The sequence below is a fragment of the Pinus tabuliformis genome, chromosome Q (genome assembly GCF_031772625.1).
Source record: "Pinus tabuliformis cultivar Carrire ecotype Pingquan chromosome Q, CPIR1, whole genome shotgun sequence".
Lineage (NCBI taxonomy): Eukaryota > Viridiplantae > Streptophyta > Pinopsida > Pinales > Pinaceae > Pinus > Pinus tabuliformis.
In genome coordinates, this window is record NC_142296.1 from 169,854,302 (window position 1) to 169,998,480 (window position 144,179).

The 144,179-nt window shown below is 39.4% G+C and overlaps 1 pseudogene; it reads left to right on the top strand.

Moving 5' to 3' along the window:
• The first annotated feature begins 1,031 nt into the window (after positions 1 to 1,031).
• Positions 1,032 to 86,500, top strand: LOC149218774 (chloride channel protein CLC-c-like; annotated as a pseudogene).
• Positions 86,501 to 144,179: the final 57,679 nt, after the last annotated feature.

The following is a 144,179-nucleotide window of genomic DNA, read 5'->3' on the forward strand; positions in this document are numbered from 1 at the left end:
CCTCTCCAATTATGTTCTCCTCATCATCTGATTCCAGACCATGTACAAAATTTTGTTGTAAGGGTGTCTTCACCTGCTACTGTGCCGCTTGGTCTTGTGCTCTTTGTTCTCGTTGCTTGACTCTGAATTGTGGTTGCTGCTGACCACGAAGGTTTGGATTTATAACTTGTGTTTCAGGTTTATCAATAATTGTAAACCTATCAAACATCTTCTCGATCTTGTGAAGCAAATGATCTGAGGACGAACCTTCTTCCTTTATGGTTACCTTCTTTTCAGCCTTTGCTCTAGCTCCCTTGGCAAGCAGATTTTCTTCAACGCTGACTGCAATTTTATGCATGTCTTCTAAAGTGACTGGATCTCTTTCTCTCAATTGATAGGCCATATCAGGATCAAAACCATCAGGAAACTTAATCAAATCCAGCCCCATAGGTGGCTTTATATCAACATGAATTGCATTGTAAACAGAATTGAATCTAATACAATAATCTTGAACAGTCTCACCAACATTCCTCTTAATATTCTCATATTCAGAAAGAATTTGAAGAGGATTCTTCTTTACCTCCCAGCGATCCAAAAATTGTCTTTGAAGTGCTACCAATGAATTGATTTTTCTAGCCGACAATGCTCTAAACCACTTTCTGACCTCACCTGCAAAAGTTTGCACAAACAATCTCATTGTTACATTCTCTGCATCGATCTTGTGGAGATAAAAGAAATCACCCATTCGATCCACATGTTGTTGAGCTGTGATACCTTGAGGGGTACCATCAAACAATGGAATTTTGCTTTGATAATTGGCGGGCATGGCATCCAAATTTTGGGGCAGAACGAGAGGTGCATATCTAGCAGCCATTGCTCGAGGCAGATTTACGACTGGTCTTGGGGATGTAGGAGGAGTTGGAGCAGCTGATGTGTGAGGTGTATGAGGTGCTGAAGGGGGTGAAGAAACTTTTGATGTTTGAGGTGTAGAAGGAGTGGATGGAGGTGAAAGCACTGCAGATTTCTGATCAGAGATGGAAAGTTGCACAGGGATGGTGGGAATGAAAGGAGTTTCAGTAGGAATTTCTGAACTAGATGAAATAGCAGATGACCCAAGAGTTGCAGATGCGAACTCTAAGAACTTGGGAATGTTTGTAGCCACAATGGAAGTTTTAAGATTCAAGATATAATCGTCAATTGATCTATTGGCCTTTTCAGTTTCAATATCTTTGATAAACTCTGGATTCAGTACAATATAACCAACAGCACTTTCAGACTTCGTTTCAAACAAGGATAAATGAAAATGTTCGTCAAACTCAAGATCTTCAAGATATTCAAAAACAACTGGGCATGAATGAGATCTAAACATAGGAATCACATAACTTTCTTGGCGAAGAATTCTCGGAATAAGATTTGGGTTTTCATACATAGGAGGTGGATCAGGATTATGATTTGCTTTGGTGTATCTTCTGGAAGCTAGTGTGTTGAATTATTCCCAAAAATCAAATGGACATCAACTTGTTCAACCTATCAAATTCTAAACTCATCATCCAAAAGTCTAGAATTATCTGATGTACTGGGGCAATTTGCAAGTTAGATGTTCAATTTATAAGACTAGATGGAGATTGACTGAAGTAGCTTTTATCTACTTATGCACTCGCAAAGCAATGTGCAGTTTGAAGGCTACCTAGAATAACTTTAGGCTCCATCTGTAGTTTATAAAACAAAGAACAGTAACAAACAAATAATCTTCCCCATTATGCTTGCCACTATGTTAGGGCCTAAATCTACCTCAGGCTGAGAAAGGCAGAATCTAGGGTAACATCATACCACGCTTAACCTAGTAGCTAGCCCTACCAGGTCGGGAGAGGGCTCTCTCCTTATCAATCTCAGGAAAATTTGATCAATAAAGCTTGAGATGACTGATGTAATGACTAATTTTAGGCTAGGTATGTGCTCATAGAAGTTTGATTGAATTTGATGATGTTTTGTTGGCTCAAAAGTGAAAGGCAGATTTGTGTCTGGGGATTAGACACAGTTTTGCAGAGATCTCTATGGGGCGAGGTAGGAAAATGGTCTAGCACTTAAAATTGAGTGAGTTGGAGAGCTTTTAGATTGATGAGGAGTTGGAGAGGGCATGAAAATCTCAGGGATCCTCTTCAAACAGCTAAAAACATAAATAACCAAACAAAACCCTAGGTAGAGCACTGCAACTCAATGAATTCTACATATATCCTTGTTTCATTTAGTTGAGATGAACAGAGAGAGATAATGGCACACATAAAACACATGTAAACTTGCAATTATAGAAGGAAACACAATACCAAATCAATTTTCCACAAGAATCCCATAAAGTGCTGCAAACCCTGGTGTATTCCTTTGCCAAAATGCTAAAAAGAAAGTACAATGCTGCTCAGAAGCTTTCACAAGAGTCCAACCTTTGCCAATGACTAAAAAACTACAAGATATAGGAAACAAAAAACTCATCCTAGCCGTTAGGGGTCTAGTTCATAAGTTTAGGAGTTGTTCCAACAAAATCTAAACTAAGAACTAAAAAGTGGGCAGTGGAACAACTTGACTCTAAAAACTAGGAAACTGATTCATTCAATTGCGAACTACCTTTTCATGATGAATCTACCTCTATGAGTCAAAATTTAACATATCTACATAAAAATACATCAAGTCACATCAAATTACATCATGAGTTTGACTATTAGAAAGAGAAAAGTCAAACTGAGGAAAAACTAGGCGAAAATAGTGTTTTTTGGCCAAAATGAGAAAATGTCATCCTGTGCGCCGCGCTCTTGTCCTTGTGCGCCGCACTACTTTGGAGCTAATTTTGGAGGCCTTCCTATGCAGAACATTTGTTCCAAGTGGGATTTTTGGAAAGTTCTACCTATCTACTTTATAGAACAAGTGGAATTTCTGAATTTGGTCTCCATTTGCCCCTCCAAAAAGGTGTTCTCCCAACACTGCTTCCTGTGTGGCCAAAAAATGGCAGAAATGTCATTTTTGAGGTGTTTTTGACCTTTTTGGAAGCTCAAAACATGTCAAAATTTCTTGGCCATGTGAGGGAATTCCTATTTTTTCATGAGGAATCCAAAAATGATGAGTTTTCCTCAAAAGGAGGTCCCTAGCAAAAGCGGGCGCCAGGTAGAAAAACCTGTTTTTTAGGCCAAAAATTCACAATTTGCAAAAAGTTTCCAAAATTTCTTGAAATTTGCATTGGGTGTATTTCATCAAGCACTGTGTTCAGCTAAGGTAGCCTCAACCAAGATCTGGAGTCTATCTTCCTCTTTTCTCTTCCTTAATTCTTTCTTCAACTTGGCCTTTAAAATACTGATTCTTGCTTTGCATACCTTGTTTCTCGCTAAGTAGCTGTAGGCCATGTGCCTCAGCATCGTTTTCTCTCTATTGGCCTTCTCTAACATCTTTTCCAAGTGCATATTTTCCCTCTCAAGCCAAGTTTCACGATCAGCTTCAATTTATTGTTCAAGTGGTGTCAACTTGACTTTCCTCCTCTTGGCAGCTTTCCGATTTTCTCTTATGTTTTGGAGCTCCATGATGGTTTGCTGATCTTTTAACTATTTGTTCCTCTGCTCCAGATAGTTGATTATCCACTTGGCTCTTTCCAAGTTGAGAGACAAATTATGAATGTCATCTTGCTGCTCCTGAATGATCTCCTTGAGCTTTGAGCTTTGGGAGCCCAAATCAGTGTCATCATCCTGAATGACAATGAAATCTCTCTCCTGACCTTCTGAAGGCCCCTCATTATGTAATGGCTGCTTACCCTTGTCTTTTACTTGCTTTGTTGTTGAAGGAAATGAGACACCTTCCACCCTAGGTGGAGATAGTACTCGTTTTGTTGTTGCAAACAATCTCTTAGTGCCCTTTTGGTATGTGACAAACACTGGAACACTGGTGGTTTGTGTCTCATGCACCTCTTGCTGATGTGAAGGATCTCCTACCTCATGAAAAACTAGTGGGGGCACTTGTTGACCTGTGAAGACCTCATGTGAAACGAAATCCTCCCATGAAACATTCAGTAAACTATGCTAATGCAAAACCACAATTTTGATTAGTGCAAAGCGATAGATGTTGTTATACTACTGATGAGGTGGCTTCCTTTGAACCAATGTGGTCATCTTCTCAATATTCCGCCATATGAAATAGGGGAGGTTCATTATCCTCACCCTAGTAAAGTGCATCAACAATCTAATATGATAGGTGTACAGACAAGAAAATCTTCCCTCACAGCTGAAATATTTGATTATGAGTTTCATCAGGGGAGCATATGTGTCCTATAGGTACAAGAAAGGGAAGACCCTACTGACTTGTCTCTGAAAACTAGCCTTGATATAAGGCTTATAATGATCTATGTCTACCAGCTATCCCTTATTCCATTTCTCACCTACATTTGGAATACCAGTTGCTTGAGATATAGTCTCAGGTGTCAAGGTGAATGTCACACCTACCAAATTGATTTGGCCATTGTGAAGATGGAGTACAAACAATCTGGCAAGCTCATGATGGTATTTGAATCTTTCCACCATCTCACAAAATTGGTAACAAGATTGATGTTGGAAGCATGTGACAACAAGAGGACATGCCAACAACTCAGCAAGTGAAGTAGACTCCTCCCGGTTATGTTTTCCACTCTTGTGAGGTCTCTTTGGTCCATGAATTTCTCTAGAAGAGTCACTGACTATTTCCTCATTTCTGTCATAGGAAGAATATGACTCCATGTTTGCCAATGCTTGAGTTTTCTTAGATGAGTATGAAGAGATTTTAGAGGGACAATAAGAATTTACTGCCAAAGATATGAATTGATGAGGAACTGTGGGGGGACTGTGTATGAGGGATTGGGGATGCTGCCGGTAGGGGTTTTGGGAAATGAAAGGGTTTATGGAATGATATTTAGGGTTTAGGGTAATGAGATTAAGGATTAGGGTTAGTGGTTTTAGGGATATGGAGAATATGGAATAGGTAAATATGAATGAAAAGGGAGGGAGAAAATGGAATGAGAGAGTGAGGGAGTGAAAGGTGGATTTTGGCAGCAAAAACAATAATTTTCAAACCCTAGGCAATGTGTTTTTAACAACTAGTTCAAGGAGCTAGGGTTTCAATATTTCCCTATTAAATCACTAAGAAAACTGAATAAAACTCATGCATTAGGCATATTGAAGTATCAACTCACTTGAATAATGAGGAATTAGTGATTTTGAGAGTTTGGAGGAAGCTGCGTGTGAAGTTCGGGCATGTAGATTGGTGTGTCGCGCCACCTCACAGGTGCACCGCACTCTAACCCAAGTGCGTCGCACCTGCAATTTCCCCTATTTTGAATGGAAAATCGATCTCTTGGCTTTGAAGATGGAAATGCAATTGCTCTCCTTCACTTGTCGACACAAATGAGCATTCTTTTTCATGAAAACACTTTATATGGCAATGACTTTAATTTTTTACTTAAGAAAACCCACTTTCTTAATGTTTAATTTTCACTTGGTTTTTGAAACTCTATTTTGGGCAGTTTACTTTACTTTTTGCCTTTGATGGACTAAATGCTTTGCCATTTTGTTTCTTTTGTAGGAACTGAAGTTGCAGAGGTTTGGCAAGGTGAACAGGACTACCTTTGAAATTATTACATATAGAGAAAATGAAATTACATGAAATTTAGTACATGAAACATAAAAAACTCTGTTTGTTTTGAGGAAAAATCAATCACTGAGCATGTGATCATTGAAATTATTGTTGCTGAGACTTTATTTGACCTCCTCATGCATCTGCTGACCATTATTGAGCGTTTTCAAGACCTTATTGATGAAACCCTAGACCTAATGAGACCTAAAACCCTAAAAGTGACTTTTGCAAATTTAAAGACAGAAGATGACTACAGATGATCTAGATGTATGAAAATGGGCCAGTAGGTGAAGTACATGAGGGAAAATGTATAATATGCCACTACCATCAGATGATCCATGATCCTAATGGAATGCGGCTGATCAGATGAGACACCTAACATGCAATGCAACAAGAGAATTTGATCACTGATGGAGGGATGAAGATACCAACACTAACATGGTGTGCAGGTAAAAATCAAATTTGCAAGTTCATACCTCACGGTAGTAATATGTTTTTCTATGGGTTATGACTTGAGTATGCCGTGGAGGGTAGCTTGCATTACATATCTTGGAAGGACATGATGGAGGCAGTGCTGGAAGACAATGGCCTCAAGGAATTTATAAATCATGACATTCCTAAGCCTCCAACATCGGATGCTAAATGTTTGGTTGAATGGAGAAAGTGTGTGGAAAAAGCAAGAAGGATTATCCTAGAATGAGTTAAAGACCACATTGTCTCGAGTCTCCATGGAAAGGATACTCCATACTCAATGTGGAAGGCATTGATGGACCTGTTTCAAAATAGCAGTGACCATAGGAAATTGGCATTGAAGGACAAACTCATAAAGAACAAGATGGAGAAGGGCGACTCTACTCCGAAGTACTTGACCAAGTTCACTCATTGTCGGGATGAGATTGGAAGTGTCGGGATTACTATTGCTTAGGACAATATGTTGAGCCTAGCTCTTCTAGGACATCCCAAGAGTTGGCACATTTATCTTGACTTTGTCAATGTGAGGGAGAAGCTACGAGATTAGGAACGACTATGGTAGGATTTGGTATAGGAAGATATTTGAAGGAATACCAGGATGGATCCTCATCAAAGACTGATGATGAGAAAAATTGTGCCTTAGTGGGTAAGGCAAAGAAAGGGAAAGGGAAGGCATCCCATTGCAAATCAGATTCTTGTCATGGAGGCAAGAAGGACATGTCGAACATCAAGTGATTTCATTGCACGAACTAGGACATTTTCCCACAAAGTGTCCACTCAAGAAGGTCAGTAAGAAGCCCTCAGGAGGAGAGGCAAGTGAGGCTCTTGCCTCACAATTCGAACTGGACTTTACCCTCATCAGATGTATGGTGTCATCGATGGTGAGTAGTGTATGGTACCTAGACAATGGAGCTTCTTTCCACATGACTGGTAACAAGGAGTTGTTTAGTAACTTGGAGGAGAAGGATCTCCAAATTCATATCGAGATAGGTGATGACGGGAGGTATAGTGCTACCGGGCTTGGTACAATTACATTTCAGAGGGAGTCAGGTTCTCCCCTCGCTTTGTGAGATGTTATGTATGTTCCTGGTTTGAAGAAGAAATTGGTATTTGTTGCCATGTTGGAGGATAAAGGCTATGATGTGATCTTTAGTAAAGGAAAGGTGTTCCTTCGTCACATAGCCACGGGATAGGTAAAGAGGATAGGGGCTCGGGTGAAGAATCTCTACAAGTTGGAGGTAGAATATTGTGTTTCCTTGAGCACAAAAGAAGAGAATGTGCAAAGCCAAGACATCGGTGAGTTATCGCACAGGCAGTTGGGTCACTTGCATCATGGTGCTTTGAAAATCATGTAGAAAAATTCTACTAGTATTCTTAAAGGTACACTAGAGAAAGTCGACACATGCAAAGGGTGTAATTTGGAAAAATACACGAAATCTTACTTTCACGACAAAGACAGTCAAGCATAGGAAATCCTTGATCGAGTCCATTCAGATGTGTGTGGACCGTTCTTGACAGCATGCACATCCAACCACAGGTATTATGTCATATTTGTTGATGATTTTTCTTGTAAATGTTGGATCTTCTTCATGCAGAAGAAAGATCAGACTTTTGCAAAGTTTTGTGAATTTAAAGCATTGGTCGAGAAAGATACTAGTAGGAAGGTTAAATATCTCAATAGTCATAACAGTGGAGATTATATGTCGAATGAGTTTAAAAACTTCTGTGTGGTAGAAGGCATTTGACGAGAGTTGATAGCACCTCATAACCCATAGCAGAATGGGCTAGATGAAAGGAAAAATAGAAGCATATTAGGGGCAACACGAGCGATGTTGCATGATCAGGGCCTACCACTACACTTGTGGGCCAAGGCATGCAACACAATTGTTTATTTGCAGAACAAAAACCCTTATCGAATTCTTGGGATGACTACACCGGAAGAGGATTTTTCAAGGAAGAGACCAAATGTGGGTCACTTTAGGACTTTTGGTTCATCAGTCTACTTCCATGTAACCAAAGATGCACAGAAGAAGCTTGAGCTGAAAACAAAGTTGGGGATATTTTTTGGGTACACTGATACACCTCACAACTATCAGGTGTACCTGCCAAAACACAAGATGTCATTGGTTCACAGGGATGTAAAATTTGATGAAGAGAAGGAAATGAGATGTTCCCTTGAGAGGGAGTTTTAGCTACATGTGGTTGATGATATTTTAGCTCCTAAGGAGGAACCTTAGATTGCAGTGGAGTAGCCACATGTCGAGGATCAAGGAGTGGAGACACCCACTCGTGCAAAGTCTTCCAGAGATAGGAGAAAGCGCACCAGAGAGGTTGACAGGTTATTAAATGATTCTAGAGAGAATGTGGGAGCACCCACATCACAGTGCAGGAAGAGGAGGTCACCAGAGAGGTACACTAGATACATGGCTCTTATGAGTAGATGTGTTGAGACACAGAGATCTTCTTTTGAGGAGGCAATGCAACAACCAGTTTAGGTTGATTCCATGGTTGAGGAGTATGACTCCATTGTCAGGAACAATGTTTGGGATGTGATCCCAAGACCGGCAGACAAGTCAGTGGTGAGTTCCCAATGGATTTACAAGGTAAAGGCAACAACAGATGCTAGTGTGGAGAAACACAAGGCCAAGTTTGTGGCCCGAGGTTTTTCTCAGGTAGAGGGGATTGATTATTATGATACCTTTTCTCCTGTTGCAAGGTACTCATCAATTAGATCCATTTTGGCACTATCAACGTAGATGGGATGGAAGATACATCAAATGGATGTAAAGAAAACCTTCATTAATGGCATGTTTGAGGAAGAGGTGTATATTGAGCAACCTAAAGGTTTTGAGACCTTTGACCAAGAGTCACATGTGTGCCGACTCAAGCAAGCGTTGTATGGGCTGAAGCAAGCACCCCGTGCTTTGTACACCAATATCGATAACCACTTTACTAGGTTGGTCTTCACCAAAACTGAAGTAGATGCTAACCTTTACCATATTGTGGTTGAAGGTAAATTGTTGATTATTATTTTATATGTCGATGATTTGATTCTAATATGTGATGATAAGCTGATCAAGTCTTGCAAAGAGGATCTTGCAAGAGAGTTTGAAATGAAGAACTTGGGGCTCATGCACTACTTTATGGGCATGCAAGCATGGCAAGGTGATGAGGAAATTTTGGTCTCTCAAGGAAAGTATGCCATCGAGATACTGAAAAGGTTCCACATGGAGAGAAGTAAACCCATGGAGACTCCTCTAGTAGGTAACTAGAGGAAGGAGGATGCTACTTCCAGTGAAATAGTGGAAGCTACTATTTACAGGTAGCTTGTGGGTTCACTCATGTATTTGGTGAACACGCGACCCACACACGACCGGACATGTGCTATGCAGTAAAACAACTTAGTCAAGTGATGGTGAAGCCGACCAAACTGTATTGGAAGGAAACCAAGCATGTGTTGATATACCTCAAAGGCACTACTCAATATGGTTTATGATACAAATGGAAAAAGGGAGTGAAGCTTCAAGGCTTCACTGATGCATATTGGGCAGCGACAGTGTTCAGGGACAATGTACTATCAGTTCTATAAATTTCTGAGTTGTGCAGATGGTGCATGCAATCAGTTGAGGACCTATGTTTGGATTGCATAATTATGGAGAGTGTATTTCCCAATTAAATATGGGATGATCCTCTTAGGAATTGCGCAAGGACGTAGGGGCTTCGTAGGCAATAGAATTGGCTAAGTGTTGGCTTGATCTGGTCTGTGAAGTGGATATTTAGATTGTACTAGTGAAGGAATTCTCTAGGATGAACAATCATTGTATTTTTTTCTCAGATCTTCTGGTTAATGCAATATAGATAGTCGGGGTTTTTAGCAGTTTCTTTCCCCAGAGAAATATTGTGTTATGTGTGATTGATATTCTTTCATTTTCTCCTTATTGTTTTCATCGATCAATTTTTGGTTTCCACTAAGAAGAGTAGAATAGATTCTTGTCTTGTGTTTTAGAAAATCATGTAAGCTGTTGAATCTATAGTAAAAATCTACACTCTGTGTCTAATGATATTTAGCTAGATTTCTGTAAATAGGAAATGAGTTAGAGATACTATTATTAGAGGACCAAATTTTCTGGTTGTTAAAGACCTAGATGTAGTCTGTTTTACATTATATGTGTGATTATTTTGAATGTGATCTCATTAAATAACTCCGTGATTTTCATTTTGTAAGCAGTCTCACATGGTGAGATGTGTTTTGGGAAAATTTATGGTATCATGGAGACGAGGGTAACCCTACTTTTGTTGCATTGAAGAACTGTTGAAGCAAACCGGACTACCAAATTCCAACAACCCCAAAACAATCATGTTTTTGCAAGGTAAGGATAATTTTCTTTCAACTCTTAGTTCAATCCAGGGTAAGGTGACAGAATGACATTATTATGTTTATGATTTTGTGTTGTGTTCTTTTGAGTGAAGGAACAACCCTGCCACTAAATTAAAAACGGGCACAATGTTACCAAGCCAGTTATGACAACAAAGGGTAAATGTGTATCTTAAAAACTTCTAGGACTTTGAAGGGCTAGATTAGGTTTTCTGGGACATGTTCTCGAAATTATATGGATGAAAAATTGCAAGTCCTGCAATGGATACTCCCAACTAGAAGGAATTGCAAGCCAAGGGTAAATGTGTATCTTGAAAACTTCCAAGTCCTACTAGATAAGGTTTTTTGGGCCATGTTCTGTAAATGGCATGGATGAAAAATTGCAACTACTGCAATGGAGGCTCCCAAATAGAGGGAATTGTAAGCCAACAACAATAATAGGAGGGCCTTAGGAGACACTAACAATCTGGTGGGAGCTCTGAACACAAAATATAAATGCACGCTTAGAATCTAAATGCATAGTATCATGACTAATTATGAATCCTGTAAAAATTAATTATACTTTCATTTACTTGATAATACTCTTCTTCCTGTGTTAATGGTGAGAAATACCAAAACCCAGAGTAACCAATCAATCAGTTGTCACAGATCAGCGGAATCAGTTGTAAAAAATACCCATTCCAACACCAACAACCAATAGGGTAGCAATATCAATTATTGAATCAATGCACATAGGGAGCCATAAAATACTAATCATTTCTCCTTCTGGTCACTCTATCTATCACCCATTCATTATTTGATGTGATCCCAGTCTCCCACCCCAAATGACCACATCTTATTTTCTCCTCACCTATTAATGATTGTGTTAAATAAATAGAGAAGTGAGAAGGGAAGGAGAAGTAAAATATTCAAGTTGTGAGCTTGAGCCTAATGAACATCCCCTTTCAGAGTTTGGAATATGTGAATCATTATTAGTGAAGTCGAAGTAGCAGAAGAAAACGATCAGTCCATCCATTTCCAATGTGACCTCGCAACTAGCCATTGTGGGTTCAAACATTTGTCGTATCGAGAGCTTGGACTACGAGTATGTCTCCCTCTAACTTCTAAGTCTGAATATGTGGTTGTTGTCTATGAATTTTCATTTCTATGTTGATCGTCTGACCATGGCCTCATACATCTTGAGTGAAAAATCACATGATTTATGTTTTGAAATATATTTCATTTTGATATTTCTTTGATGGTATTTGGCATAAAGTTGGTTCCCCCATGGCCATATGGCAAGAGAATAGCCAATCAAAATCCCATGTTCTAGCAATTGGCATTCAGTTCATGAGTTTGGTCCTCAAGTAATCACATGCACTGATTCTAGATTATGTTCCAACACATTCTATTCCAATTCTAGAACCTGCAGAATTCAAACTTTGTCATGGTTTACATTTGGGTTTCCATGTCTTGACTTGAATTCCCAACACCCCTCAACCCCCAACACATTTGTTCCACTTGGATGTGGATAAAGGAAGCAATTCTAAAATAACAGTCATGAGTTAAAATTTCACAAGATTTAAGGATCAAACATGAAGATTTGAGCAATGCATTCATATATTCAACTCTCTTACTTTTGCTCATAGATGAAAATAGAAAATTATCCCAAACTTGCTTGCCAGAAAATGATAGATCATTCCATGTTTCTCCATTAGTTCATTGGTGTGGTTCAGATCTTGCAATCATCTTAGGCTACAATGTACACCTTAAACACCCATTTCTATTTGGAAATTACGTACAAACTCATACTGAATGCATTGTTAGTTGATAGTTAGCCAAAAGAAAAATGGAAAGCACCCTACGAACTTTCGATGGGTTTGAAGCCAACCTCAATTGCTCGGGTCTACCATGGCACCTTGTTGAATTTCTATGGGTTTGAACTTTGAAGCCAACCTCAATTACTCGGATCTACCATGATATACTACCATTTATGATTTTTCTTTAATGTTTTCAGATTCATTGTCCATCTTGAACTACAGATCTAGTCCCTCTACCCTCTGCCCTTGGATTTATAGACATACCCTAATGCCAATGTTGATGTACCCAGATTTAGATTCACACCAAAGCTTAGGGTTGTGGCTAAATATGGTGGAAATCGTGTTATATGAGCTATCTCATGTTATCTAATTGTTGAAAATTTTATTCGTTACTTCAATCTAAGGGTGATGAACACCACAGAGTGCTTGATATTCATCCTGCTTGATAATATAAAATCAATATTAGTGGTGGATGTACCCAAGGCCTAAACTGAATGTTTAACTTCTCAAGCATATACATTTTTCCATTATTCTTGAAGATGGTGGTGGTTTCCTATTTTTATCATCCAGGATTATTGAAAATTATCTCTTCAAACATGATTGGCGTAGCTGCACACGGATTCAAATATTTCAGTACATCATTCTGAAATTGACTTTGGCATTTTTAATTAGCCTTCTAACTAGACTTATTGGCTTCTAACTGGACTTGTTGGGACATAAAAGGTACAAATCTACATGAATAACATGCATGCTTATTGCATTATGTGTCTTGACTCCTTTTTTACTTTCTTCCATAGTCTTGTTTCACTGTTTCTATATTTTCTATACCAAATTTTAGTTAAACGTACTTGTTTCTAGTAAGATGAATTAAACCCAACTAAAAGTTGCTTAAGCTTAAGAGTGGCTCATAATGAATTAACAAAGTTGCAATGTTTTAATGCAGGTATGAATTATCATTTGGAGTATATGTAGCATCTAATTTTACTCTAGTTATATTTGCAACAATACTTTGTGCTTATATTGCTCCAGCGGTTGCCAGATCTGGTATACCAAAAGTTAAAGCTTATTTGAATGGTATTGATGCTCTAGGAATTCTGTCTCCATGTACACTAATAGTGAATGTATGAATTTATGGATATTGTTACAGATCCATTTGGGCACATCACTCCCATCATACAGATCAGTATTTTAGGGCTCATCAAACCCTAATTCCAGTTGTTACATGCCCTTAACAAGTCACCCCTTTTTATGCCTCCTTCCCAGATAGTTTCATGACATGAAGACATCCAAAAATGGCCTCTAGAGGGACTAGCATAGGTAGGCCCATGTAAGGGTGCGCTGCAGAGTAGTTAAGTCCATGCTAGGGTGCTCTATAGAGCACTTAGGCTTCCTTTCACTCGGGTTTGGCGAGTTTGAGTGAAATTCACATAGGGTTTGGGGAATATTCTGATCTTTTGGAGTCATCTAGAAGGTTCCCTCACTTATCAACTCCTATGAGCTCGAAAATGGATGCGGAATGAGTTAAGATGCATCCTATCCTCTCATCCCTTCCTCCATGGAACTAATTCTAAGTATGGAAGGCAATTCAATACCACCATTTATGAAAAAACCTCCTTCATCTCCCTATAAATTGACCCCTCATCTAAGTGATCATGGGCTGGAATATGTTGAATTGTAAGGAGATAATGTTACTATGAGAAATGGCTTTGAAGCAAGTATTGTAATGCTACAAGTTTTTCATGCTTTTGACGTAATTTGTATGGGATCCAAGCTAGAGGAATGAATTTGAATCAGACATAATGGTTGTAATTCTTGCTTCTATTGAATAAAGTATTTGAACCTTTCTCCCATATGTTTGTATTGTCTTTGGATGCTTATATGTGTGAAATGAATCTGATTCCATTTACTTGTATTCAATAGATCTTTTGCTTTGATCGGTTCTTTTTCTTTTGTTTGTGTTTACAGGTACTTCTCAAGAGTGTTAAGTACGGGAAGGAGTGAAAGGATCGATACAAAGGAGAGAAGAGGAAAGGGTAACTATAAGTAGGTCTTCTCATCTTCTTTGTCTTATCTATTTCTTATAGGAAAAGGCTAAAGTTCTTTAAATTGTTGTTCTAGATATGGCTACTTATATAGGGAATTAGTATCTATCTGTAGATACCAAATTCTCTAAAACAAATTGGTGACTCTGCTGGGGAAGATCATCTTTGCTAGTAGCTTATCCACCTCCTAGGACATCCCTGCAGACCCTACTTGTGTTTGTTTATTGTAATTCAGCTCTTTTGCATTGAAAATTTGGTCAAAACTGTGTCAAATTGCGTTTTGAAATGGCTCACTATCACAAGCGTAGGCTTGTGAGGGACATAGTGCATTGTAGAGCACCCTTGCCTTAGGGAGAGTGCTCTGAAGTGCACTGTCTCTCATTCAGGGCTGCGTTGATCCTCCTAGGGTCAGTTTCTCACCTGTGGAATGTGTTTTTGCCAAGTTTTCTCTGTTTGTTTGCTTGTTGATTGATCAATGAATGTCATATCTCAGAGAACAAGTTTTTGTCTCCTTTTCTAGCCCTACTTCGACTTGATCTATTAATGTTTCTTAAATATTTTGTTTGTCATTATTGATTCATAGTCAAAGTTAGAATATAGTTGATTAATCTTTGTTCGAAAGAAGGTGTCGTAAAAGTCTTCTTTTCCTTCAAAAGAGGAATGTCGTCAAGTCTTTGTTCTTATTAAAGATTGATTGATTGTATGTGCATAGTTTCCTTTTTGTTCATCATAACATTAAGGGATTCGAAAAGAAAAATTTTCATTGTTCATATTGTAGTTTGTGAATGCTTGAAAGGAATAGCTAGGGAATTTGCATAAGATATGCTCTTTTCTCTTTGTCAAAGATTTTATTGCTCTATCCCTACTAGCTAAGGTTTTCATTATTCAATTGAATGAGAAGAATGCTTATCCTATTAGTTGCATTTCAGGAATTGCAAACATACATCACATGGTGAACCTTGAAAGGAAAATTCTAAAGAAGGTCAACTTAAAATTTATTTGAATTTATCTATTGGAGTATTTTCACCTATTGAATAACATTTAGAGGTTCTAGGCTAGAGACGTGTTCCGACATCATAAAACGTAGCAGTTGTCGCTAAATTGTCTATAATACACCTCGAGTGTGATACCTCATTCCACGTACATGAGTATATCGTAGCTCGTCAATGTACCTTCGGGTATATAGGGTGGTGTTACAATACGTAAAGTATATGGGAATGCTATCACTGTGCGGTTTCGCATTAGATGGCACTAATACAGAGTGGGCCTCCACGTAGTTTGGGGTATATATGGGAGGAAAACACTAGGTTACTATCCATCCTTAGGTAACCGATTCGGCTGCCTTGTACACTATGACACACTGAAAACAACATTCGGGGAGATTGCCTACCTGTACTTCTCGGTTCGTCGGGAGGTATTCTACAGTTCACAGTTGCTTGGTGAACCTTTTTCCTAGATTATCCCTTTTTTGTTTTGTTATTTTACTTTGATTAAAATAAATTTAATTGACCACATATAACATCCTCCACGCTCGCTCCTTATTTTATCTTAGGTTGAGACATATGGTGAAAAATTTGGAATCCACCGATCAAGGAATTCCTTTTGTTGGGAATTCTAGTCCTTTTCCTCCTTTCGGAAATATTGGTGGTCCTTATATGCCTACATTGTCCCTTCCGGGACTTACCATTGGCTTGCCAGTATGGTTGTTTTCAACCTCCCTGGTTCAAAATTTCATGATTTCTCCGCAATCAAGTACTCCTCCAACTGGACAAAATCAACCTCTAGCTGATCCTAAAGTTGACCCTTTGCCTTCTTCCTTGGTTGTTTCTTCCTCCCTTTCTTCCTCTTTGCCTAGTGAAAGTATTGGTACTAGCAACCAGGTGGCTAAGAAGAAGAAGAAAGGGAAGAAGTGGAAGAAGCAAATTCAACAAAGAGGCAACCAAGGAACCATTGCTTTGACTGCAATTTCTGATGAGAAACTGTCCGTCAAGCCTCACAAATTTTGATATCCATGCAAACTTTGTACAGGAGACCATCTTCTTCGAAATTGTTCTAGTATTCCTCAATTCTTAAAAGAATGGTCTTCCTGTCAACGTCATCCTATGCCATCAACTTCTGGAGATCATGCCGGTGACACACCATCAACTATTGGTAGCAAAGTTCATGGAAATAAGGGTAAAATTAAGTTTCCCTAAAGGCTATGTGAAGGGATTCACCCCATTCAACTTTGTCCCTATCTAGATGAAGCCAAAAAAGTGTTGGATAACCATCCTACTTCATCGTAGTGAATTAATTGACCAAAATCAACCGTCGGTCAAACCCATTCTCTCTGAATGTGAATCCAATGAGTCTATACCTGACCCAAATCAACAACAGTTCACCTTATTTCACCTTTAGTTAATCGTACCTTTCCTGAAGAGAATGGGTATGATACCACATAGGTTCTTTTCATTTCTTCAGATTCGAATGAGCTTGGAGGACCCTCCTGTTCCATCAAGGCAGGAGGAAAATCCTCCCATTCTCGTAACTCAAGGGGGTAATTCTCCCGTTCTTATGGTACCCTCTCCAAGTAGTCTAGTCACTTCCTTTGATTGGAATCGACTATCAAGATTTTGTCTTCCTTCTTATGTGCCTTTCCAGATCATAGTACAAATTTGTAATATGATTGTATCTGGCACTATTATAGATGAAGGTGCTTCTATGAGTATCCTTTCCTCTACTACTTGGTAAGCGCTCGGTTCACCGCCACTTGTGTCTATTACCTAGAATCTATTGGCTTTTAACAGAGGAACCAGTCAACCATTAGGGATCCTTCCTCAATTGCCTATTACTTTGGGAGGAAAAATCATTTATCTGAATGTTATGGTAGTCCCAGGCCCTTTATATTACAATTTAATTTTTGGGTGCGACGATGTTTATGACATGGGAGCTATTGTTTCAACACTCTTTCGAGTGATTTGTTTCCCACATGAAGGTAGAATTGTCACTATTGACTAGCTTTCATTTCCCGGTCCAAATATGGATTCTAGTCAACCATCTTCCCTAAATGGTCCTTTTGTACCAATGGTATCATCCCTGCCACGGGTTAATTATATGGCAGCCCATTCCATGCCTACATCAACTCACGATCAATTCAGTGATATTGTACATTATGTGCTGGGGGCATTGGAACCAGATCACTCTAGTGTTCTCCCATCTGATGAGAACCTCCTGGAATTCATGACCTCTTATTAGTCATGAATAAGGAAAATGAGGAAATTTCCTTGTCTTGTGTCAACCTCGTTAAAAAATGAAACAAAGGATATGAGGATAGTTCCTGGTCTTGTGTCAACCTCGTTAAAAAATGAAACAAAGGAATATGAGGATAGTTCCTGGTCTTGTGTCAACCTCGTTAAAAAATGAAACAAGGAGTATTAGGATAGTTCCTGGTCTTGTGTCAACCTCATTAAAAAATGAAACAAAGGGTATGAGGAGACTTCCTTGTCTTGTGTCAACCTCGTTAAAAAATGAAACAAGGAATATGAGGATAGTTCCTTGTCTTATGTCAAGCTCGTTAAAAAAGGAAACCAAGGATATGAGGATAGTTCCTTGTCTTGTGTCAACCTCGTTAAAAAATGAAACCAAGGATATGAGGATAGTTCCCGGTCTTGTTTCAACCTCGTTAAAAAATGAAACAAGGAGTATGAGGGTAGTTCCTTGTCTTGTGTCAACCTCGTTAAAAAATGAAACCAAGGATATGAGGATAGTTCCTTGTCTTGTGATAAGATCGTTAAAAAATAAAACAAGGAATCTAAGCAGAGCTCCTTGTCTTGTGTCAAGATCATTAAAAAATGAAAAAATTTCCCTTGGAGCAAAGTTCCAATTCGCGTCTTTGATTAGATCTCGTAAAATCCGAGTCGAGTCTTTCACTTGATCTCATAAAAGAACCTTCATTACATCCACCTGATAGACACGAGTAGTCTACTTAGGTGAATGTAATGAAGCTTGGGGGGTATGAACCTAGCAATAAAGTTAAGTTTCCCTATAGGTTATGTGAAGGGAATCACCACATTCACCTTTGTACCTATTTAGACGAAGCCAAAAAGGTGTTGGATAACCTTCATGCTTCACCGCAGAGACTTCCATCTAGTTAAAAGAGAATCTCCCTTTCATCATGCTAGTGGCATGTAAACCAATGTCAAGCATAGTTCTTCATTTCAAGCTTGTGTAAACATGAAATTGAATCCAAGCATAGTTTTTCATTTCAAGCTCGTGTAAATATGAAACTGACTCCAAGCATAGTTCCCTATGGTTCAAGATTGTGTAAAACTGAACCCATCTCCATTTTAACCCTCGTGAATGCCCTTCTATCATCCTTTCCCATCATATGAGCCTTGGTTTTTCTCCTTCCATCGTCACTATCTACTTAACCGATCATACGCTTTCACTTGGTTGTTTTACCCTTTTTGAGGAATAGTTGCAATGAGTGGTCTTATTAACCATCCTCTTCACATAAATCAATATGTTTTGAGAAGTTCCAACATCACCGGAACCAGTTGCTACCTAGACACCACTCGTTCCTCAAAATGGAGTCCTCTTTAAGCTCTTTTCTGACTCTCTAAACATGAAACGATTTCCGAGTGCTTTTCCTTCTTAGCTCATTAACGGATTGGAAACGACATCTCTCTTGTATTGTTTTAGGCTTTTTCAGGCTTGAGAGATTAATCTACGAAAAAGAACTTGTGGAGTTTTCTTTTTGTCCCTTTTAAAACCTCTAAACATGAAAAGGATCGAGTTATCATTTTCATTAAACTCGTTAAAACATCAAATAGTGACAAACTTGTCCATCTAGGCCAAACCGATTTTCACCTTCGCTAGACTCGTTAAAACATCACATAGTGATGGATTCACCTGAAGGGTGGAATTATACAACAAGATTATGTTATCCTCCTCAAGCTTGATAAAAATAAAGAGGTACTAGTCAGCAATGTCTGGGGAAAATGGGAAAAAGGGGAAAACCACTTTATGGTAGCAGGCCGCTCTTGAACATGACACTTTCAGTTCATCTCCGTGACTATTTGGGTTGGGTTATCTGCTTGACAGTTATCATACTTATGGTATATCACACCAACCATCACTTTTCTTTTGGGTCAATGTTGCCAATCCATTCAGACTATTTGGGTTGGGTTATCTATTTGATGGTTATCATACCTATGGTCTATCACACCATCCATCACTTTGGTTTTCAATCAATGCTGCCAATTCATTCAGTGTCATCGATATGTTCAAGAGAAGTCAAATGGTAAAATTCATCCTTTGCAATACCATAAACCTTGATTTTCATGACTGCCATTCCTAAACCTTGTGTCGTTAGTCAAATTCCATATCCAAAATCATTACACTCATTTCGTGTCGTTGAATTGGGATACATCAAGGCTCTCATGCGATGAGTCACTTCTTGTTGACATCAGCACATTATCCAAGAATTTGACCTAGAAACACCTTTCCAGTACCTTGAGGCTTGCATACATCAATGGCAGGTTTCTTGCTTCCAGTGATAGGTTGACATCAATGGCCTTCGATCGAAAGACTTTGCATGGTGTTTGACATCAAATCATCCATTCACACCATGTAGGATGTACTGCAATACCTTGAGGATCATTATCATTATCGATGATTTCTCTCACGTCTGTTAACAACTTACATCATTGGCTGGTAATCAGATGGTGTCTTCCCATGTTTGACTTCAGATCACATATTCACATGGCTAGACTCATAATTGAGAAAATGATTGAATGAGATAGAAGACCCCAGATCTAGTTTCATCCATCCGGGCTGCGATTTCAAGAGTGCTAAATCATATATATATAATGACTTTACATTGATGGTCATTTCGATCATGGGTCTATATCTATAGATGACTGTTTATGTACATGTAATGAAAGTTTATAAGTTTAGCATGGGTATATCTTCCCTCAGCGATTCATGCGAAAATCAAAATATCATGATATATGTATTGTAATTGACGCAGGTCACCTTCCACTTCGATTCCTCCTCATCACATCGTAAAGCATTTCATTCGACATTTTATTTTTTCCAACTTCATGATTTAGGGGGGGGGTTGCTATAGATCCATTTTGGCACATCAATCCATTAATCCAGATCAGTTTTTTAGGGCTCATCAAACCCTAATTCTAGTTGATACATGCCCTAAACAAGTCACCCCTTGAATGCCTCCTTCCGAGACAGTTTCATGACATGAAGACATCCAGAAATGGCGTCTAGAGAGACCAACACAGATAGGCCCATGTAAGGGTGCGCTGCAGAGTAGTTAAGTCCATTCCAGGGTGCTCTGCAGAGCACGTAGGCTTCCTTTCACTTGCACTGGGCACGTTTGACCAAAATTCACATAGGGTTTGGGGAATATTCTTATCTTTTGGAGTCATCTACAAGGTTCCCTCACTTATCAACTCTTATGAGCTCAAAAGTGGATGAGGAATGAGTTAAGATGCATCCTATGCTATCATCCCTTCCTCCATGGAACTAATTCTAAGTATGGAATGCCATTCAATACCACCATTTATGACAAAACCTCCTTCATCTCCCTATAAATTGACCACTCATCTAAGTGATCAGGGGCTGGAATATGCTGAACTGTAAGGAGATAATGTTACTACGAGAATTGGCTTTGAAGCAAGTATTGTAGTGCTACAAGTTTGTCATGCTTTTGATGTGATGTGGATGGGATCCAAGCTGGAGGAATGACTTTGAATCAGACATAATGGTTGTATTTTCTTCTTCTATTCAATAAAGTATTTGAACCTTTCTCCCACATGTTTGTATTGTCTTATGATGCTTATATGTTTGAAATGAATCTAATTCCATTTACTTGTATTCAATCGATCTTTTGATTTGCTCAATTCTTTCTCTTCTGTTTGTGTTTACAGGTACTTCTCAAGTGTGTAAAGTATGGGAAGGAGCAACAGGATCAATACAAAGGAGATAAGAGGAAAGAAGAATTACAAGTAGGTATTCTCATCTTCTTTTTCTTATCTATTGCTTATAGGAAAATGTTAAAGTGCTTTAAACTATTGTTCTAGATATGGCTACTTATCTAGGGAATTAGTATTTATCCATAGATACCAAATTCTCCAAAACAAATTGGTGACTCCGCTGGGGAAGATCATCTTTCCTAGTAGCTTATCCACCTCCTAGGACATTCTTGTAGACCCTACTTGTGTTCATTTATTGTAATTAAGTGATTTTGCATTGAAAATTTGGTCAAAACTGTGTCAAATTTTCTTTTGAAATGGCTCATTGTCACCAGCATAGTTTTGTGAGGGACACAGTGTGTTGCGGAGCACCATTGGCTTAGGGACAGTGCTCTAAAATGCGCTATCTCTCATTCAGGATTCCGCTGATCCTCCTAGGGTCGGTTTCCAACCTTTGGAATGTGTTTTTTCCAACTTTTCTCTTTTTGTTTGCTTGTTGATTAATCAATGAATGTCATGTCTCAGAGAATAAGTTTCTATCTCCTTTTCTAGCCCTACGTCAACTTGATTGATTAATGTTTCTTAAATGTTTTCTTTGTCATTATCGATCCATAGTCAAAGTTAGATTATAATTGATTAATCTTTGTTCAAAAGAAAGTGTCGTAAAATTCTTGTTTTCCTTCGAAACAAAACTGTCATCAAGTCTTTGTTCTTGTTAAAGATTGATTGATTGTATGTGCATAGTTTCATTTTTTTCATCATAACATTAAGGGATTTGAAAAGAAAAATTTGCATCATTCATATTGTAGTTTGTGAACGCTTGAAAGGAATAGCTAGGGAATTTTCATTAGATATGCTCTTTTATCTTTGTCAAAGATCTGATTGCTCTATCCCTACTAGCTAAGGCTTTAATTGTTCAATTGAATGAGAAGAATTCTTATCATATGAGTTGCATTCTAGGAATTGAAAACATACAACACGTGGTGAACCTTGAAAGAAAAATTCTAAAGAAGGTCAACTTAAAATTTATCTGAATTTACCTATTGGAGGATTGTCACCTAATGAATAACATTTAGAGGTTCTAGTCTAGAGACGTGTTCCGACGTCATAAAACGTAGCAGTTGTCGCTAACTTGTCTACAATACACCCCGAGTGTGATACCTCATTCCACGTACGTGAGTATATCATAGCTCATCAATGTACCTTCGAGTATATAGGGTGGTGTTACAGTACGTAAAGTATATGGGAATGCTCCCATTGTGCTGTTTTTCATTAGATAACGCTAATATAGATTGGACTTCCATGTACTTTTGGGTATATATGGGAGGAGAAAACTAGGTTGCTATCCATCCTTAGGTAATCGAGTCGACCTCCTTGTACACTATGATAGACTGAACACAACATTCGGGGAGATTGCCTGCCCGTACTTCTCGGTTCACCGGGACGTATTCTACAGTTCACAGTTGCTTCGTAAACCTTTTGCCTAGATTATCCCTTCTTTTTTTTGTTATGTTACTTTCATTAAAATAAATTTAATTGACTACAGATAACATCCTCCATACTCACTCCTTAGTTGATCTTAGGTTGATACGTATGGTGACAAATTCAGAGTCCACCGATCAATGAATTCCTTTTGTTGGGAATCCTAGTCCTTTTCCTCCTTTCGGAAATATTGGTGCTCCTTATATGGCTACATTTTCCCTCTCAGAACTTACCATTGGCTTGCCTATATGGTTGTTTTCAACCTCCTTGGTTCAAAATGTCATGATTTCTCCACAATCGATTACTCCTCCAACTGGACAAAATCAACCTCCAGTTGATCCTAAACTTGACCCTTTGCCTTCTTCCTCGGTTGCTTCTTCCTCCCCTTCTTCCTCTTCACCTGGTGAATGTATTGGTACTAGTAACTAGGTGGCTAAGAAGAAGAATAAAGGGAAGAAGAAGAAGAAGAAGCAAATTTAGCAGAGAGGAAACCAAGAAACCATTGCTTTGAATCCAACTTCTAATGAGAAACCGTCTGTCAAGCCTCACAAAGTTTGATATCCATGCAAACTTTGTATGGGAGACCATATTCTTTGAAATTGTTATGGTATTCCTCAGATTTTAGAAGAATGGTCTTCCTGTTCACATCATCCTATGTCATCAACTTTTGGAGGTCATACTGGTGACACACCATGAACTAGTGGTAGCAAAGTTCATGGAAATAAGGGTAAAATTAAGTTTCCCTGTAGGTTATGTGAAGGGAATCACCCCATTCACCTTTGTCCTATTTGGATGAAGCCAAAAAAGTGTTGGATAACCATAATGCTTCACCGTGGCGACTTCCATCTGGTTACAGGAGACTATCCCTTATTCCTTCGCTAGTTGATGAATTGACTGACCAAAATCGACCGTCGGTTAAGCCCACTCTCTCTTTATGTGAATCCAATGAGTCTATACCTGACCCAAATCAATAGGTCAAGGAAACAGTTGACCCGATTTCACCTTCAGTTAATCGTACCTTTCTTAAGAGAGTGGGTATGATACCACTTAGGTTCTTTTCATTTCTTCAGATTCGAATGAGCTTGGAGGAAACCTTCCAGTTCCATCAAGACAAGAGGAAAATCCTCCCGTTCTCGTAACTCAAGGGGGTAATTCTCCCATTCTTACAGTACCCCCTCCAAGTAGTCTAGTCACTTCCTTTGATTGGAATCGAATAGCAAGATTTTGTCTTCCATCTTATGTGCCTTTCGAGATCACGGTACAAGTTTGTAATATGATTGTATCTGGCACTATTATAGATGAAGGTGCATCTATGAGTATCATTTCCTCTACTGCTTGGAAAGTTCTCGGTTCACTGCCACTTGTGTCTATTACCCAGAATCTGTTGGCTTTTAATAGAGGAACCAATCAACCATTAGGGATCCTTCCTCATTTGCCTATTACTTTGGGAGGAAATTTTTTTATTTGAATGTGATGGTAGTCCTAGGCACTTTAGATTATAATTTACTTCTTGGCTGCAACTATGTCTATGACATGAGAGCTATTGTTTCAACACTCTTTCAAGTGATTTATTTCTTGCATGAAGGCAGAATTGTCACCATTGACTAGCTTTCATTTCCTGGTCCAAATATCACTTCTAGTCAACCATCTTCCATAAATGGTCCTTTTGTACCATTCGTATCATCCCCGCAATGGGTTAATTATGTGGCAACCCGTTCCATGCCTACATCAACTCACGATCAATTCAATGATATTGTACATTATGTGTTGGGGGCATTGGAATGAGATCTCTCTAGTGTTCTCCCATCTGATGAGAACCTCTTGGAATTCATGACCTCTTATCAGTCGTGAACAAGTAAAATGAGGAAAGTTCATTGTATTGTGTCAACCTCGTTAAAAATGAAACCAAGGATATGAGGATAGTTCCTAGTCTTGTGACAACCTCATTAAAAAATGAAACAAAGGAATATGAGGATAGTTCCTGGCCTTGTGTCAACCTCGTTAAAAAATAAACAAGGAGTATGAGGATAGTTCCTGGTCTTGTGTCAACCTCGTTAAAAAATGAAACAAAGGGTATGAGGAGACTTCCTTGTCTTGTGTCAACCTCGTTAAAAAATTAAACAAGGAATATGAGGACAATTCCTTGTCTTGTGTCAACCTCGTTAAAAAATGAATCCAAGGATATGAGTATAGTTCCTTGTCTTGTGTCAACCTCGTTGAAAAATGAAACCAAGGATATGAGGATAGTTCCTGGTATTGTGTCAACCTTGTTAAAAAATAAAACAAGGAGTACGAGGATAGTTCCTTGTCATGTGTCAACCTTGTTAAAAAATGAAGCCACGGATACGAGGGTAGTTCCTTGTCTTGTGTCAAGCTCGTTAAAAAGTGAAACCAAGGATATGAGGATAGTTCCTTGTCTTGTGTTAAGCTCGTTAAAATATGAAACAAGGAATATAAGTAGAGTTCCTTGTCTTGTGTCAAGCTCATTAAAAAATGAAACAAGGTCCCCTTGAGCAAAGTTCCAAGTCGAGTCTTTGATCAGATCTCGTAAAATCCCAGTCGAGTCTTTCACTTGATCTTGTAAAAGAACCTTCATTCCATCCACGTGATAGACATGAGTAGTCTACTTAGGTGAATGTAATGAAGCTTGGGGGGCAAGTACCTAGTAGTAAAGTTAAGTTTCCCTGTAGGTTATGTGAAGGGAATCACCCCATTCACCTTTGTCCCTATCTGGACGAAGCCAAAAAGGTATTGGATAACGGTCCTGCTTCACCGCAGCATCTTCCATCTGGTTACATGAGACTCTCCCTTTCATCATGCTGCGGGCATGTAGACCAATATCAAGCATAATTCTTCATTTCAAGCTTGTGTAAACATGAAACTAAATCCAAGCATAGCTTTTCGTTTCAAGCTTGTGTAAACATGAAACCGAATCCAAGCATAGTTCCCTATGGTTCAAGCTTGTGTAAAAATGAACCCATCTCCATTTTAACCCTCATGATTGCCATTCTTTCTGCCTTTTCTGTCATATGAGCCTTGGTTTTTCTCCTTCCATCATTACTATCTGCTTGGCCGATCATATGCTTTCACTTGGTTGTTTTACCCTTTCTGAGGAAAAGTTGCAATGAGTGGTCTTATTAGCCATCCTCTTCACATAAATAAACATGTTTTGAGAAGTTCCAACATCACCGGAACCAGTTACTATCCTAGACACCACTAGTTCCTCAAAATGGAGTCCTCTTTAAGAAATTTTCAGACTCTCTAAACATGAAAAGATTGTTGAATTCTTGTCCTTTTCAGCTCATTAATGCTTTGGAAACGACATCTCTCTCATATTGTTTTACGCTTTTTCGGGCTTGAGATATTAATCTATGAAAACTATCTTCTATAGTTTTCTTTTTTCCCCTTTTCAAACTCTCTAAACATGAAAATTATCGAGTTATCATTATCTTTAAACTCATTAAAAAATCAAATAGTGACAAACTTGTCCATCTAGGCAAGACCAAGTTTCACCTTCGCTAGACTCGTTAAAACATGAAATAGTGATGGATTCACCCGAAGGGTGGAATTATACAACAAGCATATGTTATCCTCCTCAAGCTTGATAAAACTAAAGAGGTATTGGTCAGTAATGGTTGGGGAAAATGGGAAAAAGGGGAAAACCACTTTATGGTAGCAGGTCGCTCTTGAACATGACACTTTCACTTCATCTCTGTGACTATTTGGGTTGGGTTGTCTACTTGACAGTTATCATACTTATGGTCTATCCAACCATCCATCACTATTGTTTTGGGTCAATGTTGTGAATTCATTTAGACTATTTGGGTTGGGTTATCTACTTCATGGTTATCATACCTATGGTCTATCACACCATCCATCGATTTGGTTTTGGGTCAATGCTGCCAATTCATTCAGTGTCGTCGACATGTTCAAGAGAAGTCAATCAGTAAAATTTATCCTTTGCAATACCATAAAACTTCATTTTCATGACCTTCATTCCTAAACCTTGTATTGTCACTCAAGTTCCATATCCAAAATCATTACACATGTTTCGTGTCATTGATGTGGGATACATCAAGGCCCTTCTCCAATGAGTCGCTTCTTGTCGACATCAGTACATTATCCAAGAAGTTGACTTAGAAACACCCTTCTAGTACCTTGACGTTTGCATACATCAATGGCAAGTTTCTCGCTTCTGACGATAGGTTGACATCAATGGCCTCTGACCAAAACAATTTGTATGGTGTTCGAAATCAAATCATCCATTCACACCATGCAGAATGTACTGTAGTACCTTGAGGATCATTATCGTTATCGGTGACTTCTCTCACGTTTTTTAACAACTTACATCATTGGCTTGTAATCAGACAATCTCTTCCCATGTTCGACTTCATATTACATATTCACATGGCTAGACTCGTATTTGAGCAAACGATTGAATGAGATAGAAGACCGCAAATCTAGTTTCATCCATTTGGGCTACGATTTCAGGAGTACTAAATCATATGTACAATGGATTTACATTGATAGTCATTCCAATCATGGGTCTATATCTACAAACGACTGTTTATGTACATGTAATGAAAGTTTCTAAGATGAGCATTGGTATGCCTTCCCTTAGCGATTCATGTGAAAATCAAAATATCATGATATATGTATTGTAATTGATGCAGGTCACCTTCCACTTTGATACATCCACATCACATCGTAAAGCATTTCATTCAACATTTGCATTTTTCTGACTTCATGCTTTAGGGGGCAGCTGTTACAGATCCATTTGGGCACATCACTCCATTCATCCAGATCAGTATTTTAGGGCTCATCATACCCTAATTCTAGTTGCTACATGCCCTAAACAAGTCACCCCTTTGAATGCCTCCTTCCCAGACAGTTTCATGACATGAAGACATCCAGAAATGGCCTCTAGAGGGACGAGCATAGGTAGGCCCATGTAAGGGTGCACTGCAAAGCAGTTAAGTCCATGCCAGGGTGCTCTACAGAGAACTTAGGCTTCCTTTCACCTGTGCTGGGTGAGTTTGAGCGAAATTCACATAGGGTTTGGGGAATATTCTTATCTTTTGGAGTCATCTAGAAGGTTCCCTCACTTATCAACTCCTATGAGCTTGAAAATGGATGAGGAATGAGTTAAGATGCATCCTATCCTCTCATCCCTTCCTCCATGGAACTAATTCTAAGTATGGAAGGCCATTCAATACCACCATTTATGACAAAACCTCCTTCATCTCCCTATAAATTGACCACTCATCTAAGTGATCAGGGGCTGGAATATGTTGAATTGTAAGGAGATAATGTTACTATGAGAATCGGCTTTGAAGCAAGTATTGTAATGCTACAAGTTTGTCATGCTTTTGATGTGATGTGGATGGGATCCAAGCTGGAGGAATGAATTTGAATCAGACATAATGGTTGTAATTCCTTCTTCTATTCAATAAAGTATTTGAACCTTTCTCCCATATGTTTGTATTGTCTTATGATGCTTATATGTGTGAAATGAATCTGATTCCATTTACTTGTATTCAATAGATCTTTGTTTTGATTAATTCTTTGTCTTCTGTTTCTATTTACAGGTACTTCTCAAGAGTGTTAGGTACGGGAAGGAGTGACATGATCGATACAAAGGAGACAAGAGGAAAGTGGAACTACAAGTAGGTCTTCTCATCTTCTTTGTCTTATCTATTGCTTATAGGAAAAGGCTAAATTGCTTTAAACTGTTGTTCTAGATATGGATACTTATCTACAGAATTAGTATTTATCCGTAGATACCAAATTCTCCAAAACAGATATGACAATGACAAGTTGATATGCAACAATAATTATAATATGAAACACTAATACTCAAATAGTAGTCCCCAAGGAGGATTCTGCATTCTTGAAACTTTGTCCCGTGCCACAAATAATACCGAACGAAAACTAATTTTGGGAACAGTTCTTAATACACATTAAATTAAATACTCTTGAAATGTCCAAAATAGAAAAGCATAAAGATGAGGGTTGGAGCTCATATCAGCTAAAAACAAGCATGTACATTATTTGGGAAACAAGTAAGAGTTGACATAGTATTCATAGTGATATGAGTGCTTATGTAATCCTATAAGCCATTTAGAGAACATTATCCACTTTGATGATTTCCATCAGTAAGTGATAAAATGATAAAAACATAAAGATGGGGGATGAAGATTATATTGGATAAAAACAAGCATGTACATCATTTGTCACACAAGTTAGTGATGCCATAGTATTCACAGTAATACATGTGCCCATGGAATCCTACAAGCCATTTAGAGAACACTATCCACTTTGATGATTTCCATCATTAACTGATAACATAGAAATTTTGAGGGAAGCAAATCACAGTAGCCCAAGGAAATGAAAATAATCATTATGCTTCATTGATCACATGCACACCTAAAATACCATTTATTTTTGTAATTTGTTTCAGATGAATAAGTCCACAACGGCTTGAGAAGATGAACTCTTGTATGTTATCATATTAAAATAGTCTCATATTCTAGCTTGATTGAGAAGCGCTCCTAAAATCTCATCCTAATCATACTGCACGAGTTCTTTTGTCCTCCCCAATTCCAGATTACCACCATGTTTCAAGCATTTGATTGAAAATGTTACAGAAGGAAGTAAAGGAATGTGACTTTTTACTAAAGGATCGATTAAAATCATTTTTTTTCTAGGCACAAAGTGGGCTCTAATATGCATGTATATTTGTACCCAACAATGGGGGACCTAAGTGATGTACTGGAACTTAATCATTCTTCATATAGCATAATCCTCATTGTACAAATTTGAGCTCCTCGTTATCCTAAATCAAGTAAAATATGCAAAAATCCATTGTAGATGGCAAAGGGTGATACGAGATAGAAGAAATTGGTTAGAGACTGCTTCTTCCTTGCTATTATCTCATCTTAAATATTGTGGGGCCAACATTTTATTGTTGTTTCCTCTTATGATATTTATATCTGAACATATCAAATATTTCTATTGCAAGGGTTTATAACTGAATGTCATGGGTAATTTAAATTCTAGTTTCTGTTGGTTTAAACATTAGGGATAATCTATCTACAATTGTGATTGGATTATATGAGTTTGAAACCTTCTTTTCTATTTTTGAACACTAACACTTATGTTAATAGAGAGTCTACCGTACCTCATTTAACATGTATCATTCAATTTTTTCTTGTCTGTCTGCATTCTTAGCACATTGAGAAAATGATATGTAATAAGAAATGTCAGTGAACTTTTTCATATGCAGATTTTAGGGAGCATTTACGCAGTCTCTGATTCCTTAGATGTAGGTAAGGAGGGACCTCTTGTGCATACTGGGGCATGCATAGAATCATTGTTGGGGCATGGGGGCTCCAAATGGTACCATTTAACATAGATATGGCTGTGGTATTTAAAAAATGATAGAGATAGACGTGATCTCATAACATGTGGTTCTGTTGTGGGAGTTGTTGTTACATTTCGTGCCCCTTTGGGTGGTGTTCTATTTTCCCTTGAAGAAGTATAATCATTGTAATGCTAAATTTTTTGTACCTTCTTTAAATATGTATCGAGGGGGTTTATGGAGTTTTAAAAACGAGAATATGTTCACTTGTTTCATCAAGGTTCAAGTCATAGGGAAGATACTTAAAGAGGAAATTGTTTCTAGATAGAAGTGCTTGGATTATGAAATGTTTAGGGTGTTGATCATTTCATTGCTTTGAGTCTATTACTACCTTTGGAAAAATTTTAAACAAACATATTTCTCATGATTCTAAGGGTCTAGTCCATCTTCTTAGCATAAGACTAACCGATTGCATTTGGTTACTAAATTGTGTTGGTAAAGGCTCTAACAGTTTTTTGTTCTTTAGGTGGCGGAGTGCTCTTCTTTGGAGAAGATTTTTCAGTGCAGCAATGGTTGTTGTAGTTTTGAGGGCACTCAAAGAATTCTGTGAAACATGAAAATGTGGGCTCTTTCGAAACGGTGGTTTGATAATGTTTGATATTAGCTCAGTTAAAATTTCCTATCGAACTACTGATCTTTTGCCAGTGATAATCCTTGGAATTATTGGGGGATTAATTGGAAGTCTTTTTAATTACCTTGTGCAAAAGATCCTAATATTTTATAATCTTATTAATGGTTATGTACATGATCCCTTTAACATTTTAATTGGTATCAAAATGTTATGTTGGACCTTGATGCACTAAATGTAATTAGAAATGATTTCCAATCAAAACATTCTTCCTAAGCATGCATTTAGGACTAATACATACAATCATCAATGTCATTAGAACTAATACATACAATCAAATTTAATTTTATGAACTCAATTAATCTTTTTTATTGTTGTTAATTTTTTTTACATGATTGAATATTGAATGATTAATAAAATTTTGAGGAAATCCATATGATAGATGTGTTACACTATTTCACCAATACCAAATCAAATAATAATCTTATATATGCAAAAAAGAGCTATGATGCACATAATTCATCTATACAAAAAATACAATGGCATGTCACCTCGTGGCTCTTGTTATCCAAGTTTCAATAATTTATTTAGATTTTATTACTAGTTTAGATAAATGATTCAATCAATTAAATTAGTAGGTAAGGCTCTCTCTCTCTCTCTCTATATATATATATATATAGATATCAGAAAACAAAATTAAATGATGTTGGCTTCATACGTTTTAATTAATATTCAAATTAAAATATATATAAATGTAAAATGTAAAATGGAAACCAACGTCTCACAATGATCTATCTTAGTCATCTTAATTTATAAAAGAAAATTTAACAAACAAAACTTAATAAATTGGATAAATATAAATTACAAAACCATGGGCTCTCAATGATCTATCTTAGTCATCTTAATTTATAAAAGAAAATATAACAAACAAAAATTAATAAATTGGATAAATATAAATTACAAAACCATGGGCTCTAACAAAACTATTGGCAAAAAATAATAGATTAAATAAATATAAAGTACAAAACGATTAGCTATAACCAAACCATGTGTTATAACAATTTTGTCAAAAATTACTTTAACACAATCAAATCTAATGACTAAAAATGAATGGTTTAGTAAGTTATAGACTCAAGTGATATTTATATATAATATTTAATTTAATAGAAATTAAAAAAATCATAATTTAATAATATTTCTAAAATCAATTATCGACTGAGTCAGTAGGCCCCTGAGCCACTCAAAGAGCCCAACTTTGAACCTTGTTCTTTGAACCGTTCCACTTGACAAAATGTACATGTTGATTGACAAAAAAATAGTTGTATTAATCATGGTAATATGCGCTTAATATGCAGGCTTGGGGTGAGATGACATTGTTCACCCAGACCAATAGGAAGCTTTCATTTTTGTTGTCCTTCTTTCAATAAAAAAATTGACAAGTGGAATTAAAAATATGATAAAACATTCTGTGGGTTTTCGCCATTATTTTCCTCATCCTTGTCACCATCACACTTTGCATGGATTTCATGAGCACATGTCTTGCAGATGGAAACAATGAGATCGAGCTTTGAATTGAGGCCCCCAATGCAGTCTGTTAGGACCTCACATTGTCCCTTTTTGACCATACATTTTGCTATTATGTCATCCTTTTCCAACCTATATTTTAAGTTCATATTATTACTTTAACCCAATTGTTCCAAAGGTACACAATATTTCTTCTCATCACTATACGTTTAATTATTTTACATATAATTACACTATCTTCATAGTTAATCATTGAATTGGATAGTTGCTGAAACAGTTAAAGAATGATGTGCAGTCCACGTTGTTGAAACAGCTTGGAGACTGCAAGATTATTTCTACAGTTGCTGAAATAATAAGAATGACGCGCAAATCTCACGGCTGAAACAGTTGTGATTTGCATTCTAGATTTGATAGCAACAGAAGAACATCACCGAAGGAGCTGTTACACTGGATGTAATGACCATGATCCAAAGACAACATTACTGTAACAACATTTTGTTGATGGGAAAACTGATTTCCCTATTTTTGTATATCGAGTTAAAATAGGGCTTACAATGTAATCTATTGTAATAGATGCCTCCTGTTTAAAAAGAGGAGACATCTACAGTAGAGGGGGATGAACAGACTGTGGGGAAGGGCTAGCTTAAGGAAAAGAACTGGAATCCTTTTTGTAACACGACATATTGATGGATGAATAAAATACTGTTCTGAGCATTTATTTCTAGTTCTCGTTCCTGGGGAATCTTGTGAGAAGGACAAGGCCTACCTTCATCACAAGATTCACCCATTATATTTCCACAGTGTGTTAAGTGTGTTCCTTATTCATACCTTGTTAGAAGTTCTTTTTACTAGATATTGATTATACATTATTGCTGAACTCTGTTTTTCTTCTATTTGATTGCTGCATTATCTAGTTCAACTTCAGTTAATTCGTGAGAGTTTTATTGGCAATTGAGTTCACAGAGAGAGAGTGATAAGTGTGGTAATCATAAATAGTTGCTGAAGATTCCTACTTTGGGAATAGGGTCCTGTTGTTTGTTACAGCATAACTGGTGTTTTCCTTTGCAGATTGACTCGTTTTTCATTAGATAACTCTTTTAATGAATTTAGGCATTCTTTGGTGATTATCTGCAATAGATTGTTTTCACTGTAACTCAGAGTGGAGCTTCAGTTTGCTTAGAGCAAGTTGTGACTAGTTTATTTATTACTACAACTTTTATTGCTTTTGAAATTGAGTACGTATAGTGCGTACTTTGCTTTGAAATAAATAGACTTCCCTGGGTTGACAATTTATGTAGCACTTAGTTGTTTGAATTAAGAAGCAATCAAAGTGACCAACATTTTGGCGCCGTTTCCGGGGAAGGAAATCATAGATTTTAAAAGCATTAATGATTTTATTTTAGATGTGCAGAATGCATGAGAGGACACAAGAAAACTAATCCTACAGGTGGTAAGTGCAAAGGAACAGGAGGAAGAAAAACTTTTATTGATCATATTATCTCAAAAGCTGAAACTTCTCAGGGGCTAAGCTCTCGGAAGCCAAAGACTCAGCACTCTCTCCAAACAAATTATGAAACGGAGGAAGTTGTGGGCCCTAAAAGGGTTGAGGATACAGTAGAAAATACTAAGGAACCAGCAGAAGACATTGAAGAACCAATAGAAGATGTTGAGGAACCAGTTCAAGACATTGAAGAACCAACAAAAAGCATTGAATACAAGGCAAGTGCAACAAGAGAACAACCAATGGAAGGAAAAAATGAAGGAATCTTCGGAGGAGGACATGGAGGAGGAGAAGGAAGAGGTGAGAATTCTCTCTCTACCTTGGGATTTCCTATTGGAGATCTTCCCAGAGGGGCAACAACTATGAAGAACATCCCACTCTCAGCCTTACCTAATTTCCATGGTTTTTCTTCTGAAGACCCTGATGAGTTTCTTTTTGAGTTTGATATATTGTGTAGAAGTTATGATTATGTTTCTAATGCTCAGAAATTGAATCTATTTCCAGCAACATTAAAAGGAAATGCACTAAGATGGTTTATGAGTTTGGGAGGACATGTGATCACAACATGGGAGCAGATGAAGGAGAAGTTTCTGGCCAAATATCAAGACTATTGCTGGACGAGAGAGAAAAGGGAGGAACTATTCAAGATGGTTCAGAAGGAGGACGAAAATTTGGAGGATTTTGTGGAAAGATTACAATATAATCTGCAGAGATCCGATCACCCTAATGTAAGTAAAGATATTCTTAAGACAATATTATTGAAAGGGGTATGGGATGACTGTTTAGACATGTTAAATATGCTTGGTAAAGGGGACATATCTAAGGAATCGTATGATGAAATTGTTAACCTCTGTAAGAGATGTTCAAGAGGAGCTGCTAATAGATCAAAAAGCAGGGATAATACATATTCAAGAGTCCAAAAATCAGCCAGTGGGGGAGCAACAAGAGCTGAAATAGGTAATCTACTTGAAGAATTTAAAACTGAAATGTTAAGCTCTTTTGCTTCACATATTGATACCTTGCAGGTTAAAAAGAAATAGGCAGAGGTAGAAGCTGCTTTGGCCATTTTCTACCCTAAATGCAGAGAAAAACATCCACTAAGGGAATGCCCATTGGACAAGGTACCAATTTGCACCATTTGTGAGAAGGACCATGAAACTCAACAATGCCCTTCTTTACCAGGAATAAAAGCAGCATTGCAACCAACTAAGGAAAAAGCTGAAGTAGTTGATTTGCTGACACAGAGGAGGCAATGGCAACCATGAGGACAAGGTACACATTCTAATATGCCATTTAATCATTGGAATAATTATCCTTCTTTTAATCAAGCAAATTACCCACCCTTCAATCAAATGAAATATCCACCCTTTAACCAAATGAACTTCCCACCCATGCAACAAACAAACCCTCCCTTTGTAGACCCTGCAATGTGGACTCCTTGGCCTCCACAACAATGTTATTTTAATCAATGGAACCCAAACTGGAGAGCTCAACAAATCCCGTTCCCAAACCAATTTCCCCAGTTTCAGCAACCACTTTCTCTACCATTAAAAGCTCCACCAAATAATCAGACAATAAGACCCCAGCTGCCTGTACAACCAAACCCTAACCCTAATAATAAAGCTGTGCAAGTCATTGATATTTAGAACCAGCCTATATCTCCTGTTCTCCCTGTGTAGTGTAATGATATTCATTTACGATCTAGGAGAATAGTTGAGCCTATCATTGATGATATTACTTCTTCTGACTCTGACAAAGAAGAGACATAAAATAATAATTTACCTAATAAGGGTACTGAAACAGTCAAGCCACCCTCTAATAAAGGTGCTGAAACAGCAGAACCACCATTCCCTGAGCGTCTAGCTCTCACAAAGACACCTGAGCTGCCTACTTTTAATCTTTTAGGGGAGTTCCAGAATCTTTATGTTAAAATTCCACTTTTACAAGCACTCAGAGATGTACCAATTTATGCCAGAACTGTCAGAGATATTTGCATCAAGAAACCTGGTAGGAAAGCTAAAGATCCCCTTAAAATTCATGTGATGGGTGATCTAGCTGCCTTAATGTCGGGGAAAAATCCTCCTGTTAAATATGGTGATCCCGGTCATCCTATGGTCACAGTTCAGGTTGGAAAAACTATTATTTCACAAGTTCTGGTAGACTTAGGTGCTGCTATAAATATTATGACCCTTGAAACTGCACAACTGTTACAGTTGAAGAATGTAATCAGAGAGACACCAACCATCCTGGAGTTAGCTGACCGTTCCACAATCAAACCAAAAGGAGTTATTGAAGACCTGATCATTTCAGTTGAATCTTGGAACTACCCAGCTGACTTTGTTGTATTACAGACTAAAACAAAGTTGGGGGGACATCCTTTGATTTTGGGGAGACCCTGGCTGGCTACAGCAGATGCCTTTATCAGCTGTAGATTAGGTTCAATGAAAATTTCTAATGGATGTGAAACTAAGCAGCTTACTCTTTATCCTCATGCCACACCGATGATTAATAATGATGATTCTGTATGGTTGGATTATGATGATAATGCTACTCAACCCATTTTGACTATCGGACAAGCCTTAACTCTTAAAGATACCACGGAGGATGAAGTAATTAGTAATTTTATTTCTGAACCCTCCTCGGTCACTTCTGAAACATATAATCAGTTGACTGCAATTTTGGAACCTGAAACCTAGGAAACGCTTAAATCTGAAAATCTATCTCTAACATCAACTGCTATCTCCTCTAAAAGCATAACAGTAGAAATGAAACCTGGCAAAACATTGAACATAAACCCTAACTTATCAGATGCTCAAAACACAACAGCGAATGAAGTTACTTCGTGAAAATAAGGAAGCATTTGCATGGGATTACACAGATATGAAGGGGATCTCCCCTGAATTATGTACTCATCGTATCTATATCAAGGAAGGATGCCGACCAGTTTGTCAACCCCAGTGGCGAATGAATCCCAATTTGAGGGAAATTGTTAAAGAAGAATTTCAAAAATTGCTTATTGGAGGGTTTATATACCCCATATCTGACAGTGAATGGGTTTCTCCAATGGTGATAGTACCTAAGAAAAATGAGAAATGGAGAGTGTGTGTAGATTATAGAGCCTTAAACAAAGCCACTCAAAAAGATCATTTTCCCTTGCCATTTATTGATCAGGTGTTGGACAGTTTGTGAGGAAAGAGATTCTTTTCCTTTTTAGATGGTTTTAGCGGATATAATCAAAACAAAATTGCACCCCAAGACCAAGACAAGACCACTTTTACTAGTCCTTGGGGAACTTTTTCTTATAGAGTTCTCCCATTTGGACTATGTAATGCTCCACTTGTTGGCATTATGGCTTAGGTTTGGAGCTATGGCACAGGGGTTGTCCTTGATGGCAACTCACTCTGGTGACAGATCTCAGTTCAGGCTCTCAGAATGAAGAAAAAGATATATATGCAGGTTCACCTAGATGAAGATGCGTATATACGCGGGTTAGACGTTTCAAAGGCGCGTATGCGTATACACGCACTTTCACACAAGGAAAAGCGCGTACATGTTGGAGAACTTACTTTTGGTCCATGGTATTTAGTCCTTGGTAATTGAACCTATGGTTTTGGGCCATGGTATCTCATCAGAAGTGTTGATCCCAAGTATTGGGTCCATGGTATTGTTTTATTATGGTTTTGGACCGTGGTATTGTGAAAGGCCTAAGTCTATAAAAGAGGAAGGAGATCATTTGGCAAAGTATCATCAGAATTATTGAATATCTGATAAAGTGCTAGATCTGGAATATTGGTGACTGGGGTTATGGTGCAAATCTGGATCTGAATGAAGGAGGAACCTGAGCACAAAGAGAAGGATAAGTTCTATTGATGGGTCATAATCTTAAGGCTTGAATAATAGTATCTTTGTATGATTTTGATCCGTTATATGTGGCGCATGCTTGATCTATAAATCTGGTAATCTGGGTTAATTAATGTCTGAATATTTGAAAGAGTGAATTATCCTTTATAGATCTGTACGCAGGTTCAGTGAGGCGAAGGCGCGTATACATGCTGGTTCTGTGAGTAAAAACAGCGTATACGCAGGTTGGTTCAAACACAGAAGCATATGCACGCAGGTTTCTGGTTATTGAAGTAGCGTACATCTCTTGAGTTGTGTTCTAGCTACTTCCGTTTATTGCTGCAGTGTTCTGGGTTCAGAATTTGGTGTGTGGTTACTATCACTACATTTTGGGTACAACTGTCAGAGAAATGTCTACTTGATTCAGTTCTAATTGGTGAAAAGGAGATTGTTTGATGCAGAAATTTTCGATGATTGATTGATGTTCATGGATCCAGTCTGAAAATTTATGAAACGCGGTCCCTTGAAGAAAGAGAAGGTTGTAGCCTTCTGTAGGCCAGCACCTACGTACTAGTATCTTGGCTAGAGCAAGAGCTAAGGGGGTTGTAGCTCCCTTCCAGGAGAAGCTGGAGAACGAGAGAGGGTTGTAGCTCTCTGCAGGTTGCAGCCTGCGTACTGGTAAAGGACTGCACCAGTACAGAATCATTGTAAAAAGAAGTTTCTAATTAAGAAGAAGATAGAGATGAATTGCAACAGGTGGTTTTCACCCACATTGGGTTTCCACCTTATATCTTGTGTTCTTGTGTGTGATTGTCTTCTGCTCTGTTTCACTATTTTTGGTTACTGTTTATTTGATTCTAATACAAAAATTAATGATCAACATCTGTAAGATAAAGTAAATTATAAGTTTGCATGCTATACGCAGGTTTCCTTATATGTAGTTGCGTATATACGCAGTTTTCACTAACTGAAGTAGCGTATATGATCTGGATTTGAAAAAGGAAATAATATACTGATTCACCCCCCCCTCTCAGTATTATTTCCAACAATTGGTTTCAGAGCCAGGTCCTTCTGAGAAAGCTTGATCACTTGAAGGAAGATCCATCATCATGAGAAACTACGAGAGAGAAGCATCTATCAGGCCACCAATTTTTGATGGGACCAGCTTCCTCTGATGGAAGGTAAGAGTCACAGCCTATCTTCAATCTCTTGGTACAAAAGTCTGGGATATCATAGATACAGGGTACACTTTTCCATCCACAACTCCTATAGATTCGGCTAGTAAGAAGCAATATGAAACAAATACAAAGGATGTCAATACTCTATTAGGATGTCTATCTCAATTAGAATTCGTCAAGGTTATGCAGTATAAATCCGCAAAAGAAATATGGGACAAGATTGTTCTGAGCTATGAAGGAGATGAACAGGTAAAACGAGCAAAACTTCAAACCCTCAGAATTCAGTATGAAAATCTCAGAAGGCACAATGATGAAAGTGTGGTTAACTATTTCCTTCGTGTAGATGAGATTGCTAATTGTATGAAAAACTTGGGTGAAGAAATAAAAGAGGTTGTTGTGGTTGAAAAGGTTCTAAGATCTTTGTCCTCTAAGTTTGAATCTAAAGTTTCTGCAATAGAAGAAAAAGAGAATCTATGAAACCTTACCATGTCACAGCTGCATGGAATTCTGGCTGCTTACGAAATGAGGAAATGAGAACCATCAAACAAGAGAGAAGCTGCTTTCAAGGCTTCAGGCAAAGGAGATTACTATGAGTTAGGACATATGTCAGAAGAAGAGGAAGAATCAAATTTTGTCAAAAACCTTCAACGGGGTGCTGGAAGATTCAAAGGTAAGTTACCTTTCAAATGCTTTGCTTGTGGAAGAGTCGGTCACTATGCTGCCAAATGTCCTCATAAAGATAAGCTTGACAAGGGTAAGGAACCTGTTAGATGGAACAAGAAACAGAATGTAAATAAGAAAAGCTATTACACTCATGAAGACAGTGATGGACTTTCAAATAGTGATGAAGATGAACAAGGTAATAAATATAGACTTTTAATGGCTTTTGAAGATGAAGATTTCATGGATGCTATAGATGAAGAAGGTCTTTATGAAGAGATTTCTAAACTCAAAATTTGTTTAGAAGAGAAAAATATGATTATTGATACTCTGCAATTCCAACTGGCTGAAAGGGAAAAACATCATGAAAAGTTAGAATGTGAAATTGTGGGACTTAGAAAAGAGATTGAGAAATCTAAAGCTCTTAATCTTAGATTTGTTAAAGGATCTGAAACATTAGATGAGATTATCAAAGTGCAGCGTTCTCCACTAATCAAGACAGGTCTGGGATATAATGAAGAAACAACTCAAGCGCAGGAACCATCTACCTCCAAAAGTTATCTTGATGCAGCAAGGAAAAGTGAACAAAGGCCAAATGGAAATCACCAGGTAAATCAGGGACAATTCACCTCAAGAATGAACAAAGACTATCAGATAAATCGAGGGAAATCTACTTTTAGAATGAACAAAAGATACAACCAGCCACAGGTAAAACCTTCTCAATCTGCCTCAAGAATGGATGTCAATAGGAACTACAATCATTTGGCTGGTAGATTTGATAATCACAGGAGTTTCTTCAATGGCCAATGTTTTTCTTGTCATAACTTTGGTCACAAAGCAGCTCAATGTGTTGCCTATAAGACAATCATGACTAGAGAAGCTCATAAACAGAGGAGTATGACTGGGATCATGAAAAGGACCTACAATAACTTCTTTGCTCTTGAAAATGAAATAGAATTTTCTATCTATACAATTTCGGTCATGAAGATTCTGAATACAGGAGTAGGTTTCGGCAGACAACTCAGACGGAGAAAGCCTCAAGTGCCAAATCATGGAGAATAAAAGAACCACAACCAGGAAGATGTGGTATAGCCCTATATGCGGAAGGGCAGGAAAATCAATGGTACATCGACAGTGGATGTTTGAGACATATGACAGGTGATAAAGATAAACTTCAGTCATATAGTGCCTTAGAGAAGGAGAAGAAGGTCTCTTTTGGAAATGACACCCCTGCTCTCATAAAAGGTAAAGGTTTTGTTCAGTTGAAAGAAAGGGTCAAACCTGGAAATGTCATGTATGTTGATGGCTTAAAGCATAATCTATTAAGTGTCAATCAGATGTGTGATCAAGGAACTGAGGTAATATTTCGATCAAATGGATGTAGTGTTCGTGATCTTGATACAGGAAAAACAGTGATCAAAGGCGTAAGAACTCCAAATAATTTATACATATTCAAAGAAGGACAACATCAATGCTATCTAAACATGAATGATGAACACTGGCTATGGCACAGAAGATTGGGGCATCTTAGCTTCTCACAGATAAGGAAAGCATGCAAATACCAGGAAGTTCGTGGTCTTCCAGACATCAGAATTCCAGACAATACAATATGCAAATCATGTCAGTTTGGTAAGAAAACCAGAACTAACTTCCCTGAGAAGGAAGGATCAGCTAGCAGGCCACTTGAACTTGTCCATACTGATGTATGTGGTCCATCTAGGAAAAGGTTACCCCAGTGGGAAGAATACTTTATATTATTCATTGATGAATTTTCCAGGATGTGTTGGATAGGACTTATGAAGCACAAAGATGAAGCCTTTGAAAAGTTCAAATCATTCAAAGCCTTGGTGGAGAACGAATCAGATCACAGAATCAAATGCCTCAGGTTTGATCGAGGAGGAGAATTTACCTCAAATGAACTTTTCAATTTTTGTGAAGAACATGGAATAAGAAGGGAATTCTCTATAGCTAGGAATCCTCAGCAAAATGGAGTAGTGGAAAGGATGAACAGAACGGTTCAACAAATGGCTCGTGCTATGCTTGATGAGTCTAGAACTCCTGCAACCTTCTGGGGTAAATCTGCATTTGCTGCAGTTGTTATTCTCAACAAAACAAATGTCCGAGTGAACAACACTCAAACTCCTCATGAGCTCTGTTATGGTGAGACTCCTTCGGTAAAATATTTCAAAATTTTTGGAAGCAAATGCTATATCAAAAATACTGATGAAAATCTTGGCAATTTTGAACCTAGAGCAGATGAAGGCATTCTCCTTAGTTACTCTCCCCACAGCAAAGCTTACAAGTGTTACAATAAAAGGCTTGGAAAAATTGTTGAAAGTATTGATGTAGTAGTTGATGAAGAAGAAAACATTCCTAGGCAAGTGAATTCCGAAGATTTCGAAGATGATGAGGACCATCCTTCAACATAAAATCTGACTTATGATGAAGAAGAAGCTCAAGAGGCACCAGAAGAACAGATAAGGATAGAAGATAAGACTCCATCCGGGTACGTTCAGAAGAATCATCCAGAATCTCAAATTTTGGGGCAGAAAGAGGCAGGTATACAAACAAGAACAACAATTGCAGAAGCCTCAAGCTATTTGGCATTGCTCTCCTCCACCGAACCACAAAATGTAAAAGAGGCATGCAAAGATGAATGTTGGGTCATGGCAATGGATGAAGAACTTGAACAGATTAAAAAGAATAACACTTGGGAGTTTGTTCCTAGACCAAAAGATAAGAATTTCATAGGGACAAAATGGATATTCAAAAACAAGTTGAATGAAAATGGGGATGTTATTAGAAACAAGGCCTGAATTGTTTGTAAAGGGTATGCTCAACAAGAAGGAATAGACTTTGAAGTAACTTTTGCTCCCGTTTCTAGACTTGAGGCCATCCGAATGTTCCTTGCTCTCTCAAGCTTTCAGAAATTCAAAGTATTTCAAATGGACGTGAAATCAGCTTTTCTGAATGGAGACTTAGAAGAAGAAGTGTATATTGAACAACCAGATGGATTCATCCTTGGAAATGATCCAAAACTTGTATGCAGACTTAAGAAGGCTCTCTATGGTCTTAAACAAGCTCCAAGGGCTTGGTATTATCGTCTGGACAAATATCTTCATCAACAAGGTTTCTCAAAAGGATCAGCAGATAGAAATCTTTATATAAAACTTGAAATTAACAAATTGCTAATACTTGTTGTGTATGTTGATGATATCATCTTTGGCAACAATGAAGAAGCTATGGGTCAAAACTTTTCCTTGGTGATGCAGAAAGAATTCGAAATGTCCTTGCTTGGAGAATTGTCATATTTTCTTGGATTACAAATCCAACAAAATGAAGGCGGTATCTTTTTATCTCAAACCAAGTACCTCAAGCAGGTTTTGAAGAAGTATGGCATGGAAGATTCAAAACCAGTATGTACACCTATGGTTACAGGATGTAGCCTCAGTGCGAATGATGAATAAGCAGCAGTGCATCAACCAGCTTATAGATCCATGATTGGAAGTCTGTTCTATTTAACAGGTACCCGACCAGACATCATGCATGCAGTGGGAATGGTTGGAAGATTTCAGGCAAATCTTAAGGAAACCCATCTTCAAGCAGTAAAGAGAATTTTCAAGTATCTTCAAGGAACTCAAAACTATGGCCTGTGGTATCCAAGAGATACTAATCTCACTCTTCATGCTTATACAGATGTAGATTGGGCTTCAAGCGTGGATGACAGAAAAATCACAAGTGGTGGTGCATTCTTTATGGGTTCAAGATTAGTATCTTGGTTCAGCAAGAAACAGAGTTCGATTGGTGTATCTACAACTGAAGCAGAATATGTGGTTGCTGCATCTTGTTGCACACAACTCCTTTGGATGATGCAAACTTTGCAGGATTTTCAAATCACTTGTACTCCACCTATCTCCATCTTATGTGATAATACAAGTGCTATCAGTATCTCAAAGAATCCTGTCATGCATTCAAAGACTAAGCACATACCGATCAAGTATCATTTTCTCCGGGAACAAGTGTTGGAACAAAAGGTCAAATTGGAGTATGTTCCCTCTAAGGAACAAGTTGCTGATATTCTCACCAAACCACTGCCCAGGGAAACTTTTGAATACCTCAGATAGAAGCTGGGAGTAGTTGATGCATCATCTTGCTATTGAAACTTGCCTATTTCAAAGAAAAATGGGTGTACGCGAGTTACCTGAGGAGGATCCGCGTACATACACCGGTTTATGCAGAGACAGTCGCGTATATTGCAGTTTGAAAGAAATCAGTGGGGAAAAACTCTAGTTGAAGAAAGTCTGATATGGGTCTGACAGAGACCATCTGGCACAGGTTCAGGGGGAGCTAATAATCTTGTGATAATGAATTGTTGGCATTACATTAGAAGCTCTTGGTTCAGGTTCACAGCTATTGATCTCAGTGTTGAGATTGCAACAAGATGATGGAGTTTAGTGAAAAGAGTTGCCTTCACTAAGTGGGCCCGCAGGAAAATTATGGCGCAAGTTCTATTTTTGGATCACAGCAGGGATGATCACAGCAGGAGTGACCACAGCAGGGATGATCACAGCAGGAGTGATCACAGCAGGAGTGATCAAAGTCTATTTTTAGACTGGCTGTCAAAAATAGAAAAGTCAAATATTATTGTCTCATAATAATATTTGGACTATAAACTTGATCTTATTCTCTTGGAGCACTTCAGTTTGAGCTACAGATGTGGCACATGCAGCTGTCAGAAGGAAGTATGCTTTCTTTGTGGGTCAGTTGAGTTGTTGCATGCATGACTTTAGTTAGAACTCAATCAGTTGAGTTTGGTGGAGTTGATTGTGGAGTTGATGGAGTTGTGTTCAGTTTGACTTGGTTAAACTAGTTGTAAATAGTATAACTGCAAATAGACTAATGATGAGTTGTTAAACTAATTATTAACTCATAATGCAACTATAAAATACATCAGTTAACTCAGTTGCATGTCAGTGCATGTTCAGTTCAGCAGGGACAGGTGTTAGAGGATCAGATTGCTACCAGTTGTGACTATAGTTGTGCATGAGGATTTGCACAATCAAGGGATTGAGTATGACAATGAGTATTGCCCAGTATTTGCCAAGTATTATAGCCTCTGCTCATGTCTTTCCCAGTGTGAGTGATTCTTTGGAGGTAAATACGAGTTTGGTTAAACCATTCTCATTGCATTCTTGAGCAGGTATTGAGTAGTAGAGGCAGGCAAGTAGTGGAATAGATTTGGAGATCAGATCTGAGCTGTATTGTGTGTAACAGGTGGAGATAGTGATGGATACATGTGAGAAGTATTGACTATTGTAATTTTACATGTTCTCAATCATTAATATACAGATAGTGTGGGGTTTTCAATTGTAAGCTTTCCCCAAGTTACATACTGTGTTAATGTGTGCATGCTCTTGATGTTTTATTGTTATTGATGCTGCTAAATTGATGATCAACGTAGAGGAGCTTATGTATTGTGTATGTATTCCACAATAGTACATGATCAGGATTATCTCCATTGAATATGTGTTTATTATTCAAAATTTCTACATGGTATCGGAGCAGTTGATCATCAGATCTACTATTCAATAAGTGTTTACATTCTATTTCTTCAGGCAGAGTCTGTAATCGGGCCAGGTAGCCTCTGGATTCATCCTTCCTTTGGAAGGTGACATATCCAGTGAATGCCCATACAGTCAATCTCTATACGAGAAATATTGTGTTCTCACGAATCTTAGATCCGAGGCGGTTGAGTTTGGAGCTGGTGGAATTCAAATTTGCAGCAGTGTTTTCTTGGTGGCAATGCAGCAATGTCTTTCAACGAATTGCGATTGGAGTATACTCTTGAGGGCAGCTCAAGCTATATTGCATGGAAGGACAGGATGGAGGCAATATTGGATGATAACGGGCCGAAGGAGTTCATAGAGATGGATGTCCCAAAGCCTACTAATGCTACTCAAGCTGATGCTTGGAAAAATAAGACTGCAAAATGTCGAAGGATTCTGTTGGAGGTCATGAAGGATCACATTGTGTCTAGCCTGCATGGAAAGACTTATCCATATGTGATGTGGAAGGCTTTAACAGATCTATTCCAAAGCAAGAGCGATCAGAGGAAGATGGCACTCAAAGATAAACTCAGAAACATCAAATGCGAGAAGGGTGACAGTATGCCCAAGTATCTCACGAAGTTCACTCAGTGTCGAGATGAGCTGGGAAGTGTGGGGGTTACTGTCGATAATGAGGACTTGGTGAGCTTGGCTCTTCTTGGTCTTCTGAAGAGTTGGCATTCCTATCACGACTCTGTCAATGGTCGAGAGAAATTGCCAGGATGGGAAAGATTGTGGTCAGATCTTGTGTAGGAGGAGATTAGGCAGAGTACCAGGGACGGATATTCGTCAAAGGGAGCTGATGAAGAAAATTGCGCTTTGGCTACCAAAGCAAAGAAAGGGAAGAGCAAGAAAGCTTCTCAGTCTAGTACGAAACGCAAGAAGCAGGACATGTCCAAGGTGAAGTGTTTTCACTATCACCAGCACGGACACTATGCCACTAATTGTCTGCAGAAGAAGAAGAACAAGCAGGTTGCTGGATCTGCAGCAACAGAGGCTCTAGCATCGCAATTTGAGCTTGATTTTTCATTGATCGCCTGCTTGGTTTCAAGTGTGATGGGATCGGTGTGGTTCTTGGAAAGTGGTGTGTCTTTTCACATGATGGGAGATCGAGATTTGTTTTCTGATCTGGAGGACAAAGATCTTGGAGTGCACATCGAGATGGGCGATGATGGTAGATACAGTGCGACCGGTATCGGTACCATTTCCTTTGAGAGGGAGTCTGGTAAACCCTTCATATTGAAGGAACTCATGCATGTTCCAGGATTGAAGAAGAATCTTATCTCTGTGGCAATGTTAGAAGACAAGGGGTATGATGTTGTTTTCAGCAAGGGAAAAGCTTTCCTGCGCAGCAAGAGAACTGGTGAGACCCGAAAGATAGGGGTTCCAGTGAGGAACCTTTATCAGCTGCATGTAGATGGATGTGCAGCAATGGCAGGCAAGGCAGAAGGATTGGTGAGCCAGGATTATGGCGAGTTGTGGCACAGGAGATTGGGTCACCTTCACCATGGAGCCTTGAAGATACTGCAGCAGATCACTACAGGGCTTCCTAAAGGCACTCTTGCGCAGTCAGATCAATGCAAGGGGTGTACTTTGGGGAAGTTTGTGAAAGCCACCTTTCACAAGAAGGATAGTCGCGCCACGATGATCCTTGAGAGAATTCACACAGACGTGTGTGGACCTTTCTCAGTTGCTTCGACAGAAAAACACATGTATTATGTGATTTTTGTTGATGATTTCTCTCGTAAGTGTTGGATCTTCTTCATGCAGAAGAAGAGTGAGACATATTCAAAGTTCTGTGAATTTAATGCACTGGTCGAGAAGGAGTTGGGGAAGAAGGTGAAGGCTCTTAGGAGCAATAATGGTGGTGAATACATCTCGGACGAGTTCAAGGATTTTTGCAAGGCAGAAGGGATTCGAAGAGAGCTCATAGCTCCCCATAACCCACAGCAGAACGGGGTAGCTGAGTGGAAGAACAGAACGATCATGGGTGCTGCACGGGCGATGTTGCATGATCAGGGCCTACCCCTTCACTTGTGGGCGAAAGCATGCAATACAGCAGTTTATGTGCAGAACCATTGTCCTCATAGGATACTTGGCATGAGTACACCCGAGGAGGCTTATTCTGGTAAGAAGCCTGATCTTTCTCATTTGAGGATTTTTGGTGCTAACGTTTACATGCATGTGACGAAGGATGCCAGGAAGAAGGTGGAGCCGACTGCAGAGGTTGGGATATTTGTGGGGTACACTGATATGCCCCACAACTATCTTCTGTATTTTCCAGACAGTGGTAAAACTATTGTGCGACGGGATATAAAATTCCAGGAGGAGAAAGCCATGAAGTGTTCGCTTGAGAGGGAGCTACACTTGCATGCAGATGAGGAGCTATTAGTTCCTAAGGATGAGCTTCAGGACGTGAATCAGCCACAGGACGAGGTTCATGGAGTGGAAGAGACCACTCATGCAGCGCCAACCATTAGAGGGCGAAAGCACTTGACAGAAGCTGAGAGACTAGCTCAAGATGCAGAGAAAGTTGTAGGACCACCTACAGCCCAACGCAGGTAGAGACAGTCACCTGATAGGTACACTGGATACATGGCTCTTATGAGCAAGTGTGTTGTGACTGAGCCATCCTCTTTCAAGGAAGCTGTGGAGGATCCTGCATGGGTAGACGCCATGGTGGAAGAATATGATTCTCTTGTCAGAAACAGTGCATGGGAGATTGTTCCTAGACTGGAAGGGAAATCAGTGGTGGGTTCGTGATGGATCTACATAGTTAAGTAGGCAGATGATGGGAGTGTGGAGAAGTACAAGGCAAGATTTGTTGCCCGAGGCTTTTCACAGATAGAGGGGAGCGATTATGAGGAGACCTTTGCACCTATTGCAAGGTATTCTTCCATACGGACGATTCTTGCTCTCTCAGAGCAGATGGGATGGCACATTCATCAGATGGATGTGAAGACTGCGTTCCTCAATGGAGTCATTGAGGAGGAGTATGAGCAGCCCGAAGGCTTTGAGGTCTTTAGCAGCAAGTCGCATGTGTGCAGGCTCAAGAGAATGCTGTATGGGTTGAAACAAGCACCACCTGCTTGGTACACATCGATAGACAGCTATTTCACAGGACTTGGATTCTCCAAGAGCGAGGCGGATCCTAACCTATACCAGATTGTGGTGGAGGGTAAGTTGCTTATCATTGTACTGTATGTTGATGATTTGATTCTAACGGGTGATGAGCTGTTGATACATTCATGCAAGGATGATCTTGCTAAGGAGTTTGAGATGAAGGACTTGGGCCTCCTTCACTATTTCCTAGGATTAGAAATATGGCAGTGCAGTGGTGGACTATTTGTTTCTCAGGGCAAGTACGCTCGAGAGATACTGGAGAAGTTCAACATGCATGGCTGTAAGCCTGTTGATACTCCTCTTCCTGGAGGTTGGAGGAAGGAGGATGCCACTTCGGGAGAAGAAGTGGATGCCACTGTTTATCGACAGTTGGTGGGGTCGCTGATGTATTTGGTCAATACACGACCCGATATATGCTATGTAGTTAACTAGCTTTCACAAGCTATGGTTAAGCCTACCAAGCTCTTCTGGAAGGCGGGCAAGCATGTATTGTGTTATTTGAGAGGCACATCGGGATATGGAGATTGGTACAGATAGGAGGATGCAGATTGGGCAGGGAGCTCAACGGACGACATCAGGTACCATCATATCAGAGATTGTGTGCAGCGGAGGATCATGTTGCTTTCATACATTCCAACGGAGGATCAGGATGCTGATATTCTGACGAAGGCTCTCACTAGGAGAAAATTTGAATACCACCGAGGCAGGATAGGGGTTGTTGATAATCCATATCTTGTCGAGAGGGAGTGTTGAGATTGCAACAAGATGATGGAGCTTAGTGAAAAGAGTCGCCTTCACTAAGTGGGCCCGCAGGCAAATTATGGCGCAAGTTCTATTTTTGGATCACAACAAGGATGATCACAGCAGGAGTGACCACAACAGCGATAATCACCGCAGGAGTGATCACAGTAGGAGTGATCAAAGTCTATTTTTAGACTGGCTGCCAAAAATAGAAAAGTCAAATATTATTGTCTCATAATAATATTTGGACTATAACCTTGATCTTATTCTCTTGGAGCACTTCATTTTGAGCTACAGATGTGGCACATGCAGCTATCAGAAGGAAGTACGCTTTCTTTGTGGGTCAGCTAAGTTTTTGCATGCATGACTTCAGTTAGAACTCAATCAGTTGAGTTTGGTGGAGTTGATTGTGGATTTGATGGAGTTGTGTTCAGTTTGACTTGGTTAAACTAGTTGTAATTAGTCTAACTGCAAATAGACTAATGATGAGTTGTTAAACTAATTATTAACTCATAATGCAACTATAGAATACATCAGTTAACTCAGTTGCATGTCAGTGCATGTTCAGTTCAGCAGGGACAGGTGTTAGAGGATCAGTTTGTTATCAGTTGTGACTATAGTTGTGCATGAGGATTTGCACAATCAAGGGATTGAGTATGCCAATGAGTATTTCCCAGTATTTGCCAAGTATTATAGCCTCTACTCACGTCTTTCCTAGTGTGAGTGATTCTTTGGAGGTAAATACGAGTTTGGTTAAACGATTCTCATTTCATTCTTGAGCAGGTATTGAGTAGTAGAGGCAGGCAAGCAGTGGAATAGATTTGGAGATCAGATCTGAGCTGTATTGTGTGTAACAGGTGGAGATAGTGCTGGATACTTGTGAGAAGTATTGACTATTGTAATGTTACATGTTCTCAATCATTAATATACAGATAGTGTGGAGTTTTTAGCTGTAAGCTTTCCCCGGGTTACATACTGTGTTAATGTGTGCATGCTCTTGATGTTTTATTAATATTGATGCTGCTAAATTGATGGTCAATGTAGAGGAGCTTATGTATTATGTATGTATTCCGGAATAGTACATGATCAGGATAATCTCCATTGAATATGTGTTTATTATTCAAAATTTCTACACTCAGGTGGAACAAATGCAGAGGGAGAACAGAAGGAAAACATGGTTGCTGATCTGAACAGTGATTGACAGATGCTGCTGATATCAATTATTAGTGACTTTCATATATCTTGCTCTAAATATTTCATCTCTATGTCATGTATCTCTTTTATGGTGTCAAGGTCATGTAACAGCCTATTTTGGTTTCCCCACTATGTCTGGGAAGAATGATGTAATGTACTTGGTTGTCATATGTAAATTTATGATGTATCCCCACTTGGTTGGGTGATGGATGTATGCATAGAGTCTTTTGGTGATAGGAAGGTCTTTTATGATGTATAAGTCATGGTTCTTCTTGAAGAACATCTTTTTGCAGATCTTGCCTACAGTTAGGGGGAGCATGGTCAGCACAACAGAACAAATATTTCAACACATACTCAGGGGGAGCACAACCCTTTGCCCTTGATGACAAAGGGGGAGAATGACTTTGAGGATGTTGGGGTTGCCATCAAGTCCAAAGGGGGAGACTATTGGCATTATGGCTCAGGTTTGGAGCTATGGCACAGGTGTTGTCCTTGATGGCAACTCACTCTGGTGACAGATCTCAGTTCAGGGTCTCACAATGAAGAAAAAAATATATACGCAGGTTCACCTAGACGAACACGCATGTTAGACGTTTCAAAGGTGCGTATGCGTATACATGCACTTTCACGCAAGGAAAAGCGCATACATGTTGGAGAACTTACTTTTGGTCCGTGGTATTTAGTCCTTGGTAATTGAACCTACGGTTTTGGGCCATGGTATCTCATCAAAAGTGTTGATCCCAAGTATTGGGTCCATGGTATTGTTTTATTATGGTTATGGACTGTGGTATTGTGAAAGGCCTAAGTCTATAAAAGAGGAAGGAGATCATTTGGCAAAGTATCATCAGAATTATTGAATATCTGATAAAGTGCTAGATCTGGAATATTGGTGACTGGGGTTATGGTACAAATCTAGATCTGAATGAAGGAGGAACCTGAGCGCAAAGGGAAGGATAAGTTCTATTGATAGGTCATAATCTTAAGGCTTGAATAATAGTATCTTTGTATGATTTTGATCCATTATATGTGGCGCATGCTTGATCTATAAATCTGGTAATCTGGGTTAATTAATGTCTAAATATTTGAAAGAGTGAATTATGCTTTATAGATTTGTATGTAGGTTCAGTGAGGAGAAAGCACGTATACACACTGGTTCTGTGTGTTAAAACAGTGTATACACAGGTTGGTTCAAACACATAAGCGTATGCACGTAGGTTTCTGGTTATTGAAGTAGCGTACATCTCTTGAGTTGTGTTCTAGCTGCTTTTGTTTATTGCTGCAGTGTTCTGGGTTCAGAATTTGGTGTGTGGTTACTGTTACTGTGTTTTGGGTACAACTGTCAGAGAAGTGTCTACTTGATTCTGTTCTAATTGGTGAAAAGGAGATTGTTTGATGCAAAAATTCTTGATGATTGATTGATGTTCATGGATCCAGTCTGAAAATTTATGAAACACAGTCCCTGGAAGAAAGAGAAGGTTGTAGCCTTCTGTAGGCCAGCAGCTACGTACTAGTATCTTGGCTAGTGCAAGAGCTAAGGGGGTTGTAGCTCCCTTCCAAGAGAAGCTGGAGAATGAGAGAGGGTTGTAGCTCTCTGCAGGTTGCAGCCTGCGTACTGGTAAAGGACTGCACCAGTATAGAATCATTGTAAAAAGAAGTTTCTAATTAAAAAGAAGATAGAGATGAATTGCAGCAGGTGGTTTTCACCCACATTGGGTTTCCACCTTATATCTTGTGTTCTTGTGTGTGATTGTCTTCTGCTCTGTTTCACTGTTTCTGGTTACTGTTTATTTGATTCTGATACACAGATTAATGATCAACATCTGTAAGATAAAGTAAATTATAAGTTTGCATGGTATACGCGGGTTTCCTTATACGTAGTTGCGTATATACGCAGTTTTCACTAACTGAAGTAGCGTATATGATCTGGATTTGAAAAAGGAAATAATTGACTTAATAATACTGATTCACCCCCCCTCGCTGTATAATTTCCAACACCAGCAACGTTTCAAAGAGCAGTGATAGGAATCTTTTCTGATATGCTTAATGACTCTATGGAGATATTTATGGATGACTTTACTCCTTATGGTGTGACTTTTGAAGATGCATTACAAAACCTCGAGAAAGTACTTAAACATTGTATACAAGCTCATCTTTCCTTGAGTACTGAAAAATGCCATATGATGATGAACGAAGGAATTTTACTCGGACACTTCATTTCATTCCTAGGGATTCAAGTAGATCCATCCAAAGTACAAGTAATTCAGACCCTTCCTATCCCTAAAACACAAACTAATGTAAGAAGTTTTTTAGGACACGCTGGATATTACAGAAGATTTATCAAAAATTTCTCTAAAATAGCTTCTGCTTTGTTTGTGTTACTTATGAAAAATGCTGAGTTTAAGTGGATTGATCTTTGCCAGAAAGCATTTGGTGAAATTAAGCATCAGTTGTCTACAACTCCTATTCTAAGGGGACCTCACTGGGCACTTCCCTTTCATATATCCTCTGATGCTTCGGACACTGCAATTGGAGCTATCTTGGGGCAAGAAGAAAATCATCTTCCTTATTCTATCTATTTCATTAGTAAGAATTGTTATCACTCAGGTTGTCCCTAAACAGGTTGCCAAAAGGGATATGGCCGAGGTAACCACAGACCAACTTTGGACTGCAGGTTCTAGCCCACCTGCAGTCAGAGAGGGCTCTCTCTTTCTGATTTAGCTTTGTTGAAGATGATTTTAGGCTAGGTATTGAAGTTCGAGGGGTTTTCTGTTTTGATTTTGGTGGGAAGATTGATGTTTTCAAGTAGAGAGGCAAAGCATAGTCTGAGGTTTTCAAACCATTGGGCATGGAGTCGAGGAGGAGAACTGGTGGTACGTTTTCTTGGTCACAAGAGAGAAAAATGGAGCAAGACAACTGCAAATGAAACAATGTTTCAGGTTTAAAGGATGGAAAGAACACTAAGGGATGAGAGGCAACTAAGAATCTCTCAATCAGCTTAACAGAGGAAAGAGGGAATGAGCTCTATCTAGGGGCAGTAAAGAATCCCTAGATAACTGTCAACACAGGTGAATTAGGGTAAATATGAGCCAGAAGGAATTCATATTCATTACCAATTTAGTTCGGGTGAAAACATAAAGAAACAGCAGAAATTGAGCTTAGAGTGCTGCAATCAAATTCTAAGCTAGTCTTTCTTCTTGTTATTTAGATAGTGGTAAACAATAAAACAGAGGTAAGATGCACTTATCGATTCAGGTTGCAGCATAAGAATTCAATCTTTTAGTCTCCAGAAACCATTAACAACACATCAGACAGTCCGTTCTCTGAATTTTCAGCAGTCTTTGATTAAAGAAAATGTCTCAGGTATTCAATGCGAGTCTCTAGTCAAAATTATCAATCGACCAACCCTTGAAACAATACAAAGGGCAGTATATATAGGGAAAACTTCTCCAAAATTCTTTATTACAATTGACCTAAACAGGTCTGCAGGAAATGACTATTTTAACCTATTCCTATCAGAAATAAATGTGAGAAAATAACTTCAGGCTGCGCTGAGGACCGCCGTATCAAAACTGAGTAAATATGTCATCCTCGATGGCTTGGTGCGGTGCTTCTGCAATAACTGTGCATCGGTTTCTGCTTCATGGCTGTTCGGCGGTATTAAATGACTTAGCTGAGATTTGAAAGCTTTAAATGGCCGCCGTAACTTTCTTTAACTTTACTGGGGGGCTCATCAATGTTCAGCTGCTTCGAGCCCCTAAAAACTTCACTGATACTCTTTGCCACTTCTTCGATGTGCTGTGTTGCCAATCAAAATTTAATGGCCGTTGTTCGGCCCTCTGTTTCCTTTAGAACTGCTTCTGCTCCTTTCTGAATGCTTCGCGAAGAAAAACAGGTCATTCTACACCTTTCGGGCTTGCTGGGGGCTGCGCGACGAGGGACTTTCCACTTTGGCTCATTTCCTGTAGCCATGCGCGATTCGCTAATCGCACATGAAAAACTGCCTCAGAATTTGAATCCGAGCTTCTAGAGCGACGATTTTCACCTTTCACGCCAAAGTGATGATGACGTCAGCATGACGTCAGTGGGTGGGACCCAGTACGGACTATGACGTGGCAAATGACGTCACTGGACAGAGGCGGTTTCCAGTTTTGGGCGCACCGCCTTCGAGCAGGGGTGGTTTTGGAGGAAGGGGCTCCGCCACGCCCGGGGAGGTGACGCGTGGCGGGAGTACGGCGGCAATACCGCCCATCTCCCGGATGCTAACCTTCGGGTAGTTGGGAGATGGGAAGGCCCGCCCACCGTAAATCTGTGGCGGGCCAGATTTGACGGCGGGCGGCATAAACGAGGCAGCAGAGGGTTAAAGGACGGGAATGGTGGAATATGCGAATATTAATACGGCGCGGCGGAGGGTAAAACTTAGGTTTTGTGGGTTATGTGGTTATTTAACAAGCGGGGGTTAAGGAAAATTAATGTTTAATAACGCGTTTAAACATTTAACTTTGGAAAATGATTGCGAAGGGGTAGAATTACAGGGTTTTAGGGACTGAGAGGTGAGTAAAGGTCATTAGACTAACTAGAGGTTTAGAACAATCCCAATTTCATGACACAGATGGCTAATGCCAAGCTCCAGATGAGCTCAACATTTCCCAAACTTAGAAGAAATATGGCTATAGTGCCAGGGGGGGAATATGTACATAGGGGAATTATTTAACATAGATTTAGTAGGGGAAGGGGAAATAGATAGGGAGCTAGATAATAGAGTCAGTAGTTAATATGGAGATGACAAGAAAGCGCTAAGGTAAGGGACCTTAGGCTATTTTGGGGAAAAGTGCCTTACAGAAGAGAAATGAACAATCCTTGAGTGAAGCAGATCTTCATCAAGGCAAATGATATGGGGAATGATGAAACTAAGATGAATCAAGCAGATCTTGACCTCTTCAGGGAAGTTAGTAAGTGACTTGGGGAATAAGAAGAAGGGGGAGTTAGTTATGTCCAGCTTGAGCTTCCACATGAAAACTGCCTTACATAACTGTGATCTGAAAGATATAACACTTTGAAACATAAAATTGATCATAAGTCATCATTCTGCAACCACAGCTACCTACCCAGCCTACTGTCCTAACATTTTTTTCTTCTTTTTGGGTGGGTGCACTTAGACTTGCAAACCCAAATTATCCTTTTTTTCTTTTTTCCTTTTGTCTTCCTATCTAAATCTACACTTATTTCTGCCAAGGGCCCAGATTAAGCAGTTGGGCTCCTTTGATTCTCTACCTATCTACAAATCTGCCAAGATTAAACTGTTTGGACAGATATTCAACTCTATATTCTAAAATAGGAAATTGAAACCTAGGGAGACCAAGATTAAACTGTTTGGACCTCCCTTAACTGAAAAAATTCTTCAAAAATGGATCAACTCATCAAAATTGGAATACAGCAGTGGCACTTGGACTGGCACACTTTCATGGTGTTTTCTTTGGCCTCTTCTGGAAATATGGAACACTGTAGCTTGCAAAGTATGACATATTTGGCATGTAAAAATGTCAATCATGAAAGATGAATACCTGTTGTAACAGGAGGTTAATAGTGGCTCCACTTGGGGATGGATTTTCCTTGTGAAAAGCCAAGAACAGCAGGTCAGACTGCCTTGATCTTCTTTGGTTGCTCTAGACTGAAATTTCTTTGTGCTGACTGTTTAGGTAATTGAAACTTTGGAATAAGAATAGCACTCTCCCCCAACTGAATTGCTGTGAACTGTATAGCATCGCCTACTTTCTTCTGCGTGCTTGATAATTAGGTACAATGCTACTGGAGCATGCCCTTTAAAAACATGGATCAAAAACTGATGTATTTGCCTTATTTTGCTTTGATCAAAGGTGCTGATATGAACTGAAATACTCCTCTGTTTGATACCTCCGACTGAAAACTGCAAGCCGTTTCTTTTACCATGAATTGTTGCGATGTAACAGTGCCACTATTGTTGTCTTGCTGAAACTAATGCAGAGATAGAGCCTTTGAAACTGGAATTGCTCTGGCTGTGTCTTCAAAAAATTTATTGCTTCTCCTTAAACAATTGGACTGTTAAAAAGAAGAAAATAAAGTGTTAATATATACAAATAAGACTGTACAAAGATATATACAGAGCTGCGTTGTATCCCTTTAAGAGGGATCATGGTAATGTTTCAGCATACGACCATTCACAGGGCCTTCTTCAGCAGTGTAGCCCTCTACAGATTTCAGAAAATATGTGTTATTTCCCTGAACAGCAGAAATAACAAATGGCCCTTTCCATAAGAAATCAAACTTTGCATGTTTACCCTTGTCTTCTCTTCTTAAGTCCCACCTTAGAACTTTGTCACCAACATTGAAATCCTCAGCCTTAACTCTCCTATCAAACATCTTTTTGAGCTTTTCTTGCAAGATTTGAGTTTTGTCATAAACTTGTTCTCTGGTTCGCTGAAGATGAATGGTCTAGTTGATTCTTCTTTGAATGTCATTTGGTTCAGCCTGAATCTCTTGTAATAGCTTGATAGTAGGAATGCCCAGGGATGAAGGAAATCTAGCCTCCATACCATATACCAGCTCATAAGGGCTCATCCCAATGGATCTCTTGCTTGAAAGTCTGTCTGCCCAGAGGGAATTTACCAGCTTTTTGTGCCAGTTCTTCTTGTTTTCTTCCAGCACTTTCTTTATGATGTTGATGAGGCTTTTGTTAGATGATTTGGCCAAGCCATTACCTTGAGGGTAATAGGCTGTAGAGTGGCCCAAAGTGATATGGAATTTATGGCATAAACTAATCATCTTTTTGGACTTAAAGGCAGTGGCATTGTCAGTGATGATTTTCTCAGGGCAGCCAAATCTGGAAAGGATATTGCACTCAAGGAATTGGATAATGATGGTGTCGTTGGTTTGCCTACAGGGAATGGCTTCAACCCACTTGGTGAAATAGTCGGTGGCTATTAGGATCCACTTGTGCTGGCCTGAGGAAGAGGGATGGATTTCTCCAATGAAGTCAAGACCCCATTGTTGAAAAGGTTTTTCTGTTGAGATAGGCTTAAGGGTCAGGGGCAACAGCTTTCTCTTGCCCTCAAATATTTGTCATTTGTGACATGACATGGAAAACTTCTTTACATCTGCAAAAAGAGTGGGCCAGTAGAAACCAAACCTCAAAATTTTATCAGCCGTGGACTTCCAGTACAGATGTCCTCCACAGTCACCTGCATGGAATTCTTTCATGACATTGTCAGTTTCGTTCATGGTTAAACAATTAAGCAATATGCCTTCATGATTTCTCCAAAATAATGCACTATCTATTACACAAAACTTTAAAGCCTTCATTTTCAAAAATCTTTTCTTAGTTCTGGACAATCCTGGGGGAGCACACAGGTTTAGCAATACATAACATATATCAACGTACCATGGGGATTGCAAAAAGATTTCACTGATCTGTGGAGTCGCCAGCTCCAGTTCATTGTCCAGCTGGTTAATGTCTAAGGCTTGAAAGTTTGTTTCGGACATCAGTTTGGCTAAACCTTGTCCCTTTATCAGCTTGGTTGGTTTTCTTTCTAAGTCATACTCAAGGATGCTTGCAAACCACTTGCCTCTTTTTCCTTCTAATCCCTCTTGGGTTAGTATGTCTTTTACAACAAAATGTGGGACATAGGCAATCACATGTGAATATAAAATATAAATCCTGAATTCCTTGATGGCCTTAACAAGTGCGTAGGCCTGTTTTTCCATGATTGGATATTTCAAAGGGGCGTCTCTTAAGGCTCGGCTAAAAAAGGCGATTGGATTTTCAGCGCCTTGTTCATCCTTTTGCAAAAGGACAGCGGCTATGGTGTGATCAGATGTAAAAGAGAAAATGATAAAATCTTTGTCAAACTGTGGGCTGGTGAGGACATGGGCTTGGGTTAAGGCAGATTTGATACTCTCAAAGGCCTGCTTGGTTTCAAGAGACCATTTTACCTTGGCATCCTTCCTTAGCATGTTGCTTAACAGTCGTATCAGCTCAGCTAGATTTGGAATAAATCTTCTTAAGAAGTTGATTTTCCCAAGGAATGCTTGTAGCTCTTTTATGTTTCTGGGATATGGAATTTGGAGGATGGCTTGGATTCTTTCAGGATCAATTCTAATCCCATCCTTTGATATGATGTGGCCAAGTAATTTGCCTTCTTCAAGGCCAAAGAGAGACTTCTTGGGATTCAAGGAAATGCCATATTTCCTACATGTCATGAATATTTGTCTAAGATGCATGAGATGCTCTTCATAAGATTTGGAAAATGGGGTTAAGTCATCAAGGTAAACAACTAGGAAATCATGGATCTCCTTGGCAAATGCAATATCCATTGCCCTTTGAAAGGTTACACCAACGTTTTTAAGTCCGAACAACATCTTAACATACTTAAATGTTCCCCACGGTGTGGTAAAGGCAGTTTTGTCTTGGTCATCCGGGTGAACAAGTATTTGGTTGAAACCTGAAAAGCCATCTAGCAAATAGATTCTAGATGACCCCACTACTCTTTGAAGGATTTGATCCATTTTGGGCAAAGGATAGTGGTTTTTTAAGGAGACTTGATTTAAATTTCTGAGATCTACACAAAGTCTGATTTCACCTGTCTTTTTTCTTGTAGGAACAAGATTGGATACCCATTCAGAAAATTTGATGGGTGCTATTATGCCTGCTTCAAACATCCTCTTCACTTCCTTCTCAATCAAGGGAAGAAGCATAGGGTTAATTCTTCTAAGTTTCTGTTTGAAGGGTTTCTGATTTGGCTTCAAGGGAATTGTGTGTTGGATCACTGAGGTGTCATAGGATTTCAAGTCCTCATAACTCCAAGAAAATACATCTTGGAATTCTTTGAACAAATCAATGTACTTGGGCTTTTGATCAGGTGGTAAATTTTTGGACAATTTGATCATTTTTGGATTCTCTACTGTCCCAATGTTGTGTTCCTCTATATCAGTGTTAATGGGCTGTAATTTTGGTTTTCTTGGAACATCATTGGCGTCAAACATGTCTTCTAATGGGGCTAGGCCAGTAGGAAGAAATTTATCTTTTAAGTCAATGATCTCGGCCTATGTTGTGGCTATCTCCTCCAAGTGCATTTGTTTCAGCTGTTCTATATTTGTTTTGTCAAAAACGGTTGGGTTTAGGATTTGTTTGGCTATTGCAGCTGTCATAGCCTGCTGATTTTCTTGCTGATTTTCAGTTGTTTGCTGCTCTGAATCTGTCATAGCATCCATGTCAATGTTAATATTTGAAAACTCATGCTCAAGGGTAAGGAAGTGATTAATCTGGGCATCATTTTCGAATACTTGCCAATCTTTAACGTTATTTGGGACAACGGGCCTATGTTTTATTTCAGCTGTGAAGTGATGGTTTGGGTCAAAAGGAAGCTTACACATATTAGAGAAAGTGGCTAAGTTGTGTGCATGAATGTTATGATTTCTTGAAATCTTGGCAAGCTTGAATTGAGTGAATGCATTGAGTATATTAGTGGCAGCAGTCCTATAGGCTCTCATTCTATTGTCATTGGTAACAAAATTACCTTTCATCTGTTGTATGATTAAATGAAAGTCACCTAGGATAGACACCTTTGCAGCTCCTAGAGCTTTGAGCAGTTTAAGGCCTAATAGCAGAGCCTCATACTCTGCCATGTTGTTTGTGCATTTGAAGTTCAGTCTGTAGGTAGGGCCTTCTGCATGATTTTCATGTGTATTGTGAATCCAGACACATGCCCCTGCTCCTAACTTGTTAACAGAGCCGTCAAACTCTAAATACCATGTGATTTCTTGCTTGTGGTTAGTACCAGGAGTTTCAGATATCTTAGGATTGGGCAGACTTGAAATTTCTGTTTGGGGAGGTTCTTCTAGCATGCTGGTTGCATTAACTATTGTGACAGTCTCATAGGTATGTGCAACCGATTCTTCATTGATGTGTGCTTGTCGTTCTAGAGTCAATGTCTTATCATCACTTGGAGAGTTTGTATCATCATTGAACAAAATAAAGGAATCCATATCAGAATGGATTGAGTAAATGGGAAAATTTTCAGGCTTGCTCTCACTACTTACCACATATTTCATCAGCGTTTCTCTGTACAGTCCCTTTGGTTGCCCAAAGACTGAAATGGTGGCATAGGAAAGATCTAGTTGGAGGGATCCTTGGAGCTTTGCTCCCCATGATCTTGATAGGAGCATACCGTACTTTGGTGGGATGTCAGCCACCACCACATCCATGAGGATGGTCTTGTTGGGATATTGGACTAAGGAGACACATAGGTCTTTGATGAGGCCTAAACATTTGACTTGACTTGAGTCAAATGAGTATAAATCTTTGTAAGGTCTGGTAATATCAAGGTTCAGTTTTTCCATAACTGCTTTGGGCATAAGGTTGTGCGATGCCCCTGAATCAAACATGGCATTGTGCAAAACTTTGTCATGTATATGCAAACTGATATAAAATGGTGGAACAGATCCATGCGTTGATTTTCCATTAACCTCAGGACCAAACAACAGCTCTGGGGTATCATCTAAAACATTTACATCATCTTTGTTTTCTGGGAGCTGAAGTGATCTTTGAATCTGTTGCCTATACATATCATGTTTGGCAAGTTCTGAAAGAGGGATGGATATCTTCAGTTTTCCAATCTCTGCCTCTAAATTAAATGGCTTTTCCAATGGAGTCTTGGTGTTGACAATGGCGGTTTTTTCTTTTTCATTTGGATTATCAGCGATTTTCTCTTGTTTATCTGCGTTATGGGAATTGACTGCTTGCAGTTTTTCAGCTTCAGGAGATCTTTTTGGAACGATGTTCGAATTCTCTTTCGAGGAAGGAGGTGGTAAAGGCTGATCTTTAGAAGGTTGCGTGTCTGTTATGTCTTCTACAGTCACTTGATGCGGGTTTGGGACAGGTATATCAGCTGGTTCTGTTATAACAGCTTTGCCTTTAATCTTGTTGGGCTGTTTACCTTCCTTTGTTTTGTTAGGCTCAGAAATATCAATGGTCCTAGTTCTAAGTTTATATTGTTTGTGTACCTCATACACAGTAGTATAATAACCTTTCTTAAAATCAAAAGACTCACCAGATTTAGTGTGAAACTGATTACAGTCATATTCATCCTGGTCTTCTTGGCTCAGGAAAGTTTGATGCTCGCCCTTTAGATCCATCAGATTCATGTGAGTGTCTTCTATGGGTTGACTAGAAGTAGATCCTTCAACATAGTTATCTTGAAAAGGGGGTCTTATGTCATGGTCTTGGCTAGATCTACCAGCATTCATATTCTGTGTTTTCCTAAAATTTGGGTTCTTTATGGTATTAGACTGTTGTCCTTCCCATGATGCTTTCCTCTCAACATTTTCTACTCCCTCTCCCAGCCTTTGTAGGCCATTGATAATAGCATCAAGCTTTTGATCAAAGGCTGAGGGTTCTTCCTTAAAGGTGGTTCTTCTTTCCTTTCTAGCTGTGTTTCTCTTGGCAATTAAATTTGCCTCTACGTTGACAGCAACGTTTTGCATGTCTTCAAGGGTTTGAGGAGCTCTTTCTTTTAACTGATATGCCATATCCGGGTCAAAACCATCAGGAAATTTGTACAAGGCAAGGTCAGGTGGGGGCCTTAAGTTCTGTGGTATTGCGTTATAGACATTATTGAATCTTGCACAGTACTCCAAAACAGTCTCTTGAGGACCTCGTTTAATTGTATCGTATTCAGCTAGTATGTGCAATGGGTCTTTCTTTTTCTCCCATCTATTGGTAAAGGATTGGTAAAGCTCATCAGGAGTGGTTATGGAATTTGTAGCCAGTGATCTGAACCAAGTTCTTACATCACCTGTTAGACTCTGAACAAAAATTCTCATTCTCACGCTATCATCGTCTATCTCGTAGTTTTCAAAATAATCTTGCATCTTTTTGGTATGCTGAAGGGTTGTGAAAGGACCAGTGGAATCAAAATATGTGATTTTGGATTGGTAATCTTGAGGTAAAGCCCCAGGATTAGCAGGCAGTTGGAGGGGTGCATATCTATTAGCCATATTGGCAGGGATAAGTGGAATAACAGGAACAACTGGGATAACAGGGATAATAGGGGTTACTGGAACAGCGGTAGTGGTAGTATGTGCAGTGGATGGAGGTGTGGAAGGAGTGCTATGAGATGTGGATGATGAACCAGGGGAAGCAGGGGTTGAACGAAATAAAACCTTGACTGGGGTTGGAATACTGCTTGGATGAGCTGTCTCAGGACTCAAATCAGTAAAATCTTCCTGTTTTTGTTGCTTCCTAAGGATCTTTGTGATTAGGTTCGGGTTATCAAAAGCAGTAGGGGGATTTGGGTCTAGATTTGACCTTGTATGTCGAGGATTCTTCTTGGGAGCTAGCTTCCGAATTTGTTTTTGGTATTTTATGGGAATATTTTTCGCATAGGCAAGGAACCAATCAGGTTTTAGAATGGCTGTGTATAGCTTAAAACTAGCATGAAGATTGACTGAAGCAGCTATTATCTACTCCTATTAATGTAAAACAAAAACAGTTTCAAAGGCTTCCTGGCTGACATTCAGGCTTCATCTGTAGTTTTAAGGAATATACAGCAATTACAAAATTGATTTTTCCACGATTTTTCTCAGCCTGTTTTGTCAAATTAACTGAGGAAGCTCCCCAGTGGAGTCGCCATTATGTTATCACTCAGGTTGTCCCTAAATAGGTTGCCAAAAGGGATACGGCCGAGGTAACCACAGACCAACTTTGGACTGCAGGTTCTAGCCCACCTGCAGTCAGAGAGGGCTCTCTCTTTCTGATTTAGCTTTGTTGAAGATGATTTTAGGCTAGGTATTGAAGTTCGAGGGGTTTTTTGTTTTGATTTTGGTGGGAAGATTGATGTTTTCAAGTAGAGAGGCAAAGCATAGTCTGAGGTTTTCAAACCATTGGGCGTGGAGTCGAGGAGGAGAACTGGTGGTGCGTTTTCTTGGTCACAAGAGAGAAAAATGGAGCAAGACAGCTGCAAATGAAACAATGTTTTAGGTTTAAAGGATGGAAAGAATGCTAATGGACGAGAGGCAACTAAGAATCTCTCAATCAGCTTAAAATAGGAAAGAGGGAATGAGCTCTATCTAGGGGCAGTAAAGAATCCCTAGATAACTGTCAACACAAGTGAATTAGGGTAAATATGAGCCAGAAGGAATTCATATTCATTACCAATTCAGTTCGGGTGAAAACATAAAGAAACAGCAGAAATTGAGCTTAGAGTGCTGCAAACAAATTCTAAGCTAGTCTTTCTTCCTGCTATTTAGATAGTAGTAAACAATAAAATAGAGGTAAGATAGACTTATCGATTCAGGTTGCAGCACAAGAATTCCATCTTTCAGTCTCCAGAAACCATTAACAACACATCAGACAATCCGTTTTCTGAATTTTCAGCAGTCTTTGATTAAAGAAAATGTCTCAGGTATACAATGCGAGTCTCTAGTCAAAACTATCAATCGACCAACCCTTGAAACAATACATAGCGCGGTATATATAAGGAAAACTTCTCCAAAATTCTTTATTACAATTTGACCTAAACAGGTCTGCAGGAAATGACTATTTTAACCTAGTCCTATCAGAAATAAATGCGAGAAAATAACTTCGGGCTGCGCTGAGGGCCGCTGTATCAAAACTGAGTAAATGTGTCGTCCTCGGTGGCTCGGTGCGGTGCTTCTGCAATAACTGTGCATGGGTTTCTGCTTCATGGTTGTTCGGCGGCATTAAATGACTTAGCTGAGATTTGAAAGCTTTAAATGGCCGCCGTAACTTTCTTTGACTTTACTGGGGGGCTCATCAATGTTCAGCTACTTCGAGCCCCTAAAACGTTCACTGATACTCTTTGCCGCTTCTTCGATGTGCTGTGTGTCCAATCAAAATTTAATGGCCGCTGTTTGGCCCTCAGTTTCCTTTAGAACAGCTTCTGTTCCTTTTTGAATACTTCGCGAAGAAAAACAGGTCATTCTGCGCCTTTCGGGCTTGCTGGGGGCTGCGTGATGGGGGACTTTCCACTTTGGCTCATTTCCCGTAGCTATGCACGATTAGCGCTATGCAAAAACTGCCTCAGAATTTGAATTCGGGCTTCTAGAGCGACGATTTTTGCCTTTCGCACCAAAGTGATGATGACGTCAGCATGTGGGACCCAGTACGGATGATGACGTGGCAAATGACGTCACTGGACAGAGGCGGTTTCTGGTTTTGGGTGCACCGCCTTCGAGCAGGGGTGGTTTTGGAGGAAGGGGCTCCGCCACGCCCGGGAAGGTGACGCGTGGCGGGAGTACGGCGGCAATACCGCCCATCTCCCGAACGCTAACCTTCGGGCAGTTGCGAGATGGGAAGGGCCGCCCACCGTAGGTCTGTCGCGGGCCAAACTGACGGCGGGCGGCATAAATGAGGCGGCGGAGGTGTTGTGGGGAAAAGTATCCGACTCGGATGACCCTATCCCTACTCTAAAGGTGACAGTCTTTAGCAACAACTGAAAGTAAAGCTTTAATGTTTTCCTTTATGAAAGTACAGAGAGAAGGAAGAAAAGATTAACCAACCTGGTGTCTTTCTCTTAGTCGATCCTTATCCTCTCTCTTTGTCTCTTGTTCCCAGCTCCTTGCTCTCTTTTCCGGTCCAGCTACACACAGATCCTGCACAAAACAAGAGAGGAAACTACAAGATACATGTACTCATAACTGATGCATGGATTAGAGTGAATCAAATATACCAGTAAATACAATACATCAATGCAATACAAGTATATAGGAGAACATGCAAAACTTTATTGATAGAAGTAACAGGGTTCTGAGAAGGTTACAACCATTGATGGCTCTAATCCAGCAGCACCTCCCCAGCAGCAAGAACTCTCCTCTTCACCTCTAGTAAAACAATCACCCAATAGCTCTAACTGTAAACCAACAGCACCTCCTTGCTTTACACAAAATTCCAGCCTCCTTAGACCTCATAGAAGAGCTCTATATATAGGATAGAAGAAGAGAGGATGAGTCAGCTTGAGACTGACATGAAGCTGCCTTGTGTCCTCTCCCTCTTCAGTTAAACTTCAGTTCTTGAGTCCACTTGGAGATCCTTGCTTACACATGGTGATCAAGTACCTCTTACTCATCACAGGGCGAATCTCATGAACCAAGTGTCAGTTTGGAAGCTTCCTGGGCAGTTGACACCTTGCAGAATGACTGTGCCACTTGGCCAATCTCGCCCAGCGCAGGTAGCATTCATTAGATTTGACTTCCAGCGCAGGTACAAGGAGGAGCAGTTGCATTCCAGCGCAGATGCTCAGTGGAGCAGCTGACATGATCCAAAATTAGCCTGTTTTGAAGTATTTTCAGGTGGAGAACTGATTGGAAGTGCTGTGGTTTGATGACCTTGTTCTTTTAGGGGTAAGAACAACATGTTTAGGGACTGAGGATCCCTGTAATTATTGACATTTCATGCTCCATGACGCGAGGCACAAAAATGTCTATAACAGTTGCCCCCTAAAGTATGAGGCCGTTTATTGGGTGAAATGCTTTATCTAGAGGGTCCGAAGTTCATTCCAGTGCTGAGGAGGCACCCTGTAATACAATACAATACGATACATTATTTTTTCATTCTATTTTCATGATCTAGCTGAGGCGGGCATTCCCATGCTCAGCTTTATAAATACATTTTGGTACATATGACAGACGATCGTCTGAAGGTAGACTGGTAATTTTCTGCTGAAATTATCATCCTTTGAATAGGATGATCATCTGCTGCAATGATGTACATGACAAATGCTTTTATATTTCCCGAATATATATCACAGCCCGAATGGATGAAACTAGATCCGGGGTCTTCAAACGCATTCGATCTTCACTCTAAGTACAAGTCGATCCATGTGAGAATTTCGCTGAAGTCGAACATGGAAAGACATCGCTTGATTACCGGCCAATAATGAAAACCGTTAACAAGTGCGAGAGGAATCACCAATAACGACGATGACCCTCAAGGTACTGCAGTACAATTCACGTGGCGTGAATAAAGGACTTGGCGTCGAACGCCACGCAAAATCTTCTGGTCGAAGGTCATTGATGTATACCTGTCGTCGGAAGTGAGAAACTTGCCATTGAGGCATGCAAGCTTCAAAGTACTGATGGGGGTGTTCCTAGATCAACTTCTTGGATAATGAGCTGAAGTCGACAAGAAGCGATCCGTCAAAGGAGGGCCTTAATGAATCCCACATCAATGACACGGAACGGAGCTAATGATTTTAGTGGAGGTGAAAACAAACTGTGACATATGATTCAGGGTGGCGATCATGAATGGATGAAGGATAATGTATGGCAGTGGATGGGACACGGTTGACACTTTCAGAATGACCCCTCTTGAACATATAACGACACTGATGCGATGGATCGGTAGCATTACCCCAAATGTGGATGGTTTGGCGAGGACCATGGTGATGAGACCGGTGAATGAAACAACCCAACCCGATGTGGTACGGAGGAAAAGTGTCATGTTCAAGAGTGACTTGCTACCATTAAACTTTGATGTTCTCCCAATTTTTCCCCAGTCATTTCTGACCAGTACCTCTTTATTTTTGTCAAGCTTGAGGAGGATAACATATGCTTGTTCTATAACCTGCCCTTCGGGCAAGCCCATCGCTATGGTTTAACGAGCCTAGCGATAGGGAAACTCGTTCTCGTCTAAAGACAAGTTTGTCGCTATTTAATCATTTTAACGAGTCTAACGACAAGGAAAACTCGGTCCTTTTCATTTTTAGAGAGTCTGAAAAGGTACAGAAAGTCGACTCCATAATTCCTTTTTCGTCAGCTAATCCCTTAAGTCCGAAAAAGTATAAAACAATACAGAAGGGATGGCTGTTCGGTACTTTTAACGAGCCGAACAAGACAAGCGCTCGATCCTTTTGTGCGATAATCCCTCAGGTCCAAAAAGATTAAAATTTAGAGGAGGGATAGCGTTCCGGTCATTTAACGAGCTGGAAGGCCAAAACTCGGAAAACTTTTCATATTTTACGAGTCAGTGAAAAGAGCTCAAAGAAGACTCGTCTTTTGAGGAACGAGTGATAAACGGGGATAGCAGCAGATTCCAGGTACAGGTTGGAATTTTCCAATCACGGCAGTGTCACAAGGATGGCTAGGTGAAATCACTCTTCGCAGCTGTTTCTCAAAAGAGGTAAACACACAAATGGAGGTGAATGATCGGCCAAATGAACAGTGGAGGTGATGGATGAAAACACGACCAAGGCTTTTATGGCTGATTAATTTACGATCTCAAAAGGTTATTTACCGGGATGGGTTCATTTTTTCCATGAGCTTGAACTCTGGTGGAAACTTTTGCTCACACTTTTCTATTTTTTAACGAGCATAAATTCAGTCATAAAACTGCTCGAACTTGCGTTTATTTTTTAACGAGCATGAACTATATGCTAAAACTGCTCAATATACCAGTCATAATAAGAACGCCTCCTGTGAGATAACTATTTTTTAAAGAGCTTTATCTCACAAAGCTATGCTCCAATTTTGGCAAATTTTACTTTTGCCCCACAGGCTTTCTTCATGCAAGGTCGGAAACGGCTAATCCTACGAGTTTAAAGGGTTAGACCTACAGGTTTAAAGGGAGGACCTAAAAATTTAAAAAATAAATAGTCGTCCCTTGCTTGCATTCCAAAAGTTTGCATGCCCCCAGGTATAGGATAGAATTTCAAGGCTGCCCCTCCTCTCCCCTACCTCTGCTTTTCTTTGGGTGTTCACAGTTATTTGTCATCTTGCCAATCTAATGTTAACGATACTTGTCTTCTCGTTATTTTAAGGGGTCTTATGCAGTACTCAGGCTTCCCGTCGGCCCACTTTTAACAAACAGCTATTTGTGACAATGGAAGAACACTACTCAAAGACGAAACATTGGTATTATTGAGGGAGGCTTGCCTCTTTCTTATTATCCGAAGAGGGTTCTATTTGCTGCCGCAAATCAATCTCTTTCTTCGGCGGTGTCTATCATTGGGTTGTCCAAAGATGGTTACCCTCTGTCACAATAATATAGTCCCCTTCTTTGTAGGCTGCCCCTGCTTATCCTTCAAAACATATGTTTTAATGGGCGAGGCTTGAATTCAAAGATGTTTACTACTTGTTGCAGTAAGGGAATTCCTACTTGGGCATTGCCCACTTTTTTAGACAAAGGTGAATGACTCTTTTGCCAAACACATAACTTTAACAAAAGAATATTATTCCAGAACAACCCCACTTCCTTCCACGGACGGGGTACGGACTAGTCATGTTCTTCTGCGGAAATTCTTCCTTATACCCGGGGTTTCTTCTGCCCGAAGCAGACCAGGGTGCATGCCCCCTGGGTCCTAGTCTTTCTTTCCGAATCACTCGCATTCATCGGGAAGGAGGACTGGGGGTGGAGGCGTGTCTTGAGTGAATAGACCATTCAGGATTGGTATTTGACTATTTGCGATGCGAGATCCCGGAAATGAAAGTTGGTCTACGAGCTTGACCATCCTTCCTTCGTGTGGAAAACACATTACTCTAAAGAGTGAGGAGACTATCGCTCCCATGCAATAAATATAGTTGGGTCCGAGGAGTAGGTTATAATCCAAGGGTCCTTGGACGACCAACACGTTCATATTAACGGTCTTCCCTTTCAATGTAACAGGTACATTGGGGAGGATCCCTAATGATCGACTGGTTCCTTTATCAAAACCTGAGAGATTTCTCAACTCAGGTAAAAGCGCTGGGGAACCCAGTGCTTTCCAAGCAATAGAGGAAAGGATACTCACAGACGCCCCTTCATCAATGATAGTACCAGCCATAATCATTCTATAGAACTGGACAATGATTCTGAATGGTATACTGGCTGGTAACCGGGGTCTGCCTAGTTGATTCCAATCAAAGGATACAACCAGGTTGCTTGGTGGTGGGACCGAATATACGGCCGGATATGACTCTGATGATGTTCCTTCCTGCGATAAAGGAATGGGCGCATTGCCCTGACGCTCATCAAAGTCGGTGCTGATGAAAAGAACCTGGATGGTGTCATCCTTATTCTCTTCAGTGAGGGTGTCGCATGAAGATGACTCTTCGGCGACGGTGTCATTTGAAGACGGATCTTCAATGACGGAGTCATTGGACGATGAAACCCCTGAAGGAAGAACCGGGTCAACTGCCGTTTCGACCTTTAGACTTTCGTCTGGTCTGGATTCAGTAGGTTCATTCTCAATGACCGACACTTCAGCTGACCACTTGAGCGGGTCAACTGGATTTTCAACTATCGAGGGATTAGGCGGGAGTTTTTGGTATCCAGGAGGAAGTCGCAACGGTGAAACCGGGCGATCTTCCAAAACTCTCTTTGCCTCATCTAAGAATGGACATTTGTGGATGGCATGATTGCCTTCACACAATAGACAGGGTGATCTTGTTCCCCTTCTTCATCCTTCACTCTCGCTAGTTGACGGAATGCAATCAACATGACAACCAGAGGTTGATGCTACCAGATTGTGCAACCTTGGGGACCAGTCCTTTAGTATCCGGGGAATACAAGGACAATCACGATGGAAATGGATCCCTTTGCAAATGACACATGGCGATTTAGGCCCGGTCGGTGCAGTGTGTGGGTTTTTGTCAGCTTTCTTCTGCTTGCCCCCAGTCGCCTTCGCCAGAGGCTCCTTCTGCTTCTTTTCTCTCTTCTTCTTTTCCTTCTTCTCCTTGGGAGGCTGAATTTTGCTAGCTCTACCTCGCGAAGATGAAGGATCAGAGGAAGTATCATAAGAAGTGGAAAGCTAGTGGGTAGTTCTAGATTGTTCTGACTGTTGATTCGACTGCTCAGGATTAGTGGCGATCTGGACTACATTAGTTGAAAAGAGCCATACAGGGAGGCCGATTGTCAATCCTGGAAGTGACAATGTTGCCATATGAGGCGCACCAACATCTCCCCAAGAGGAGAAGGGATTTAGGCTTCCGCCAAGGTTACTTCCTTGGTTGGTGGGCTCCATACTTTTCAACTGAAAGATCAACGTGGGAATAATAGGTGATTATGTTCCGCTTAAAATAAATTTTATTAACGACGCTTTTAGACAGAAACTTGCTTTTTCATGTTTTAAGAGTCGAGAAAAAGCTAAAGATGACTCTAGTCGCCTTCGATGTATTAACGAGCCCGAAGTGACAAATGCTCGGTTGGACTTTTTCAGTTATAGAGTTTGAAAAAGGCCAAAAGAAACTGCTCTGGAGATCTAGGCAGAGGGTGTGCCAAACCTTTTGCGAAACCACAGAATACGTTTTATGGTACAGGTGGTCGATCTTCGTGAATGCTGTGTTCACTGCATTGCGATCAGTAGGGCGGCCGACACGGTTTCCTAAGGATAAAGGATAAAAGCCTATAGGGGTCTCCCAATATACGCGACGGTACGCGGAAGCACAAGTCCGTGTTAGTGCTACCGACTCTCAGGAGGAATCACCCACCTTCGTAGAGATCGACAGTCACTATGTTTAACGACGCCGGAACACGTCTCTACCTAGACCTCTAGATGTTTGCGTTATGTTACAAAGCGTTGTTATGTAAATTGAGTTTATTTTAATGTTGATCTTGCTTAACAGTTTGCCTTTCAGGGTCGCCACGAGATGTATATATACAACTTCCTATATGCAATCTAAGATGAGAAGCAAATCTTTTCAATCTTTCAACTTTGAAAACCTTAATCTACTGAGGGAAAAGAAAGACACAACTTTTTCCACAGATCATAGAACACACACTAAAATGCACATTTTTCCTAAATCGTCAAGCACACAGTCAAATGCAAAATGCACAATGCATGTATTTCTTTTCGTTATCCTTAATGTTGATGTAAGACAGAAAGGAAACTGTTGTATAATTTTGAATCTAATTTCAAGTAGAAATAAACAAGCTTGTCCAAAATCAAAAAGACACCTTATGATCGACTTGTTTGAACATAGGAAATGTATAGATTCAAACCATAAAATGAAAAACAAACAAACTCAAACAGCCATGAACAGTAATAAAACTAGCTCATAAGATCACAAAGATACTTTTACAGTTCAGGATCTAAGAGGCCACAGCTATACTGGTTCGCTTTTCACAATGGGAAACTGTAACTGAAACAAGAAATACTGAAAGAACATTCACAGTTTCATCACACAACTGAGGCGGAATAATATCAAGGAGAATGGTTTACAGCAAGTACAATGACCAGCAAGCAATCAGCAAAAAATTCAGTGAAAACAGGGCTCAGACACTAAGGGAAACCTCAGCAAGACACTGGCTAACTGGACCAGCGCAAGCTCTGGTCTGTCAGTTTGATTCTCAGCGCAGTTCCCGAAGGGAGTACCTGCGCTGAAATGCAGACTGCCTGTGGACAGCCTGCACTGAGACATGAGAGTTGCGTTTACAAGGAATTCTGGGTCATAAAAAGCTCAAAAATGCACTGTTTTTGCTGAAATAAAAAGCTATAGGTCAAGTACAGGCTAAGGGATGATCAAGAGGATGAAAAGCTATCACAAAGAGTAAAGATTCTTTTGTAGATAAGCTCTTCAAATCTTGAATTTGCTCAGCAAATGAGCAAGAGTAGCAGTCCCTCTACTTCGCTTTTGATATAGTCAAAAGCTTTTCGATTTGGTACTCTTTTCTTCAAGAAATGAATAGCAAAATACTACAAACACCAACAAGATACTAGGCTCCCCAGCGGAGTCGCCAGTTTGTTGTGGGGAAAAGTATCCAACTCCGATGACCCTATCCCTACTCTAAAGGTGACAGTGTTTAGCAACAACTGAAAGTAAAGATTTAATGTTTTCCTTTATGAAAGTACAGAGAGAAGGAAGAAAAGATTAACCAACCTGGTGTCTTTCGCTTAGTCGATCCTTATCCTCTCTCTTTGTCTCTTGTTCCCAGCTCCTTGCTCTCTTTGTCGGTCCAGCTACACACAGATCCTGCACAAAACAAGAGAGGAAACTACAAGATACATGTGCTCATAACTGATGCATGGATTAGAGTGAATCAAATATACAAGTAAATACAATACATCAATGCAATACAAGTATATAGGAGAACATGCAAAACTTTATTGATAGAAGTAACAGGGTTCTAAGAAGGTTACAACCATTGATGGCTCCAATCCAGCAGCACCTCCCCAGCAGCAAGAACTCTCCTCTTCACCTCTAGTAAAACAATCACCCAATAGCTCTAACTGTAAACCAACAGCACCTCCTTGCTTTACACAAAATTCCAGCCTCCTTAGACCTCATAGAAGAGCTCTATATATAGGATAGAAGAAGAGAGGATGAGTCAGCTTGAGACTGACATGAAGCTGCCTTGTGATTTCTCCCTCTTCAGTTAAACTTCAGTTCTTGAGTCCACTTGGAGATCCTTGCTTACACATGGTGATCAAGTACCTCTTACTCATCACAGGGCGAATCTCATGAACCAAGTGTTAGTTTGGAAGCTTCCTGGGCAGTTGACACCTTGCAGAATGACTGTGCCACTTGGCCAATCTCGCCCAGCGCAGGTAGCCTTCATTAGATTTGACTTCCAGCGCAGGTACAAGGAGGAGCAGTTGCATTCCAGCGCAGATGCTCAGTGGAGCAGCTGACATGATCCAAAATTAGCCTGTTTTGAAGTGTTTTCAGGTGGAGAACTGATTGGAAGTGTTGTGGTTTGATGACCTTGTTCTTTTAGGGGTAAGAACAACATGTTTAGGGATTGAGGATCCCTGTAATTATTGACATTTCATGCTCCATGACGCGAGGCACAAAAATGTCTATAACAGGAGGGTTAAAGGACGAGAATGCAGGAATATGCGAATATTAATACGGTGCGGCGGGGGGTAAAACTTAGGTTTTGTGGGTTATGTGGTTATTTAACAAGCGGGGGTTAAGGAAAATTAATGTTTAATAAGGTGTTTAAACATTTAACTTTGGAAAATGATTGCGGAGGGGTAGAATTACAGGGTTTTAGGGACTGAGAGGTGAGTAAAGGTTGTTGGACTAACCACAGGTTTAGACCAATCCCAATTTCATGACACAGATGGCTAATGCCAAGCTCCAGATGAGCTCAACATTTCCCAAACTTAGAAGAAATATGGCTATAGTGCCAGGGGGGGAATATGTACATAGGGGAATTATTTAACATAGATTTAGTAGGGGAAGGGGAAATAGATAGGGAGCTAGATAATAGAGTCAGTAGTTAATATGGAGATGACAAGAAAGCGCTAAGGTAAGGGACCTTAGGCTATTTTGGGGAAAAGTGCCTTACAGAAGAGAAATGAACAATCCTTGAGTGAAGCAGATCTTCATCAAGGCAAATGATATGGGGAATGATGAAACTAAGATGAATCAAGCAGATCTTGACCTCTTCAGGGAAGTTAGTAAGTGACTTGGGGAATACGAAGAAGGGGGAGTTAGTTATGTCCAGCTTGAGCTTCCACATGAAAACTGCCTTACATAACTGTGATATGAAAGATATAACACTTTGAAACATAAAATTGATCATAAGTCATCATTCTGCAACAACAGCTACCTACCCAGCCTACTGTCCTAACATTTTTTTCTTCTTTTTGGGTGGGTGCACTTAGACTTGCAGACCCAGATTATCCTTTTTTTCTTTTTTCCTTTTGTCTTCCTATCTAAATCTACACTTATTTCTGCCAGGGCCCAGATTAAGCAGTTGGGCTCCTCTGATTCTCTACCTATCTACAAATCTGCCAAGATTAAACTGTTTGGATAGATATTCAACTGTATATTCTAAAACAGGAAATTGAAACCTAGGGAGACCAAGATTAAACAGTTTGGACCTCCCTTAACTGAAAAATTTCTTAAAAAAATGGATCAACCTATCAAAATTGGAATACAGTAGTGGCACTTGGACTGGCACACTTTCATGGTGTTTTCTTTGGCCTCTTCTGGAAATATGGAACACTGCAGCTTGCAAAGTATGACATATTTGGCATGTAAAAATGTCAATCATGAAAGATGAATACCTGCTGTAATAGGAGACTAACAAGAATATGACCCCTGCTGAACTTAATTACACAGTTACCAAAAAGGAATTTTTAGCAGTCATTTATGCTATTAATAAATTTTGACATTACATTACTGGTTACCCTACTTTTGTTCATACTAATCACTCAGCCATTAAGTATTTAATGAACAAATCTGTCACAAATGCTCGAGTTACCAGGTGGTTATTATTATTACAATAATTTGATATTACAATTGTAGATCGACCAGGTAAAGAAAATGTAGTTGTTGATTTCCTTTCTCGGATAAAAACTGATGATAATGTTCTAGTAGATGATTCCTTTCTTGATGAGTATTTATTTGTAGTATCTGCTCACTTACCTTGGTATGTAGATATTTCCAATTATCTAGTTGCAGGGAAGTTACCATCACACCTATCACATCGAGAGAAAAGAAAGATCATTCAACAAAGTGCTCGGTATAGCTGGATAAGTGGGTGTCTTTTCCATACAGGACTTGATCATGAAATCCGAAGATGCATTAGAGAAGATGAGGTTTATGATATACTGAAGGCTTGTCATGATGGCCCTTGTGGAGGGCATTTTGCTGATAAGAGAACAGCGCATAGGATTCTCAGAATGGGCTATTATTGGCCCTCACTTTTCAAGGATGCAAAGAAATATGTCAGGGCCGGTGATAGCTGTCAGAGAATGGGTCAACCTAATCATAGAGATGAAATGTCGTTGAATCCCCAGGTAATACTTGAACCCTTTGAAAGATGGGCAATAGACTTTATAGGACCCATCAATCCTCCATCCAGTCAAAGAGTTTACATATTGGTTTGTACAGATTATATGACTAAATGGGTGGAAGCCAAGGCACTTATTAGAGCTAATGAAGAATTTGTTTTAACATTTCTATTTGAAGAAATCTTTGTTAGATTTGGAGTACCTAGAGAGCTAGTTGCAGATGGAGGACCTCCTTTCAATTCTCATGGTTTTAAAGCCACGCTTCAAAAATATCATATCCATCACAAAATGACTACACGTTACCACCCCCAAGCCAATGGTCAGGTGGAAAGTACAAACAAAGTCATCGAAGCAATTTTAACAAAAACAGTGAAGGAGAATAGGAAGGATTGGTCTCAAAGGCTGCCTGAGGCATTATGGGCTTATAGAACATCCTGGAGGAACACTACAGGGTTTTCTCCCTATGAATTGGTTTATGATAAAAGTGTTGGTTTTCCTGTGGAATTTGAGATTAAAACCTTAAGAACTACTTTAGCTGTTAACCTTGATTTGACTGATGCACAGACAGCCAGGTTGCAGCAGCTTCAGGAATTGGATGAAAAGATGATAGATTCCATCCACCAAACAACTATGATTCAACAACAAAGAACTAGGTGGCATGATAAAACTATTAAGCATAAGCAGTTCCGAAAAGGTAATTGGACTTTATTGTATGACTCTCGGTTTGAAAATTTTCAAGGGAAATTACAAACAAGATGGTTGGGACCTTACGAAATAGATACTATTTTTCCCAATGGAATAGTAAGGCTCCTAACAATTGATGATTCTAAAACACCATTATTAGTAAATGGGTATCGGATTCGTCCTTACCAGCAACCCATTTCTAAAGAGGATTTTAAGGCCACTTGCATGGCAGACTCACATTATATATTTTTGGGGGAGCCTGCTGCCCCTCATTGCATTTAATTTCTGCACTATATTCTTTTTAGTATTAGATTAGATTTCTTAACTAATAATCCCTGTCAAGGGTTGGCATGTTACAATTGATCATTTTGCAGATCTCAGATAGAGGAAGGCTGGTCGAAAAGAACAATCTTACTGCAAGCAGAATTAAGCTTCATTTTGTGAAGCAGTGTTATCTCACTCCAGTTCACAATTCATTCCCCCATTTCGATCATTTTCCCTTTTTATGTTCTCCATTATCTTTCAGCAACATCTTTTTCATTTTTATCATAATTATTTTTTAGCAACCTCTTCCCTATTTTCCCATTTACAGTAACATTTTTTTTTCTTTACTATCCCCGTTGCTAAAACACTGATTTATATCTATTTCCCCGTTGCTAAAACACCAATTCCCATCGATTTTCCCATTGCTAAAACACCAACCTTTCTCATCCTCCCCCGTGGCTGAAACATCAACTCTTCCCAAAGAATGAATATATATTACTTTCCATTGTGAGAACCATCTATTGACCTTCATAACTTTGTTCTTTCACTGCCTCCTCCTATGTTGATAAAAGCCTTTCATATAAATACCCTCATATTTCAAAAGCCTTTTCCATAACCATTGGTGATCTATTAGCAGCAGACATTATATTTTCAGAATATCAATCAAAGGTAAACATGAGGTATGCGTTTGTTATGTGTAAATATTATTAAACTATAGTCAAATGAGAAGATTATGATTACCACGATATCCGTACATTTAAAACTTCATTATTCCAGCTGCAGTTGGAGGGGATATCAAAATCATCACACCATCATTTCACAACACGCCAATCACCATCCTTTTTTTTACCGATGATTACATCTCATCACCCCGTCCCTGTCCTATTATTCCATGATCTCATTTGCAAAATTTACTCTGTCTCAGGTTTTTATAGACATTTTTGGGCACTGCAACCCCAATCATAAATGCCCATAAACCAAGGGCTCTTAAGCCCCTAAAAGTGTTGTTCCAACCTCTAAAAGAACAAGGTCAACTGATTACATCTTCTCCCAGAAGTTCTCCATGAAAAACTGCTCAAAACTGGTCAAAACTAGACCATCTCACCTGCTCCATGGTCAAAGTGCGTTGCATCCCACCTAAATACACACGGGAGGTGCGATGCATCTTTAAAATCCCTTCTATGGGGTGCGATGGGTGAGAGTGGACAAATGGCAGGGTCAATCTGCAAGGTGGAGGATCATGGAATCTTCTAGAAACTTCTCCTGTGACACTTGCCTCTCTACATTCGCCCAGGGATGAGTAAGAGATCATCAATCTCCAAGTGGAATCAAGAACTATCAGAGAGAGGACACTAATCAAATCTCAAAAGCTGACTCAGCCCCCTTGCAAACATCTATATATGGATCCCTCATCCCAGAGATCCAGGGGCTGGAATTTTGTATCTTGTAAGGAAGTGCTACTGGTTTCTTGGTGCAACATAATAGTGTTGGGTGATCTAAGATTTTCATGAGGTGAAGAAGGGCTTTCTTGCTGAGAGGATGACGCTGGGTCAGAACAATTGGCTGTAATCCTCTTTGCTATTCTTGATTATCAATAAAGCTATTCAAGTTTTCCTCCACATTCTTGTATGATTGATGATATGCATTTGTGTGGTCAATATATATCTGGTCCTATATTGTTTATCATAATAGATCTATGTTCTTGGATAGTGTTATGCTGCTTTGATTCTATAGGTGCTCTTTGAAGCTAGGTAGACAGAAGCGAGTGGCAAAGATCTATCAGAAGGGAGAGGAATCAAGCAAGGAACCAAGCGCAAGACAGAGGTTGGTCTCCTTTATTCCCCTCTTATCTATTTCTCATAAAGGAAAATGAAAGTGGTTTTAGTTTGTTTGTTTCTAAGGTAGCTACCAGCCTTAGTGGGACTACCAGCTCTACATAGACACTAGATTTCCCGATAACAAAATGGCGACTCCACTAGGGAGCGAACAGATTGTTTGTTTATCTACTTTTGTTTACTTTATAAACTTACAGACGGAGCCCAAAGTCAAGCCAGCTAGCCTTCGAACTACATTTGCTATGCAAGTGAAAAGTAGATCAACGTTGCTTCAGTCTATCTCCAGGTTTTGTTTATGAACTGAACAATTGATTTAAAAGCTTTCTAATTGCCCTTGTGGTGGCTCTAGTAACCTCCTTAGATCTACCCCTGTGATTGATTTACTGATTACCACTTGCTCGGCCTAAATCCCTGAACTGAGCTGCAAACTGTGACCCGGAACCCAGTTAAAGTCTCGTCCCTGGTCCAGCGCACTGTCTCCTCTTTGGATTCTGGATGCATCACACTTCCCGATTGTAGTAGGTGCGCTGCATCTCTTTTTCCCTGTGTTATAGGTGCGCTGATCAAACAAGGCCTTTTCTGCTCTTAGATTTTGGTTTCTGTTTTCACTCTTTTTAGCTCTATTCAGGAGTTTTGCTTCTTGTAGTCAGTACACCTCTGTTGAAACCCCTTCCTTGCCATTATTCTGCCTCCATTGTGCAAAGAACTGTAAATGTTTTTATGTATTTTGAGCCATTTTCAGTTCTCTTTTACAAAGAAGTAGCGTAATTGAACTGTCGTTTCTTGATTTGAAAGTGTCGCAAGTGTCGTTTTCACTCATAGAAGAGAATCTGATTGTTCTTGATAGTCGATTACACTGTTACTCTTGTATTTGATTTGAATTAATAGTTTTTCAAGTGTCGAAAGCAAGTTTTCAATTCCAAATCACAAAGTGTCGTCATTATCTTCATTTTGTCTTGAAAAGAAACTTGTTAGTAATGTTGCTTTGAAAAATAATTCAGATTTGCACTTAGCTTTCTTTTTATCATTCACACATTAAGAAGGCTGAAAACAAATACATGCATGTGCATTTGCATTTAGACTGTTTGTTGGTTTGATTTAGGATAGTGCATATAGTGTGTGCTCTCTGCTCTATGTTGAAAGAATGTCATCTCTCTTTCCTTAGTAGCTAGGATTTTCATTGCAAAAAGAAGGTTAAACAATTGTTTATCATCTTAGATTGCAATTTAGGAATTGTACATCTACATCACGTGGTGAACCTGAAAGGAAAATTTCTTAAGCAAGATCAACTGTAAAATAAATTTAATGAATCTAAAAACGCTTTGGAACCTAACGCACAACATTTAGAAGTCTAGGCTAGAGACGTATTCCGGCGTTGTAAAGCCTGGTAACTGTTGTTTTCATTGTTGGTTGGGTGATTCCACCATTTTGAGACGATAAGTGCCAGTACGGACTTGTGCTCCCACGTACCATTGAGTATATATTGGGAGACCACAATAGGCTCTATCCTTTATCCATAGGAAGCCATGTCTACCGCCCTATCGATCGAAATGCACTGAACACAACATTCGGGAAGATTGACTGCCATACCGTAAAAAGTATTCTGCAGTTTTGCGATTAGTTTGGTAATCCCTATGTCTAGATTTCCAGAGCAGTCTCTTTCATTCCTTTTCAGACTCCTTAAAGGGAAAGGTCCATCTAAGCACTTGTCACTTCAGGCTCATTAAAAATCGAAGGCAACTAGAGTCATCTTTTGTTTTTTCTCGAATCTTAAAAATTGAAAAAACAAGTTGTGTCAAAGCGTCTAAAATTTATTTTAATCGGAATAAATATCACCTTTCCTACGTTGGTCTTAGGTTGAGAAAAATGGAGTCCACCAACCAAGGAGTTCCCCTCGGGGGAAATCCTAGTCCTTTCTCCTCTTGGGGAGATGTTGGCGCACCCCATATGGCCACAGTGTCTCTTCCAGGATTGACAATCGGCTTGCCCGCATGGCTCTTCTCAACTTCTTTCATTCAGAACACCGTGATTCCTGAACAACCAAGTCAGCAACTAAATGATACCAGAGTTACCCCCCAACCCTCTACTTCGTCCAATTATTCCTCTCCTCCTTCCTCTTCGCTTGATGAAGCTGGTAAAGCCAAAAATCAAGTAACCTAGAAGAAGAAGGAGAAGAAGAAGAAAGAGAAGAAGAAGAAAGAGCCAAAGGCGGAAGGGGGCAACCAAGCATCGTCTAGCGAAAATCCACACACTGCACTGTCCAGGCCTAAATCACCATGTGTCATTTTCAAAGGAGACCACTATCATAGAGATTGTCCTTGCATCCCTCGGATCTTAAGGGACTGGTCTCCTCGTTTGCACAATCTGGTGTCATCAACCTCTGATGATCATGTTGAAAGTACACCATCAACTAGTGAAAGTGAAGCCCTTGGAAAAAATGGAAGATGTAAATTTCCTTGTAAACTGTGTGAAGGCGATCACGCCGTCCACTGTTGTCCCTTCTTAGACGAGGCTAAAAGAGTTTTGGACGACCGTTCGGTTTCACCGTTACGGCTTCCTCCTAGATATAAGAAGCTCTTGCCGAGTCTGTCACTAGTTGAAAATCTGGCTGACATGCCCTTGTGGTCGGCCGAAGCATCTATCATTGAAGATAAACCATATGAATCCACACCAGACGAAAGTCAAAAGGTCGAGGTGAAAGTTGACTCGGTCTTGCCTTAAGAGGATCTATCTTCAGATGATACAGTCACCGAACAAAACAAGAACGACACCGTTCAAATTCTGTTCGTAAGCACAAACTACGATGAACATGGGGGCAGTCTACCCGTTCCTTTACCGCAGGAAGGAAGTTCGTCAGAGTCATATCCGGCTGTCTATTCGGTCCCACCTCCAAGCAACCTGGTTGTTTCCTTCGATTGGAATCTACTAGGCAAACCCCATTTACTGGCTAGTGTACCATTTTGAAACATTGCTCAAATATATAGAATGGTCATGGCCGGTACCATCATAGATGAAGGGGCTTCTGTGAGTATCCTTTCCTCAACTGCTTGGAAAGCGCTTAGTTCGCCATCACTTTTGCCTGAGATGAGAAATCTAACAGGCTTTGACAAAGGAACCAGTCGACCGTTAGGGATCCTTCCCAATGTGCCGATAACATTGAGAAGGAAAACCGTTCACATGAACGTAATGGTAGTCCAAGGACCCCTGTATTATAATCTACTCCTTGGACATGACTATATTTATTGCATGGGAGCCATTGTCTCCTCACTCTTTAGAGTAAAGTGTTTTCCGCATGAAGGAAGAGTGGTCAAGCTCATAGACTAGCTTTCATTCCCCGGTTCACACATAGCAAATAGTCATATACCATCCCTGAATTGTCTTTTCACGCAAGGAATGTCTCATCAATCCCCAGTCCGTCCTCCTGATGAGCGCGAGTGATTCGGGGGATATGACTGAAACCCAGGGGGCATGCGCCCTGGCCTGTTTCGACAGGAAAAACTTGGGTATAGGGTAGGTCTCCACAAAGGATATATGAATGGTTGACACACCCATCCATTTAGGAAAATGGGGTTAGACCAGAATAAGATACCTCTGTTAAGGTAGGCCTTTCCCGATAGAACAAATGTTTTGTCTGCAAATTGAGGGGTAACCTAGAAAAGGTAGGCCTTTCCCGATAAAGCAAATGTTTTGTCTGCAAATTGAGGGGTAACCTAGAAACTCTACTTCACTATACTTGAGGGCATGCAAACCTTTTGGCATGCAAGCAAAGAGCGACCATTTATTTTTTAAATTTGTAGGTCCTCTAACCCTTTAAACTCGTAGGATTGGTCGTTTCCTAACTTGCATAAAGAAAGGATGTGGGGCAAAGCTTTAAAAAAATGTCGTTTTTATATGAAACATCCTTATTATACGACTGGATCGAGCAGTTTTAACACGGAATTCGAGCTCATTAAAAAATATACATAAGAAAATGAGCAAATGTTCCCCCAGAGTTTAAGCTCATTAAAAAATGAACCAATTTTTGGTAAATAACCATCGTGAATGTATTATCATCAGCCTTTGAAGCCTTGGTCGTGTTCTCATCATCACCTCCACTTTGTTTTGGCCGATCATTCACCTCCATTTGATTGTTTACCCTTTTGAGGAATAGCTGCGAAGAGTGATCCTGTTAGCCATCGTTATGACACTGCCGTGATTGGAAAATTCCAAACCTTACCTGGAGTCAGCTGCTACCCAAATTTATCACTCGTTCCTCAAAAAACGAGTCTCCTTTAAGCTCTTTTCAACTGACTCATAAAATATGAAAAGATTGTCGAGCAATTGGCCTCTCCAGCTCGTTAAAGGGACCGGAAGTACTATCCCTCCTTTAGATTTTAATCTTTTTGGACTTGAGGGATCATTACACAAAACGATCGAGCGCTTGTTTTGTTCGGCTCGTTAAAAGTACCAAAAATTCATCCCTTTTGTATTGTTTTATACCTTTTCAGACTCAAGGGATTATATGACGAAAAAGGATTATTGGAGTTTTCTTTACGTCCCTTTTTTAGACTCTCTAAAATTGAAAAGGACCAAGTTATCCTTGTCGTTAAACTCGTTAAAACCGAATAGCGACAAACTCGTCCATACAGACAAGAACGAGTTTCACTATTGCTAGGCTCATTAAAACATAGCGATGGGTTTGCCCAAAGGGAAAATTATAAAACAAGCATATGTTATCCTCCTCAAGCTTGACAAAAATAAAGAGGTATTGGTCAGCAATGACTGGCAAAAATTTGGGAACAAAATTTGAAGAAACTTTATTGGTAGCAAGTCACTCTTGAACATGACACTTTCACTCCGCATCTGAGTCGAGTTGGGTTGTTCCATTCACTGGTCACACCACCATGGTTCCGTCACACCATCCATATTTGGGGTTAATGCTACCAATCCATCATGTCAGTGTCGCCGATATTTTGAAGAGAAGTCGCTCAGAGAATTCACCTGTGTCTTGCCCACTACAATACATTTACGCTCCATTCTTTCATGACCGCCACCCTGAACCTTACATCACCAGATCATTTTCACCTCCATTAAAATCATTTGCTCTGTTCCATGTCATTGATGTGGGACCCACTAAGGCCCTCCTATGAAGGATCGCTTCTTGTCGACATCAGCTCATTATCCAAGAAGTCGATTTATGAACAACCCTTTAAGTACTTGGAAGCTTGCATGCCTCAATGGCAAGTTTCTCACTTCTGGCGACAGGTTTACATCAATGGCCTTCGATCGAAAGATTTTACGTGGTGTTCGACACCAAGTCCCTTATTCACACCACGTGAATTGTACTGTAGTACCTTGAGGGTCATCATCATTATCAGTGATTCCTCTCGCGCTTGTTAACAGCTTACATCATTGGCTGATAATCAGGCGATGTCTTTCCATGTTCGACTCTAGAACATCTCTCACATGGATCGACTTGTACTTTGAGTGAAGATTGAACGAGATTGAAGACCCCGAATCTAGTTTCATCCATCCGGGCTGCGATATCTATTCAGGAAAACAAAGACATCAAATGTACATCATTACTGCACAGATAATCGCCCAACCTAAGGGATGATGGCTCTACCAGAATCATCAGTCTACACTCAGACGATTGTCTGTCTTATGTACATGAAAATGAATTTATAAAGCTGAGCATGGGAATGCCCACCTCAGCTAGATCATGAAAATATTATGAAGATAATGTATTGTATTGTATCTTATTACAGGTCGCCTTCCAACTCTAAAAAACTTTAGATCCTCATGATAAAGCATTTCACCCGACATCAAAACAGATTAACGACCTCATGCTTTAGGGGGAAACTGTTATAGACATTTTTGGGCACTGCAACCCCAATCATAAATGTCCATAAACCAAGGGCTCTTAAGTCCCTAAAAGTGTTGTTCCAACCTCTAAAAGAACAAGGTCAACTGATTACATCTTCTCCCAGAAGTTCTCCATGAAAAACTGCTCAAAACTGGTCAAAATTGGACCATCTCACCTGCTCCATGGTCAAAGTGCGTTGCATCCCACCTAAATACACACGGGAGGTGCGATGCATCTTGAAAAGCCCTTCTATGGGGTGCAATGGGCAAGAGTGGAAAAATGGCAGGGTCAATCTGCAAGTGGAGGACCATGGAATCTTCTAGAAACTTCTCCTGTGACACTTGCCTCTCTGCATTCGCCCAGGGATGAGTAAGAGATCATCAATCTCCAAGTGGAATCAAGAACTATGAGAGAGAGGACACTAATCAAATCCCAAAAGCTGACTCACCCCCCTTGCAAACATCTATATATGGATCCCTCATCCCAGAGATCCAGGGGCTGGAATTTTGTATCTTGTAAGGAAGTGCTGCTGGTTTCTTGGTGCAACATCATAGTGTTAGGTGATCTAAGCTTTTCATGAGGTGAAGAAGGGCTTTCTTGCTGAGAGGATGATGCTTGGTCAGAACAATTGGTTGTAATCCTCTTTGCTATTCTTGATTATCAATAAAGCTATTCAAGTTTTCCTCCACATTCTTGTATGATTGATGATATATGCATTTGTGTGGTCAATATATATCTGGTCCTATATTGTTTATGATAATAGATCTATGTTCTTGGATAGTGTTATGCTGCTTTGATTCTACAAGTGCTCTTTGAAGCTGGGTAGATGGAAGCGAGTAGCAAAGATCTATCAGAAGGGAGAGGAATCAAGCAAGGAACGAAGCGCAAGGCAGAGGTTGGTCTCCTTTATTCCCCTCTTATCTATTTATCATAAAGGAAAATGAAAGTGGTTTTAGTTTGTTTATTTCTAAGGTAGCTACCAGCCTTAGTGGGACTAGCAGCTCTGCATAGACACTAGATTTCCCGATAACACAGGTGCGGTAACTTGGTTTGTCACTATGCATTTTACTGAAGCTGGTAACTATGGGAGGACCTAATATTCGACACGAGCTTAGCTCAATAGTCTTATTAGAATTACACCCAGAGGTATATCAGATTTTTCAATAGGCCGATTGGGTAGATTATTTTCGAAGGCTACAGGGATTCGATCCTCAGGAAGTCCTTGAATTTGCACTTAATCTATAGGAAGGCTACTTTACTGTTCAAGGAATTTGAATTCCAGCCTTAGAGGATGATATAGCACAGGTTTCAGGATTACTGACAGATGGCATTCGATGGTTTAGTCGTAAACACATCATCTTGAATGCACAACAGGACTTTCTTCTGCCAGGAGAGTAGGTTGAGCCCAAAGGCAGGGGTGTCGCATTTCATTCATTACCACCTCCATGGCGGGCGGTTGCAAAATTCGTCAAGCACTATCTCACTTGTGAAGGTCGTTACTAGGTAGTCTATCAGCATGATTTTGTCCTGTTAAATCACTTAAGACATGGTCAATTGTTAAATATTTCGTATTGTCTACTTGGGTGTCTAAAGAATATGTGACATTACTGTATGAATGCCAAAAATCCACTCCTCTCCCTCACCCATCATCATCTTGTTCAGTTATTGATCTAGAGAGGTTTTGCTCAGCAGAATCTTCCTTCGCTCAACAACCCACCCCTAGAACCCCAAGAAGCTGCTGAAATTCCTCAAACAGCTACTAAATTTCCTTAAATAACAGCTGAAATTCCCCAAGAAGCCGCTGAAATTCCCTAAGTTTCTCAGCCCGCTCCTAAAATTCCTCAACAAACTCCTGGAATCCCTCAACAAGTTGAAAATACTTCCAAACAGCAACCAGGGAGCATTCGTGACCCCCCAGAAATTCCACCACCGGCATCAGCTAATCCAATTCACCCTCCCACCACATCAATTCCAATCCATAACCTAGTAGAATCATCGAGTCCCACTGTCCACATCTCTAGTGATGATTCTGATGACAACCTTCCCATTACCAAGCTAAAGAGAAAAAGGCAAGACAAGGCTGCTCCCCTACCAAAAAGACAAACAAGGGCCTCAATAAAAAAAGTTACCATTCCTGATGACCCTCCTCCTCTAAAGAAAACTACTCATAAAAGAAGTACATCTTCTGAAGCAGTAATTGTTACCACCATCCTAAATTCCCCACCTATTAGCATAAAACCCCATACCCCACCGCAGTCCCAAGGCCCTGAATCTTTACCTGTCTCACCCTCGCGTACTGAAATACAAGATGCTCAGGATTTTGTGACATCATTCCTTTCAGAAAACGTAGCTATCATACAAGAACCAGCTACGGATTCAGCAGCTGTCACACAAGAACCAACTGCTGATGCATTAAATTTAGATACCCAAGATGATGTACAACATGTAGCTGCCCCACAAGAACCAGCTACTGAATCAGTAGTTGCTACACAAGAACCACTTGCTGATGAACATAAAACAGATGACCAAGATGTAGCTGCCCCACAAGAACCAACTACTGACTCAGCAGTTGCTACACAAGAACCACCTGCTGATCAACATAAAACAAATGACCAAGATGTATCTACCCCACAAGAACCAACAACTGGCTCAGTAGTTGCTACACAAGAACCACCCATTGATGAACACAAAACAGATGACCAAGATTTAGCTGCTCAACAAGAACCAACTACTGAATCAGCAGTTGCTACACAAGAACCATCTGCTGATATGCAAAATTTGGATGCTCAGGATGATATAGCTGTTACAGAACCAGCTGAAGATTCAGCAGTTGTCACACAAGAACCACCTGCTGAGGCTGCAAATAATGAAGCTATTATGGAACAACAGGCCTTCCATCCACTAGAATCAGCTACTGAAATTGTGACTACTACACAAAGCCCAGTCACCTTGGCTTCCCTTCTACAGGGAAATGAGTTTCTAAAATCAGAGCTCGAGGCTTATAAGCAGGAAATAACAATGGCAATGGAAGAGAGCTTAATTTGTATACTTTAGCCCATGCAGCATCCGCAGCTGAGAAAAGTGTAGAGAAAGATCGGTATAATGAATATATGTGTAGCCAATGTGGTAATATTTATCAACAAGCCAGTTATAAGATAATTGAAGTTCCATTGCCTAGAGCCACTCCTGCATCTAATTTTGTTGCAATTAAAGAGGAATGCCCTAATGTTACACAAGAACCAGCAGGGCCTTCAAAGATTTTTGAAAAAGAGGTTAAACCACAAATACATCGGCTTACTCTGATTGTTAAAACTGAAAGTCCTATACCACGGCCTACAAAAACTGTGTTTACTAAGACTAAACCTCAACGTACAAAGATTTTCTTCACTCAGACCAGCAGCACTCAAGCACACATGGATTTATGGAAGAAGGAATATGTTATGTCACAAGAGAGGATCTTGCAGGAACACAAGTTATCATGGCAAAATCATATATATGCAAATTGGGAAATTTTGGAACAGTCTCGTGCACAGTACAAGGAAAATAAACAATTAAAAACTAGACTGCTCCTCATGTTTAATTTGGTTCAAAGATATCTAGCCACCAGGAAACCATCTTCTAATTACTCTTTGTTTCTTGAAGAATGCTTAGTGTTCTTCTAAGTAAAGGCCATTACAGATGGGTGATCTCATGAGGTATCTACACCTCAGTAGTTTGTTGAAACTTTTACAGAGGCATCAACCAGTGAACAAAATTTACTCTGTGAATTGTACCTCCATAATGAAGCCATGCCTGAGGATAGGAAGCTCAATCTGATCCCTCTGGTTGGTGACATTCAGATTAGAGCCTTTGTCTCTTTCTTAGCTAATCAACTCACGTGGCAAAATTCCTTCCTTTCAGAAAGACAATGAAGATAATCGCCTTCTGTGGATTCGATCCGAGCCACAAAATGCTGCCATTTTTGTTTCTGAATATCGTCAGTTTTTTAAGGAACCAGGAATGACCGAGCATATCAGAGGGTTACAGGCAGTAGTCTTAAAAGACTACCAACATTATTTCAAAGCCAAGGGAGCTCTTGCCTTACAGGCAAACAACCTATTTTGGGAACAGTGCCCTAAGGAAAGAAAGGAATATCACCCCTTTAACCCTCTTAATCTTCAAACAGTAATTTCACGGCTACCTAACTATGTCAACTGCATTCAACAGTGTACCGAAAAATGGTTAGGATATCATTTTCATTTCCCTCTTTTATGGCTGCCAGTACAACAATATAAGGCTTACTTCAGGTTGTCCAAAAAGGAGGAGCTCGCAGCATGGCAGAGATTACAGAATGTTCATGGTTTCAGAGACTTGGTTGATAGCACCTTCTATACTTACTGTCTAAGTAATTTGCACTATACATCCCAGTACTCGGACTCAGATTCAGAGTAAAAGTTGCATGAGGACATGCAACCCTTTCAATTGTTGGGGGGATGTTTGGACCTCACATTGTTCTTTTTTGACCATACATTTTGCTATTATGTCATCCTTATCCAACCTATATTTTAAGTTCATGTTATTACTTTAACCCAATTGGTCCAAAGATACACAATATTTCTTCTCATCACTATACGTTTAATTATTTTACATATAATTATGCTATCTTCATAGTTAATCATTGAATTGGATAGTTGCTGAAATAGTTAAAGAATGATGCGGAGTCCACATTGCTAAAACAGCTTGGAGACTGCAAGATTATTTCTACAGTGGCTTAAACAGTAAGAACGATGTGCAAATCTCGCGGCTGAAAGAGTTATGATTTGCATTCTAGATTTGACTGCAACAGAAGAAGATCACCGAAGGAGCTGCTACACTGGATGTAATGACCATGATCCAAAGACAGCATTACTATAATAGCATTTTGTTGATGGGAAAACTGATTTCCCTATTTTTGTATATCGAGTTAAAATAGGGCTTACAATGTAATCTATTGTAATAGATGCCTCCTCTTTAAAAAGAGGAGATGTCTAGAGTAGAGGTGCATGAACAGACTACGGGGAAGGGCTAGCTTAAGGAAAAGAACTAGAATCCTTTTTGTAACACGACATATTGATGGATGAATAAAATATTGTTCTCAGCATTTCTTTCTAGTTCTCGTTCCTGGTGAATCTTGTGAGAAGGACATGACCCACCTTCATCACAAGATTCACCCATTATATTTCTGCAGTGTGTTAAGTGTGTTCCTTATTCATACCTTATTAGAAGTTCTATTTACTGCATGTTGATTATACATTATTGCTAAACTCTATTTTTCTTCTATTTTATTGCTTCATTAGCTAGGTCATCTGCAATTAATTCATGAGAGTTTTATTGGCAATTGAGTTCACAGAGAGAGAGAGAGTGATAAGCGTGGTAATCAGAAACACGTGCTGAAGATTCCTACTTTGGGAATAGGGTCCTGTTGTGTTGTCTGTTACAACATAACTAGTTTTTTCCTTTGCAAATTGACTCCTTTTTCATTAGATAACTCTTTTAATGAATTTAGGCATTCTTTAGTGATTATCTGAAATAGATTGTTTTCGCTGTAACTTAGAGTGGAGCTTCAGTTTGCTTAGAGAAAGGTGTGACTAGTTTATTTATTACTACAACTTTTATTGCTTGTGAAATTAAGTACATATAGTGTGTAGTTGCCTTTGAAATAAACAGACTTCCCTGGGTTGAAAATTTATGTAGCACTTAATTGTTTGAATTAAGAAGCAATCAAAGCGACCAACACAGTCATAGATTGACAAATCTAGCACAACAAGCTTTGACAATGTTGCACCATGAGAAAGTTTTCACTATGAACTTTGGCATCATAGGCACTAGCTTCATCCCGTTCACAATAAAATCTTGCATGTAATTCACATAGATTGCATTCCTTCATTTCTTTAGCTATTTTTAGATCTATGAGAGACCCCAAACTACCTAAGACAAGAAAACCCAAGATTTATTCACTAACCAAATTCAAAACAAAATGGACTTCACAAAGCCTCTTCGGATTGTGGACATGTAGAACAGTGGGGCTTATAAGGCCTTTGTGAGTGCTATGGTGATAATACCTGAAATTAGAGATTGCTTCCTAGACAATTGCACTGGCTATTAGAGTGTGCTAAGAATTGAAAACATATGTATCAAAGGTGGATACTATTCTAAGCAGATTGGTTATGGCACAATCCTTAGGTATTAAAAAAAAAAGATAGTGCAGGTGATAATTGACCCATACCATCACTTAAATTTATACCATGTTAACAATAATCCTGAAACAAAAAGAAATTCGAATTTTTTTTGTAAAGTAATACCAAGCATTAATCATAGAGTTTTAGAGAATTGCAACCATGGAAACACCAAGAAAAGTGAAAAAGTGCTCAAGATGCACAATTAAACCTACCATAGAACTCAACAAATTTCCCAACCACTCTGCTTTCAAAAAATTAGAATCACCATTAAAACCAAGTCCTTACATGTCACTCCATTGTTGATATTTCAAATTAATTTGGAACTCATAGAACTCAACAAATTTCCCAACTACTCTCCTTTCAAAAAATTAGAATCACCATTAAAACTAAGTCCTTACATGTCACTCCATTGTTGATATTTCAAATTAATTTGGAACTCATAACACCAAGAAGAACCATACTCATTGGTTGTGGATGCATAAACAAATGTTCATAAGTAATTTAACTCCATAGTAAACTGACTCTAGAAAATATTTTAGTGAGTCTTAAACCTACAAAAACACACTTGTCACCTATAACTAAATAATAAAAAAACACTCGAGCACACTTTAACTTAATAAACATTCAACAACTAAAATATATGAGTAATTGTGCAATTTTAAATTGAATGACTGGTTATTTACAACTATTAAATCGTCTCTTTTCTTGTTTCTCTGCACTAGAGAAAAATTCTTCAATTTCGTTGGTGGTGGGAACGTGAAATTGGTTCCGACTGCCATGCTCCCTTGGTTCTGTAATCTTCTTCCAGCAGCGTTGGAGGAAGGCCCAGTCGTGGACCGCAGGGTTTCCATCATCTCCACGTCACTTATGTGGCTCAATGGCGTCGTTTCTCTATTTCTTCTGCCCAATCGTCCCCCAGGAAAAAAACCAGTTAGCCAAGGGCAACCGGAATGCCAAGGGCAATGGGAATGTCATTATATTGTCACCTTTCGATGCCAGTAGTCTGTGAAAGCATGGTCAGCTGCAAGAGGCGCTGAAAATTATAAACCCTCCCACTTATGCTTCTCTTTTGCACGAGTGCGCTGAAAAGAAAGTCCATTCTCACATGAACGAGGGGGGAATCATATCAGACGTGGCATGTGGTAAAATAGTCCATTCTCATCTGCGCAGCGCATCTTTTCCCATGCCTTCCAACACAATTATGATACATATATGAACTGCTCTCAGGGGCACGACCCACCGGATATTTCGAGAAGTGTTTCTTTCTCCACCAACGCTCAGCCTCACGTTGTCTGTATTTCGATTTCCAGCCACATAAAAAATGCAATACTAAATGTTATCGATAAATAATGACCATTCAAAGCTTGTTGACACTAACTGTTTATTTATCGTCTAAGTAATTCAAGATCACTCAAGATAGTGACCATAGTTCCCCAATCCTTGGGTGGTATTTCTATTTGGCCAAGCTTCAATGGGTTTATTTATAATTTTGTTTTTTTCTTAAAAATACAATTAATTTGTCGGGAGTTCTTTTTTCTAAACAAAGAAACACTTTAACGAACTAACAGCATGAGGTTTGGCCAAGAAGGGAAGTTTACATATAAATTATCTTTTTTTTTATACAAAGTTCGGTTGCTATTCATTAACTGAAAAAGATGAGGCTAAAGCCTTACATAGGTTGCTTCTGGAGCAATGATGATCCAAGGAGTTACAAAAAGGAATTTTTCCTTGGTCCTTATCTTAACTAGATTACTGCTAGTGCTACTTAAGCTGCTGTAGATATTAATATACTGCTGTCCCCAAAATTTGCACTTACAAAGCATGATCTTTTGACTGAATGTTTGCTGCGTTCTCTGGCTTTGTCTGTTGGCTGTGCCAACTCCTTTGATTGCTGATATGGCTTCTGCTGAAACTCTCTACTTCAGTGGGATCCCTTCCAAGACCGCACAGAGGATGTCTTACTATGCATATCTTGGCTGGGATCGCCATCTCTGAAGCAAGGACGATTTTCTGCGCTGTAAATCTTGACTCCTTCAATTTGATTTGAGCTCCCTTGCTATTTGCACATGCCTGGGCTGTCATACTTATCCTCTCTGACCTGAGATCCTTTGGATTGACTGCTGCGATAGATTCTGTAGGGGGTGAGACCACATGTTTCAAATGGATAATCGTAACTCATGGAAGCGATTGAGTGGAGACTTGGTCATTGCAGCGTAGCTGCCCTTTTGGTTGGTGACATGCTTGGTTAGCATGATAGTCCGCCTTTTTATTTAGACCCCTTAGAATGTGAAAGTAGTTGGCTTCCTCTATCAGTTTATGTAGATTTTGATTTCTTGTATTGATTTGCTGCAGTAGAGTATTAGGAGTATTTTGTTTTTGCTCCATAAGTCGAATGATAATTGCTGAGTCGCCGAGGACATTAACTTTCTTGATGCCCAGATTGATGACCTGGGTTAGTCCTTGATATAGAGCGAGCCCTTCAGCCCGATTGTTGGTCAAGTCTCCCAGTCCCCATTCAAAATACAAGATTGTTGTGCCATTTGCGTTGCATATAACACCTCCAGCGCCTGCTTGACCCGGGTTAGATTTTGAAGCTCCATCAAAAAATAGACAATATTTGTTGCAGTTACTCAACCAGAGGGCGAATTCCTCCTCCTTGGGTCTCAGTTTCCATGCTGTGGCTGTCTCTTTTGTTTTTAACTTATCCTTTTCTGATTCATAGCTACTGATTACGTTGCCATAGTTGATCAAGTCCCTTTCTTCAACACTGAGGCTGCTGAGGTTGATTTTGCTGTGAGATCGAATGGCCACAGTCTCTACAGCTAAGCTTATAGCTTTGTGGCATATTTTCCTTGTATTGTGGTTTTTGTCTTGGAACACTTTCTTGTTTCTTGCTATCCAGATGCTCCATAGCATTGTTAAGGGTAAAGTATTCCAGATTCTTTGAGATAATTTGATTTTCTTGCTCTTCCATGGGCAAAGCTGCTTCCAATTTTTGATTGCCTCTACTATACTTGGATTGGGATTCCACTCTGTTCTTCCTACAGTAGCTAGATCTTTCCAGCAGTTAGCAATCACTTGACAGTTGATAAACAGATGCTGGATTGTCTCTTCTGCTTGTAGACATATTGGACATCTGGAGGGGCCTATGATGCCTCTTTTTTTGAGGTTTTCAGCTGTTAAAATTTTCCCCTTCAGTAGGAGCCAGCAAAAGAATTTGACTTTAGGGGGGGCCTCTACTTTCCAAACGAGCTTCCAATGGTTCCATATGTCCTGAGGAAAGGTATTGGCGCAGAGGTGGTGGTATCCTGCTTTGGTCGTGTACTCCGTGCCTGATGGGTCCCATCGAAAGCTGTCTCTGGCGCCCTTCTGAGTCGGGGCTTTGCTGTGTAACTGATCTTGGAGAGCGATGAAGTTTGATTGCAGATCCCTTGGGTAGTTTGGCAGATCCCAGCCAATCCATTCTTGGAAGGAATCTCCCCACTTGGAGATTTGGGCTAGGTTCCAAATTCCTTTGCTATGTAACCAATTTAGAGCTGGAAGAACATCTTCTTTGGATTTTATTGGATTTTGGCCAAGGATTCTATCTTTAGATATGCTTATGCTGCTTCCCTCTCCTGGGACTTTGGAAACATGCTGGGCCATGATAGGGATAATTTTCTTGCATAACTTCCAGATGTTGGAGCTGTCTCTGTTGGGTATGTTTACCTCTAGGAGCTTATGCCTAGAAGCGCTGAGATACTTGGCTTCTAAAACTGATTTCCACCATGCAGGGTTCCCTGTGATTAATCTCCAAACTATTTTAGCCCCGAGAGCTAGATTCAAAAGATAAGGAGACCTTATTCCGAGACCTCCTTTTTCTTGGGGCTGGATGACACTTTTCCAACCTACCAAATTGAATTTTTTTTTCTCTGATTTCCCTCCTTGCCAGAGAAAAAAGCGAAGGGCCTTTTCCAATTTGTGATGAAAATTCATTGGTGCTTGTAGCAAAGTAAAACGATAGAGAGGGAGAGAGATCAAACCTGATTTGAGAAGAACAAGACGGCCTACTGGGTTCAACCACATGGTTCCCCATTGCTGGATTTTTCTTTTGATTTTGTCAAGAATTGTGTTCCAAGTTTCTATCTTCAGAGGGCCTTTGCTCACTGGCATACCTAGGTAGGTGAAGTGGTTCCATTCGACCTTGTAAGAGACCTCTAAGATATTTGCAATACTTTGAATGTTGTGAGCCGAAGTATTCCATCCATATATGCAGCTTTTGTCTTGGTTTATTTTTCCTCCTGAGCATTCCATAAACTGGTCCAGGATCCTTTTGAAGCGCCTAGCAATGATAGTCGAAGCACCTCCCATTAGAAGGGTGTCATCAGCAAATTGAGAGTGATTGATGTTTTTTGTGCCCTGCTCGAATTTGATCCCTGTTATTAGTCCTGCCCTTCTATTGTAGTCCAGCGCTTTGCTTAGAGATTCAGCCATTAGAATAAAAATATAGGGGGAAAGGGGGCAGCCTTGCCTTAGGCGGGAGGATTGAAAGGCTGTACAGGGTCGTCCATTCACAAGAGGTGAGATCCAGGGGTTGGAGATGCATGCTTTGATCATGCAAATGAAAGTGTCATTGAATCCTAGCTTGCTTAGGACATCATAAAGAAAGGAATGATAGACTCTATCGAAAGCGTTTGCTAGATCAAGTTTAAGAATAAAACCTTTTTCATTTCGACTGAGGCTTGAGTGAATAGCTTCTTGAACCAGAAGGATAGAGTCAGAAATATGTCTGTTGGATAAGAACCCACCCTGGTTTTCAGAGATCAATGAAGGGAGGAGAGGCTTAAGTCTTGAGGATAGGATTTTAGTTATTATTTTATAGGCAGAGTTGCATAGGGATATTGGACGGAATCTGGAAAAGGAGGTTGGCCGGTTCTCTTTTGGAATGAGGGCTAAATAGGTTGAATTTGTATAGCCTCCTATTTTGCCTTTTCTTAAAACCCAGCGTATCATTTTGAGGATGTCCTTTTTAATCAAAGACCAAAATTCTCTATAGAAACTGATTGGAAATCCGTCTGGACCTGGGGCTTTGTCCGGATGGAGGCTCCATATCGCCTTTTTGATTTCCTCCTCATCGACTTCTTTTGTGAGGTTGTTATTCATTTCTGGAGTGACTTCTCTGCTCATGTGCTGGAGAAAGTTTGCATAGTCCACCTCATTGTGGTCCTTGGTTAAAAGAATTTTAAAGTGGGCTGTTGCTGCTTCCTTGATAGCGCCTTGAGATTCATGTATATTCCCTTCTCCATCTCGGATTGTGTTCACTGTGTTACTTGTTTTCCTTATCGTGGCTTGTTTGTGAAAATAAGAGGTGTTTTTATCACCTTCACGTAACCAAGTTTGCCGAGATTTTAATCTCCATTTGCTCTCTTCTTCTCTAACAGTTTGAGTTAATGCTGCATACAATCTGATTTCATTTTGCCTGGCTTGCTGGGTGAGTCCTTCCACTTCAATATTTTGCTGTATTTTTTCAAGCTGCTGTTTGATTTCTTTTTTTGCTGCCTCGGGTTCCTTGTAGTTGATTTTTGCCCATGCCTTTAACGCCTGTCTTGTTTGCTTGATTTTCGATTCCCAGATGAAAATAGGGGAGCCTTCCACATGTTGCAACCAAGCTTGCTTAATTATGTCTCGGGCTGTTGGGATTTGATTCCAAAGAGAGGAATATCTGAAAGGAATGGCGCCAAGATGGCTTTGACTTTGTAGAGTAAGGGTGATGGGGAAATGATCTGAAGCGGAGGAGTTGAGGATTTCAGATTGACCGATAGAGAAGGAGGAAAGGAAGGTAATATTGACAAGAAAACGGTCAAGCCGTTCCATTATATTACCTGCTCCCAATCGCCTATTACTCCATGTATACTTGCGGTTTTTGGGCTTTAGATCCACTAGATCTTTATCATGCATGATGCGTTCCAGCCTGTTTCGACATTGGTCAGCAGTAAAGTTCCCCCCTCGTTTTTCATTTGAGTGTAAGATCAGATTTAGGTCCCCTGCTAGGATGAGATTGTTATCATTTTCTCCATCTAATTCTTCTTCTAAGGTGGTCCAGCAGATCTCTTTTTCCCTAAAATGATTGGGAGAATAGATGTTGTAGATTTTTACCTCTTTGCCATTGTCCTTGTCTTCCAGCTTAGTGCTTACCCAATGCTGTTGTGTTTTGGTCATATTACAGCTCCATTTGTTTACATTCCACATTGTTAAAATACCCCCTGAAGCTCCCCTAGCTTCGCTGGTACAGCCTTCATACTGCTTTTGCTGGTCGATGAGTTTGCTGATTTCGATCTGACTTAGTTTCGTTTCTTGAACAAGTAGGATATCTGGCTTTTCACTGCGGATTAACTCCATGAGGGAAGCTTTTTTGGAGGGGTGCCCTAGTCCCCTGCTGTTCCAGGACAGCACTTTCATCATTATTTACCTGTATTGTGCAGAGGTGCTCGCCTCTCTTTACCTTTGAGGTTGTTTTCCTTATCCGAGATTCCTAGTATGAAGGTTTCGATTGGTGTCTGTGATCCCATTGCAATATCCTTTTGTGCACTTTCCTCTCTATGCTGTTTTGCCGATTTCCTTCCTGGTCCATGTTTTTTCTGAATCTCATTGGAAACAACTAGATCCTTTGAAAGGCTTCTTGTGATTCTAGTTGAGGTATTATCCGGTGAAGGCTAAGGGATATGGGGCGGTGAAGAAAATTGATGCTCAGGTTCTTGAGAGGGTTCATCCACTGAGAGGGATGCAAAGGGGTTTGAAGACGGGGGAATGGGAGGATCAGATGGCTGTGGAGGGGAAGATGGAGAGGGGGAAGTTACTTGCTGAGAGGAGGGGGGTGGAGGCCCTGAGCTGGACGGATGCATGGAGGAGGGGGGATTTTTCAATGAGGGTTCAGCTGTATCTTGCAGAGGGTTTGATTTTTTTTTTTTTCGGACTATTTCCCATGCTTCCTCGGGAGCTTCTTTGCTACTATTATCCTCTGATCTAAATTTGGTGCATCTGTTAGCAAAATGACCATATTCATGGCATACCTTACATTTGAAGGGAAGCTGCTCGTAATCCACTTGCTGAATGTGCGTCCAATGGTCGACTTTGAGTTTGACTGCTTCTGGTAAGCCTTTACCTAGGTCCACTTCTACGCATATCCTCGCACAAGCATACATATTCTCCTTTGGTTCCGATCTGTCCACATATTTCCCCACAGCATTTCCGATAGCACGAACAGATTCATCTCCCCAGCAGTGGAGTGGAAGATGTGGCAGTCGAACCCATACCGGGACCGCATTAGGGACATCCATTTCTGGATCAAAATCAGGAGTCCATCGGTTGAGATAAAGTCCTCTGGTATCCATGAAGTAAGGTCCGTTTCTGAATATGAGGTTGCGATCTTCCACTGATTCAAAGAGGAAGGTGTAGAATCCCCTTCCACAAAATCTTATGGCGATTTTCCCTTGGACCATCGCATTCCAGTTCCTTTCCACCCATTTTTGTACCGTGCGAGGGGAAGGCCATAATCCTGTGAATTGTCCAACTAATCCACGGTCTGCTAGAGCTACAGCAGCTCTTCTAGGTAGCGCTGAGGGCAGAGGGATCTCCGGTATTTCATCCAGTTTCTTAATAAACTTTGAGGCTGTGGGACGGATTCGTTCCTTATTGGTCTCTGGAACGAGCGAGGCAAATGCTTTCTCCATTTCAGAATGCTCCTGAGACTGAGTCATGGTTCCGAAAAGAGGAGAAGAGGGCAGCGGGGAGCAAGGAGATCGAAGGAGGAGAAGGCAGGAGCCTTAAGAAACAAGGGCGGAGGGCGCAACTGCCACAGAGCAACTGCAGGGGGCCAGGAGGCCCGAGGAGAGAAACCCGAGCTCGGGAGAGCAGGAGGCTCCGGCCACGAGTCCAGGTCAGGGCTGCGGCCCAGCAGCGGAGCTGCCAGGCGCGGCAAGCACAGGCGGTTAAGGGCAAAACCAGAGGGGGCCGCTGTCCATCATCTCAGAGCGTTGATAAGTCTTACATATAAATTATTAATAATACACAAAATGATAATTTAATTTGAAGTATTGAAATTATATAAATAAAAAATAGGTTGGTAATTTTATGGAAGTTTACATTTTTATAAATTATCAATGTTGAGGATGGAGTATGCCCTAAAACTGTTTTTTCTTGACTAACAATTTGTCTTCCTCATATGTGAGGAAACTAAGTTAACACCCCAGGACCTAGATGTATCTAGTAGGACTAAAGTCAACCCATCTTAAGGACCACCAACATGTCATTCCAGCGGTGTGGTTTTCCTTGAAAAATGATGACAAATCAGCCTGCATTTGTGGATGGCAGCCAAGATAATTATCCTCACTCCCATATATAGATCAATCAATGCCATTAGATTTTAAATACATAAAACGGTGATGTCAATTGAGGGATTGAAATTATATTGTTAAAAAATAGCTTATTAATGTTGGAAAAAATGGGCTAATTTAATTATTAGACATTTTTGGGTTTTGGGTTGAAATTACATGATAATTTTTTTATAAAATTGTAAAATTTCGTTATTGAAAATGTTTTTTTAAATACATGATTTAGTATTCTAAAAAATGGTTTGAACAATTGGATTGTACAATTAGAAAACTCAAATTTATAATTCTAACAAATCTTTACTATATTTAAAACAAAATAAAACAAAAAAATATGCTTTAAAAAATAAAACATTTAATAATAAACTACGTTAAAAAATCAAAATTAATAAATAATACTTAATTTATAATAAATTTATTTTTCTCTTTAGTTCTTTTTTAAAATCAAATGATTTAGACCTTTTATTGTTTAAAGCATGATTTAAACATCGGCTAGATATGTCTTCATTTTTTTTTACTGTTTTTAGTTTTTCATATTTTGAAGGAGTATGTGACTACACATAATTTTGGTATCTTGAAGGAGCTTAAACCATTATACATGACATTGGTATGTTGAAGAAGCTAAAATCATGACATATGACATTGGTCATAGGAGCAAGGTGCGAGAGAAGAAATCATGGTTTCCAATTAGTGTAATTCAAAATGTCTTTTTGGATCAAGAAAAAATTGCTTTACCAGAGAGATTGTATAGCTCATATTTTTAAACATGTAAAGTCCATAAATGAACATATTGTTTCTAAAATTTAATTTCTTCATGTGTATTGGGAAAATCCTTCTAAGGTAAATCATCATTGTTGTAGAAGAGTTTCATAAACAACAAAACTACATTTTGATTCATAATCACTCCAAACAACATTTTCCCAAAAAAAAAAAAAAAAATTGACTTGTTGAAGCTCAGATATCAAATATAATTTCATGTTCCCAAATATTAATATACATATGGTTTTTGAATATTAATATAGGTATGGTTTCTACTATTTTTTAAAATTCAAAATTTGTTAATTTTATTTTCACACAATATTTTAATGCATTGTTTTGTGAATATTATGTTTCAATAAACAAGGAACATCACACATACTCTAAATATTGCAAAATTTTTCATTATGTTGAAGTAAAAAAATATATGTATCAAGAATTTCTTATTGTATCTCAATAATTCTTATACACAAGATAAATGACATGATCTATGCCACAAAATTGTTTCTTCAAACTAAGAGTGCAAAATAGAATAGTGGGAACCATGATGCTTGGAGATCAATTTAATTGAGTAAGTGCCTAATTTCTTACTTGTTAAATATGGTGAACCATTTGTGGATTTCAAGAGAGTCATCTCAAATACTTTTGCAAAGGACTATTCTACATAAATGGCATATGCATCCAACAACGTTCATAGAGATGCTAACTTAGGCTTTCTTAAAAGGCACACATGAATCGGTTGTCCCAATCACATAGTTTTTCACAAGTACTTTCTCAACATTCATTGATACAACAATTCTATTCGTAACCCCATTTTTGCTCATCTTCCCAACAACTTACTATAAAAGTCATTTCTCCCTAGTGATATCTTTAGCTGATAGATACCTCATAATTCTCATGTTCATAATTAATTTCATGCCATTTAAAAAACCCCAAAGAAATTGAAGTACTCATTTTTCACAAGTACTTTCACAACATTCATTGATACAACAATTCTATTTGTAACCCCATTTTTTCTCATCTTCCCATTGTGTTAGTGATACATGTCATTTAAAAAAGCCCCAAAGAAATTGAACTCCTCTATTATGTACCTTGTTCCATCAAGGATTTCTATTGGTTTGAAACATTTATGTTAGTGTAGCATTCTTTTTTAATTTAACCTTCTACTACAATCTTTAGAAAATATATAGAAATTCAAATTTGTATTGTGCTTCAACGTTTATATATTTTGCTTGATTATTGTCTTCCACATTCCCCACTCCTCTTATCAACGTTACTTTGCACCTTTTGGTGCAATTTCTAATTATTATTTTATTGACCAAATACTATGTCATCATTTGAACATACCCATGCGTGAGTAGTTTAAATTAGCCTCATGAAAAATAGTAATGTTAATTAATAAAAAATAATAATTTTAATTACCATTTTATTGACCATGCACATCATCATCATTTGAACATATCTATACTTAAGTAGTTTGAATTAGCCTAACCACTTAACCTCCAAATTATATTTCTATTGAATTATCTCCACAAAAATGCAGATTATGGTTTTAAAAAGAATTGTGAGAAAAGAGATGATGGTTTTAAAAAGAATTGTCGGAAAAGTTAGGATGTGCAACCTAGGTTTATATCCTCTTTCGTGTAAAATAAAAAATATATATATAAAAACCCCAAAAACAATAATAATACATAAATATTAATAGTATATTAACATTATAAATTAATTTAATTATTATTAGTATTTAAATTAATTTAGAATAATAAATTTATTACTTCTCATTTAATTTAATGTAAAAAAAATAATAAAAAATATAAAGCAAAACTATAGGTTTTCAATTTACTGCGGTATGAAATTTATCCCAACTATCTTAACTATTTCTTTCTATTTATTCTATATGTTTACTAGCCTTAAAATTCATACAATTTTATTATATTTTAAGGAAATAAAAATGAAAACTTGTTTATCAATACTACATAAACATAAAAGATTGAAAATTTTAAACCAACATAGATCCATCTTTACTCTAGATCTACCAAGCACCCAGAGGAATCAAATCTTTTTTCACTCTATGCTAGTTTTCATATCAAGATATTTGAGCCCTCTCAACACTGAGTAGATCCAAAGTAAAAGATGGATCTATGATGGTTTAATTCCCCCCTTTAAATAGGCTACATTCCATGTGAATGCCATGGGTCAATACCATTGGTTCTCAATACCATGGGTCAATACCATGTGCCATCTTTATTTTTATTAATATTAATATTAGGGTTAATAATGTTTTTTTCATAGTATTAATAATAATTTGACCCATAGGCTTCACCTAAATAAAACCTCATTTGAGTGTTCATAAATATAAAGTGAATTATGGAATAAATATAAAAAAAATATTTTATTTATTTACCACACCTCTCGTTTATTTATATTTTTATTAATTTACCATATCTCTTTTATAAATATGGTATTTGGCCCATGGTATTTAGCCCATGGTATTAAAATGCTAGTTGGCCCATAGGCTTCACCTAAATAAAACCTATGTTTTGAGTCAAACCTATTTTTGAGTCTTTGTAAATATAAGGAGTTTTATGGGCTAAATATAAAAAGAGGTTTTATTTATTTACCATACCTCTAGTTTATTTATATTTATATTTATTTACCATACCAATTTTTTTAGTGTTCATCATAAATCTTATTACATGAAAAGGTAACATTAAAAAGCAGAGTAAGTAAATTTTAAGAGATTCAATTTTGAAGTAGATAAAAAAGACACAGGTATATAGATAAATGTTAAAAGTGAAATTAATTTTACAAGGTAAGAAATGATGATTTTTTATTGCTTCATAGATTTTGTAGTAGGTATGTCCACACAATATATTTGTGTATACCAATTGAAAGAATGTTGAAATAATTGAACTCTTGATGTGGTGGTTTAGTCCCCACAAATTCCGAGATTCATTCCCATACAAACTTATATAGATTCTTCTTTAATTCATATAAATAGTAAGAAAAGTATACTTGTATGAAAAAAACACCTTAATAATAAAAACTCAACCAATTAAAATAATTCTCATAATAATATAAAAATACTATTAAAAACAAATTGAATCAATTAAACCAAAACCATAAAAAAAACCACAAAATTATTAAAAAAATAAGTGAAATATAATTATCACAAAAACTAGTAACTAAGATTCTAAAGTGAAAAATAAATATATTAATGTGGCATAAACCAAAATACCAATAAAGTGAGACCAACTTTATGAGATATTATGTTTATGACATATGAGATATTATGTTTAATAAAATAGTGGCCTTCCTCGTTAAGAAAGCTTGCACTTTACCAAAACTTAGGGATCAAACTGTGCGACGATTTATTAGTCACCTCTATTTATGTGTTCATGAAAAACATATCAAAAAACACGCATATTCGGACATGATTTGTACCTAAACGGTTCCGTGGCAAAATTTCTTTATCTTTGTGAAAGTTTGGATGTGTATGTCTAATTAGTGTGAATTCCTCCGCCTTAAAGTAATTGACTAAAACATAAGAAAGAATCCTCAGCGTAAAATGAAATATCTATTCTCTTTATAAGTTGTAGTTACATTTTCAAATTTTTTTAAATGTAAGTTTCAATTTTTTTTCATTGTGGCATAGTGATGATTATAATTAGCTATGTCAAATTTGTTTAATAATTTTTTATTCTATTTTTTGGAGAGATAAATACATATTTTGGATTCTGATTTACTTTAATATCTAATTGATATTGAAGTTTTCCCATGTTTGTCATCTCAAAAAACTTCTTCATTTTTTTCTTTATGGATGTAATAAATGCTTCATTTTTCCATTTTATCAAAAGATCATTTACATGTACCACAAGATATACAATAGTTTTCCCAACTTTTTTGACAAACAAAGTTTCATCACCAATATTGAAATGCTAGAAATTAGTCTTAAAAAGAGCTCACTTAGCTTTCCATAACATGTGGAAAGTATTTTCCGTAGGCCATAATGGGCTTGTGTGCCTTGTGTTCTTGACCCTTTATAACAAATCCTCATAGTAGAGACATGTAAACATTCTCTTTCAAGTCTCCATTCAAGAAGGCTATTTTCACATCCATTTAATAAATCATCTACCTATTATTCATACCCAATCTAATAGTAGCCCATTTATTTGTGGGAGCAAGTCTCCTCATAGTATATGCCTCCTTCTATGCATATCCACTCACCACAAGCCTAAACTTATGTTTGTGAAGTGAGTCATAAAATTTGCACTTGTTCTTGAAGATCCACCTACAATCAATTGGTTGAGTTCCAAATGGATAGGAGAAACATACTCCTTTGAATGGCTTCTTTCCACTCATTAAGAGAAGCAACTTCTTCAAATGAAGTTGGTTTAAAGTTAGTAGACAAATTCAATTCACAACCAATTGAAACATCAATATCATTTACATTGAATTATCTACATCACCTCCATGTTGCCTTGTAGAACTTTTGGTTCCTATCTTTCCAACTTCATTAAGATGAACCTTTTCAAGTGTCTTTATAAGCAACATTGGACCATTCTATGGTGGTCTAGGTTGCTCTAGTACTTGAGATGGTGTTGCATTCCCATTAAGGTTTAGTCTTTCAATTCTCTTAATCATATCATCCAATTGAACTCCCTATTATGGTGAAGTTGTTGGATCTTCTTCATGAGGGGAAGATGGCACTTCAAAAGAAGATTCTAGAGATTGTTCCAAGATAAGGATCCCCACTTCAAGATGTGAAATCTAATCATCAAACTCATTATATCTCTTTACATGGTAAATGTATCCAAATGATCAAATTGTTACTCAACAATTTTGTTAATCCCAATGGATTCGAAGGAAAGCGTGTCTCTAGAAAGAATGAAGTTTTCGTTTACCTCATCATAAAGATGAAATTCCTTGGTGGTATTTGAGTAACCCAAGAAGATTCCCTTTCGACTCCTTGCACTAATTTTGTTTCTTTTCTTCTTAGGAATTAAGAAATAGTAGGTGGAACCAAATACATTTTGAAGCCTCACCAAAGAAATGCAACCATACCACAATTCATATGGAGTCTTATTCCCGAGGGAATGAGATGGACTCATGTTTTTCACACATATTTTCCATAGAAATTCATTATCCCAAAACATCAACTTCACATTCTTGAAAAAATATCATTAAGTGTACTATATTCAAGTGTGTCCCATTCATTCGTTTTGCTACACCATTCTACAAAGGATTATATGGAATAATGGTTTGATGCTTGCTCATATGTCGATGAAGATATATTTAAAACTGATTTGGATCATTGGAGGAATGAGACTTATAGAGTGACAAACAAATACCAACTAAAAATTCCCAACAAGTCTCCCATCCCAGTACTACTTTGGCCCAAGTGCGCTTAATCGCAAAGTTCTCATGAAATCTAAAGCATTTAATGTTGGGGTGATCCAAATTGTTTAAAAAATGAAATTTCATGAGTGAGAAAGGAATATATCATAATGCATGAGATAATTATTGTAGAAAAAAATTATAAAAATAATTGAGAACAGGGCACAATTCATAAGAGAAATAATGCAGAAAAACGTTATAAAGATAACTCAGAATATGGTACCATGCATAAGAGAGTAAACATGAACTCGAATATTTATTGAATTGATAATATACCATGATACTACATTATGAGAAAAGCTTTATTTGATCCCAATGAATTCTCATATTTACACTTTTAAAAAGAGTCTTTCCACTAAGAGTCATCCCTTTGTTCATTTCATAATATCATGGGTAAGTGCCATCGTTTGCAAAATCCACGGATGAATACCATAGGTGAAGATCACAAATTATGATGGTAAAAATCAAAATATTGTGTGATTCAAATACCATGTGTAAATGCCATGGTTTATAGAATCCATGGGTGAATATGATGGTGAAAACTAAATCATCGTGCGACTAGATTCTTACTTCATTATTATGATTTTTTTCTCTCATGCATATTTCAAATATAATCCATGATTTTACAAACATTGTTAGAAAAATAATTTTTAACCATGGTAACTATTATCCTTTTGGATCAATCCTCCCCCCTTGGGAAGAAATGGTCACTGTTACATAAAATCCCCTCATCATATGAGGAAATGTTTGCTAAACTTGGTTCCTGGTGAACCACTTTCCCTAGTGAAGAAGCTTCCCTGTGTTAACCACTTTAAAGAGTTGTATGTTCCATTGGTGAGTACCCTTCATCTTGGTGTCCACAATCCCATTAGTTGTATCTAGAAACTTGCATAGAACCTGATATTGGTCATGTCTTTGTTTATACTTGGCACTGGCTCTTGGTAGGGAATCATGAACCTATTATTGGAAGTGTTGAAATCCTTCAACAAATTTGGTTGGATGTCGAGAGGACTTTGTTGGTGAAGATTCTGTCTGAAAGGTGACATCATTGGGGACTATTGGTTGGAACCCTGAACATGTTTGCAAAGAACTAATAGAGTTGTAAAGAGCTCCATTGTCGCCACATTGAACATATGGATGGATATCATCTGATGTAAGTTAATGTGCGACTTAGAAGAGTAGGGGTGCCTTTATCAGTGAGGTGAATATATCCCTTTACTGTTCTATAAGCTTGTCCACCTTCTTGTGTTTTGTATAAAGAGCTTGTACTGAAGTTGTGGTGGTTGCAGTGACTTGTTGTTCACATTCTGACCCAGCTATGGAAAGAAAAAAATAAGAAGTATGAGATAACACCTTCATGCATTTTTTTTTAGATTGAAAATTTTGCAGTAGTTGGAACTTCTTCTAGTATCCTATAGAGTTGATCCCCTAGAGTAATAACAACACTACAAGGTCGAGACTCATAAACAACATAATGTTTCCACATATAAGTTTGTCCTAACAAAAAATCACAAACTTTGAGTGGTGCAACATCACACAATACCTCATATGTGAAGAGCTTGATGTTATAGGAAAAACGACATTGTTGGATGTCACAGATGTCTCATCCATGGCTCAACCAACCAATGGTGTATGGGTGGGGGTGTAACATTATTGGCAGCTTAAATTCCTTGCCAACTTTTCCTGAGATTAAATTATTTTGGTTACCATTGTCAACAATGAAATGTAGTGGGGTCCTTGTCACCCACATCTGTGAATGAAGAGGTGCTCCCCCACTAGGGGATCCTCTAACTCTTCTAGTTGGATATTCACAGTTGCAATGCTAACGTTGGGTTATGAAACAACGATCAAATTTCTTTTATACTATTTTAAATCAAAAGTTGAGCCAAATTTTATTTATTTATTTGCAAGATCTGCCAATAATGATTGTTTCAAGCGGTAGTAATCAATGTTGTGCAAGGGACTTCTGTGGAGCCTACGCCAATTCCCAGTGTCTTCCTTTTAATTTTTGTAATCATTCTTTCTTGAAATTTAGTTGCATTGTCCTGGGGAAGTCCACCCTAGCTCTGTCCTTTTCCCTGCTTCCACTGTGAAGGATTTTCATATCCAATGTATTGCTTCTTCTGTTTATTTTATTTTTCTATTTATGACATATCGGTATGTTGCACCAATTAAGGAGATGTCTAGGAACTCAATTTATATCTAGATGTATATGTGTAGACATCCACGACACTTGATCACTATATGTCACTCAGAGTCTTTGATATCCATCTTAGTGCACAAGGTATGAAAGATATTTTTGAACTTTGGAATGTCTTGGCATCTTTAAAACCATAGTATGGTCCATTTTATGCATCTATATTCATAGCTCCCGACAGAGTAATATTGTTCCTTGATGACATCTCAGAAATAATTCCAGGAGGGTGCAACAGAAAATAGTGAGGGTTCATCCTCATTCCTCTAGTCACAGTAATTTTTGCACTAGTTGTTGACATGGGGGGAGGCTTTGAGGGGTGGAAAATTAATATTTTCCTTATCAAAAAAATTATGGACCGAAAAATATCCTTCTAGGAGATTTAACCATCTATTTAGGGCATTTGTGTCTATATGGCCTACAAATATTAGAATGTGAAAGTTGACTTGTACCTAAAAGGGGAAATGAAATACATATGTAGAGAAGAACACAACAATGAAACATGACTTCAATTAATTAATAGCAAGTGTTGAAAATTGTTTACATACATACAATAATCAAACTACCTCATGTGATGGTAGCTTATCTTTGAGAAGAGATGTGATGGCTATATGCCTTCTGAATTGTGTTACAATGATGTTAACATGAATTTTTAACATCAAGAAACAATGTAAAACCATAAACATCCAAAAACCTAACCCTAGGAGATGAAGCGCCAAAATTTTGTGGGCCCTGTTGGTGTTAGTTGGAATGTCAACTTCCCGAGGTCGTAATTTTGGAATACATTCTTTATTTGGTGTGTACAATACCTCATTAGAAATATATATCTGAGGAAAATAAAATTTTACTACAAACCCCTGTTGTGGGCTACGCATTTTCCCTTTTTCCAAAAGAACTTCGTTTAGGGCCTCAAAATGGCTCCAAAACTTTAGGACTCAAAAAACTGCCAAAAATAAAAACTACCAAAATAGGAAATTGTGCTAGAAATTAGGAAGCTAAAAAGAAAACAAGTTGGATGTCCAAGTGGAATAGGTGGGTGGCCACCTATATCCACCTGGATCATTCCTCCCCCCTTAGGAAGCATTGGTCCCCATTGCGTTGAGTGCTTTTATGAGACGGGGAAACTTCTGTTGAATTTGGTCCCTAGTGAGCCAGTTGCCTTGGTGCAGGAACTGGCCATCTTTGACAACTCAATACAATTGGATTCTTTGTTGGAGATTGTTTTTAATTTGTATTTCTATGATTCAATCAGTTGTGGCTAGCTCGATGTAATCTGGATTGAGCGTTGTTGGTGTCCGCTGCTCAACAATGTCTAATGTGGCCAACAATGGTGGAAAGTATGGCCGAAGGTGGTCCACATTGAATAAGGGGTGCAAGCCAAGGAATGGAGGGATACTTAACTCAAAGTTATTGTCACCCACTACCTTGGTGATGCTGTAAGGCCCATATCAAAGTGGTCAAAGCTTTTGATGGGCACTGACAAGGAATTCCTTCTATAGATGCAACCATACCCTGTGGTGACCTTGTGTCCCACTTTAAACTTATGAGGAACCTGATGTTGATCATGATGTTGATTATACTTGGAATTGGATTTATCCAAGATATCATGAACCTACTAGCATATGTGTTAGATGCATATAATAAACCTAGTGGCTTTATCAACCTTGGATTGTACATTTGCATATTTTACTTGTGTAGTCACAAGAGGCCTGGACACTCTTAATTGAGCATAATAGTTGAAATTTGAGGCCCACTTGAAAGGGGTTGTGGCTAGTCAAGATATGGAGAACTCTATTGTAGCTATGCTACACATAGGGAAGAATCTCATCCCCATGTTTGTGGATGCTTATATTTGTACATGCATAGTATCTGAATTATCATCCTGTTGATGACCTCTATCTATCCATCATTCTGGGGATGAATTATAGTCGACTCAGTGAGCTTGGTGTCAAACAATGACCAAAGGCCTTATTAGAATGTGCTCAGGAACTTGTCATCCCAATATGATATAATGGTCTACGGGATCCCAAAATGTACCCATACTTGTTCGAAGAAGATTTTGGTACTGTCTTCTGCAGTGATGCTCTTCTTGCAAGTGGCCAATATAGACATATTGGAAAATATATAAAATACCACAAATACATAGTCATTACTATGCTTGGTAGAAGGAAGGCCAGACATATAAATCATGGAGATGGATTCCCAAGGCTGGCTAGGTGTAGGTGAAATTTTTTGAATGTTTCAAGTTCTTTAGATTTATATTTCAACAAATTGTAGGTTTTAACCCCGTACAGAAATTACCTGCATACAAATTCTAAAACATAGAAAATAAACAATAGCGACATCATAACACATATAGAAAATATACACAGATATTTTCCCCTGGATCCGAAAACCAGGACTACCAACTTGATTTTTCATTATGTTCCTTTCAATTTTACAATACATATTTATACATGCCAAAGCATCCAGTACCATGGACCAAAAAGCATCGCATCCAAAACCATGTGTGAAAACCATGCACAAAACCATATGTAAGTCTGTCAAACCTAATATAGGGTCCAAAAAAAATTTCCCCAAGGTGCTGCCTCGAACCCCATAGAGGGGGGCTACCTGCCCCCCTTAAACCCCTTGGACAGGGGGGGCTTCTGCCCCCATTGTCACCCCCCCACTGTGCAATCGCCGCAATGAAGGGGTGTCTCTGCCCTCCCTCTAACCCCCTAGTTAACTAGGTTAGCTAGTCATGGAAAGAATATAACACAACCCAACATTCTCCATGTCACACGGAATCAGTCAAGGGTGCAGACACAGCTGACCTTCCTAGAAGTCTAAGACATTCTAATGACAAACAAAACAAACTGGATCTATCCTTCTCTAAACATACGTTATGATATGAGAAATCAAGTGTTTCGTTCTTACCTTTGTCCAAACGCTGTTGTAGAAGTCCAAGCTTTGCTGATCTGGATGAGCTCCTCCGTTTCTCCAAAACCTGTAATCACCAACAGTCAAACAATTAAATAGCACCTGATTATAACATAAAACAAAGCATATTCAACACATAGACCAAGGAGTACATGAAATAACCCGTTAACAACAAGCTATTGAGAAGAATGGACCAATTTGCATTAAAGGTAATCAAAAGGAACCATTACAACCTGAGCCTTGGTGTTGTGCAAGCTCCTTCCAGGGTCCACAAGAGTCTTCCTCTACTTTGAAAAAGCTCACCCACTTCCAAATAGAACAAGTAAAGATGACAATCTCTCCTCACAAGCTTCTAAATGGGAGTCCTAATTCCTGCAACATTTACCCTTAGAAATCTATAGCTTTCAACCTTCTTCCTTCTGGCTCAATGCCTCTTTTTATAGTGCTCAAGAGGAAGTTAATCAGGTCCACCATCAATGGGATAGTCCCCTCTTTGGATGGGATCACTCCCTTATTGATGGGATAAGTTCCTCTTTGATAGGAGTGCATGAACCATCTGGAGGCGCTCAATACACATCCAAGAATCTTCTAGAATGCTCTAGAAATGACCACAAGTAAGTTTTTGAAGATAAAACTTGCGCATTTTAACCTTTTCAGAGGGACGCACCTGCCCCTTTAGATACAGAGCGTCCTTGGACGCAGACCTTATGAACAAAAGGTGCGTACCCGCAGGCAAGGCTTGAGAGAACCTGCGTACCCAGAGATAAACATATTTTATAAGGACTTTCTCTCTTTCTTGGAGTTTGACATGAATAGCAGAGGCATAAGACTTGCTCAAAAGGGTAGTATGACTGTTGATAGAGCCATACCGACTGTAAATAGCCATGGTGACATTTTTTAGTGTAACAGATTGCCCCCTAAAGTGCGAAGCCTGGAATAGATTAGGGTTTTGTATTATCTAGGAAGGGTGAAGCGCTTTATCATTTCGAGGATTATCTCATGGAGAACCTGGTTGGAACCTGCAATTTTCAACACAAAATACATGGATAAGATTATATCATCACTGAGGTAGGCATTCCCATACTCAGATAAAACTTTAACTAACAGACTAACTACTCTGATACAGAAATGATCTTGTAGTACATCATAATCATAGACTTTTGTAGACACAGTATGGACGCAGCCATCTGTTTATGATTAGTCTACTTAGATAATGAATACAAAACTCCTCGCAGCCTGGATGGTAAAGATTTGATCCAGGGTCTTCATTCCTACTTCTCTTGATGATGATATGAGAAATCAAGTGTTTCGTTCTTACCTTTGTCCAAACGCTGTTGTAGAAGTCCAAGCTTTGCTGATCTGGATGAGCTCCTCCGTTTCTCCAAAACCTGTAATCACCAACAGTCAAACAATTAAATAGCACCTGATTATAACATAAAACAAAGCATATTCAACACATAGACCAAGGAGTACATGAAATAACCCGTTAACAACAAGCTATTGAGAAGAATGGACCAATTTGCATTAAAGGTAATCAAAAGGAACCATTACAACCTGAGCCTTGGTGTTGTGCAAGCTCCTTCCAGGGTCCACAAGAGTCTTCCTCTACTTTGACAAAGCTCACCCACTTCCAAATAGAACAAGTAAAGATGACAATCTCTCCTCACAAGCTTCTAAATGGGAGTCCTAATTCCTGCAACATTTACCCTTAGAAATCTATAGCTTTCAACCTTCTTCCTTCTGGCTCAATGCCTCTTTTTATAGTGCTCAAGAGGAAGTTAATCAGGTCCACCATCAATGGGATAGTCCCCTCTTTGGATGGGATCACTCCCTTATTGATGGGATAAGTTCCTCTTTGATAGGAGTGCATGAACCATCTGGAGGCGCTCAATACACATCCAAGAATCTTCTAGAATGCTCTAGAAATGACCACAAGTAAGTTTTTGAAGATAAAACTTGCGCATTTTAACCTTTTCAGAGGGACGCACCTGCCCCTTTAGATACAGAGCGTCCTTGGACGCAGACCTTATGAACAAAAGGTGCGTACCCGCAGGCAAGGCTTGAGAGAACCTGCGTACCCAGAGATAAACATATTTTATAAGGACTTTCTCTCTTTCTTGGAGTTTGACATGAATAGCAGAGGCATAAGACTTGCTCAAAAGGGTAGTATGACTGTTGATAGAGCCATACCGACTGTAAATAGCCATGGTGACATTTTTTAGTGTAACAGATTGCCCCCTAAAGTGCGAAGCCTGGAATAGATTAGGGTTTTGTATTATCTAGGAAGGGTGAAGCGCTTTATCATTTCGAGGATTATCTCATGGAGAACCTGGTTGGAACCTGCAATTTTCAACACAAAATACATGGATAAGATTATATCATCACTGAGGTAGGCATTCCCATACTCAGATAAAAACTTTAACTAACAGACTAACTACTCTGATACAGAAATGATCTTGTAGTACATCATAATCATAGACTTTTGTAGACACAGTATGGACGCAGCCATCTGTTTATGATTAGTCTACTTAGATAATGAATACAAAACTCCTCGCAGCCTGGATGGTAAAGATTTGATCCAGGGTCTTCATTCCTACTTCTCTTGATGATGATATGAGAAATCAAGTGTTTCGTTCTTACCTTTGTCCAAACGCTGTTGTAGAAGTCCAAGCTTTGCTGATCTAGATGAGCTCCTCCGTTTCTCCAAAACCTGTAATCACCAACAGTCAAACAATTAAATAGCACCTGATTATAACATAAAACAAAGCATATTCAACACATAGACCAAGGAGTACATGAAATAACCCGTTAACAACAAGCTATTGAGAAGAATGGACCAATTTGCATTAAAGGTAATCAAAAGGAACCATTACAACCTGAGCCTTGGTGTTGTGCAAGCTCCTTCCAGGGTCCACAAGAGTCTTCCTCTACTTTGACAAAGCTCACCCACTTCCAAATAGAACAAGTAAAGATGACAATCTCTCCTCACAAGCTTCTAAATGGGAGTCCTAATTCCTGCAACATTTACCCTTAGAAATCTATAGCTTTCAACCTTCTTCCTTCTGGCTCAATGCCTCTTTTTATAGTGCTCAAGAGGAAGTTAATCAGGTCCACCATCAATGGGATAGTCCCCTCTTTGGATGGGATCACTCCCTTATTGATGGGATAAGTTCCTCTTTGATAGGAGTGCATGAACCATCTGGAGGCGCTCAATACACATCCAAGAATCTTCTAGAATGCTCTAGAAATGACCACAAGTAAGTTTTTGAAGATAAAACTTGCGCATTTTAACCTTTTCAGAGGGACACACCTGCCCCTTTAGATACAGAGCGTCCTTGGACGCAGACCTTATGAACAAAAGGTGCGTACCCGCAGGCAAGGCTTGAGAGAACCTGCGTACCCAGAGATAAACATATTTTATAAGGACTTTCTCTCTTTCTTGGAGTTTGACATGAATAGCAGAGGCATAAGACTTGCTCAAAAGGGTAGTATGACTGTTGATAGAGCCATACCGACTGTAAATAGCCATGGTGACATTTTTTAGTGTAACAGATTGCCCCCTAAAGTGCGAAGCCTGGAATAGATTAGGGTTTTGTATTATCTAGGAAGGGTGAAGCGCTTTATCATTTCGAGGATTATCTCATGGAGAACCTGGTTGGAACCTGCAATTTTCAACACAAAATACATGGATAAGATTATATCATCACTGAGGTAGGCATTCCCATACTCAGATAAAAACTTTAACTAACAGACTAACTACTCTGATACAGAAATGATCTTGTAGTACATCATAATCATAGACTTTTGTAGACACAGTATGGACGCAGCCATCTGTTTATGATTAGTCTACTTAGATAATGAATACAAAACTCCTCGCAGCCTGGATGGTAAAGATTTGATCCAGGGTCTTCATTCCTACTTCTCGAATTGGTACGATTCTAGCCATGCGAATAAATGAGTCGATGTCGAACATGGTAGAAACCACTTGATTACCAGTCGATGATGTAAACTGTTAACAAGTGTGAGAGAAACCACCAGTAATGTCAATGGTTCTCAAATTACCCAGTACAATCCATGAGATGTGAATGAATGAGTTGATGTCGAACATTTCACGGAATCCTTCGATCGAAAGTCAATGATGTAAACTGACGTCAAAGGCGAGAAACCTGCCATTGATGCATGCAGACTTCAAGGCACTGACGATTTCTAAGTCATCTCTCTAGATAATGTGCTGATGTCGATAGAAAGAGACCCGTTGCGGGCAAGCCCGCAACACGAAATCATTGTTCAAGTTGAAGAAATGTTGCTGTAAGGACTGACTCAGGGATGGTCAAATGGATGACAAGTATTTTGCAGATGAAAGTTTTGTTTGCAGACCTCTTGAACACATAACGACACGACAGATGGTTTGGTGCTAAATAACTCAAAGTTAATCCCCGGAACCCGGTTAAAGACTTTCAAAAGTGGTTTGATTGACTGTGAGGTAAAAGATTTCCCAACCCAGGTGAATGAAAAGTGTCGTGTCCAAGAGTGGTAATAAAGTTTCTTTTGAGACAAAAGTTAACAAATAGGCTCATTCTTCTCTCTTTTCCCCCACCATTTCTAGCAAGTACCTCTTTATTTTTAACAAGCTTGAGGAGGATAACATATGCTTGATTATAAGCTCATCCTTCGGATGAGTCCAACCCAGTTTTGATTCGAACCCTAGGAAGGAGTGGTTCGTTCCTGTTTGTAATTGAACAGGTCCTTTACTGTGAAATGTTTAACGAGCCCAGTATAGGAGAAACTCGGCGTTTTTCAATTTTAGAGAGTCTGAAAAACTTAAGGAAACTCCAAGTTGAACTTTTTCGTAAATTTGTGTCCCTCAAGCCCGAAAAAGTATAAAATAATACCTGGGGGAACCGCTTGATCTTGCGACCAAGGAGTACTTTCATAGTTAGTGTCATTGACCTGAAAAGTAAAAAGCGATCAAGGACACGTCGTTTTATTTCCGTATCGAGTTTGAAACGACAAAAACACGGCAATCTTTTCCTGATTTTACGGTCAGAAAAGAGCTATAAGGGGACCGTCTTTTAATTCTGTTTTAACGAGTGTAAAAGAAACGCTCGGCAATCTTTTCATGTTTTAGGAGTCAGAAAAGAGCTTAAAAGATGACTCTGATATTTTGTTTGTGAAAAATGACAATTTTCCCTCTAAGTCCCTTTGTCCTGCACAAAAGCGACACATTACTCATACCTGTTTAAGATAGGCAAAAATTCATCGAAAAACATCTTTCCATGGTGAAAAATGAACAAATTCATCCAAAAAACCTATAAAAAGACTTTTTACCATGTCATTTTTACCGTTTGACTGTTGAGGTTGAAAAAAGGAGCTTTTGACAAGAAACTTCCCGTGGTCGCTGCGGAAAATCCGACCGTTAGAATCGAACGCCGTCTCTTCCAGGTATTTCACAACATCCTCCTTGTCAATTTCATCCGTTTAGAATTTTGTTTTAAGTTTCATTTTTGATTTGGGGGGTTTTGGGTTTTGGAAACCGCCCTGCGGGGGACGCAGGTTTCCTAAAGGTTGGCCTGCGTCCCCCGACTTTTTCCTACACAGGGAAAAGGTCGGGGGACGCAGGTTACCTTCAGGCCACCTGCGTCCCGGCGCACTGTGCGCCAAACGCGGGGTGCGTCCTCCGCAAAACACGGGTTTTGAAACCCCAAACTCCCAAACCAACCATTGAAATTTCTCAAAACTAATTTTAATGCCTGTTTATTCATGTGTAGGGCACTTATCATGCTGGATTGGAGAGAAAGAGAGCATGAGGAGGTTGATGAAGCTGCAATCAATCATCAACCTTCCCTCGATGCCCTAAGAGGATGTGGATTATACAAATACTGGTCCATACCCGGTATGAGAGCTCAGGTAAGGTTCTTGGAGTGGCTGGTCGAGAGATGGAACGTTCAAGAACAATGCTTTTATATCGGCGGGCAACAACTCGAGATAGAGCCTGCTGACATTTACTTTCTTACTGGCTTGCCGAACAGAGGTGAGCAACTCAATCTGGCTGGGACTAGGCCGGGTGGCCAATCCCTTGATAGTCTCCGAGCAGATTGGTGCCTACCTGATCGAGAGCACAAGAAAGGCATAGAGATCAAATATGTCTCTCAACGTGAACTCATGGTCTTAGCTTTCACTGTGACCAGGATTTGTGGCTCAGCCACTTTACATATTGCTACTGGGTCTCAATTTCGGATGGCAATTGATTGTCTCCAAGGCACCATTTTCAACTGGTGTGATGCGTTGTTGGCTAACTTGAAAGCCCAACTGACCAAGGCAAAGACCGGCAGACTAAAGACCTTTGGATATGGGCCTATAGTCGTGAGCTTTGCCTTAGAGAGGATACCAATGCTGATCCCTCAGCATCTCACTGTTGATATTTTGGGTCCTCAGGAGCCAAAGCTGGTACGATGGGTTGCTGTGATGGCCCGGCATCCGGACGAGGGTGCGGCAGTTGTTCGATTCACTGACAGTTATTTTCACTGGTTAGAGGACCAGGTGTTCGCGATTCAGGACTTTCCGTATGCCGGAATAGATTTTCGAGGTGATCCGGACATGGTTCTTCCACAGGGAGAACAATGGGATGACAGAGGTACTTTATTTTTCACGAGTTTTCAAATTATGTATTTTTTTTTGTTTTTTATATATATCGTCTCAAACTGACAGTAAAATTTTCAAAATGCAGATGTTGGTCCACAGCGTCCAGCCAACCTCCGGCTTTTCGAGAGGCGACATCCAGTTGCACCGCTACCGGCCCCACAGGACGCGGCGGCTGCAGAGGTACTGACTGAGTTGGAGCATGATCTACAGCGTCTGACGGCGGATATACCGGAGACATCTATGGATGATATTCCTATCAGACTTCAGCGCTACGTAGTCGCGGTCCCTGGACCGTTGAGGAGATTTTTGCGCAAGGTAGCCCGTGCAGTGGTGTCGTACAGGGAGCACCACCAGTGATTGGCTAGTCACTTTGTAGACACATGTGACATTTTGACTTTTTGTACTTATCATTTTGCCGATCATAAGGTGTTTTTCAACCTATGATCGAAGACGATGTATATTTTTTGACACACTTCTATCTATATATATATCACTATTACCGGCTTATCTTGTTTAACATGTATGATGAAATGTTTTTTAAATTTACTTGCATGATTATCGTAAATGTCTGTCCAACACTCGAGAAGCAATTGCATCTGCTAATGTATTTAAGGACCTTGGAATATGCTGATATTCAATGTAATCAAATTCACGTTCCAAGAGACGCACTCTCAAAAACAACCTTAATAACACAGGATTTCTAATGGCATAAACTCTATTAAGCTGTAATACAACAAGTTCAGAATCTAACCTCACTATCAAACGTCGAATTCCAAATGAAATAGATTCGGATAATAATTCAACCACTGCACTGTATTCTGCAATGTTATTCGTTGTTTGACCGAGGCTTACCCCATGCATAGAAACTAACTCGTCAGAGGGTGAATAGATAACCCAAGCTGCGGAAGAGATATTCCGTGTACTACGACAAGCACCATCAGCAAATCCAATGTATGTTTGGAGGGGCGTCGACATCTACAATATCAAGAGAAAAACCAAGATAAGCCAGAATAACGACGAAAAACACACTCACTAAGCTAAGCACACTGACTAACTAACAATCATACTAGCTAGAAAGAAAACCTAACCTAACTAAAAATTCTCCATACCCACCATTTAAGCATAATACCTCTTTAGGTAAAGTCCATTTCTGGGTTTATCCAAAGAGTCCCCATCAAAATCTACTAGCTCATAAGCCCCTTTTGCTAGCTTTCGCTTTACAATATAGGGTCCATGCCACATAGGAACGAATTTTCCAGCACCTAGCTTATCGTTAGCTTGATCATATAAGAGCACTAGGTCTCCCTCCGAAAAACTTCGAGGGGTCACATTTCTATCATACTGAGCTTTCATTCGTTTCGCGTGAGTCTCGATTGCCAATGCAGCGTCACGTCGAGTCTCATCTAATTTAGCTAAGTACAATAAACGTTTCTCCTCTTCGGAAGTAGCTGGAAGTAATTCGACAGCCATTTGAAGTGATGGGATTTCACATTCAATGGGTAACACTGCTTCTAAGCCATAAACTAGCTGGAAAGGAGTGAACCCTGTTGAGGTTTTCACTGAGGTTCGGTATGCCCATAGCGCCGAAAATAACATGTTGTGCCAATTCGACCGATGAATACCAATGGTTCGTCGGATCATGATAACCAGAACTTTGTTGATAGACTCAACCAAACCGTTGGCTTGCGGATAATAAGGAGTAGAGCTGTCATGGCGCAAACCAAGCTGGCTTGTAAGTTCAGTCATCATGGTGTTTCGAAAATGGCTCCCATGGTCAGTAATAATTGCTTGTGGGACACCAAACCTAGTTATTATATGATTGAATATGAAAACTGCAGCTGTTTTGCCGCTTGCGTCGAATGTAGGCATCGCCTCGGCCCATTTAGTGAAATAATCAACCGCGAGGATGATATACGCATGCCCCCCGGCCGAGTGAGGGTTACAAGTAATAAAGTCGATACCCCATTTGGCGAATGGACCAACGGCAATTATAGGGTGGAGAGGAGCAGGTGGTGCGCGCATCTTTCGATCAAACACTTGGCAGTTGTGGCACTTTCGGACTGCAATGATACAATCTTTAAACATAGATGGCCAGAAGTAACCAGCGCGCAACACCTTCTGAGCTGTGGCATACCCAGACATATGACCGCCACATGCTCCAGAGTGACAATCATTCAAAACTCTCTCAGCCTCTTCGTGAGTTAGACAACGTCGAAAAACTAAGTCTGCCCCCCGGCGATAAAGTGTATCTCCAATAATTTTGTATTGCTGGGATTGAAACCTAATTTTTCGACGTTCCGCTTTGGAAGCTTCAGGCCGAAAGGTTTGGGTTTGGAGATAGATGATTATATCCCCGAACCACGGATCTAAAGTACTGATAAGAAACAAAGATTCGTCCGCAATGGACTCTTCTGCCACAGTCTCTGTGTCAGTACGCGGGAAATCACACATCAATTCCGCAAAAACTAAGGATTTCTTAGACTTGGACTTCTCGAACTCCAAGTCGAACTCTTGCAGGATAACGATCCATTTAGAGTACTTGCCCCCTAGCAATTGTTTTGTCAAAATGTAAATCATAGGGTTGCAATCCGAAATAACTGTAGTTTTACGGAGAAGAATGTAGTGACGAAAACGCTGGACAGCTTGAACGGCTGCCAGGGCCAATTTCTCCACATGCGAATATTTTAACTCAGTGGGATTTAAGGTTCGACTGAGATAATATATCACATGTTCCGCTCCGAATTCATCTTCTTGAACTAACACCATTCCAATGGTGGAATGTGAAGCTGCGAGGTATAAGAAGTAGTCCTGGTTGTAGTTGGGAGGATGCAACAACGGTGCATGGGTCAACGCGTGTTTAAGTGCATCAAAAGATTGTTGGGCAATCTCGTCCCAAAAGAATTGAACGTTCTGTTTCAACAACCGTGTAAAACCTTTAGTGACCTCGGCGTAGTTTGGGATGAATCGACGTAAAAAGTTCGCTTTCCCTTGCAAACTTTGGAGTTGGCGCAAACTCGAAGGAGGAGGCAATTTGATGATCGCTTCGACTTTCGAGGGATCGACGCGAATGCCGGCTTTTGAAACAACAAATCCCAGCAATCGACCTGTTTCTATACAGAAAACACACTTGTGGGGATTCAACCGAATTCGATAATGCCTACACCTCATAAAGATTGCTCGTAGGTGGTCAAGGTGATCAGCTCGTCGTAAAGAATGAGCAGGCAAATCATCGAGATACGGTTGCACAATGTGCTTGATGTCGTGAAATGCGTAAGACATCGCCCGTTGAAAAGTGGCCCCGGCATTCTTAAGCCCAAAAGGTAATTTGCAATAAGCAAATGTCCCCCATGGACAAATGAATGCCGTTTTTGGTTGGTCGGCAGGTAGAATATTGATTTGATTATAGCCCGAAAAACCATCCATGAAGGAAAACATTTCACTTCCGGCACAATCATCAATAATTTGATCGATATAAGGCGTAGGATAGTTGTCTTTTGGACAAGCTCGATTGATATCCCTATAGTCGATACAGATTCTTATTGTTCCTTGTTTCTTATTGACGGAACAATATTCGATACCCAATCCGTTAACGGGATCGGATAAATGAAACCTGCTTTCAACAGCTTTTCGACTTCTGCTTTAATCGCAGCCGCTTTTCGAGGGTGAATCTGACGCAACCGTTGCCGGATGGGTTTAGCATCCGGGTAGGTTTTGATTTCATGAACAACAATGGCAGGATCGATTCCCGGCATTTCCTCGTAAGACCATGCAAACACATCGCGGAATTCTTGGAATAGGGCCTTGTAAGTTTGGATTTCTTCTTCTGTACATGAGGCACCTATATGAATGTTCTCCTCAATTCCGGGCTTCACTGAAATATCAATGGGAATAGTACGAGAAATATTCCCTAAATTCAACTCTGAATCAGAATGTTTCGTTGGATCCTGAGCGTCTTTGACATATTCAGCGGTAAAGATAGATGAAAAATCATTTTCAAATGCATCATCCTTAGGTAAAAACGAAGATCTGTGATGGAGATCTTCCCATGGTAGATCGTCTACACTTAGGATTTCGCGAAGTTGTTCGTCAGATGACACGACTTCGGGAAACGCTATCCGTTCTAAGGTTGAGGTGAAAAGTGATTCTTCACTGACCACATTCATTTGGTCGACTTCGGTTGAATGAAAGTCGGTAAAAGACATAAGAGCTTCATAAGCAATTTCATATGGACTCAAAGGCATAGCATTACCGAATGAGTCTATCTCAGAGTCAGATGGAACATACCAAGGATCATCATAAATAATGTTTTCTGACGTAATCATATGAATTGTTGCAAACGAAGGTTCTACGCTGAGTGGAGGGAGAGGAAAAGTTCCCAGTAAACCGGAATCCTTAACTAAACCTACACCAACGTCCCTATAAGGGATTGTCGTCTTACCGACATGCTGGATACTCTCTGAAGAGGCTGGGTCGGATGAAAAGTATGTCAGCTGATCAATAGTCACGATCTTACCGTTATGTGGAAACTTAATTACTCTGAAGACCGATGAAACGACCGCTGTCATAGCATATGACCAACTTCGACCCAAAAGAAGGTTGTAGTCTAGAGGGGCATCAACCACTTCCACATCCAGACTAACGGTTTTACCTTCTACCCCTATAGGCAATTCCTGTAGAATACCAAACGGACGGAACCCACGGCCATCAAAGGCCTTAAGGATGGTGGGGGATTGGTTCAACGAAGGAGAACCAAGGGATCTCCAACATTGAATTGACATAATACACGTAGAAGCTCCCTCATCAATCACAGTTCGATGAATAGGCCTGTTTTTTACTATCACTGGAATTTGGAAAGCCATTTGATGGGGGAGTCGTGGTGTACTATTTTCTAGATCGAAGATCATTAGATTCGGATCCTGAACATCAACAGCTCCTATAGCCGACAAAAGCAATTTTCGTTGTGCTGGACATGATTGCAGCACTTCTAACGCCGACATTGCTGAGGGTGAAACAGCTAAGTCCTCAACAATGTTGTAATTCTGGGCCGCTCTCGCATGTGGATTGAAAGCAGACCTTCGAAGTACACCCTTGGCGGGCGGTTTAATTACTAAGTCTGGGTTAGGTTTCTCGATCTGTAGTGGATCGGAACCAGGAGCTGAGGTTGATGGGTTAGAGTGAGAAGATTCTGCTTCCTTACCATCAACAGGATTCTTACTACCATAATCTTGCGATCGAGTCGCAATCCTCACATGAGACATCATCAAAATGGGTTCTTCACTGGCATTCGAGGAAGAACCTATCATCTTATTCTCCTGCTCCGGAAATGGATTTTTTAACACAGCAGGAGTGGGAGAACCTTTGACTATTTTCACTACCTCGGCCCGATGAGGGCAATCTCTCGTAAAATGATCCTCTTCACAAATAAGACAAGGATATCGAGGTTTGCGCTTTTCGTCATTGGTTTCCGACTTTTCAGTTTTCTCCTTTGGAGCCTTGTCTGCTTTAGCCTTCTTCTTTCCTTTCTTCTTTCCACCGTTTTTTGATTTGGCCGTAGATGACTCTACAGCGTGAATATCGGCGGTAAGTTCAGGAGAAGACTCTCCTGTCGGGGAATCGGGCAAAGTGATAATAGGAGTAGTTGAAGCCTTGGAAGACTTCTTCTTGCTCTTTGTATTCACGATACCAATCATACCATCAGCGGCATGAGATCCCGAAGGAGCAGCAGCGATTTGGTTCGACTTTGGAAGATCCGGAATCTTCTCGTGTAATGTACCCGACTGCGTGTAAACTAAGTCAAGGTATTGTGCCTGAGCAATGACTTGCTCCTCAGTAACTACTCCGGCCTTAGCTACATCTTCAGTAATCCTTGGTAATAATGATTTAACAAACCATTCAGCTAAGATTTGGTCCGGGATAAAAACTTTCACTAGCCTTCTTCGACGTCTCCACTCATGAATGTGATCTGAAATATACGTGGAGGTTGATTGTTTTAGTGAAGTTAATAACTCCGTACCGTTATCGTATCTGACCGGTAACTGAAAATGAGTTAAGAACGAGGTAGCTAACTGGCTAAAATTGTAAAAAGAGGCCCGTGGTAACTCAATGTACCACTTGGCCGCGAGACCAATGAGTGTACGCTGAAAAAGACGTAAGCGGATCGAATCATCCGAGATGGAATTTGAAGCACACCAGAGGTGGTAAGTCATCACGTGATTGGACGGATCCTCTCCAGACTTACCTTCGAACTTGGGTATATCGCTGGGCAACTTATTTGGCATTGGCGGCCAGAACGGAAGATATTGAATTGGATCGTTCGTTAGGCGCGTCAAGTCTGGTAAATCCAAAGTTGCAATAAACGGTAACTGTCCGTTAGGATCTCTAAAACTCTGGGTCACAATACCGGCCCCAGGAGGAGGATATCCAGGATAACTAGGAACATGAGTCGCATTTGGGATATTATATCCTCCTGGAAAACCAGGATTAACCGGACCGTACTGGGGTTGCTGAGGTTGTTGATAAGTGTACCCAGGATACGGTTGATACTGGTAAACCGGTTGTTGGACAGCTTGCCCAGGTTGATACTGTCCCTGGTACGGAGGTTGAACAAATTGAGGTTGAGTAGTAACAACCGTACTTATACCAGGTTGGCCTACAGGCATCTGGACTGTGGTTTGAATCGTAGATCCAGACAACGGTACAGATGTCTGAGGAGTGGTTACAGAGACAGTAGAAACCGGAGCCGTCGATACTCCAGAAGTAAGTATGGTAGATGTGGCGGTAGTTGCAGCAGCCGTTTGAGATGGAGTACTAGGTGCAATTGGCGGCTGAGTAACTACCGAAGTTACAGGGGTCTGAACACTTGACTGGACAGGTTGCGGTTGCTGGGGTGGACCAGAAACTACAGGTTGTCCTGCTTGAGGTACCGACTGTATACTTGGTTGCAACATCTGTTGACCCTGTGAAGGATCCCACACTAACATTCCAGGGTATTGACCCATAACAGGTTGAGGGTACTGAGATCCATAGCCGGATTGAGGATAGGGTTGATAATTGTAAGGTGTAGTCCCCATATTTTGACCATATGATTGACCTTGAGGTGGTTGATAACCTTGACCTGAGTATTGACCTTGAGGTTGATAACCTTGAGGTAAATACGGGTACTGGGGTTGACCTTGACCTTGAGGTTGGTATCCTTGAGGTTGATACCCTTGGGGTTGATACTCTTGGGGTTGCCATCCTTGAGGTTGCCATCCTTGAGGTTGATATTGATACTGAGGTTGACCTTGGGGTACATATTGAGGCTGGGGTTGACCTTGAGGTATGTATTGCCCCATAGGAGTGTACTGACCTTGAGGTTGCCCCCCAGACACGAATGAAGTACCTTGAGGTTGCCCCCCAGGCATTAATGAAGGCTGCCCCCCAGGCGGTAATTGGCCACCTTGAGGTTGGGTAACGGGAACTGAACCTGACATCATGTAAATGTCTCCTACACCCAATGGTACATTACCACTGTTTCCAACTAATAACCCATGATCAATGGGTTGAGGAGATGCTCCCGCAAAGGTACCAGAAAGAGATTGATACCCAGTAGGAACAGAAGGACCGCCATGTAAAAAAGATTCAGGACTTTGTGTAAACACAGATGACTGACCAGACATATTTACAGGAGTATGAATTCCTCCAGGTGGAAAAGGAGTTCGAGGTGTGGAAAAACCAAAGTTGTCTAAATAATTGGTTAACGAAAGGTACCAAGTAGTACTTCTAGGAGGACTGTAAAAGATAGATTCACGCTCCCTTAGATCAAGGGTAATTTGATCTTCAGGATCAGAGACGCCTATTTCTTCCTCTGGAACAAGTTCTTCAATAGCAATCAAACCAACAGGAAGATTTTCGGTGATAATTCTTTCTATTCTCGGTGAATCAGGAACACTAGGAGTCGGAGTAACAGGTTCGGATATTTCTGGTTCTTCGCCTGTATCACTAGCAGACGAAAAACTACCAACAAGCTCAGAAACTGTAACAGCTTCGGGATTATAACCTGTCTCTAAACTTTGGTAATCTGGATGGACTACCAAGGAAGATTCTCCTTCTTCAGGTGAACCTACTCTACTGCCACTAGGAGGAGTTACAAGGACCTTTAAACCTTCTAAATGACTGGACTCGTCTTGAGGAGGTTCTCCCCTAAGTCTACGGGATCTTCTCAACAATTCGGCCACAGAAACAACTTCAGGAGACTGGCCCCGAATTCTACGGGACTGTCTCGGTAATTCCGCCACAGCTAAAAACTTTTAACTACTACACACGAAAACAAAATAAAATTTCAAATCAAACCACCTAAAGCCTCTAAAGAACCAAACAAATTTGAATCACACGCCTAAAGAATCTAGGGCGTCAAACCAAACACAAACAGTATCTTCTGGACCAAAAGCGCTAGTTGGTGATTAGGTCCAACCTCGCAGGATTCAGTACAGAAATGGCGGGTGGAACAGTTACGCCGACAACCTGCTTAATGAATAGACTGGACCAAGTTCCTCCACTTTAACCGTCTCGAGTGAAGTGAACCCCCCAGAAAATCCAAGTGAGTATAGCCGACGTCTGCTCCAGGTACAGTGGGACCTTCCCTCCACCGTCACCTTGGGTAGAATCCTAGAGATTATGGTCACTAAGGTTACCAACGGCCACAAGTACACCTGGGGGAACAGTCTAAACTCCGACAGCACGCAAGGGCAGAGTAGCAAGCTTAATCCCCTTACCGGCTCCTTGACAGTAATCCAAGGTTTACCGATAAGTGACCCCTGGCTCCTCGACAATGGTTAATCCGAGGTTTACCGTTTGTAATACGTACTGTCTGGCGTCGTTCCCAACGAGGGGGGAATGATCCCCTCACTGGTTCGGACACGAGCTCGTGCTTCTCCTTTAAGAGGAGCTTTCCCAGAGTGTAAATGTAACAATTGGATTTGATTCTATCACAAGATCGACTACTTGTTTGGTTTTACTGCCTTGGAGAGTTAAGTACTCACCTACTCCAAGACACTAGCCTAAGCTATGTTGGTGCTTCAGAGCCCTAGAAAATAAAAGTTACTAGTTCAATTTTACTTTAAGCGTTACTTTTATGGTTGTTCTTTAAAGTCACAAGGTAATGGAAGTGAAACCAATGGTGTGTAGACTCGACTCCAACCACTACAAAGATGCACCTAAGATGATCTATACTACTTTTGCTTTTTCAATGAACATATTTAACTAAGAGAGTTGAGAGAATGCAATTTTTAGAGAAAACAACTTCCTTAGAAAAGACAATCAAAGAAACAATTCTCTTTTTCTTTTCAAGCACACAAACATAACCACTCTTTACTTGCACGAAAAACTCTTTTTCTTTCAAAACTTTCAAAGCTACTTGAAACAACACTTTTCAAAGGAGATGTTTTTGTATTTTCTTTTTTCAATAAAGCATGTAAACCTACCTTTAACAAAAAACAATCTCAAAAGCTATAAAACTATGAAAACTTGACTCACAAGCAAATCAAAAGAGAGATTACTCTAAGTAAACCTAACAAGGCAAAAGCTCTCAAAGACGATTCTAGGATGTTTTACTTGATCAAAATCAAATCAAGGACTAGCTAATGCAGAATCAAAAGGCTAGTCAAAACAAAACTCAAATCTTTTTGTTCTTTTCGTAAAATGGAATTCAAGACTTAAACAACAAGCACTTCGAAAATGGCCCAAAAGACAACTTGATGGTAAGTTACTTCTACAGGTAGACTTTAGAACAGGTCTGACTTCTTAGAAGGTTGACAAAACCAGAGATATCTAAGGCTTGACAACTCCTACCGCTAAAGTCACTACAAGACCTACTCAAAACCAAACCCTAGGGCTTACACTTTGACGAAATCCACTAAAACACTTAATGCTAATGAAACCAGTTCAGGTGAAGATTCTGGACAAGGGACTAATGAGTCAGGGCAGAAAAAACTAAGAAAAAACAAAATCCAAGAGCAAAAAAGGCAAAAAGTGGAATTTTCTTAAATTTTGGCAGGGGACGCAGGCAACCCGTTAGCACAGGTGCGGGCCCGCTCTATGCACACAGAAAAAGTGCGTCCAGGGACGCACTGTGCAGCACTCAGAGGGTGCGTCCTACTAAAAAACTCAAGAAAACTTAAAATAAAACTAATCCTAAGCTAACCCACCCAGAGATAAGATCACAGAGCCAAAACCAGAAAAATAAACCAATTTTCTCAAAGCAAAGTTCAAACAAAAGAAAAGACTCTTCTCATCAATATCATCTATCCCCAGCGGAGTCGCCAATTTGTCACACGGAATTAGTCAAGGGTGCGGACACAGCTGACCTTCCTAGAAGTCTAAGACATTCTAATGACAAACAAAACAAACTAGAGCTATCCTTCTCTAAACATACGTTATGATATGAGAAATCAAGTGTTTCGTTCTTACCTTTGTCCAAACGCTGTTGTAGAAGTCCAAGCTTTGTTGATCTGGATGAGCTCCTCCGTTTCTCCAAAACCTATAATCACCAACAGTCAAACAATTAAATAGCACCTAATTATAACATAAAACAAAGCATATTCAACACATAGACCAAGGAGTACATGAAATAACCCATTAACAACAAGCTATTGAGAAGAATGGACCAATTTGCATTAAAGGTAATCAAAAGGAACCATTACAACCTGAGCCTTGGTGTTGTGCAAGCTCCTTCCAGGGTCCACAAGAGTCTTCCTCTACTTTGACAAAGCTCGCCCACTTCCAAATAGAACAAGTAAAGATGACAATCTCTCCTCACAAGCTTCTAAATGGGAGTCCTAATTCCTGCAGCATTTACCCTTAGAAATCTATAGCTTTCAACCTTCTTCCTTCTGGCTCAATGCCTCTTTTTATAGTGCTCAAGAGGAAGTTAATCAGGTCCACCATCAATGGGATAGTCCCCTCTTTGGATGGGATCACTCCCTTATTGATGGGATAAGTTCCTCTTTGATAGGAGTGCATGAACCATCTGGAGGCGCTCAATACACATCCAAGAATCTTCTAGAATGCTCTAGAAATGACCACAAGTAAGTTTTTGAAGATAAAACTTGTGCATTTTAACCTTTTCAGAGGGACGCACCTGCCCCTTTAGATACAGAGCGTCCTTGGACGCAGACCTTATGAACAAAAGGTGCGTACCCGCAGGCAAGGCTTGAGAGAACCTGCGTACCCAGAGGTAAACATATTTTATAAGGAATTTCTCTCTTTCTTGGAGTTTGACATGAATAGCAGAGGCATAAGACTTGCTCAAAAGGGTAGTATGACTGTTGATAGAGCCATACCGACTATAAATAGCCATGGTGACATTTTTTAGTGTAACACTCCCACTTGTTGTTTTCTTTCCAGAAGGGGCCACAAGGGAGATTAGTCATTTATACAGCCCTGCAATGCCCATTATTTCTCTACACCAAGAGAACTTCTCATAGCTCACAGATTTTGTCAATGAATCTATAGTATTCTTCAAAGTCTCCACCTTTACCAGCAACACCTTTTTGTCTTCTATCATATCCCTCACAAAGTGATATTGAACATCAATGTGATTTGTCTTTTATTGATAAGCAGGGTTATTTGCCAAGGAAATTTCACTTTGGTTGTTACGGTCTATCCTTATAGCTCCCTCTACTAACCCCATACTTGAACACAATCTCTGCAACCAAATTTCTTCTTTTCTTTCACGAGTAGCTGCCATGTATTTTTCCTCTGTAGTTGATAATGCCACTATAGATTGTTTCTTAGTCGTTAAACTAACTTCACCTCCAAATAGGTTAAACACATACCCACTTGTAGATCTTCTTTGATCCATATCTCCAGCCCAATCTGCATCAACAAAGCCATGGATATCAAAAACACTATCCAATCCTTGTCTTCCTTGGTAGCACAAACCATAATCACTAGTGCCACACAAATACCTAAAAACCCACTACACTGTTGTCCAATGCTCCTTTCCTAGTTTTGACATAAACATGCTCAATCCTCCACTGCATGTGCAATGTCTGGTCTAGTACAGACCATCGCATACACCAGGCTATCGAATGCACTTGCATATGGAACACGGGACATGCCCTCTTCCTCTTCTTGTGTCATGGGACAATGTTCATCAGATACCTTTACACCTACAGGAATATGAACCTTCACTGGTTTACCATCCTGCATATTAAACCTCTGCAGTATTATCTCGACATACTTCCTCTAGTTTAACTAGAGCTTCCTCTTTGCCCGATATATTTTAATTTCCATGCCCAAAATATAGTTTGTAGAACCAAGATCTTTCATGTCGAATTTGGAGGACAATTGGGTCTTCAAATCTTGGATAATTTATTTGTCATTTCCAACCAGCAACATATCATCCACATACAAGACTAGATAAAAAACATGGTCACCAATTAATTTAAAATACACACAGTGATCTGCTTTTCTTCTGGTGAAGCCAAGTCCCGGTATAAATGTATCAAATTTATGATTGGTGAATGTTTTAAACCATACAGAGACTTCTTTAACTTGCATACCAGTTCTTTCTTACCCTTCACCGCAAAGCCTTCAGGTTTCTTCATGTAGATATCCTCTTCCAGATCCCCATGAAGAAATGATGTCTTCACATCCATCTGTTCTACCTCAAAATAAAATGCAGCAGCAACAAATAAAATTAATCTAATAGAAGCTACCTTGGTAACAAGAGAAAAAATATCACCAAAATCAATTCCCAACACCTGGGAATAACCTTTTGCTACCAATGGAGATTTGTATTTCTCCACCTTTCCTTCTCCATTTGTCTTCTTCTTGAACACCCATTTGTTGCCAATGGGTTTCCTTCCAGCCGGTAACTCCACCGGATCCCAAGCCTCATTTTTGTGCAAATATGCCATTTCATCAACCATGACCTCTTTTCAGAGTTTGCCATCTTCTGAATCTACTACTTCCTTCATAGTTATGGGATCATCATCAGTAATAGATAAATCAAAATTTGAACAGAAAGAAGATGTACTATACCTTTCTGGCTGCCTTCTTTCTTGAAATGATTTTATCAGAATCGGAGTTTGTGGCTCTTCATCTTTTGATTCCTCTTCTGTTCTAGAGTCTGATTCTTCCTCCTTTAGCTAAAAATCTATCTTCTCGGGTTCCTTTTATGGGACTTCATGTTAAATAACATTTTTCACCTCTCTAAACACCACATCTCAGCTATACACAACCTTAATTGTTACAGGGTTCCAAAGCTTATAACCCCTTAAACCATCCTTATACCCAATAAAGATGCACTTTTCAGATTTACTATCCAACTTTGTTCTTTTCTCCTTTGGAACATGTACATATGCATCACATCCAAATACCCTCAAATGTGAAAGAGAGGGTTTCTTACCAGTCCATACCTCTTATGGAGTCCTATCCTCCAATTCTGATGAAGGTGATATGTTGACCAAGTAACATGTTGTCTCCACCGCCTCTGCCCAAAATTCCTATCCTAACCTGACACCACTGAGCATGCTTCTTTCCGTTTCCATCAACGTCTTGTTCATTCTTTCTGCAACTCCATTTTTCTCAGGTGTGTATGGAGTAGTCTTCTGTCATTCCACACCACACTTCTTACAAAATTCTTCAAATTCCTTGCTGCAAAACTCTCCAGTGTTATCTGTCTTCAGCACCTTTATCTTCTTCTCTATCTGGTTTTCCACCAAAGCCTTAAATTCTTTAAACCTGTCAAAGACATCAGATTTCTTCTTGAGGAAATATATCCATGTATTCCTTGAGAAGTCATCTATAAATGATACATAGTACATAGAATTACCCAGTGATGGGACCTTCACAAGTCCAAACACATCATTGTGCACAAGCTCTAATATATGTTTCGCCCACTTACCACCAGAGGGGAGACTCATCCGATTTTGCTTCCCATATACACAATTTTCACATAAGTCAAAATCCAGAGAGCTATTAGTCATACCTTCTACCATACCTTTACCATGAAGTATTCGAAGGCCCTTCTCTCCAATATGTCCAAGCCTTTGATGCCATAGCATGGTATTTTCTCCAGAGACCACTATATTTTCTGCTCCATTTTTAGGGACCACAAAACTGTTGCACCCATCAATAACAGTGCTACCTTGCAGCTTATACAAAGTTCCATTTCGAACTCCCCGCATCAATACCAGTGCTCCCTGAACCATGTTGCAGGTATCCTTCATGAACACTGTTTTTACACCTACATTATCCAACTTTCTTACAAAAATCAGATTTCTGGCCAATGTAGGAATATGCAGAACACCCAGAAGTGTTCTAACCCTTCCACCTTGCAACTTCAACTTTACTTTTCCATGACCAATGATTCTAGCCTTCTTATCATCCCCTAAGAAGATATCACCATCATCGTATTTCTCATACTTGTAGAACCACTCTCTATGGGGAGTGAAGTGAAAGGATGCAACTGAGTCAATCAACCATGCCTCATGATCTACATGTGTACTTGAAGAATCCAAGTACATGTCCCCACCTTCATCTGAGGTGGTTTTTGCCTCTACAGAAGGAGCATCATCAGATCCCTTTCCTTTTTCGGGAGCTTTAGATTTACAGTCCCTTTTGTAGTGACTTTCCTTTCTGCATTTCCAACACACCACCTTTACAAGTTTTCCTAGAGATTTAGATCTCCCTTTAGATTTAGATCTACCACTCGATGACTTATTTTTGTTTATGTTATGAGACCGTCCTCGTACTAACAAGGAATCACCATTTTGTCTCTCCATATTTTTCCGTCTCATCTCCTCCGTCAGCAAGGATGAGACTATTTCATCAAACTGCAAGGCAGTTGCATTAACCAAACTATCCCACGAATTTGGTAGAGAACACAACAAATTGATGCACTTATATTCATCTGAAATTTTAATATCAACAGATAATATCTGACTTACCACAGTATTAAATGCATTCAGATGCTTTTTCATCGAGTCTTCATCTTTCATCCTCGGGTTATACAACTTTTTCAGTAGGAACAACTTATTCACTAAAGACTTAGATTGGTACAAAGTCCCTAACTTGTACCACAAAGGCTTCATCATAGCTTCCCCTTATACATTCAGAAATATTGAATCTGAGACACACAATCGTATTGTGCTCTTTTCCTTCTGATCCAACTTCTTTGATTCTTCATCGGACACTCCTATTGGTTCAATACTCGGATCTACCAAGATCTACTAATCTTTATCCACAATCATATCCTCCATCTTGAGTTTCCATAACTCAAAATTTGATCATTAAATTTCTCGATCTCTATCTTTCCACTGCTCGCCATCTTCTTTCACCACTAGAATCGATCCCTGTTACACAAAAATATCGTCACCATGAATATTTGCAGACAGTATGGGTCTATCATCACTTATACTGTCCTCCTAAGCAAGTCTCAGACCTCAGCTCTTCATGTCAAGCTTCGAAAATGAGAGAAAGACATTTAAAAATCAACAAAGCTCTGGTTTCGCACTTTCTCTCACTGTTGCCTGCGGTCCAGCACCCCCTGTTCACATTACCTGCGGACCTGCCCGCTTTGTCCCTAAAGGAGTGGGTGTGGACCCCTGTGAAAGTCAAAAAGGCGCAAGTTTATTCTAAAAAACTCACTTTGGGTTAATTCTAGATGATTCTAGAAGGAATTTTGACGTGGATTGTTCGCTCTTAGGTGGTTCATGCATCCCAAAAGAGAAGGAGCTAATCCCTTTGATGAGAGGAGCTATCCCTTTGAAGGAGGGCTTTATCCCTTTGAAGGAGGACCTAGTAACTTCCCTCCATTGCACTATAAATTAAGGCATTGGGCTGGTTACTAGGGAGGTTAGAAGCTGAACATTTTTGAGGGTAAATGCTGGTGGAATTGAGACTTCCTAGTTAAGCTTGAGAGGAGAGATCACATACCTTTTTGGCTTCATTGGGAAGAGAGTGAAACTTGTCAAAGTAGAGGAGACTTCTTGTTGGACCCTGGGAGGAGCTTGCACAACATCAAGGCACAGGTTGTAAAGTTCTTCTTTGATTTGAATTAATACAATCGGATTCATTTTTCTCAAAAAATTGTCTTATGTCATTTGTTTCATGAATTCCTTGATCATCATGATAAGTATGCTTTATGATATTGGCTTTTCAGGTGCTATTTAATTTGTTTGCTTGTTTGTGTTTGCAGATTCGCGACAAGGAAGCTCATTGGATCAAAGGAGTGAGGCTTCCACAAACTTGCATTGGACCCAAGGTAGGCCTAAAACACTTGTTTTCCTTTGTTTATAATTGCATATTTAGAGAAAGATAGTTTTTGATTGGCTTGCTTGTCACTAGATATCGTTAGATACTAGGGAGGTCGATCTTGTCCGCAAGATTGACTCATTCTGTGTGACAATCCCAGAGATCTCCCAATGAACAAGGTCTACTACAGGCCCGAGAGAAAGCCCTCAGCAACAAAGGCATCCCCTTGAAGCCAAAACAGATCTGATACCAAATGTAGGTCTTAACCCCGTAAAAAAATTACTTGCATATGAATTCTAAAACATAGAAAATAAATAATAGCAAGAGAATAACACATAAATCAAATATACACAGAGATTTTCCCCTGGATCCCAAAATTGGGATTACTAGCTTGAGTTTTCATTATCTTCCTTTCAATTTTACAATACATATTTATACATGCCGAAGCATCCAATACCATGGACCGAAAACTATCGCATCTAAAACCATCTGCAAAAACCATGCACAAAACCATAGGTAGGTCCTCCCAACCTAATATAGGGTCCAAAAAAAAATCCCTGAGGTGCTACCCCAGACCCCGTAGAGGGGAGCTATGTGCCCCCCTCAAACCCCCTAGACAGGAGGGGCTATCCCCCCCCCCCCCCCCCCTGCTGGACAATCGGTGCAACGAAGGGGGGTCTCTACCCCTCAGTTAAGTAGGTTAGATAGTCATGGAAAAAATATAATGCAACCCAACACAAATAAACACAACATATGTGAAAGACTTACTTGAATGTTACAATATGATGAACATAACCTATCATCACAATGTGACGTGCAAAGCCTGGTATTGCAACATGACATAAAAAAGCCAAACATAGAAATGTGATGAACCTAACTTGAAAATACTATATGAGAAACATACCCTGGCATCCTAAAGTGAAAAACATAATCCGACATCATAATGTGATGAATAAAACTCAATGTCATAATATCTGAACCTATTGACAGTGCTCAAATACTGTCAACATACAGGGGGTCTCCCCAATGTGAAGTCTCAATTTGACCTCACACCATTTGGAGTAGGAGCCCCATCAAGAGTATCGACTTGGCCACGATAACCCTAATGTTTTCCTTGGCTTCAAGGTATAACATAAGATATTACACACATATCCTTTGAAATCGACAAGTAAGTTGACATTATGAAACACAAATTGTAACATGTAAAAGGAGACTTTTACGAGGGGGGTCTAAAGAGTAAGTGTTTGGAATAAAAGTAATAGTACTAACCTAAGAGAGGCACATGAGAGAAATGAAATATTTGTTAGTTATCTAGCGAAATAGTTCACATAGACACACCGATCATTAAAGAAACCACAAGAAATATTCAACAAGATGAGTACGAAAGAAAATGAAATAGTTCAATTTCTTTAGTATGTATGAACATAACACATACCAAAAACATATAAATAATAGTCTTACGATAGTCACAATACATACATGAAAATGTGTTGGCTCAATGTGCTCCTGATAATTAAGTGAAAGATCCAAGTACACAGTTACAATGGTGAGCCACTAGCTCTAGTAGTGGAATATTAAGTCACTTATTGCTTCTTCAAGGAATGATCTTCTCTCCTATGTCAAGCTAGAGAAGCCAAATATATCTCTCCAAAGATGAAGCCTTCAAATGGCATTTGCTTGAGTTATGAGGTTTCTTTTATAACAAGAGGAAGGACCTTTCATATCCCCTTATGACTCTTGAGCTATCCTCATGAATCTTGTACTCCTAAATGACTTTTCAACTTCTATAAGGTTATTTTTTCCACATGTGACTTTTCATATTCCAAATTTTATTCTTTCACTTCCACACATTACATTTCTTCATTTTCCTTGGATAATACATCATTACATACACAAATGATGTGGTAAGACACATTGGCACATATGACATTGTGATGACACTTGCATAGGGCTGATTTAGCATTGATGACATAGGACTTCATGATGATGTGGTAATGCCAAGCTACTCTCTTATTGCTTTATATTCAACTTCACCATCCAAGGGGTCTTGGATCATCATTGATACCTTTTTAGTCATCATGGAATGTCATCAATCTATCTTAGTTTAGCATGTGATTCATGTCTTCATGATGGTTATTCTTTGTGATTCTTCCTTGCAAGTGCTTCTTTGATCCTTCTCCTTGGTTTCTTCCTTGAGAATTGATTTGAACTTAAATAGGAACACAAAAAATTACAGATCTAACCATAAATACAAAGATTCAGTAGAAATAACACTTCATTTCATTAATATCAAATACTGAAATAAGCTTACAAACAGAATGGAAATAAACTAGCTCACATGATGGTGGGTTATCTTTGAGAAGAAATGTGGCTGCTACAGGCCACTAACCTATGTTACAATGAGGATCAAAGCCCTATTTATTATTGAGAAACAAAGGAAAACACTAAACATCCAAAAACCAAACCCTAAGAGATGAAGCACCAAAACTATGGGCCCCTGTTACAAATCCATTTGGGCACATCACTCCCATCATTCATATCAGTACTATTAGGGCTGATCAAACCCTAATTCAGTTGCTACATGCCTTAGACAAGTCATCACTTTGAATGCCTCCTTCCCTGAGAGTTTCTTAGCCTGAAGCCCTTAAGAAATTCCTTCTTGAGGGACCAGCGTAGCCTTGGTCAGGGGTAAGTATGCTTCAGTGCAGGTAGGTCCATGTCAGGGTGCATTTTAGAGCACTTAGGCCCACTTTGACCCGTGCTGGGTGAGATTGAGCGAAATCCTCATAGGGTTCTGGGAATATTCTTACCTTTTGAAGCCTTCTAGAAGATTCCCACACTTATCATCTCCTATGAGCTTTAAATTGGATAGGGAATGAGTTAAGTAACCTCCTATCCTCTCATCGCTTCCTCCATGGAAACTAACTCTAAGCTTGGAAGACCATTCAATACTCTCATTTATGACCAAACCTCCTCCATTTTCCTATAAATTTAGCACTCATTTAAGTAATTAGGGGCGGGAATTTGAAAATTTGTAAGGAGATATTGTTGGCGAGAGGTTTGAGATTGTAAGAAAGTATTGTTATGCTATCGAAGTGTTGTGCTTTTGATGTGATGTTGGTTGGAACTCAAGCTAGAGGAGTGACAGTGGATCGGACTTCATGGTTGTAAATATTCCTTCTACTTAATAAAGTTGTTTACACCTTTTCCCATATTCTTGTCTTTATGTATGATGGTTATATGTGTAAATTATTTCGATTCCATTTTCTTATAGTAGATAGATCTCTTGCTTTGATTGGTTTTTGTCCTCTATTTATGATTACTGGTACTTGTCAAACGGATTAATTTCGAGAAGGAGTGAAGGGAGTCATAAAAAGGAGAAAAAGGGAAAGTGAAAGAAAACAAGTAGGTGCCTTGTCTTATTTATCTTCTGTAGAAAACGGTTAAGCACTTTAATTCTATTGTTTTAGGTGTAGCTACCCACCTAGGGAATTGTATTTATTTGTAGATAAAAAATTCCACATAACAAACTGACGACTCCACTAGGGAAACATCATCATTCTAGGTAGTTTACCTTCATCCTAGTATACCCTAGTAGACTTTACTTGCTTCGATTGATCTTGCTTCAGCCTTTTGAAGTGTTTTTTGGTAAAAATTGTGCTTGAAAGCTGCTAGGATGGCCTCTCTGGCACTAACATAGGTTTGGTCAAGAGACAGAGCACTGCAGAGCACCCTTGGCTTGAGGATAGTGCTTTGAAGTGCACTGTCTCCATTCAAGGCTGCGCTGATCCTCCTTAGGTCAGAAATCCCTCCTTTGACTTGAATTTTCCCAAATTTCCTTATGTTTTTTCTTGCTAGAAGATTAATGATGCTTGTGTCTCTAAAATCAATTTGTGTTTCCTTTGCTAGCCCTATTTTGGCCTTGATTCTTTAGTGTTTCTTAAATGATTTATTTATCACCATCAATTCATTGTTAAATTTATTTTATAGTCGATTAACATTTGTTCAAAAGAAAGTGTCTTAAAAGTCTTCATTTCTTTCAAAAAAGAACTGTCGTAAAGTCTTCATTCTTGCAAAAAGATTGATTGATTGTAAGTGCATTAGTTTCCTTTTGTTCATTTCAAACATTAATGGAATTGAAAATAAAAACTTGCAATGGGCATTGAAAAAGTTTGAGTGTGCTCATAGGAATAGTTTAGGTAAATTGCATTAGATGTGCTCTTTTCTCTTTGATTAAAAGAATCCGATTGCTCTGTCCCTACTAGCTAAGGTTTTCATTGTTGAAATTGAATGAAAAGAATTCTTATCATATTAGTTTCATTCTAGGAATTTCAAAGACATCACGTGGTGAACCTTGAAAGGAAAATTCTTAATCAATATCAACTTAAAATTAACCTCAATTAACCTAACAGAGCATTGTCACTTAATGCAAAACATTTAAAGGTTCTAGGCTAGAGACGTGTTTCAGCATCATAAAATATAGTAGCTATCACTAGCTTGTCTAGAATACATTCCGAGTGTGATACCTCATTCCACGTACGTGAGTATATCGTAGCTCGTCCACATACTTTAGGGTATATAGGGCAGTGTTACACTACGTAAAGTATAAAGGAATTCTCTCATTGTGCAGTTTCACATTAGACAATGCTAATATGGATTCGGCCTCCATGTACTTTCAGGTATATATGGGAGGACAATAGTAGGTTACTATCCATCCTTAGGTAACCAAGTTGACTGCCTTGTACACTGTGATACACCAAACATAACATTCAGGGAGATTCCCTGCCCATACTTCTCAGTTCACAAGAAGGTATTCTACAGTTCACAGTTGCTTGGTAAACCTTTTCCCTAGCTTAACCCTTTTTGCTTATTTATTTTTTGTAATAAAATCAATTAGCAATCATGGAGGAACATCAACCCTTACCCCATCATTCACAGAGAGCAGCGAGTAAACCGCCTGAAGCTACACCTATCTGGTCAAAGCAATCTTGTTTGACTAAATCCAGCACTTCACAAACTTCTAGTTCTTCATCTGAATTACTAGAAACACCTATACCAGTGAGTATTGTGACCCAAGTTACTCCTACAGTTACTGGTACATATGTTGCTGAAGTGGAATCTCCACAGTTACCCGAGGAAACTAGAACTGAATCTGGTGAAACGGTAACCCAAGTTGTTCAACAACAAGTTGATTCCCAACCCGAAGTTATTCAACAAGAAATTACTTCTAACCCTGAAACTATTCAACCAGAAGTTTATCCTAAACTTATCACTGTTTAATCAGAAGTTACTTCTGAACCAAAAGTTGTTCAAGAGGCCCAACCTGAACCTGTTCTTTTACCAGAACATTTGGATCTTGAGTTTGAATAATCAGAATTTGTTACCCTACAGGAAGAAGATCAACCATACATCCTCAGACATCTGTAACTGTCAAGACTTCATTTTTATCTCAGGAGCAAATACCAGAAATCTATTATGGACCCGACGGTGAAATCCTTCCACCTGGTTTGATTTTGATAGAAGAGGAACCTAAGGTAGAAACACCCAAAACTCCATTCCATTTTGGAAATGGACTTTATCTATATCCTCATACTCCTCATTTTACTGCTCCTTTTGATATTGATTACTTTCAGACACCCATTGATTCATTAGGAAATTTATTTGGACATTTGACTATGGCAAAGTCAACATCCTAGATTGTACCATTTGTTACAGCTACAGCAAAATCTTCTACCACAACCTCTTTGATTTTTACTACAACACCTGAGTCACACTTATATGGTGTTCCGTTGATCCCATCAGGTTACCAATCTTTATCTAGAACCCACTCAGGTGTTTCTTCTAGTCCTTGGTCTTCACCAATGTCCTCTATAGGAATTTAATCTAGTTCCTCATTAACGGATATGGAACACTTGGACCCGTCAAGTCAATATCAAGCTGGTTCATCTGGTTACCATCCTATGTATCCGCTTTACACTGGAATACCCCCATACGGAGAACAATATGCACAATATCGTTATCCTCCATTTTCTAGGGGGAAACCATATGTCAGTATGCCGTCATCTTTAGGTCAACCTGGAATGACTGTCTATCGCTGGCAGCCAACAATGCCCGTTCAACCTAGGCTTGTGTATCCATCACAACCTATGCAATCTGTCTCATCCATACCTAGAATGCTTGTTGTTACAACTTTACCATAGTCATAAGCTTGGATTGTTGTATCTCAACCTGTGGAAGCTGGTCCTTCAACCTCAGACCCCCAAGTTTCAGGTGTACAGATTCAACCTTCTCAAGCAGTTTTACAACAACAACTTATGCCTGGAGTCCAACAACCTCATGCTAGTTTACCTTTTACTGGAATGACTCAGACTTACACTGGTTTAGTGTATTCACAACCTGGTCAAGCTTACATTAGTGGGTAACAACTGTTCAATCAACAACTGTTTTATCAAAAACAACAACAGTTGCTTCAATAGCCTTGATAGCCCCAATATTAACAGCAACGATTCTAGCAATACCAACCTCACCCTAGACTTGGTCAACAAGCCTTTTCTAGGTTTGGTCAACAACAATTTTACCCAGGTCCTAGTCAACAAGCCTATGCTGGGTTTGGACAACATCAAATGTATCCTGGTGCTCAACAACAACCCTACACCAGATTTTCTCAACAGACTTACCCTTATCAAGGTTATGACAAGCAAATGCCTTATGCTGGTATGAAAAGGCCTATTTCCCAGACAATCCCATCATACCCTAGATATGCTCAACCTGACCTCAATAGACAGTTGTCTTTCATTGCAACACTTGAGTTACCAGATCTAAATCGGCTCACCAATGACCCAATTCTTTATGCACCTTGGTGGCCGATGATTCCTCATAAGTTACCTTTCAATATTTCAAAATTCAATGGAAACTTTGGAGAAGACCCGTCCAACCATGTCATGACTTTTCATTTATGGTGTTCATCAAACTCCTTGAATGATGATTCAGTTAGACTACATCTTTTCCAAAGAATGCTTACTAGTCCGGCTGCGAAGTGGTACATTGAGTTACCACGGGCTTCTTTTGATAATTTTACAACCTTAGCTACCACGTTTTTAACCCACTTATGGTTACCCATACGATATGAAATTGGAACGGGACTATTAACCAACTTTTAACAGACTATTGCTACTCATATCTCTGATCATATTCATGATTGGTGTCATCGTCGTCGAATGGTTAAAACTTATGTTCTTGATTAACTCTTAGCTAAGTGGTTTATAAAATCCTTGTTTCCATCTATCACCGAGGATGTGGCGAAAGGTTAAGTTTTCGCTAAAGAGAAAGTAATTTCTTGTACCCAATATTTGGACTCGATTTATACATAGTCTGGCACACTCTATGACAAGATCCGAAATGCACCCCAACCAGCTTTCACTGTTCCTCCACTACCATCAAGTAAGGACTCTCATGTCGGTGACGATGTGATTGGTTCTTCGAGCACACAAATGACAAGTAGACCATTTGATAAAACACTTTCCATTTCCAATCAAACCTCCAATGCATTTGAAAACACTCTTTCTTTCGAAATCAATGTCGTGTCATCTGATAAAGGCAAGAATGAAAAGCAAGAAGAAGGGGAAAAACAAGAACAAACAAAATAATCCCCCTCAAGGGAAATCATCTGATTCCTCTTCTTTGACTAGGAAACCTCGTTACCCATATTTAATCTGTAACGATGATCACTTTACGCGAGATTTTTCTCACCACTCCGAAGTCTCAAAGCTTCTGAAGACTTCTAATACATCTGCAGTGTTGACTGATCCTCTTTCGAACCCAGAGACAGATATGGTTGCTATAGACCATGATTCCACTTCCCAAGTGCTTATGCTACTTGCCTCTAAGCCTAAAAATGATATTTTGGTGTCAACACGAAGTAAATATTATGGAAATCAACCATTTTCGTCAAATAACCAGGTTGATCCACCTAATCCTTCGACTTCGACTTTGTCTGATCCTATTCCACCACCTATTGCACCAGAGTTAACAATAAAACAACCTAACGGAGTTGTACATAAATCAACATTTAACCCTCGAGCTCGAGCTACACAGAACTATAACATAGTAGAAGATTCAGCTCAGTCACCTTTTACTATGTCAATGCTTGAGGTGCTTCAGAATTGTCCCTCCCAAAAGCAAGCTTTGTTGTCAACAATTGGTGGAATCGATCCAATTTATTCCAATCTTGTGGTTTTCAACCATGAGGGTTATACACCACAATTACCAACACAATTAACATTCCTGATTCAAGTAAATGCCTTGAATAAACTTATTCACCAAACCATTATTGACGATGGGGCATCTACTTATATTATGTCTATGAATTGCTGGAAAACACTTAGCTCACCACCTTTGTCACGTTCACCAACAACGTTAAAAGCTTTTGACGGTCGCACATATATGCCTTGTGGAATCTTGAACTAGGGGGGAAAACAACTATTGAAGTTGAGGTTGTTAACAGACCCCTTGACTACAACATTTTGTTAGGAAGACCTTGGGTTTATGCTATGGCTGTTGTGGTTTCAACATACTTTCGTACGATTTCATTCCCTCATCTAGGTGGAATCATAGTTATCGATCAACTCGCCTTCTTCACCTCTAGTTCACAGGCTACTGGAAGCATTCTATTAGTTAAAATACCCCCGCTCTCTCTTCAAAACATTGGTGTAGGTCTCTTCAAGGATTCTTCCCTAATGGGTAGTTTTTCACTACCACCATCAAACATGGCAGAAGTGGAAAAAGTTGAGACTTGCAACATGATATCTTCCACTTCATCTGACTTAAGGAAGATTACCAATAGTTCTGAAGTTGATAGTAATAATGAAATCATGCTACTAAGCCCTATTGATCTTGCATAGCAATAAATCTTTCTGGCTTGCGCATTGAACCCAAATAAATCTTCGCCAATTGTATGGGTAGATCATTCATTAGAGTATGATACTTCCTCTGATCCTTTTTCACGTATATTTTCTACTAATGAAGGAATCATCCAATCAATAACGATAGAAGAAGAACCATGGGAATATTATCATCATTGTTTCCATCTTCCAGATCACATAGAATATTTTTCGAATGAACTTAATCACCCTTCGGTTGTCGATTTCCTTTCGTATTCTATTTTCATAGATATAGTAGATTCTGAGTGAAACTTGTCAAATATCAAAGAAACTGTTTCTAGCAATATTTCGACCAAACCTAAAGTTGTAGAAAACATTCATGTTGGCAAATATTATTCTCCATCAGAAATTGATATTTATCATGCTCCCTTTCGTGGATTCAAGATATATTTGCATGGTCATATGAGGAGATGCTAGGTATTGACTCTAGTATAGTTGAACATGAGATCAAAATGTGTCCTGATGTTAAACTAGTGCAACAGTGCCTCCGTCCTATTCATCCAAAGAAGTTTGCGGCCATTAAAATAAAAGTTGAAAAACTTTTGCATGCTAGTTTTATTTACCCTGTTCCTCTTACTAATTGGGTTTCCAATATTGTTTCTGTCAAGAAGAAACAAGGGACAATACGAGTGTGCGTCAATTACAGGGATGTTAATCAGGCTTGTCCAAAAGACAATTATCCCACTCCCTTTATCGACCAGATTATTGATGAATGTGCTAGACGTGAGATATTTTCATTTATGGATGGATTTTCTGGCCATAATCAGATCAATATCCTCCCAGAGGACTAATCTCAAACTGCTTTTATTTGTCCATGGGGCACATTCGCTTACAGGAAACTCCCTTTTGGTTTGAAGAACGCAAGGGAAACTTTTCAGAGGGAAATGAAATATCCCTTCCATGACATCAAACATATTGTTCATCCATATCTTGATGATTTACCTGTTCATTCATCAAAGTAGACTGATCACTGGCAGCGTTTGAAAGCTATATTTTTACAGTGCCGACACTACAAAATACGACTCAATCCACACAAATGTGTGTTTTTTGTTGGTTCTGGTCATTTGCGTGGTTTCGTAATGTCTAAAGAAGGAATTTGACTCAATCCACTTAAGGTTTAAGAAATTCTTGACTTGCCTCTACCTTCCAATCTACTATAGTTATAGAGACTCCAAGGGAAGGCTAATTTTCTGAGGATTTTCATTCCCAGTTACGCTGAAATGGCTAGGGGATTTATTCGTCATTTGAAAAAGGGGATACCCTTCCATTGGGATCAAGTTGCGCAAAATTCCTTTGATGCTCCTAAAGATACCTTGATTAGAGCATCATTAATGTATTCCCCGAATGATCAAAACTATTATTTCCTGTATCTAGCCACTGCAGATACAACCATTGGAATGGTTTTAGTCCAAGAATAAGATGGGATTGAACATTCGATATATTATTTGAGCCATAATCTCAATGATACAGAAGTTAAGTACTCTTACGTCGAAAATCTAGCTCTGGCTGTTGTTTAAGCTATACAAATATTTCACCACTATATCTTGCTCCGAAAGACCACTGTCATTTTAGATTGCAACCCTATGACATATATTTTGTCACGTCAACTGCTAGGGGGAAAATACTCAAAATGGATCGTAATTTTGCAAGAATTTGATTTGGAATTCATCAAATCCAAATAAGAGAAATATCTAGTTTTCATCAAGCTTCTTTGCGACCTTCCCTCGAATACCATTGATTCAACATCAGAACCACCAATTCTAGATGAGTCTCTATTCCTGATTTTGTCATCTAACCTGTGGTATGGAGATATACCGATTTATCTCCAGACCCAAACTTTCTAACCTAATACCTCTTGCTCACAACAGCGACGTATCCGATACCAAGCCAAAGATTATCATATCATTGTTGACACTCTTTACTATCCTGGTATTGATACAATTTTATGGAGGTGCCTCACTTATGACGAAGACGAGAAAGTTTTGAATGATTGCCATTCAGGTGCTTGTGGTGGACACTTATTTGGTTATGCTACCACACAAATAATTCTTCGTGATGGTTACTTCTGGCCTACTATATTCAAAGATTGCATTATTTCCATCAGAAGTTGTCATGCATGCCAGATCTATGACCGTAAAGCTAGATTACCACCTGCACCATTGCATCATGTCGTCATTGTTGGACAATTCACCAAATGGGGCATTGACTTCATGATATGTAACCCCACCTCGGTCGGGGGGCATGGGTACATTATAGTCGTTGTTGACTATTTCATAAAATGAGCCTAGGCGATGCCGACATTAAGCAATAGTGGCGAGATGGTTGCACTTTTATTTTTCAACCACGTGGTTTCCCTGTTTGGTGTACCACAGGCTATAGTTACAGATCATGGGTCGCATTTTTGTAATCACATGATGACTAAGTTAACTGCCAAGTTAGGACTTTCACATGATAGTTCTACTCATTATCTGCAAGCTAATGGACAAGTTGAAGCCATCAACAAAGTCCTGAAGAAAATGCTTCAAAGAGTGATATGGGTTCATAAACGAAACTGGCATTTAATCTTGTACTCGGCTTTGTGGGCATATCGAACCTCAGTTAGGGATGCAACTAGCTTCACACCCTTTCAATTGGTGTATGGTCTGGAGGCAATCTTTCTGATACAATGTGAAATTTTATCTCTTAAACTCATGATTGACCTATTACCCAACACTTATGATGAAGAAATGTGTTTCTTAGAACTCATCCATATGGATGAAACCCGTCGTGCAGCCACATTGGCTAACGAAGCACATAAGAAATGAATCAAGGTGCAATACGACCGAAATGTCAAGCCTTGCATTTTCTCAGAAGGAGACTTGCTCTTGCTTTATGATCAAGAAGCTGATAAACTAGGAGAAGGAAAATTTGAACCACTATGGATGGGCCCTTATATTGTCAAGTGTGTTTTGGTAAAAGGTGCCTACAAGTTGGTGGATTATGATGGAATTCCATTGTCACAGCCTCAAAACGGGTTGTAACTCAAATGTTACTATGCTTAAGTGAGTGTAGTAAAATCACTGTATATATGCTTTAATTTCA